At 39.7% G+C, this 137102-nt stretch overlaps 1 protein-coding gene across 2 annotated transcripts; it reads right to left on the bottom strand.

The window, feature by feature from the left end:
- Positions 1-27478: 27478 nt before the first annotated feature.
- CLIC4 (chloride intracellular channel 4) lies at positions 27479-122518 on the bottom strand. 2 transcript variants are annotated; one of them, XM_057544363.1, is made up of 6 exons: positions 122256-122518; positions 69155-69264; positions 53738-53863; positions 46642-46748; positions 31784-31965; positions 27479-31078 (listed from the first exon to the last, which is right to left on the bottom strand). In XM_057544363.1, exons 1-6 carry the CDS (start codon positions 122325-122327, stop codon positions 30914-30916), a joined length of 762 nt encoding a protein of 253 aa, XP_057400346.1. In that variant the 5' UTR covers positions 122328-122518; the 3' UTR covers positions 27479-30913. The 2 variants fall into 2 exon arrangements, with proteins under 2 accessions (XP_057400346.1, XP_057400407.1); XM_057544424.1 differs by lacking the exon at positions 122256-122518 and adding an exon at positions 121721-121741.
- Between the last annotated feature and the right edge of the window lie 14584 nt (positions 122519-137102).

Below are 137102 nucleotides of genomic sequence, written 5' to 3'. Positions count from 1 at the left end.
CCTGTACTTTTAGGACACCCAGAGAAAGAAAAGGATGAGAGCGAGAGAGAGCTGGCAAAGGTCATGATGTCAGGTAAGCCCACCCCATGTGAGGAGGATGCCGGAGGCCCCTGTATCTTCTCTGCATTCTGCAGCCAGAGTCTTGTGCTCAGCCCTGCATGGAAGAAGGATCTGGACAAACGAGAAGGGTGGGAGGTGGGAGATAAGAAGAGTGGGGGGCCTGGAGCATCCTGATGGAGAATGGCTGGGGGGACCAGAGAGCAGACCCAGATAACTGTAGCTCGTATGTGGATTAGACATGCGACGCGCTCCACGCGGTCCCGAGAGAAAGGACTGGAACCCCTGGGAGGAGACCCCCCCCCGATACAGAGCTGGGCTCCACGTCAGGAAGAACCGCCAACAGACCTGCCTAAGGTGGAATACACTACCTTGAGGGGTGGGGAGTGAGCGTCCTGTCATCAGAGGAGATCAAGCTGAGGTTGGCACTGCCCAGCAGGACACCACAGAAGTGATCAATTACAGGATGGAGGGGTGGATTCTTCGACCTTCCTTCCACCCTGAGAGCCCGGGATCCTGTGACTGGAGGACCCAGGGCCGGGACAGCACCCTTTGCTGCTTCCTCACTTTGGCCCAAGTGCCGAGCAGCGGGCTGTGCAAACACTAGCGCCTCAAGCCTCACAGCAAAGATGCTACCGCTCTCCTGTCTTCCAGACGAGGAAACGACTCAGGGAGCCAGAGTGACACTGGCAGACTCCACCCCCGCAGGGCAGTGGATGGCACTAACCGCCTTCCTGAGACGTCCCACGGGCACCCCTAATCACACCAATTGCCCTGGGGAGAAAATGACGTTTCTGGAAAGATCCATCTTGCTAAGGATCATGATCAGTGGCTGGGCATTAGACGTCTGGGGCTTTTTGAGGATGTGGGACTCCAGTGACCAGTCCAAACCCCTGCCTCTGCCCAGGGCACCTGGAAACCTGCCTTGGAGATGTGTTCCAGAGCCTCCCTGGGCACCCCCCGGACCCCCCTCTGGACCGCCTTGGGCTCCGCTCTCTGGGCTCCCCTCTGGGCCTGTGCACATCTCCCCGCATCTGGGGGCATCAGGCTCCTCTTGCGCCTTGATCCCCCCCTGCTTGGCTCCCAGGCCCCATTTCTGACATTTAATCCTGCCTGGCCTCTCATCTTCCCACCGCAGCCTCTCCAGGGGACCAGGGGCTCTGGGCAGTGGTCTCCTCCTCCCGCCTCCCCAGTGGCCCTGCCCAGGGCTCCTGCTTTCTCCCCTGTCTGAGTGGGGAAGCCTCTCTCGGCTTCAAGGAAAGGACACATGTCCTCAGACACGTGCCCGCCTCCTGAGATGTGTACACAGACCCCACCCGACGGGCCCCTGGCTGGGCGGGGGTGGGGGGTAGGAGTCACGTGCACAGCCCAGGGAAAGCCACCTACTGTCTTCAGGAGTCCTTCCGACTCCTTCCCTGCTCTCGCCGCCCTGGCCTTCCTCACCCCTCAGCCACGCCAGCGCTTCCCTTCCTCGGGGCTGTCCCTCTGCCCAGGGCACTTCCCCTAAAGAGCGTGACACACTGACCTTCCACGTCTTGGCCGCTGTCAGATGTCACCTCCCCAGAGAGGCCTTCACCAGCCACCCGCGCAGGGCCCAGCCTCTGAGGCAGCTCCATCCCACCAGCACCAGCCCTCCGCCCCCCTCCGCGTCACCACCCATGAATCCTCTCACTGGTTTCCCGGTTGATTGTCTGGTTCCAGCCCTGTGGGCCACCTTGGGGGACCAGGACCTCGTCTGTCATGAGAAGGGCCTGCCTGGCATGAAAGCAGGTGCATTATAAATGCTCTTTTCGGGAATGAATAAGCAGCACTTTACAGTTTACACGGTGTTGTCATGTCCACAATACGCTCAATCCACAAGAGCCTGGCAGGTAGGTGGTTTCTCACCCCCTTTCGAAGATGAGCAAACTGAGGCCCCAAGAGGTGAAGGGACCTGCCTGAGGTCACAAAGCCAGGAAGGGGCAGAGCTTGGACACAAGCATGTCCTTCTGATGCCAAAACCCTTGCTCTTCAACACGATGTCATAAATCCTGTCCCTGGTAACACGTTCTTCGGGCTGTTTCTCCTCCTGTGTGAGGAGGCCGCTCTGAATCCTGTCCTACCGAGCCAGTTGCCCAATGGCTGTTGTGATCAATATCTATAAGGGACTAATATTCTCCCACAGGGGTCAGCTGTGCCTGGGGTCAGAATCGGCCTCAGCCTTTCCTGGCTGTGTGAGCCTGGGCCAGTCACCCACTCCTCTGGGCTTCAGTTTCCTCATCTGTAAAATGGGCATCTTAATGATCCTCACAGCCTGCTACAGAGCCAGAGTTCAATAAGTGGAGACTATTATTGTTATTTATTCATATACAAATATATTAAAATATTTTCAATACAAAAGTAGAACCTCACTACATTTCTGTTACAAAAATATTAAAACATTGCAAATAAAGCTAAAGAGCTCCTAGCAACCGCTGTTGGTTTGGTGAGAAATTTCCAGACATTTTTCTCCTCATCTGGAGAGATGGCGGTGGGGGGGGGCAGTTGAAATAATGAACATCACCATCCTGTGTGGCTCAGCCTGAACTTGATTTTCCCATCAGCACTTCATCTCAGAGATGTCCTCATGCTTCATCTTTCATGGAGTGTTTCCCTCCCGCCTTCTACCTTGAATTTCCTGTGATGGGAGCTGGGCAGGCAATATCCCCATTTTGCAGATGGAAAAACTGAAGTTCCAAAAAGTAAATGACAATTGCCCCAGGTCACACAAGAGGAAGGAGTAGGGCCACATCCCAAAGCAGGAAGGCTGAACAGGTGCCTCCTGAGATGAACCACCCAGGCGGGGACAGACTGTTCAGCACATCTTCATTCACTCATTCATTCACTCACTCATTCATTCATTCAGCCTTTACCAAGGGCCTGTCACAAGCCAGGCCTCCCGCTGGGGTAGGGATTCCAACAGGGACCTCGAGCAATTTCCACTCCAAATGAGGGATGAGAAATCCATAGCCGCTCCGGAGACAGTGCAGGCAAGTCAGACAAGAAGAGGCGAGGACCTTCGTGTCTGTGCCGTTTACAGCCTTAAAGACACACATTTCTTTCGTTACTTAAAAAGAAAAAAAAAAAAAAGCAAGCACAAAGTGGGCGGAAGTCATGACAGAGGTTCAGCAGGTAAAGCCGGGTGAGAAACGGGTGACTGGAGGACTCCGCGAGGCGCCCCAAAGCGCCGGGCTCCCGGCAAAGCCTTAGGTGCTGAGCAGGTAAAGCCGGGAAGCGTGGAGCTGTCAGCGGGAGCTCAGGCCCCATTAAAAAGGCCCCCAGACCCGAAGGTCATTTCCTCCTGTGCAGTAGATGTATTTATTTTATGGATCTGGCCAAACGCAGGGGAGAAACCGGGCTGCCGAGCGGAGGGCCTGAGGCGGGGTGGGGGGGGGGGAAGAAAACATCGTGTTTTACAAGCGGCATTAAATCCCCTCACACGATGAAGCATGCAGCCGCTAACAAGGACGACTCCGGAAAGTCTAGGGGACGGCGGAGTTGGGGGAGATGCAGGGAGTCGGGGGAGATGCAGGAAATCGGATCACGGTGAATACAAATGCACATGTGCCACACACACACACACACATATCCGCTCCGAGAAAAAAGGGGTTGGGGAGAAAACACACCTGCAAGGTTAGAACTCTGGAACCATCCCAGCAGAGTTCCTTTGTTAGAACCCTCCGGGGTCATGGTCACCTGCGTGGAGCACCGGGTCTCACTTTATTGTCCTGCTGCCCCTCCCATAGGGCGTAGGTGTTGGGCCTGGCCGAAGACACATCTCTCCTTCTCACTCACACACTCACTTACACACACACCACTTTCATTTCTTTTCCTCTTAGGGGAAACATCTTGACCAACCATCAAAACCATCAAAAGGTCCTCCATGGGGGTGGGGGTGGGGCAAAATTGCCAACGCACCCCCCCCTCCCCCCCACCCCAGGCTGCAGGAAGAGACAGTTTTTCCCCACGTGGGGTTGGGTGAGGGCCCGATGAGGCTTGGAAGCACTTAGCACAGGGCTATGTACAGTCTTGGTAAATGGGAGGTATTATTTTTCATGTCATGTTATTATCATTAGCAGGGACCTTGGGAGAGCCTGTGCCGGGGGTCGGGAGCGAGGGGGAGAGAAGAAGAGGACCAAGGAAGCTGGAGCAGCAGTGGTCAGGGAGGGACTGCCGAGCAGCGACCCGCCAGAGAACAGGCCTGTCCCGAGGGCCCGAGCTAGGATCTGCAGTAGGATTAGGGAGCTGGTGTGAGGCCAGAGTCACTGAAGGTCGCCCAGACTGGCAGTCAGAAAGGAAAACTGGATGTGGATGAGAGCAGGGACAAACCGGGTCCCCTGAGGATGGGGTCTGAGCATCTACCACTGAGCGTGGGCGGGGGGAGGGGGGAATATGGGCTCTGTCACCAGGAGGAGGGACAGGGGGTGGCCTGGAAAGATGCCTGGTGTCCACTCAGTTGTACATAGAAGCTTTGCCTCGAACTGTGTGACCCTGGGCTCACCCCTGACCACTCCGAGCCTCAGTTTCCTCTCTGGGAATCTCAGGATCCCGCCTCCCCACAGATTTATGGCTCAGTCTGAGGCTGCCCACTGGCCCCACCAAGAGTGTTCCCTGCACCCCCCGCCTCGCCCTGAGCCTCCATAGCTCAGGCAACAGCCAGGAAATTCTACTAATTGCCTCTCCCTCCAAAACAAACCAGGAGTCACGATCCAAGTGTACTTTTGGTCTGCTGCTGGTCTTCTTGAAGCCCTGCCTGATTTCTTTGAGGCCCAGTTATACCAAACGCTACTTTATCTGACAATTGAGAAAGAAAACTGGGTTCTGCTGTTTGTTCTGGACAGCAGGGAATCAGGCAAGTCGTAGACTGGTGAGCGCAGAATTGAAATTATTCAAGGCCGCACCCCAGCCCTCCTAAGCACATACCCAAACTGTGGAGGCCCTGTAGTGAATTCGTCAGAGTTAGCAACAGGTTCTGCCAGGAGGGAGTGCCCGTCGGAACCCGCAGCCCCGGGAGCCAGCTTCTGGGCAGGTGGGTGCTAAATTGTCCATCGTCTGAAGGACGGCCTAGGGGGGGCACCAGCGCCGGAGACCTCAGCACCGGCCCCGCCTCCATGCTCTCCTGCTCCTTTAGGAGATGTGAGCTCGAGGCTTCAGGAAGCCCTCCCATCGGCCCCCACAGCCCCACCAGGGCTCCCCAGGCCCCAGCTGTGGTCATGGCCAGGGTTAGGGAAGCCAGCAACATCACCCCGTTTCTGGGGGAGCCCAGGGCAAGTCATGTTCCCCGGTCCATTGTTATCGACCAGGGTTCTTGGCCTCCTTAATCAATAGAAACTGATCAGAGGCCAGACAAGAAATTCGGGCAAGGCTTTATTGGGGCCCCTGCTGCAGCAGCGGGAAGAGAGAACAAACAACAGGTTCCCTTGGTTGCTGGCTCCCCGACGGGGGTGGCGGGGGGGGCAAGCTTGTTCCTTATATGGGGTGAGAGTAGGGGTCTGGCCAGAGGGGTGGCTTAGGGGGTTTGCCCACCCGTTTAGTGGTGGTGTGTGCAGGGGGCATCAGTAGTACCCTGCGTTTGCTCCTGACCCCCTGCTTTTTGCTCCAGACTCTTCAAAAGTTGCAGTTGGGTTTCTTGGTCTCTTTGTATGTTTTGTCCAGAATTTGCCCCAACTGCGCATGCACGCAGTTATTTTTAGTCCCATGCAGTTTCTTTGTATTTTGTTGCTGGAGGAGAGGTGCGTTCAGGTGCAGGCACTGAAGCAAAGGGTTCCAGGTTCCAGCTTGTCTCACCATCAGGGGCTGCTCAGCTGGCAGGGTCGCCAGGAGAGCTGGGTGCCTTTGTGGGTCACACCCAACCTTGCCTCCTTCCTGCCAATCCTGCCCCATGTCTGATGCGCCAGGGAGGGGGAGTGACACGACTGGGGCCCTTTGTGGCTGCAGTCACAGAATTCCCAGTGCCTCCTGATGCTCTTTGCACCTCCAGGGGGCGGGACTTCTGCCTTGGGGACCTACAGGTCAGCAAACAGCCATCAACAGTGGCCAAGAGAGGGCTGGGGCCCTGGGTTTCCAGATGCTCTTGCCACCCAGTGGTTCCTAACGGCTGTGGGGTGAGTGACACATCAGGAACCAGGATCCCCCAGGGTGGCTGGGGGGCACTCATTTGAAATCTGACTGCTCAGACCCCACTGCAGATCTACTAAACGAAACCCCTGATGCCCTGGCCCTGAATGGGGCTCCTGGGCCCGCTGACAATGCCCTGTGGGGCACAGTTTTTAAGGTACAGTCCCAAGAGCCAACAGACTCAGGGCAGAGCCCTGATTCAGCCCTTTATGAGCAGTGCAGCCTTGAGCAAATAACTGAACCTCTCTGAGCCTGTGTTCTCATCCCTAAAGTGAGGGTGCTACTGGCACCAATCTCACCTGGTCGTGAATAAAACACAAGAGAATTCAAGACAGCATTCAGGGCAGGGCTCAGCACAGAGTGACACTCACTGAACGCCACTGCTGCCATTGCTGTTGCTGGGTGACAGGGAGCCCACTGTTAACCACTACCTTGCTCGCTTTCAGGCTGGAATCTCTCTCTGCCCTGCCTTGCTGACCAAACTGCCCCTCCCGGTCAGGGCTGCCACATGTGGTTGCCTAGTCTGTGCACTGCACAAAGTGCTGTCATTGGCATTGGGACTGAAATCCAACCTGACTCCACTAAGCCAGGCGCATTGGCATGTGAGCTGTGCCCACAAGGGGTGCGTTTTCTAATCTGCCCAGAAGTACCACACGGGCAGTGAGGAGTTTTACGGAGCCCTGGCCACTGCCCATCAACGGACCAGGATCAGCGTTTGTCAAGGACTGTCATCCAGCCCCAGCTCACTGGAGCCTGGTTTGTAAAACTGTATATATATATGGAGGGCAACTTGGGAAATTTGAAAATCCATTTATTATCAGATGACATTAGGAAATACGTGGTAATTTTCGTAGGTGTTGGGCCTAAGAAATTATTGAATTATTTAGGAGAGATGTGTCATTGAAGTTTACAACTTACTTTGAAATGTTCTAGCCAAAATATAGGGCTAGAGATAGAGAGAGATATCATATAAATGGGTAAAACATACATGGCCAAGTGTCAACAGCCATTACATCTAATGGTAGGTATATACCTATACGTCGGACTAGTCTTGCATCTTTTCATTGAAATTTTTTATAATAAAAATATTTAATAACAATAATTTTTTAAAAGGCAATGGTGAGAAAGGGGCTTCAGGGTCATCTGAGTCCCCATTGTCCTGTCTCCAAGGTGCACTGCTATCTTCACCTCCAGGAGGGACCCTCCTGGGCAGACCCCTGCCTCCTTCGGGGCTATCTAGGGGGTCCTCCCAGGGTGACACGGTAGAGCCACTCAGAACCTTCACCATCTCTGACTCGACCCTCCCAGGGTAGCGACAATACTCCTTGCTGTATTTGCATAATCAAAAAAAATGGAAATAGCCTAACTGTCCCTCACAGGGAGTTGGAGGTATACATTTAACAGCCGTATATCTGCACCTTGTGACATGAAAGTATGTCCATGATATTCTGAGTGAAAAAGCAAGTTGCAGAACAATATGTATGGTTTCATGCTTTTAAAAGAAAACACTCCCTATATATGCTCATCATGTATTTCTAGAGAAAGATCTGGACGATGGCCCACTGAACTATTCTCAGTGGTTACTTCTGGAGTGTGAGAATAGGTGACAGAAGAGAAACTCACTTTTCATGTCAATCACATCTACATTTTTGGAAACTGCTTACAATTCTACATAGCCCACATCTCAGAGCACTTACTACCTTCTGGACAGTATAATAATACCACTACCCACATAGCACTTACCACATGCCAAGGACGTCATGCAGCTTAACTCATTTAATCCACATACAATTTAATCCACACATTATCATCTTCATCTTTCCCAGTTTAGACATGAGTGAGGCACAGAGCTTTAAGGAACTTGCCCAAAGTCACACAGCCAGTTAGTGGCAGAGCTGGGATTTGAACCTGCGCAGTCCCTTTTCACTGGTGGTGCCGTAACAACTCTATTATATCTGCACAGAGGCCTGTACACATGTTGTTTCATTTCCTCCTCACGAATCTCTCAGAGGGGCTCCTTGCCCGACTTGAGACTCCCAAGGAGCCTGATCCAAGATGGCCCAGGTACTACCGCGATCTGAAGCTGGGGGAGGCTCATTCCCTCCTAAGAAGGAGAAGGTGAGGGCATCAGAGAAATAAAGGAGACGTGCGTGTGTACAGGCTACATAGACGTCTCTGGGGCCGCACAGTGTTAATCCTGCAAATCGAGGCCCAGATGCTCATTTGACAGATGAGGAAACTGAGGTCCAGAGACAGGAAGTGCCCAAGTCTGGATGAGTTTGGTCAGGTCCTTGCAGGGGAAAAGGGAAGAACAAAGGCAGTCCTTCCCACTGCAGGGTTCCTGGTCTTGCTCTCCATAGTCAGTGAGGACAAGTCTTGAAGTCCTATCTGCTTCCCACATGCAGCAAAAGGTGCGGTCGCCTGGGGACCCCATCACAGCTGGGACCCGATGGCTCCAGCACGCACCCCATCCGAGGCATCACTGGGGCCTGGACAGAGGTGTCCACTGGCCCAGAGCCACACCTTAGAATTCTGAAAATAAGAAGTGGTCCAGATATAGCCTCATCCACTGGAGAGCAGACAGCAGAAGCAAGAATAACCACAATCCTGCAGTCTGTGGAACAAAAACCACATTCACAGAAAGATAGACAACATGAAAAGGCAGAGGGCTATGTACCAGATGAAGGAACAAGATAAAACCCCAGAAAAACAACTAAATGAAGAGGAGAGAGGTAAACTTCCAGAAAAAGAATTCAGAATAATGATAGTGAAGATGATCCAGGACCTCGGAATAAGAATGGAGGCAAAGATCGAGAAAATGCAAGAAATGTTTAACAAAGACCTAGAAGAATTAAAGAAAAAACAAACAAACAGAGATGAACAATACAATAACTGAAATGAAAAGTACACTAGAAGGAATCAATAGCAGAATAACTGAGGCAGAAGAACGGATAAGTGACCTGGAAGACAGAATGGTGGAATGCACTGCTATGGAACAGAATAAAGAAAAAAGAATGAAAAGAAATGAAGACAGCCTAAGAGACCTCTGGGACAACATTAAACACAACAACATTCGCATTATAGGGGTCCCAGAAGGAGAAGAGAGAGAAAGGACCAGAGAAAATATTGGAAGAGATTATAGTCGAAAACTTCCCTAACATGGGGAAGGAAATAGCCACCCAAGTCCAGGAAGTGCAGAGAGTCCCATACAGGATAAACCCAAGGAGAAACACGCCGAGACACATAGTAATCAAGCTGGCAAAAATTAAAGACAAAGAAAAATTATTGAAAGCAGCAAGGGAAAAACGACAAGTAACATACAAAGGAACTCCCATAAGGTTAACAGCTGATTTCTCAGCAGAAACTCTACAAGCCAGAAGGGAGTGGCAGGACATATTTAAAGTGATGAAAGGGAAGAACCTACAACCAAGATTACTCTACCCGGCAAGGATCTCATTCAGATTCAATGGAGAAATCAAAAGCTTTACAGACAAGCAAAAGCTAAGAGAATTCAGCACCACCAAACCAGGTCTACAACAAATGCTAAAGGAACTTCTCTAAGTGGGACACACAAGAGAAGAAAAGGACCTTCAAAAACAAACCCAAAACAATTAAGAAAATGGTCATAGGGACATACATATCGATAATTACCTTAAACGTGAATGGATTAAATGCTCCAACCAAAAGACACAGGCTTGCTGAATGGATACAAAAACAAGACCCATATATATGCTGTCTACAAGAGACCCGCTTCAGACCTAGGGACACATACAGACTGAAAGTGAGGGGATGGAAAGAGATATTCCATGCGAATGGAAATCAAAAGAAAGCTGGAGTAGCAATACTCATATCAGATAAAATAGATTTTAAAATAAAGAATGTTACAAGAGACAAGGAAGGACACTACATAATGATCAAGGGATCAATCCAAGAAGAAGATATAACAATTATAAATATATATGCACCCAACATCAGAGCACCTCAATACATAAGGCAACTGCTAACAGCTATAAAAGAGGAAATCGACAGCAACACAATAATAGTGGGGGACTTTAACACCTCACTTACATCAATGGACAGATCATCCAAACAGAAAATTAATAAGGAAACAGAAGCTTTAAATGACACAATAGACCAGATAGATTTAATCGATATTTATAGAACATTCCATCCAAAAACAGCAGATTACACTTTCTTCTCAAGTGCGCATGGAACAATCTCCAGGACAGATCACATCTTGGGTCACAATTCAAGCCTCAGTAAATTTAAGAAAATTGAAATCATATCAAGCATCCTTTCTGACCACAACGCTATGAGATTAGAAATCAATTACAGGGAAAGAACTGTAAAGAACACAAACACATGGAGGCTAAACAATACGTTACTAAATAAGCAAGAGATCACTGAAGAAATCAAAGAGGAAATCAAAAAATACCTAGAGACAAATGACAGTGAAACCACGACAATCCAAAACCTATGGGATGCAGCAAAAGCAGTTCTAAGAGGGAAGTTTATAGCAATACAAGCCTACCTCAAGAAACAAGAAAAATCTCAAATAAACAATCTAACCTTACACCTAAAGGAAGTAGAGAAAGAAGAACAAACAAAACCCAAAGTTAGTAGAAGGAAAGAAATCATAAAGATCAGAGCAGAAATAAATGAAATAGAAACAAAGAAACAATAACAAAGATCAATAAAACTAAAAGCTGGTTCTTTGAGAAGATAAACAAAAATGATAAACCATTAGCCAGGCTCATCAAGAAAAAGAGGGAGAGGACTCAAATCAATAAAATTAGAAATGAAAAAGAAGAAGTTACAACAGCCACTGCAGAAATACAAAGCATCCTAAGAGACTACTACAAGCAACTCTATGCCAATAAAATGGACAACCTGGAAGAAATGGACAAATTCTTAGAAAGATATAACCTTCCAAGACTGAACCAGGAAGAAATAGAAAATATGAACAGACAAATCACAAGTAATGAAATTGAAACTGTGATTAAAAATTTTCCAACAAACAAAAGCCCAGGACCAGATGGCTCCACAGGTGAATTCTATCAAACATTTAGAGAAGAACTAACACTCATCCATCTCAAACTCTTCAAAACATTGCAGAGGAAGGAGCACTCCCAAACTCATTCTATGAGGCCACCATCACCCTGATGCCAAAACCAGACAAAGATACTACAAACAAAGAAAATTACAGACCAATATCACTGATGAATATAGATGCAAAAATCCTCAACAAAATACTAGCCAACAGAATCCAACAACACATTAAAAGGATCATACACCATGATCAAGTGGGATTTATCCCAGGGATGCAAGGATTCTTCATTATACGCAAATCAATGTGATACACCATATTAATAAATTGAAGAATAAAAACCATATGATCATCTCAATAGATGCAGAAAAAGCTTTTGACAAAATTCAACACCCATTTATGATAAAAAAAAACTCTCCAAAAAGTGGGCATAGAGGTAATCTAACTCAATATAATAAAGGTCATATACGACCAACCCATAGCAAAGATCATTTTCAATGGTGAAAAACTGAAAGCATTTCCTCTAAGATCAGGAACGAGACAAGGATGTCCACTCTCACCACTATTATTCAACATAGTTTTGGAAGTCCTAGCCACGGCAATCAGAGAAGAAAAAGAAATAAAAGGAATACAAATTGGAAAAGAAGAAGTAAAACTGTCACTATTTGCAGATGGCATGATACTATACAGAGAGAATCCTAAAGATGCCACCAGAAAAGTACTAGAGCTAATCAATGAATTTGGTAAGGTTGCAGGATACAAAATTAATGCACAGAAATCTCTTGCATTCCTATACACTAATGATGAAAAATCTCAAAGAGAAATTAAGGAAACACTCCCATTTACCATTGCAACAAAAAGAATAAAATACCTAGGAATAAACCTACCTAGGGAGACAAAAGACCTCTATGCAGAAAACTATAAGACACTGATGAAAGAAATTAAAGATGATACCAACAGATGGAGAGATATACCATGTTCTTGGATTGGCAGAATCAACATTGTGAAAATAACTATACTACCCAAAGCAATCTACAGGTTCAATGCAATCCCTATCAAATTACCAATGGCATTTTTTACAGAACTAGAATAAAAAATCTTAAAATTTGTATGGAGACACAAAAGACCCCGAATAGCCAAAGCAGTCTTGAGGGGGAAAAACGGAGCTGGAGGAATCAGACTCCCTGACTTCAGACTATACTACAAAGCTACAGTAATCAAGACAATATGGTACTGGCACAAAAACATAGGTCAATGAAACAGGGTAGAAAGCCCAGAGATAAACCCACGCACCTATGGTCAACTAATCTATGACAAAGGAGGCAAGGATATACAATGGAGAAAAGACAGTCTTTTCAATAAGTGGTGCTGGGAAAACTGGACAGCTACCTGTAAAAGAATGAAATTAGAACACTCCCTAACACCATACACAAAAATAAACTCAAAATGGATTAGAGACCTAAATGTAAGACCGGACACCATAAAACTCTTAGAGGAAAACATAGGAAGAACACTCTTTGACATAAATCACAGCAAGATCTTTTTTGACCCAACTCCTAGAGTAATGGAAATAAAAACAAAAATAAACAAATGGGACCTAATGAAACTTCAAAGCTTTTGCACAGCAAAGGAAACTACAAACAAGACGAAAAGACAACCCTCAGAATGGGAGAAAATATTGGCAAACAAATTCACGGACAAAGGATTAATCTCCAAAATATATAAACAGCTCTTGCAACTCAATATTAAAAAAACAAACAACCCAATCCAAAAATGGGCAGAAGACCTAAATAGACATTTCTCCAAAGAAGACATACAGATGGCCAAGAAGCACATGAAAACCTGCTCAACATCACTAATTATTAGAGAAATGCAAATCAAAACTACAATGAGGTATCACCTCACACCAGTTAGAATGGGCATCATCAGAAAATCTACAAACAACAAATGCTGGAGAGGGTGTGGAGAAAAGGGAACCCTCTTGCACTCTTGGTGGGAATGTAAATTGATACAGCCACTATGGAGAACAGTATGGAGGTTCCTTAAAAAACTGAAAATAGAATTACCATATGACCCAGCAACCCCACTACTGGGCATATACCCAGAGAAAACCATAATTCAAAAAGACACATGCAGGGGCTTCCCTGGTGGTGCAGTGGTTGAGAATCTGTATGCCAATGCAGGGGACACGGGTTCGAGCCCTGGTCTGGGAGGATCCCACATGCCGCGGAGCGGCTGGGCCCGTGAGCCACAATTACTGAGCCTGCTTATCTGGAGCCTGTGCTCCGCAACAAGAGAGGCCACGATAGTGAGAGGCCCGCGCACCGCGATGAAGGGTGGCCCCCACTTGCCGCGGCTAGGGGAAGCCCTCGCGCAGAAACGAAGACCCAACACAGCCAAAAGTTAATAATAAATAAATAAATAAAATTTATATTAAAAAAAAAAAAAAAAAGACACATGCACCCCAATGTTCATTGCAGCACTATTTACAATAGCCAGGTCATGGAAGCAACCTAAACGCCCATCAACAGACGAATGGATAAAGAAGATGTGGTACATATATACAATGGAATATTACTCAGCCATAAAAAGGAACAAAATTGGGTCATTTGTAGAGACGTGGATGGATCTAGAGACTATCATACAGAGTGAAGTAAGTCAGAAAGAGAAAAACAAATATCGTATATTAATGCATATACATAGAACCTAGAAAAATGGTACAGATGAACTGGTTTGCAGGGCAGAAATTGAGACACAGATGCAGAGAACAAACGTATGGACACCAAGGGGGGAAAGCGGCGGGGGGGGGGGGTGGTGGTGGTGTGATGAATTGGGAGATTGGGATTGACATATATACACGAATATGTATAAAACGGATAACTAATAAGAACCTGCTGTATAAAAAAAATAAAATTATTGGCATTGGAAAAAAATGTTATAATAAAAATGCATAATAAATTAATGCCAAAATTAACTTACTCCACCTGTAATACAGGCTAATTTAGTGCTATGTATTTCCATGTTGGCACTTTTATCTTTATGTATTAATTTTAAAAAGTGGCTTTATATACTTGAAATAGTCACTTTCTAGTATTATTACTATTATTTAGACAAGAATGATGATTCTTGCTTTCCTAAAATAAGGCCGGTAGAAAAGATTTTGTGAAAAAAAAAATTAAATTAAATTAAAAAAAAAAAAAAGTGGCCCAACACCCCTGAGGACACACCCAGATGTTAGCAGTGGCAGATCTGGGGCGTGAAATTGCAGGTAATTTTTATTTCCTTCTTTGTACTTTCCCACAGTTTCCAAATTTTTATTCGATGAACACACATCACTGTTATAATTAGAAAAGGATTACTATGCTTCTTTTTTTCCCCCCAGGAGAAACCAAGGACATATCACACGAAGTATTTCAGCCAGTGAGGGTAAAACGTGTGATCCTTGTTAAACCAAGAAGAGGAAATAGGAGCAGGAGAGAGGGGACGACCCATATTTGTTGGGTGCCTAGTATGTTGCAAGCATGGTGCTAGAAACATCCCTCCATTATCTCTTCAATCCTCACACTGACCCTGGGAGTTTGGTGCCATGATCCCCATTTTACAGATGGGGACGCTGAGAGTGAAAGCAACTTGCTCTTTCCACTCACCATGCTGCCTCTCCACGAGGTGGCAGAAAATGCAATTTCAAAACCAGGGGGCTTCTTAGAAAAGAGTCACCAGTTCTTCACGATACAGCTGCCCCTCCAGGCATCACAGTATTGTATCCCAGAACAGTGACTGGTGTCTATTGTTTGCCATTTTCTTGATGACAGAGTGTCTTTTTATGTTCCATGTACAATATTTTGTCTGGTGGTGTTAATGCCTAATGTAGATAAAGCTGCAGTGGACTCCTTCTACCATTTGGTTGCCGGTAGCACTGAAAATCGGTACAATCATTTTGGAAGCTATAAGTGACAGTAGAGCAAGAGTCATAAACAGGTTGAGATCTTTTGACGCAGGAATTCCATTCCCAGGGATGTATTTCTAAGAACTACTTCAGCAGAAAAAATAGAAAGCGAGTGACATGCATAAATATGTTCGTGTCAATATTAACTACAACAGCAAATAACTTATAATACAACAATGTGATGGGAGATGCTATAAAAAGTGACCTTTTACAATGGATAGTTTATCCGTGTGTAGTAGCCAGCTTCCAAAGAGCCTTTCATGATCCTCACTTCCTGGTAGTCATGCCTTGGTGAAGTTCCCCTCTCAATGCTAAATAGAGCTGACTTGGTAACCTGTAGGGTCAGGTGGAAGTGATCATGTATGACTTCCAAGGAGACGTCCTAGAAGATGTTGCAGCTTCTGCCTTGGTCTCTTGATCATCACTCTGGGGGAAGGCAGCCACCACGTCATAAAGAAACCCAAGCCCCGGAGAGGCACTGAGGCCTCTGGCCAACAGCCATGCAAGTGCACCATCTTGGGAACGATGTCCAGCCCTGGTCAAGGCTTCAGATGACTGCAGCCCTACCCAATGTCTCAAGGGCAACCTCATGACAGATCCTGAGCCTGTACTGCCCAGCTAAGCTGCTCCTGATATTCTTAATCCATAGAAACTATGAGAGATAATAAATGTCATTGTTTTAAGTCACTAGGTTTTGGAGTAATTTGTTCCAAAGCAATAGACAATCAACGCCCCACACAATGGAATACCATGCAGCAGTGGAAGTGAAAAGTGAATGAACTACTGCTACACACACAATATGGGTGAATTTCACAAACATGATGTTAAGCAAAAGAAGCCAGATACCAAAGAGGATATTCTCTGTGATTGTATTAGCACAGAGATCCAAAACACTCAAAGTTAATCTATGATATCTGAATAGAGTTCTCTTTGGGAGGCAACTGGCGATGGGGACCAGTCTGGAGGGGGCCTCCAGGTGCTGATAATGTTCTACTTCTCGATCTGGGAGCTGTATAGTTTAGATCATGGGTGTGTTTTGTTTGCAAAACTTCATCAAGCTGTACATTTATGATTTGTGCTCTAGTCTGTATGCACACTATATTTCAATACGAAATGTCTTAAATGATCATTTTATGGGCACTGTTTGAAATCTAGACACCTATGATCAGGCTCTGGTCCACAAAAAGGGCAGAACCTCAGGAGAGCCTGTACAATGATTTGCAGCCCTGTAAAATGCATACACACGGAAGGCAGGATGGGAAAAAAACAAAATGTTTGTGTTGGGAGGCAGGGATTCTGGGTAACTTAAACATCTTTTAAGTATTTCATTTAGGAATGGGTTATACTGTCTTGATGAAGAGAATGAATAAAGGGCCGAGAGGTATAATACATTTTCACAGGGTGTCTAACCAGAAACTAAAACACGGTCTTCTAAGGAGTAAGCTTTTTATTCACCAAAAATTTGGCCACCCAGAATAACTCCTTCCCAGAAATTTTACAAATTGTTCAAGTGCGGTTTCTCTAGCAGAATTGGGTTATTGAAACTGCCGTTTTCATTAAGCAGAAGAGTGGAGGCCTGCTCTCAAGGTTCGTGGTCCAGCCAGGCTGAGAGGGAAGCCACGTCAAGCAGAGAGGGCATGTCAGCGACATGGTGGGCAAACAGAGCAGTAAGTAAGTATTAACTTGCTGGGAAGTAAGGAAATTTGCGGGCCTGGAGGAGCCCTCTCAATGCTGATAGTAACAGTATCAGAGCAGAAACTTCACCCTCAAATCCCCAAACAGCTGCAGATTCAGAAGACAGTGGAGAAAATTCTCAGGTTTCACTGAGCTATAAACTTTGGATTTCCCATAACAGCTTTCCAGAATAGGTTCCACATTGTTCTCGGTAGAAATCACACATTCCAATATTCAGGTAGCATCTTGAAGACACAGACTCTGTTTGGCAAACTACTCCCATATGCCATCTCCAAAACAGTCAGTGGATCCCCAAAACAAAAACAGTCAGTGGATCAAAACAGTCAGTGGATCCCCCACCTGTAACCCCAAGCCCAGCCTTAAAAGGTGTTCCTGATCTGGCCTCCAGTGACAAAGACGACCCATGCACCCCAGACTGTGTCACCTCTGGCCACCTGGCCAAGGGCCCACTGTATCCATCACCTGGGAACTCCCTTCACCAACTGATCTTTACATGGGGAAGGGCTTTCTAAGCTTCAAAGCCGTGGAAGAAACCACAAAGGAAATGCTTGACAGTCCCACACTACATTAAAACAAAAAATTCCGGTGTGATTAAAAAATTCAAGCAAAATTAAAAGACAAACAACTGGGGGAAAATGTTTGCAGCAAATACCACAGACAGATGGTTAGAACACTTACTTTATAAAGAACCAACATAAATCAATTAAAAAAAAAACACACATACAAAGATGCTCACAGATAAAAGGGCAAAGGACGTAATAAAAAGCAAATATAAGTGGCCAATAAACATTTGGGGGGGAAAAAGAACGTTCAATCTCTCTAAAGGTCAAAGAAATGAAAATAGAAATAAGATAGATTAAGTTATCAAAGACACTGCTCCCTGCTAGCTGAAGCACAGAGGGATGGCATTTGTGCACAGGCGCTGGGGGCGTGTAAATTCATGAGATATTTCTGGCAAGCCACTTAGTGATTATCAAAAGCCTGGAAAATGTTCCTACCTTTGGTTCACATTTTTTTTTTACCATTTCTTTAGAAACTTTTCAGCAAATAATTTGGTGATATTTATCAATCTTCTTAAGATATTTGTACTTTTGACTCACATTTCTGATTATTTTCTCCAAAACCTAAAAGTTGAAATTCGGCCGAAGATGTATGTACATAAAGAGATGTTTTCTGCAATGTGAACGTGTAATAATGAAAAGCTGGAAAGAACCTAAATGCCCTACGGTCCAGGAGCTGTTGAGTCAATTACCGTGTATCCATATGACTGAAAGCATTGGGTAAAGAGCCATGTAATATTCAAGGGTTCCAGATGACATGGGGAAATGCTTATGATGTAATAGGTTTGCAATGGGAAGCAAGCTCTACACTTCCTAAAGAAAAAAATTTTAGCCAATAGACTGGAAAATACGCCGCCTCTGGGTGGTGAATTTGGGGGAAATTTGTGTATGTGCTTCTTTACCCTTTTCTGTACTTTCCAAAATTTCTACAATGTGCAGAATTACTTTGATAATCACTTAAGCAGTTAAAAACCTGTAAAAATAAATTATTCTTGATACACTCTCGATTTTCCTAGTGAAAAGCAATTGTTCCCTTTATGAATCGGCATAAGGTAGGCTCAATAAACATTTGTGAGTGAATGAATGAATAGTGCTTTTAAGTCTCTTGTGAACTGTTTCTCACCTTCTGCTTTTATTGCCTGGTTATTTATGTTTATGTCTTTCTCCCTTATGATGCTGGAAGTTCCCAGAAGGCAGAAATCACGTGTCTCCATTCATTCACATCTAGCCAGTGCCTTACATCCAGGAGGAACTCAAAGTGTTATTTTTTAATGAATGTAGCATCTCATAAGTTAAGTGTGTTTTAACATGAGATAAAGATTCTGGATGCCAAAGACTATGTTAAACCCATGTCTTATGAAGTAAGGAAACTCACTGAAAGCCATGGACAAGGGGATCAAGAAGGGGTTCTACTGGCAACTCTGCCCCTACCTGGTAGCCATCATGTGTTTATGACAAATCCGCTGTCTAGTCCTGAGAGCACTGTCCTAGGAGTCCCCATGCTGCAATTAACTACCTATGGGGTCTTGGGCAAGTCACTCATCCTTAGTTCATTCAGTGATGAACCAAAGGTGCTGGAGTATTTCTAGCACTGCTGTCACTATGATTTCTAAAAAGCATCTGATAATGAAAGTTGGTTTGGAATAGCAAGGTGAAAGGTATCTTTAGAACATGGCAGAATTCTTCTTAAAAAGAAACCAATAACCCTCTATTGATAATCAAGTCAATAATGTGCACCCATGAGCTGGGCGCCACTTCATTTACATTTTGTCTTTATCTTCGATTTTTTTAAATAATTAAATTAGGCAACCTTAAGGTTCTGGTAAGGTCCATGGGATTCCTGGAGCATCTGTAGAGAAGAGGAACAATTCCTCTACAGTAAACGATTTCAGAGAATGAGATCACATCACTGAAGTGCCAGTGAACGCAGGGAATGGAGAGGGCCCTGGGCTTTTCTTCTCCTGCCCCTTCCTTGTTGGGGAGACCTCCGTTTGTTCATCCACAGCAGGGTGGTTTCGCTGGCTTACAGTGACCTCTGCAGACAGCAGGGAGTTGCTGCACGTCTGTCTCTGAGCCAAGGAGGTGGAGAGCCCCTTCTGCTCTCCCTGGCTTCCCAGAGTCCCCCCTCACCAAGCAGGACCCTCCCTATTACACAGAAATGGAGCGCCGGTCCCTGCGCTTGGTACGTGGTATTAGAGCCCTTAGCTCTGCTTGCCTCGTCCCCACTTCCCTGTGCGCTTGGGAGGCTGGAGCTGGGCATGGTGCAGCCTTCCTACTAGAAAAGTCTGCTTGGGGAGCTCCGGGCTGCTTCCACCGCCGGGCCAAGAAATCAGCCTTCCTGACTCCCCAACTTGAGCCCTTCCCAGCACAGGAGAGGGGACAGCACGGAATCCAGCGCCCTGATGGTTAAGCTCTGGAGCCAGACGGCCTCCATCCATTCCTGGCTGCGTGAGCTTGGGCAAATTACTGAACCTCTGGATGCTTAAAGTTCCTTATCTTTAAAATGGGGTTAATAATCATCTCTACCCCAAGAGACTATTGACAAGATTAAAAGACTTGAAACAGTTATATATTTTTAAAACATATTTATACCTATATGTATATAAACTCAGTACGATAACTGGCGCATAGTGTTTAAGGGAAATCATTTATTCTTACTTGATTGAGGAAATCGGAGAACGAGGGAACACTGGAAAAAACGGAAGCATATTCATTTCTTATAAGAAATGGGATCAGAAACGAGTCACTGGCTTTCCCTTTTTTTTCCCCCCCAAAGACAGCTCGCCTCCCTTGAGGCCACTCCTCCCTCCAGGGCCGTCTGCAGAGGGGAGCCCCCCTCCTAGCTGTCACGTTCAGCTCTCGGCGCAGGGCCCCTCTCGGGGAGGCGTGCGGGCGGGTCTCTTCCGCAGGCGGCAGGGCTCTCGCCGGTGGCGGTCAGCTGGGCGCCGCGCGGGGCGCCTTCGGGAGCTGGACCCGCGGCCCCGCACCTGGCGCGGTGGCGGCACGCGGCCGGCTGTGGCGCGGGCGAGGCGGGGAGGAGCCCCGGGACTAACCGCGGCAGCACCTCTTCCCCCCTCATGCCAACTGCCACCAGACCTGTTAGTTTTGCTTCGGAGGCGCTTTCTCCAGCCGCCTCGCGGGCCGGCGAGAGCCGAGCGCGTGCACAAGTGCGAAAGGGCTGCGAGAAACGAGCGCGCGCGGCCCCGGCCGGTTGGGGGGGAAGCCAGAGCTCCCGGCGACCTGACCTCAAAGCAGGGTCCCGCCCCCGAAAAAGGTGCGAGGGGGGCCGGCCGGGCCTCCGGCGGGCTACAGGCGCCGGGGTGTAGATTAGCGGCTTCGGGGGGAGCGTCCGTTCGCCACAGGAAGGAGGGAAGAGGCCGGAGGTGCCGTCACAGCGCGGCAGCCCTGACAGATCTGATAAAGAGGAAGGAAGTCCTCGAAGCGGCTGAAACGAGCTGCCGGCTCCCCAAACGGACGAGGTCCTGCAGCTGTCACAGCCCTGCTTGCAGCCGCGGGGCAGAAAGGAGGGGAGCCTGCGCCCCCTGCCGGTCGTTTTAGAACGACCATCTCGGGCAAGGAAAGCCGGCAGGGCCTGGGGACGCGGGCGCGGCCACTGCCTCCTGGGCAGGAGGTGGTAAAGCCCTTGGGATGGTAAGTCCCCAGGGGAATGCGGGGTTTGTCTGGGCCTGGATCCTCTACCTTCGCAAGAGACCTGCCCCACAGAAGAAACACAAGAATAGGTTTGCTCCAGCTGGGCTCTGCTTACCTGGCAACCCAAGTCCACCCTAATGAGAAAAGTATCAATAAAAGCACTTCTCAAGATTGCAGAGCACGATCTGCACAGTGCTACATTTCTTGGGCTCTAATTTTGCTGTCACTCACTAGCTGTGTGACCTTGAGCAAGTTTCTTAACCTCCCTGTGCCTCAGTTTCCTCATCCATAAAGTGGGAATCATAGTCTAGATCTCACAGGATTGTTACGAAGACTGAGTTAATATATGTAAAGTGCTTAGAATAGTTCCTGGCTTACCGAACATATGTCTGTTAAATTAAAATGTTTAAATTTCACTGTAGGGTGTAGGCTTGTTGCACTTGCTGTAACTGGTTCCTTATTCTGGGGATTTTCTTGCTGTCTTTCAATCAAACTGATTTCTAGTTCAATTCCACTGCAGTCAGAGAACATACTTTGTATGATGTCACTCCTTTAAAATTTGTCGAGGCTTGCTTTATGGGCCAGCGAATGGACTATTTTGCTAAAAGCTCCATGTGCACTTGAAAAGAATGTGCATTCTACAGTTATTGGATGTAGTGTTACAATGTCAATTAAGTCAAATTACTTAATTGAGTTATTCCTTACTGTGTGTGGGGGGGGGTGGTTTATTTCCTGCTTATTCTGTCAGTGAGAGAGCTATGTTAAAACTCTCCAGTTATGATGGTGTATTTGTCTCTTCCTCCTTTCAGCGTCATTAACTTTTGCTGTATGTATCCAAGGCTGTGTTATCAGATGCATATAAATTTAGGACTGTTGTATCTTCCTAATGAATAAACTTTCATCATTATAAAAGTACAATATACATGGCTGTATTATAAAATGTTCTTTGTCTCTAGTAATACTTCTTGCCTCAAAGCCTGCATTTTATGATAGTTACATCTGCTCTCTTGCGTTTGCAGTGTCAATGAATTAAATCCTTTAATTTCAACCTTTCTGTGTCCTTATAAAGTTTGTTTCTTGTGAATGCCACATATTGGGTTTTGATTATTTTAAATAGTTTCATACTCCCTTTTAACTGGATTGTTTAGCACACTTACATTGAATATAATTAATGGTGTAGGGTTTATAGCTAACCTTTTGCTGTTTTTCCAAGTTGTCCTGTCCTTTGTTCCTTTAGTCCTTTTGTCCTTTCTTTCACTTTTTAAAATTTATTTATTTATTTATTTATTTATTTTTGGCTGCATTGGGTCTTCGTTGCTGCGTGCGGGCTTTCTCTAGTTGCAGCGAGCGGAGCCTACTCTTCGTTTCTGTGCACGGGCTTATTGCGGTGGCTTCTCTTGTTGCGGAGCATGGGCTCTAGGCACGTGGGCTTTAGTAGTTGTGGCTCACAGGCTCTAGAGTGCAGGCTCAGTAGTTGTGGCGCACGGGCTTAGTTGCTCCGCGGCATGTGGGATCTTCCCAGACCAGGGCTCGAACCCGTACCCCCTGCATTGGCAGGTGGATTCTTAACCACTGCGCCACTAGGGAAGTCCCTGTCCTTTCTTCTGGATTCATTGTTTGTTTGTTTTTTTAATTCCATTTTCCCCTTGAATCTTAGATTTTTAAGTTATTCTCATAATTATCTTAATAATACCTAAGTTTCCCTAGAGATTACAGTATTTATCTGCAATTTATTACAGTTTTCTTAAATTAGTACTTTTACCGCTTGCCAAATAATGAAAGGATCATACAAGTACATACACTTAAACCTTTCTTCCACCCTTCCATGGTGTTATATATGTATAATATATAGCCACTGTTATGTATTCCACATTATATATTTTTTAACAGTATATGTCTTCAAGACACTACTGCTGCTTAAGTAGTCAATACTCTCGTATTTGCCTATATATTTACCCTTTCCATTGCTCTTCATTCTTCCTTCTGGTTCTATACTACCATCTGGGGTCATTTTCCTTTGGGCTGAAGTACTTCCTTAAGTATTTTTGTAGCACAGGTCTGCTGGTGCTTAATTCTTTCAGCTTTTGTCTGTCTGAAAACGCCTTTATTTTGCCTTCCCTTTTGAGAATATTTTCACTAAGTTGGCAGATCTTTTTCAGCGCTTTAAAGATTCTGGCTTCCAAAGTTTCTGCTGAAAAGTCAGCCATCGCTCCTTCAAAGGTTACATGATATTTCTCTCTGGCCATCTTTAGAATTTTCTGTCTTTGGTTTCCAGCAGTTTGACTATGATATTCTTAGGTGTGGTTTTTTTTGTTTGGTTTGGTTTGGTTTCATTCCATAATGAGTTTGCTGAGATTTATGAATCTGTGGGTTGATGTTTGTCAACGGTTTTGGAAAATTCTCAGCCATTATTTCATGAAATATTGCTTCTGCCCCATTCCCTTTTTTTTTTTTTTTTTTTTTTTTTTTTTTTTAATATTTTATTTATTTATTTATTTATTTATTTATGGCTGTGTTGGGTCTTCGTTTCTGTGTGAGGGCTTTCTCCAGTTGCGGGAAGTGGGGGCCATTCTTCATCGCGGTGCGTGGGCCTCTCACTATCGCGGCCTCTCTTGTTGCAGAGCACAGGCTCCAGACGCGCAGGCTCAGTAATTGTGGCTCACGGGCCCAGTCGCTCCGCGGCATGTGGGATCTTCCCAGACCAGGGCGCGAACCCGTGTCCCCTGCATTGGCAGGCAGATTCTCAACCACTGCGCCACCAGGGAAGCCCCCCATTCCCTTTTATGTCTGGGACCTCAGTTACATGTTTCTTATGCTCTTTTGTTTGTTTTGTTTGTGCATTCTTCTTACTCTCTGCTTGAATTTTTTCTATTGGCCTATCTTCAAGCACTAATCCTGTCTTCTGCTGTGTGCGCTCTGCTGTTAAACCCACACAATGAATTCTTAATTTCAGATTTGAGCTTTTATTTCTTTTTTTTCCAAACAGCTTTACTGAGGTATAATTTACAAACTGTAGAAGTCACCCATTTTAGATGAACAAAATTAAATGATTTTTAGCAAATTTATAAAGTTGAGCAGCCATTAACACAATTTTTTTTTCCTGTTTCCTCTTTAAGAATATATTTTGGATGACATTTAAATTGAACTTTGATTCAAATACAAGGGAAATCAACATCACTAACTTTGCCAATCAACCTGTGTATACACTGATTATCCAAAAGTTTTAAGCAGGCAGAATTGCCCCGGTTGTAATTTTTTTAAATTGAGGTATAATTTATATATCATAAAGTTTACCCTTTTAAAGTATACAATTCGGTGGGTTTTAGTATATTCACAAAGTTGTGCAATCATCACTACTGGCTAATTCCAGAACATTTTCATCACTCCAAAAAGAAACCTGTACTCACTAGCAGTCACTCCCCATTCTCCCCTCCTCCAGCTCTTGGCAACCACTAATCTACTGTCTGTCACTATAGATTTGTCTATGCTGGCCATTTCATATAAGTGGAACCATAAAATATGTAGCCTTCTGTGTCTGGCTTCACTGAGCATAATGTTTTCAAGGTTCATGTTGTAGCTTGTATCAGTACTTTTTTAATGGCCATTATATTGGTATGTTTATCCAGTCACTGGGTGATGGACATTTAGGTTGTTTCCATTTTTGGCTACTATGAAGAATGATGCCATGAACATCTATGTACAATGATGTAGTTTTCAACTCTCCTGGTTATAAACCTAGGAGTGGAATTGCTGGATCATAGGGTAGCTCTATGCTTAACTTTTTGAGGAACTGCCGAACTGCTTTCCAAAGTGGCTGCATAATTTTACATTCCCGCTAGCAATGTATGAGAGTTCTAATTTCTCCACATCACTGCACTTATAATTCTGTCTTCTTAATTATAGCCATCCTAGAGGGTGTTTTTTGTGGTTTTTGATTTACACTTCCCTAATGACTAATAATGTTAAGCTTCTATGTATTTATTGGTCATTTGTATATCTTATTCGGAAACATGTATATTTAAATCCTTGCTCATTTTTTAATTAGGTTGTCTTTTTATTACTGAGTTGTAAGAATTCTTTCTGTTCTGGATACTAGACCCTTATCTACAATCCATATTTAAAACAGGCCGCTCGGGCTTCCCTGGTGGCGCAGTGGTTGAGAATCCGCCTGCCAATACAGGGGACACGGGTTCGAGCTCTGGTCTGGGAAGATCCCACATGCCGCGGAGCAACTAGGCCCGTGCGCCACAACTACTGAGCCTGCGCGTCTGGAGCTTGTGCTCCGCAACAAGAGAGGCCGCGACAGTGAGAGGCCTCCGCACCGCGATGAAGAGTGGTCCCTGCTTGCCGCAACTAGAGAAAGCCCTCGCACAGAAACGAAGACCCAACACAGCCAAAAAAATAAATAGCGTTCCCTTGAAAAAAAAAAAAAAAAAAAAACAGGCCGCTCATGTCCATTTGTGGTCAATTCCCTCTCCCACCCCTAGTGACTGGCAACCACTAAGCTGCAGCTGCTTTCTGTGTGTTTCAGGTAAGCCCTCCCTCTAATGAAATTTTGTCTCCTAAGTATTGTGTCATCGTGGGAGATTTTACTCTGCCTCTTGGAGGCCCTGGGCTTAGCTTCTAGCATGGCATGTAGAGCTCTGGAATTCAGCAAATGTCCTGTGAGAAAACCAGTCACATGTTTAAGATGTCTCCGGTTTCCAGTATGCCCTATCACCAAGAGCCTTATGACTTTCTTTTACCCAGTAGAGCCCTCTCCATGGGCCAAACCCAATCCTCACTTCCAGGCCCAGAATCAGGAAATGCCCCCAAAGGAAAAAATGGCCAGACCATCAGTTCACCTCAGAAAGGCTTCCTCCTCTGAAATCCAATTCATTTAGTCCTTATTGCCTCCACAGTTTTCTGATGTTTAAAAATAGTATTTTGGTGTTTTAAACCAGTTTTTTCTGGTAGTTGCAGCAGAAGTGTTGTGTTTGTGTGACTTACTATATCCTACCCAGCAATTACTATAAGCTTTTAAGACTTTATATCTTGTCAGGCAAGTTTCCTTTCTTTCCCTCCCCCCTCCAGATATATGTTGGTTATTTGGGGGCCACACTTCTTCCATATGAATGTTTTAAATCCATTTATCTGTGTACCCAAAAAATCCTCTTGGGATTTTGTTGGGAAAATATACTGCATTTATAAATTACTTAAGACAGAATTGAAATTCTTATACTTTTTCATTCTCCATCCATGAACATGGTACACCTATCCACTGAGCAGGTTTCTATTAGGTCCTTTGATAATATTTTGTACTTTTCTCCATAAAGGAATTGCACATTCTTTATTAGATTTGATCCTAAATATTTAGAGATTATCTTTTAAAGCACTTCTAATTTTTTAGAATAGGTAATATATTTATGGTACAAATTTCTAAAAGCTCAAAAAAGTATACACTGACAATTTCCCATCCATTTTTCTCAGTCACCCAGTTTTCTTCCAGAAGAAACCAATGTTACTAGTTTATTTTTAATGTAGTTAATATTAGTATATAGTAATTATATTTTTGTTCCTCAATCTTGTATCTAGTAAGCATCTGAATTTTATTATTATTATTATTATTTTGGCTGCACTGGGTCTTCGTTGCTGTGTGCAGGCTTTCTCCAGTTGTGGAAAGCAAGGGCTACTCTTCGTTGCAGTGCGTGGGCTTCTCATTGCAGTGGCTTCTCTTGTTGCAGAGCACGGGCTCTAGGCACACGGGTTTCAGTAGTTGCAGCACACAGGCCCTAGAGCGCACGGGCTTCAGTAGTTGTGGCTTGTGGGCTCTAGAGCACAGGCTCAGTAGTCGTGGCGCACAGGCTTAGCTGCTCTGCGGCATGTGGGATCTTCCCGGATCAGGGATCGAACCCATGTCCCCTGCATTGGCAGGCGGATTCTTAACCACTGTGCCACTAGGGAAGTCCCTGAAATTTATTATTTCTAATAGTAGGTTATTTTTAACTTCTTTTTTATATGCATCATTTGCAAAGAAGTCATTTGGTCTATTCTTTTCCATTCCTTATTCTTTTTACTGATTTTACTGCATTGGTGTAGGATGCCTCTAATAAAGCAGCTATGGAAAATAGCTGAATAATAGCTGTGATAGAAGGCAATTCTGTTTTATTTCTGACTTTAATGATAGGGTTTCTGTTTCATATTTATATATGAAATTTGCTGTAGGTTCTTGGCAGATGTCTTTATTGGGTTAAAAAAAGTTAATCTCTGGTCCTATTTCAATAAGAATGGGTAGCATGAAAGTTTTTATAAATTATTTTATGCACCTATTGAGATGATCATATGGGTTTTCTCCTTTAATCTACTAAATGTGCTGAATCACCAGTCATGAAAAAAAGTAGTCTCAAGTAAAACACTTTTACCCCAAATTGTTATTTATTTTCATGAGGGGGTAAAAAAGAACCTTTTATGATAGTGAAAATATACTTTATTTTTTAATACAATAGCTGCCAGCAATATACTGGTTCCAGAGAGAGAAAAGAAAATACAAGCATTCTATAATAAGCTTTCATTTTCCTTTTCAACTAATTTAAAGAAAATACTCCAATTCCATTCAACATTATGATTTGAGGGAGTTGAAATTTTTTTCCATGATAAAAATATAATTTTGACAGCCCCAGCCTTAGTAATTTGTAAAGGATGGAATAAAAAAGACCATATAGTATAACAATAATGAATGCTTCCCTCTCTTTGAATCAAATACTGATTATAACCACTGTACGAAATTGGTTTATCAATAAACTTGATGAAATTGTGTATCAAAATGTTCATGAAAAAATACATTTCTATTTCTTCTCGTTTTTACCATGTAGATATTTTCTAAATGGATATTTTAAATGCACAGAAACAAAAGCTATCTACATGCAACTCTGGAGAGATTCAAAACAACAGAAGTAAATATGCCTAAATTCTAAAGTCAATCAACTGAGTGTAAGAATAAATGTCAGAAACCTCTTCATTGTATACAGATTGCTCAAGGGTTTAAAGATAGTTGTATTAAAAAATAATAATAATAAAGGTACTTGTATAAACCAAAGTTACCAAGAAATAAAATCTTACATGAATTTTATCACTGAAGTCAACAATCCTAGTAAAAGAAAATAACAGAACTGTATAGAAAATCTGCATCTACATTTTTTAAAAAGGGAAGTTACATCAACTGAAATAGTAGACAGCTTTCCAAATGTTGAACACAAAAATTTCTCAGAATCCCTTGGAAATTAGTAAGATCTTCCATTCAGACTCTAATCTCCTTGTTTAAATGGAACAAAAGGGGTTTAAATGAAGGGGAAAATGATTCAGTAGTTGTAGAAATAATAACAGATGATTTCTACTGTGTCAACCTATATACTACATGAACTGCCATGAAAACTTTCATGTCCCAAATCTCCCAAGACATGAAGCTATGATCTTTCCACAAATGTAAGATGGGGTAACAAGCATATTCTAGGATCATCTTTCTTACTAGCTTTTGTCCATCTGCCAATCTCAACCTCATCTAACTTCCCTGATAAAGTAATAAGATCTGTCTTTCAACAGAAAAATAATTCTGCCTTCATCAAAATTATAACAGATAGACCCTGCCTTCCTTGGACATCCAGAGAGACAGCCAAGTACAATCATGGGATACATTTTTTAAAAGGAGAAGAAGAAGAAGAAGAGAATAAATACCCAAAGTGGAAAACACTTCACAACTGAGTTTCAGAATGTGTTTTTTCATCCGTTTGGAGGACTGTAGCTCTTTCCTCATTAGCCCTCTACTCTGCACCACTTAGTCCACTGTTCACTTGAAATAGACACCCCCACTTCTCTTGAATCTTTTCCATGCTTTAAGCTATGAGGCAAGATTCAATATCACCTGATGCCAAGTTACCACTATTGTAAAAGTAAGCGAAAAGTGAAGATGGCTGTCTGTGTATTGGTGCAGAGGTGACATATTCACCCACGGAAGCTACTGCTATAGAATTTCTCAATATATAACCTGATAATGCTTCTTCCTGGAACAAGATAAATCATCATCCAACATTTTATTACAAAAAGGTGGGTACCCAAACTTTTGATCAGCAATAAGGAGTTCTAAGAAAGGTAAAGCAAAGAAATCTCCCTGAGCCAAATGGATACAATATGGAGTTTTTCTTATCTTTCTATACCAAGCTAATCACTGATAAGTTTAAAAAATGCAGAATGCTTATTAAAAAATCAAGCTGCTTCCATAAAGCCAGTGCTTACTAAATGTTAGCATATCATAGGAAGAAAACACTGCCATTTTAAAGCAATATACTTAAAATTTCCAAAAGCAGCCTATGAGAAATAGCATTTCTTAAACAAGTTAGGTATAAAAATTACCAAAACATTATTATAGTCACAATCCCAGTCTTTGAAGTATTACATAGAAAGTCTTTTTTTTTTTTTAATGAATAAATACATAGCAAACTTTTGTTTTATTTTCACCAAGTTCATCCTCCCTTGTTACAACACAAATAATTCCTGGTTTAGGACTTCAATTTAAGAAACAAACAAACATGAAGACTGCTATTCCTCAATGTGGCTGTAGGAAAATTTAATTGAAGGAAGTGCAATGATTGAGATTAGGCAAAACTGCAGTCAATATGTAGTCACCATGACAACTATAATTTAGTCCAAAAGAAGTGAACCATCCTCTACCCAAAGTCTAACAGTAAATGGGTAATCTATGTGTTTTACCTTGTTTTTAATATAGGATGGATAATGCATTCTTTAGATTATCCACATTAAATGTGCTTTAGAAACAAAATTCTACTTGCTATTTTGACAAACCCACACTACATTCCTTAGGTTAATTTTTACATTACTAATCATTGTACTACTAGAGCTAAATCAACTAAATATCAGTTTACGTAGTGTTGCTCAAACGATCTACAAACAGCAAGGCCGATGCTTACCTAAAAAAGGAGCATTTTTAAAATAAAGGAAGAAAGTAATAATGTTCCAAATGAATGGCACTGGGCAAAATACATATAACCAGTAACATATTTAGACAGAGAGTATCAGGTGCCCACTGGTTTCTCTCATATGCATAAAAGGCTTGAAGAAGATCTTGCAAGTATTGTTCCTCCCTCTAGACTTTTAGCTTCTACATAGTGTCAGATATTATAATTGATATGAAGGATAAATGCGTTTAGGAAAAAGTAAAAATCCACATACAAAGTAAAATAGCAAAATCTGTAGTGACTTTCTGTAGAAGGCTCTCTCCTCTGGTGGTAACATCCTTTAGTACATATCCAGGATAGACTAAATTGAAACAGAATATTTTGATACAGTAGCAATCCTTTCATATACTCTTACTAAATATTATAAAATTCCAAAAATACATAAATATTCCTTGTACCGTGCATTATGCACCAGTTTGGGCCTGATGAGGTTGTGATTACTATTTTAACAGTTAAACAGTGCACCTCAAAAGTTCTGCCATCTATACACAGTGAATGGAGACAGTGGTGAGGGCTCTAGAGAGATGGCAAACTGCCTTTAAAGTGAAAAGTTTTTATGGAGTGTCTCCAAATTAGAGAGGAGGATACAGGGTAGGGGAGGTAGGCAGGGTAAAAGAATTTTAAAATAATACTGCTTAGGAGTATATATTTAAAGATAGCTACTATACCTTGTCTATCCTTTATCCTAATCTGGAATAACTGCATGTTTGTGCAAAATAAAGTTTCTACTTTATAGGAAGAGGAGCAGTCTGTTAGGAAAAGCATGTTCTTAGTCAGGGGAAGATGTGAAGACATCTCTCTCGTAAGTGCTACTTTATTTGGTAAGTCTTTTGGCTACATCACTATATGCTATTTCAACCTCCTTATCACTGGGGCAGGTATTGGTGAACTCATCCCTACTATATGCGTTAGTTAAGTATCTCCAGATGCCGGTCATTCCTTTTGGAATATCAAAGTTGCGATATTTTTTGGCCACCACCTGAAATACAAAGAGATCAAAAGTTAACATTTATATGCCATGTCTTATAAACCAGACATATATCTGATTTCAGGGCAAATTCTGTGAATCTCTGAAAACTGCTTCTACCTAAAGTCTGTCACCTTCATTCTAACTAGACTTTTAAATAATGATAAGGACTGCACACTACACCAGAGATCCAGAAGTGTGATGGTCATTGCAAATGCCTGCCTTGGCCATCCAGAGAAACAGCCAAGTATAATCACTGGATAAATACTTTAAACACACACACACTAGTTTAGATCTCTGTTTTTCTTCATCTTGATGTTTACTGCACAACCATCCTATATAGCATAGTGTTTCACACAATAAATGCTCAATAAATATTTTCTGCCTTGAAAAGAAAAAGCCAGGTGATCAGAGAACAAAGTTTGATGCTATAAGTCAGTGTAGCCACCACTTCAAAGTTATCTGTTACATCTTTGAATTTTTATGCAGTCACAGGAAAAAAAAATCCTATTTCTCATATGCCTTGATTTTAAGACATAATTTTCCATTTAATCAACCCTAGGGTGTTTCAACTATTGCCTGAACAACATTAAGTTACACTATTTGGGGGGTGCTAAATAGTGTGTGTCAGAAGATCAGCAAAGTTTTACACAGAGGAAGTGCTGTCTTAGTAAACAGATACTAGGTGTAATAGTGTCCCACATCCTGCAGGCCTACCTTGACAATGTGCAGTTTGGGCAGCAGGTTGCAATCAGCTAGTGTCATTTCATTGCCATCCAGAAATTTACGTGTGGAAAACTTAATGTCCTCCATACTATTCTCATCAATTTCATCAGGGAGGGGAGAATTCAGATATTCATCCAGTTTCTGCAGTGTTTTCAAGAGACCCCTCTCCAAGGCTGAAAGAAAGATGGAAATACTCTAAGGAAAACCACCCAAGCCCCAAGTAGAAGCATTACTCCTTCAGTCAATAACTATTTGTCAAATGTTTCTCTGACACTGGAGAACAAAACAGACAAGGTTCCTGCTCTCATGGAGCTTATTTACTTGGGGGAGAGAGATAAGAAAAACAAATTTATAGATAAAATTATAGATAAATATAAAAACAAGCATGATAACTTCAGATAGTGGTATCTATAAAAATTTGTTAATAATTAAATGCCCCATATACAAACACATCATGGCCCAACACAGTTGATATTTAAACTGGGGGAAAAAATGGGTGAGAAAATGCAAACCTATTATTTCAAATCTAGGAAAGAAAATCTTGCCGAGACAGATTCTTGCCCTCAATTTTAAGTCCCGTTCCTGTAAAAATATTTGGATTTATATCCATGAACTGTGTTAAGAAACTCCAATCCAAGCACTCCAAGCAGAGAAGCCTGAAGTTTTTGCACTGCCTTAATATACATAAGAAGCCAAAAATAGCACTATCTTATAATAACATGAAAAAGAGGTCAGATTAGAAAGTTCAATTTACAATCTGAATTGGAGGCCTCATTAGCAAAATAGATGAAGATACTATATGTTATAATTCAGAGAGAAGCGGGATGCAGCCACCCTGTATATCTAGAAAGTCAAGGTTAGTGACCCTTAGCAAAGAGGGGATGGGAACATCATTAGAAAGGAATATGAAATAACAAAAGACAGATCCTCCCTTATCCCTTTTTGTCTTTTATCCTCTCAACTCACCTTCACCTCCCACTCCCAGAATAGATGAGTTCACACTGATGAGTACAGTACTTGGCCATAAAAGAAAGTTAAAATCATGAGGTGACACTCCATATTAGTTATGTTTGAATAAAGTTGGATCCATCACAGAAAAAGGCAAAGTTTTACATGCTGTATATTAGATATTTCACCAGCAACATAAATGTCCTAACCCTATACCTCTTCTTCCAAACTGCTCCCACTGACTCATCCCTTGATCCCTTCAAAGTAGTCCAGACAATAGATGGTAGTCTTAGCTAGGTAGGAGCTGTAGGCATTACAAGGATTTTAGAAGTACTTAGGAGATAAAAACCTACCGAGCTTGGAAACCAAACTGAATATGGAAAAAGGAGGATAGAAGTATTCAACAAAATACAAATGGAGGCCCTACTACACACCAAGTTTTGTTCCAAGCATCGTTAAATTCACTACTGAATAAAACATAAAAGGTTCTTACTCTCAGTTTATATTTTGGGGAATGAAAGTAGTATAGAGAAGCTGATCAACAAAAGATTCCCAGGGTGAATGCTGGTACCATTGCTGAGACATGTACCTTCCTAGAGGAGAAGCAGATTCAGGAAATGTGGAGATGAGTTCAGTATATGCTGACTTTGAGATGTCTGTAAGACATCTGAGCAGCGCTGTCCACAGACAGTTGAGTTCTAGTCTGGAACAGACTAGGCTGGGGCAATATATTTGTAAGTCCTGAAAGCACAAATGAACGCTGAAGCCATGGAAATGAAGGAGAAGCAGAGGGTCTAGGACAGAACCCTAAGGAACATCACTGATGGTGTTGTGTGAGGCAGATAATAGATTTTTGTCATTATTCGGCATTTCATTATATGATTATAGAATAAATATATATCCATTCTACTGTTAATGACATTTGTGTTGTTTACAGTTGGGGATTATGACTAACGGTGTAACAAACATTCTTGTGCAAATCTCTTGGTGTGCATCTATTCATATTCCGATCAAAAATGGAATTGTGGATGAGATATCTCATACCTGTTAGAATGGTCATAATCAAAAAGACAAGAAATAACAAGTGTCGGCGAGGATGTGGAGAAAAGGGAACCCTTAGGCACTGTTGATGGGAGTGTAAATTGGTGCAGCCACTGTGGAGAACAGTATGGAGGTTCCTCAAAAAATTAAAAACAGAACTATCATGTAATCCAGCAATATCAATTCTGGGTATTTATCCAATATGGAAACAACCTAAGTGCCCACTGACAAATGAATGGATAAAGAAAATGTGGTGTATATATATACACACACACACACACACACACACATACATCACATGCATACAATGGAATATTATTAAGCTACAAAAAAGAATGAAATCTTACCATATGCAACAACACAGATGAAACTTGAGGGCATTATGCTAAGTAAGTCAAACAGAGAAAGACAAATACCATATGATCTCACTTATATGTAGACTCTTAAAAGACAGACAAGCAAATAAGCTCATAGATATAGAGAACAGATTTGTGGTTGCCACAGGCAAGGGGTGGGCAAAATGGATGGAGTGAAAATGATGTAATGTATAGCATGGCGACTACAGTTAATAATACTGTACTGCATATTTGAAAGTTGCTAAGAGTTGTAAATCTTAAAAGTTCTCATCACAAGAAAAAGAATTTGTATCTACATGTGGTGATTGATGCTAACTAGATTTATTGTGGTCATCATTTCACATAGTATACAAATATCAAACCATGTAGTACATCTGAAACTAATATATGTCAATGATACCTCAATAAAAATTTTTTTTTCAATTTTTTAAAATGGAGATGTAGGTTATAGGGTATGTGTGTGTTCAGGTTTAGTAGAAACTGTGATCAGTTTTCCAAGTTCGGCACAGCAAGCAGCAGTGTATGGATGTTCCAGTTACTTCACATCTTCAACAACATTTGGTATTGTTGGTCTCTTTAATTTTAACCATTCTTGGGTATGACAAATTGGTTTAACATATTTTCATATTTATTGACTCTGGATATCCTCTTTTTGTAAAGTGCTGTTTGCTCATTTTTCTCTTGGACTGTCTGTTGTACTGACTGGCAGTCTTTATATATGCAGATGCAAATCCTTTGTGGTTATATGTATTATGCATACCTTCTCCCTTTTCACTTGCTTAATGGTGACTTTTGATGAACTTAAGTTACTAAACCTAATGTAGTCCAATTTATTTTTTTTCTTTTATGATCAGTACTTTGTGTTCAGCTTAAGAAACCTTACCTACTCCCTAATTATGAAGCTATTCTCCATTATCTTCTAGAAGATATATTATTTACCATTCATATTTATATCTACAATCCACTTAGAATTGATTGTGTATGGTGTGAGATAGGGATATTTTCTTGACTCTATATTCTGTTCCACAGTTCTATTTGCCTACCCTTCTGTTAATACCACACTGTTTTAACTATTGTACCTTTATAACAAGTCTTGATATCAGGTAGTGGAAGTTTTCAAACACATCTTTCTTCAAGATCATCTTGGCTATTCTTGGCTCCTTACATTTCCCTAATAAACTGTACAATTAGCATGTTAATTTACACACACACACACACACACGCACGTGCTGTTGGACTTTTGAATAATCTATAGATTCAACACAACCCCAACTTGCAAACTGGCATCTTTATAATTTTGAGTCTCACAATCTATGAATATCATTTCTTTTAAAATTTTTTTATTTTATGAAATTGAAAGAAATTTCAATTTCTTTTGTTTTCTATGTAGAGGCCTTGCCCATTTTTGTTAAATTTATTCCTAAATATTTGACATTTTTTATTGTATAAATATTTTTATCACATTTTCTATTGTTTCTTGCTAACATGCACAAATACAATTGATTTTTTTAATAGCCTCATATGCAACCACCCTGCTAATTCACTTTTTTTTATTCTTATGGTTTATCAGTAGATTATTTTAGATTTTCTACATGCACAATTATATTAAGAATATGACAAATTTATCCCTTCTTTTATAAGTCTCATACCTTTCATTACTTTTTCTTGCCTATTATACTGGCCAAGACCTCCAGTACAATGCTAAATAGAAGTGGTGACAGTAAGCATCTTTCTTCAGTTCTCAATTTCAAGAGGAAATCTTTCACTACTCCCCTATTATGATGCTTGCTGTAATTTTTCTGTAGATTTTCTGTCAGATTAAGGAAATTCCTTGCTATATCTTTTTTGCAAATTTTTAAAAAATAAACATCTTAATCATAAGTATTAAATTTTATCAAGTACTTTTTCTGCATCAATTGAAATGATCACATAATTTTTCTTTTATTCTATTATTGTAATAATTCGAATAGATTTTTGAATGTCCAAACAATCTTCCATTCCTGAATTAAACTCAACTTGGTTATGGGCATTATCTTTTTTCATATTGTTGGATTTGGCATATTTTGTTTTAGGCTTTTACATCTATGTTTGAGAGAGACTGGCCTGAAAGAGACTTTCTTTTGATGTTTTTGTGTGGTTTGACCTCAAAAAGCAAGTTGGAAAGTATTTCCTCTTTTCTGTTTCCTGGAAGAGTATGTGCAAGACTGATGTTACATCTTTCCCAAATGCTTAGAAGAGTCCCTCAGTGAAGCCATCTTTGTGAAATGGTTTTTAATTATAGATATAAGATGATTCACATCTTGAATCGCTCTTGCAACAATTTTCTTACACTGTACTTTCTGTAAATTTATGCAATAGTGTTTTCAAATTTATAAGCATAGGGCTTCCCTGGTGGTACAGGGGTTAAGAATCCGCCTGCCAATGCAGGGGACATGGGTTCGATCCCTGGTCCAGGAAGATCCCACATGCCGCGGAGCAACTACGCCTGTGCGCCACAACTACTGAACCTGTGCTCTAGAGCCCACAAGCCACAACTACTGAGCCCGCATGCCACAACTACTGAAGCCCGCATGCCTAGAGCCCATGCTCTGCAACAAGAGAAGCCACCGCAATGAGAAGTCTGCGCACTGCAATGAAGACTGACCCCCGCTCGCTGCAACTAAAGAAAGCCCACGCGCAGCAACAAAGACCCAACGCAGCCAAATATAAAAATAAATTAAATAAATTTTTTTAAAAAATTTATAAACATTGTCATAATATCCAAAAATCATTTAAATGCAAGATCTGTAGTAATCCCTTTATTCCTAATATTGGTTATTGCTGCCTTCTCTCACTTTTCTTAATTTTTCTTGTCAAGGATTTATCAATTTTCTTATTAGACTTTTCAAAGAACTAACTTTTAGCTTTCCAAATCCTGTCACATTTGTTTTCTATTTCATAAAATTCTACTCTTTTAGTATCTCATTCCTTCTACCTTCTTGATTTGTTGATCTAACTAAACTCCTGAGGTGGATACTTTAAGGTTACCAATTTTTAGCTCTTCTTTTTTGTCATTCATTCATTATTTGGCTGCACCAGGTCTTTGTTGCAGCATGCAGGATCTTTAGTTGCGGCACACAGAATCCTTTAGCTGCGGCATGCGGGATCTAGTTCCCTGACCAGGAATTGAACCCAGGCCCCCTGCATTGGGAGCACGGAGTCTTAACCACTGGACCACCAGGGAAGTCCCTTCTTTTTTCTAATATATGCATTTAGAGCTATAAATTTTCCTCTGAACACAGCTTTAGTGGTGGTAGCATATAAATTTAGACATGCTATATTTTCATCATGTTATTCTTCAACCCATGGGTTATTGAGAAATGCACTGCTTAATTTTCAAACATGTAGAAATTTTCTAGCTGTACTTTTGTTACTGATATCTAGCTTTTCTTTGTGGTCAGGGAAAATATTCTATATGATATTCAATTTTCATTTTTTAGAAAATTTTTCAGATTTGCTTTATGGCTCAGCTTTACAGTCAATTTTGTGTTCCATGTGCATTTGAAAAACAAGGGTATATTCTGCAGTTGTGGGGCACAGTGAGATTAAATTTATATATCAATGAGATTAAATTTGTTCATTGTATTATTCAATTCTTCTGTATTCTCACTGAATTTTTCTTTTTGGCAGATTCTAACAGTTACTAAGGGAGTAAGTTAAAATCTCCCACCGAGATTGTGGATTAGTTTATTTCTCTTTTAGCTCTGTCAATCTGGTTTATATATTTTGAGGGTAGTTATTTGGTTACACAAATTTAGAATTATTTTATTTTCCTGGTAGGTTAATCTTTTTAAATCAGTCTGAAACATGTTTCATTATCTCTTGCAATGTTTCTTTCCTCAAAGTCTACTTTGTGCAATGTCAGCATGGTTTTGCCACTTTCTTTTGGTTAGTATTTACACCATTTTACATTCAACTTTCCTGGGTCAGTCAGCCTATCAGTCTGTCTATTTATCTATTGGTGTCTATTTCAAATGTAGGAGGGAGGGAGGGAGGGAGGGAGAGATAGAGAATTCCTTCTTGTACATAAGCAACACATTTTTAATGCAGTTAGCAAACTCTGTGTTCTACTTGGAGTATTTGAATCATTTACATTTAACGTAGTGACTACAAACTGGTTTAGAACTGCCATCATACGTTTGTTTTCTATTTGCCCTCCTGCTCTGTGTTCTCTTCTTCTTTCTTGCCTTCTTTTGGATTAAGTTTTTTTTTAATTATTATTCATTTCCCCCTCTACTTGTGTATCATGCATTCTTTTTTTTTATAATTTTTGAATTTTATTTATTTTTTTATACAGCAGGTTCTTATTAGTCATCAATTTTATACACATCAGTGCATACATGTCAATCCCAATCGCCCAATTCATCACACCACCATCCCCAGACCCCATGGCTTTCCCCCCTTGATGTCCATACATTTGTTCTCTACATCTGTGTCTCAATTTCTGCCCTGCAAACCGGTTCATCTGTACCATTTTTCTAGGTTCCACATATATGCGTTAATATACAATATTTGTTTTTCTCTTTCTGACTTACTTCACTCTGTATGACAGTCTCTAGATCTATCCACGTCTCAAATGACCCAATTTCGTTCCTTTTTATGGCTGAGTAATATTCCATTTTATATACGTACCACATCTTCTTTATCCATTCATCTGTCGATGGGCATTTAGGTTGCTTCCATGACCTGGCTATTGTAAATAGTGCTGCAATGAACATTGGGGTGCATGTGTCTTTTTGAATTATGGTTTTCTCTGGGTATATGCCCAGTAGTGGGATTGCTGGATCATAGTATCACACATTCTTTTGCTAGACTTTGTTTCCTTGACTTAACTAAAGCTTAATTATAACTTTTACCACTTCCAGGATAATGCAAGGACCTTAGAACACTCTAACTGTATTTAACTTCCCTCCTGTCTCACACGCTACTATGGTTTTGTGTATTAATTTGACTTTTTTTTTTTTTGGACTGCGTTGGGTCTTCATTGCTGTGCATGGACTTTCTCTAGGCACGCGGGCTTCAGTAGTTGCAGCACGCGGGCCCTACACGGGCTCAGTACTTGTGGCTTGTGGGCTCTAGAGTGCAGGCTCAGTAGTTGTGGCGCATAGGCTTAGTTGCTCTGCGGCATGTGATATCTTCCCAGACCAGGGATTGAACCCATGTCCCCTGCACTGGCAGGTAGATTCTTAACCACTGCACCACCAGGGAAGTCCCTTGACATATATTTTAAATCCCAGAAGACACTACTGTTCTATACATACAGTATTCATTTATATTTTATAATATATTTATACTACTCTTTGCTTTCCCTTCCTTCCTGCATCTCTGGGTGTTCATCTGAAATCATTTTCCTTCTGCCTGAAAAACTACTTTTAGTATTTTGTTTAGTGTGAGTCTACTGAGATGAATGTTCAGTTTTTGTTTATTTGAAAATGTCTACTTTGCTTTTACCATTTAAAGTTCATAAATAAAAAACTAATATATTAATCATTACATTCTTATAGTATTTTTCAGTTGAAAAACTTGGTGAACATATGTTAAGAGAACTGATTCTCAGAGCAGCCATGGGACATAGGATGGGTAATATTATCCTATCTTATAGATACTGAAATAAAGAAGAGACTTTGCCTTTTCTCAAAATCAAAGAAAGGAGATCTGACATCTTGGAATTTGACTTGTTATGACTACCTGAAATTATAAATTGAACTGTGAATTTTAGAGGCTCACAGAAGAGGCAGTAAGAAAAAGCTGACTGGTCAGCAAGTATATGGATCCAAGGCTATAAACATAAATGTCACATCTTGAGGCAAAAATAAAATATTTGGATGTGTTTGCTTTCACTTTTGGAGGGTATGTCATGGTTTACAGAATTCTAATTCGTTTTCTTTTAACTCTTTGAAGATCTCATAACACTGTCTTCTGGATTCCACTGTTTCTGTTAAGAATCAGTGCTCAGTCTTATTGCTTTTACCTTGAAGAGCTTTCTCTCTGTCACTTTTAAGATTCTATCTCTGGTATTCAGCAATTTGACTATGATGTATACAGGTATAGTTTTATTTGTCCTGCTTGGGTTTTTTTTTTTTTTTTAAATGTATATACAAGTATTTTCATTGTGGCATTTCTTTTTTTTTTTTTAATTTTTTTATTTATCTATTTATAGCTGTGTTGGGTCTTTTGTTTCTGTGCGAGGGCTTTCTCTAGTTGTGGCAAGCGGGGGCCACTCCTCATCGCGGTGCGTGGTCCTTTCACTGTCGCAGCCTCTCTTGTTGCGGAGCACAGGCTCCAGACGCGCAGGCTCAGTAACTGTGGCTCACGGGCCGAGTTGCTCCGCGGCATGTGGGATCTTCCCAGACCAGGGCTTGAACCCGTGTCCCCTGCATTGGCAGGCAGATTCTCAACCACTGCGCCACCAGGGAAGCCCCCTGCTTGGGTTTTGTAATGCTTGACTCCATGGCTTGTTATCTCTCATCAGTTTGGAAAATTCTTGGCAATTATCTAACCATAGCTTCAACTCCATTTTTTCCTCTTATTCTGGGATTCCAGTTATACACATGTCAAACTTTTTTTATTGTGCCCCACATGTCTTACACTCTTTTCTGTGGTTTGTTTTTTTGTTGGTTTTGTCTTTTTATCTCTCTGTGCTTCCATTAGCTATTTCCTTCTGCCCTATCTTCATGTTCACTAATACTTTCTCATCGTCTACTCTGTTAAATTCATCTATTGAGTTCATAATTTCAGATATTATATTTTTAAATTCTAGAACTTCCATTTGATTCTTTTTTATAATGTCCAGTTCTTTGCTGCAATTTTCACCTTGTTCTTTTACTTTTGAATATATATAAGTTATTTTAAAGTATCTGATAACTGAATACCTTGTAGTTTTTAAGTGGTTTCATAAAATGTATTAGTTGTATTCAGTCCTTGATATGGGTACTTTCTATTACTATTAGATTTTTAAAGCTGGTAAATTTTTAAACTCAGGGCTGGTTTATATTAAAATGATAGTCTACTAAATCATGAACTTCTTTCTTCATATTCTTGTTAAAATTAATACATCATTCTTGCTCCCCAACTGTACTATATGTTCTTTGAAGGTAAAGTCTGTGTCTTATGCTTCTTCTTCTGCATATCCCCTTAAATTCACGGCACTTTACCTCAGCATACGGTGGACACTTGGTCTATGTCTGGATCAGACTGAGAAAGGCCAATAGTTAAGTATAAGAGTTTTGAGTTTCATAAATGTATGAAGGAAGTTCAAAAGGCAATTAGGTGAAAATGTAGAATAGATACTTTTAAAGTCAGATGATTGAAGATATTTATACTTGATTTTTATATCTTCGTGGGAAGCTGAGAATAAGGTAGGTATTACATATTGCTATAGAGCACATAGCCATTTAAAAAATGTAATAACTGGTAATATTTTTTACCTAGGTATATATCAAACAAATTGGAATGTGTTATGTCAAGTGATAGACAACAAGATTAAGATCAAAGAACTACCTGTTTTATTAATAGAAAGTCACCCTAGCCATAGCCAGGATCAAGCTAGTTTATTTCTTAGAGAAAATAGTTACGAAACAGGCCAATAGAACCCAGTAAAATAAAGTTGAGGAGTTAGGGGAGCTTAACTGCAACTGGGGAAGTGACAGGGAATCAAGCCATTTAAAGATAAAAGATCAAAAATACTGAGGCAATAAATATAACCTTTTATTACTTACATACAAGCTGTTAATAATGCATGCAGTCAGCTGAAATGTAAAGTTTATAAATTAACAAGAAAATGCAATGTGAGAAACAGCTATGTTAGTAAGGAGTCCAGGGCATGATGGAAAATTTTCATGGTTGCACTTAAAAAGAAAAAAAGGAGACAGTAGAATCTCAGGACTGTAAAAGAACAAACTTTCAAAGATTCAATATGCTTCCTGTCAAAAGCAGTGAATACAGAATAAATACATATTAGATATAAGGACTTGTTCTTTAATCAGATTACAATCAACAGGATCATGACCTATAAGGAAGGTAATACTGAATTCAAACACTGAAATAATGTCTCAAACGGCACTTGAGTGGTATAACAAGTGCAAGCAAGTTTATGATCTCTGATCTACTCTAAATTAATCCTTTTCCTGAATTAACTGTCAAAAGTATCCAATAGAGAAATAAAATATCCTAAATTTCCAAGGTTTATAACATACAACGCTTATGATCCTAGCTGTAAGGCATGGACTAAAATTCAGAAGCTAGCAGAACATTACAATTACTGCTCTATAATTTTGGACGTAGCAAAGTACCTGCAATGAAGTTGAACTGATGTACTCGATCAGAGTGTTAGTGATTTTTCATAGTTAAGAATGTCAGAGTAAAGGGTATATTAATGAAAACAAAGAACGCTGAATTCGTTTGATACAATTTTTATGTATCAAACTAAGGAATGGACAACAAAACAAAGAAAAACAAGGTAACAAGATAATAAAGTTTTAAAGACAAACCATCATAAAGGAATGTGAAACTGGTTAAGATAAAGAAAATGTCAAGATTAACCACTAGAAGGCAGTAGCAGTCCATCAAAAAGTAGCTCCTAACTAGGCCCGTGAGCCACAACTACTGAGCCCGCGTGTCTGGAGCCTGTGCTCCTCAACAAGAGAGGCCGCGATAGTGAGAGGCCCGCGCACTGCGATGAAGAGTGGCCCCCACTTGCCACAACTAGAGAAAGCCCTCGCACAGAAACGAAGGCCCAACACAGCCAAAAATAAATAAATAAATTTTTTAAAAAAATGTAGCTCTTTTTTTTTTTAAGCCCCTTGTCTTTTGTAATTAAAAAGTAGCACTATTATTCTCTAATACCCCTACTATAGTAATGCCGTATCTCTAAGGAGGTATTTCAAAAGTTCTCAAAAAAATTACTAAGTACCACAGAAGCCATACAATCAGTTTTTAAATTAACCGTGAAAATCAAAATATTAACACATACTTTCTCTCTCATACACAGACACACACAAACACACCAGGGTCAGAAGTGTGGGGAAATGAATACTTTCACATTAGTGGGAATATAAACTATTATAGTCTTTGGAGAACAAAACCTTTTGACCTATTTGAAATCTAGCACAAGGACATTCACTGGCAGCACAGCTTGTCATAATAAAAAACTTGAGGCAATCTAAATGTCTATCAGTAAGGAAATAGTTAACTAAAAATCCATATTATGGAATATTAAGCAGCATTTCTAAAAAATGAGGTAGATCTACATTTTGATATGGAAGTATTTCTACCATATAATACATGATAAAGATAACTGCAGAATGTATATATATATACATAAATACACATTTAAGTACAATGTGTGCATAGAAAAAAAAGAAGGATACATACTAACTGCTGGGGAAGAGTTTATATGATGTGACTAAGAAGGGGCACTGAAATTTTATTAATTTCTGTACTATTTTAACTTCTTCAATAAGCATGCGTTATTCTACTACTTGTATAATTTGAATGAGTAAGCGCAAGGCAAAAAGCAGTAAATGTAACAAGACAGCTACTGTTGTAGAAAAATAATATAATTTACAGTGAAGAAAAAAATTATGAGCACTTACATGGACAAAACTACTGCTAGTTTTTAAAGCTACTGCTAGTTTTAATAAAAGGGTAATCTTACACAAGCAATTTTTAAATGCCAGGTAACACATCAGTGGAAAACAGGGAGAGGTAATAAGTATGTAAACATGATTAAATACCCAATGCAGTTTCATTGCTACAATGATAAACAACCACCCTCTGATTCCACACACTTTTCCAGAGGGAGAGAGAGAGAGAGAAAGAGAGAGAGGGATGGAGAGAGGGAGGCAAGTAGGGAGGGAGAATAAATCTTGAATAAAAAGGAACTAATCAGAATCTAAAGATTCCTTGCCTCCATTTGAAAATGGGAATTGGGACATTATGAAATATGCCTCAGAGGCTATAATGGTAGATTTCATCACTGCTAAATTCACTGATCTCTTAAGAATATTATAAACATCAACAGACTAATAAATTATCTATTAGTTACATTTGGGAGCTTAATAAATTATATAAATGAATGAAATCACAGAACTGAAAAAAACTTAGGAGATCTGGGACAGGTCATAACGAACCCATCCCATAAAAGGAATTACCCATTAATTTCTCTTTTAATGCTTCAAAAAAAACACAAACTGTTACTCCCAATCACCTTGGACATGTTACCAAAAGAATTATATGTTTTATCTATCTATCTATTTATGTATGTTTCCTTTTATTTATTTTATTCTTTAAATCATATTTGCTTACTTTGTACCCCAATATAAGCATTGGCCCTTCTCTTTCACTTTCACTAGCCCAATTGCTGTAGCATCTAGGCACCTAATCCCTTACTTAGAATTAGCTCTTAAAAGGTCTTAAAATTGTCCAAACACATTGGATTTTGTAAAACATTTAATAGGTTTTTAAAACTAATCAAGGGCTTGCCTACTCTGATTTACCATGTAAAATGACAAATCCATCTACATGTAAGTTGTTTATTGTTTGGGGGAATTAGGAGGTGGATGACTAAGACTTATTTAAGGCATTTAATTGCACTAAACAGACACATAAGAGACCTGCAACAAATATACATTAAGGGAGACCCGTTAAGCTCCAAAGTGATTTGGAATACTGTTTTCTAAAGTCTCATGGCAGTGACAGGCCACTGTGGGGGGAAGTTGCTTGGTAACTGGAATTCTTATTTACCAATAGGTAATTTAATGTAAAAAGCCTTCTAAGTTCTGCACTATGTAATCCATTATGTTGTTTGTTCTTATTGGTTACAGCATTCTAAGAACAGTAAGTGTAGGTGACTACTTAAGACAGTAACAAATTGATAGGAAAAAATAGAATACAAAGTTATACTTAAATGAGTCACTTTCTCCCCTATTCTCTACCCCCATCCCATCCCTCAAAGCAATTGGTTTGTTTTTTTTTTAAGCAAACACATTTTATTTCCCTCTCCTCCCCACCAAGTGTCAAAATAAATTCAACCACCCTCTAGTTTCCAAAAGTCACACAGAGAAATAAAAACATTATGACTTTAACTAAGAGAGTTCAAAGAACTATGCAGCAAGAGCATCTGGGTGTAAAAAGAACAGTCACCTGCAGGAAGGAGGGTAGAACAGAAAAGATACTGTCTGTGGATAGGAGGGGCTCCAGTATAACTGTTTACCGAGTATATAAAATTCTCAGACAGAAACAGTAGTCAGAAAAAAAAGCCAATTACTAAGGAAAATTGCTTCCAAACTAAGGCAGCTACTGAAACACATTTAATAAGGCAGGCCTGATCACTAACGTTTTCCCTTTTTTCCCTTCGCTATAGAAAAAATAAAAGCCTGAATAGCTTGGAAATCCACCCACTGAAATAACATAAGGAAATCAGCAAATGTTTCAATTTTTTAAAATATGTTTATTCTTGTTTAACCAGCACTGATATTTTTTTCCCCTTTGGTATTCTTGCTCATTTGCTGCCATAAACTCTACCCAAAGAAACCCACCCAAGCTACCAAAGAGTCTAAAATTATGATGGATTATAGTGTCTTCAGGAGTTGGCTCTTTGGTTATTATTGTTACTTTTAATTAAACACTAATGCTCTCTCTATATAGTTTTCCCCAGGAAGAACAATGCTTAACACCCCAAAGAGAAGAAAAGGGGAAATGACTGAATGGCGTCGTTAAGAGAAGGTTCATTAAATGGGACCTCTTTCTAAGAGGCTTCCCTTTACTATATGTAAGTTTGGTAAATGAAATAATAAGAGAGTGTCTTTTAATAAATAAAAGAAGGAAGTTGCATCTGTACTACCTAAACAATTCTCACCATGAAAATATGACTTGAAACTAAAATCTTAATTTTAGGATACGGAGAAATTTGGAAGGCTGGTGAGTCCAAATCTCTCTTAGAGCAACTCCAAAAACTGCTCTTAAGGGTAATTAGCGCAAAAATCCACCCAGGCTGACTTCAGGTTGCTGGTACGGATAATAAACAAAGATTTGGGAACAGTTTAAATTACGCTGTATCCATCTATTCCAACAACCACAACCACCCGGTCCACTGTTTCTGAGGCACCGCAGTTTTCTGTATAGCTCCCTTCGTGGTAACTTCTCAGAAGAATATGAGAACAAATTTATTCAATAAACATTTTATCACACATCTACTTTATGCTAGGCACGGTCCCATTAGCAAGAAACAGAGAAAAAAGCAATTTAAGGACTTACCCTGCTTTATCCTCAAATCTCTGATCAACTCTGAAAGCCAGTTTTTGATACTTATGGGAATGTCTGGCCTCCAAAGTAATCATTTATAATCACTGTCATAATAGGGGTTTTTGGTCTTTGTTCCTGTTTTTGTTTTGTTTTGTGGTATTTCTGCGGGGCGGGGGGGGGGAATGGTTCTACAGTGTTAATTCAATCATTTGGTTTTTTTACCTTCATTAGCCTCTGGCCTTGAATTCTTGATATATGCAGAGAATTTGGCAAAGATGTCCATTCCAGCGGTATTTGATTCTGGGTGTTTTGGTGAAAGCTTTAAGTACCTAAATGAAAAATGTAATAACGGATTATAGATCCTCCAAAGATACATCAGCATAAATTCTCTCAATCAAACCATTGTGCTAGCAGTTACTAGACATCTTTTAACAGTTATTACTCTAAGAAATGCTATCATCTGTTTTCCATGATATTTTTAAGATGTGTTTTTTCCTTAGGAAACAAAGTTCTACACAGTGTTTTTGTTCACATATTAATATTCTTGGCAACCAAAGCTCATCCACACTCCACCTCCATTTTATAAATTAGAATGCTGGGGAAACAGTCTACTTGTTCAGAGACTTGTGCCAAGCCCATGGGCGTCTTAGAAAGAGAACTCTGGAGCAGAGCTGTCCAAGAGAACGTTCTGTGATAATGGAAATATTATATATTTGAATTGTCCAAGATGGTAGCCATTAGTGACTAGTGGTTATCTGAATACGAATTTAAATTAATCATAATAAAGTTAAAATTCATTTCCTCAGTTACACTAGCCACATTTCAACTGTAGAGCTTTCTCAAATAGGAATGCCAAACAGACAGATCTTTGGTATGCCACACACTGAGCCAGCCATGTATAGCAGTACCACAGAACCCTGACAGTAGGAAAAGAGTCTAAGCTGTCCAAGCTTAGGTTAAGGACAAAAACAGCAGGAGGCCGATCATTCACTTTCCTACACTCAGGATTTTCCAAAACCTCTCATATATTAAATATTGTAAGGGTGACAATGAACAAAAGAAAAATAAGACATCAGGAATTTTGCTAACAAGTGCTCTGTTGTGTTGTTACAAAGTCTTTCTACTTTGAGAAAAGACATTCATGACACAACAGCTTTTTTTTAAAAAAACACACAAATGTGTATTTCTTATACTTAAATTTTCAAACACACATACCCAATGTTTATTTCTTCCTCAAATTGGAAAATACATGTGAAAAAGCCCAATTCTTTACTTCTCCCTTCAGCAGAGCTTGTATCAGCTCCAGGGAGTCAGGACTAGAGAAGTTCAGACTCTGAGCACCATTTTAGGGAAGACTGATCAGCTTAAAAGCCCTGCAAAACGGGCTGGGGGCCGGTAAGACTATGGAAAAAATCTTACATTGAACTAGTTTAGATTTATTCATATATTTTAAGATGCTGTCTTACTACTTTTCTTTAAATTAAAAATGAAAGTGAGGTATTTTTAGAAAAAAATTTGTTCAGTTGTAAGCTGTAGTTTCAGGTTAGTTTTTACATTCATTATCTTTTACGTTTACCATTTTAAATTCAAGAAAAGATATATCTTCTAAATTAGACATAGTACTACATTGGTAAGGAGAATATAAAATATCTATTGAATACCAACATGCTCAAGTTATTTTTCTGTTTAATATCTATTTTTAAGCTTAAAGAGTTCTTCATAATTAGAAATGAAACTAATTATATAATGAGCTTATCAGTGAATGATTATAGTAAATAAATTTCACCTGTGTGTGAAAATTATACACCTGTGTGTGTATATTATATATATGTGTATGTGTGTATATATATAATATGTATTTTTTTTCCTGCTAACTATAGAAAACTTTACCTTCTCTCTCTTTTTTTTTTCCCTGCCTGAGCTGAAACAGTTAATTCCAGCTTCAACATTCCTGGATTTCCCTTGACTATGAAAACAACCAGCCTCTAATTTAAATGTTTCCACCGCTTATAATACAATACCTTCATTGACTCATTCCAAACAAAAAATAGTGCAAGGAACAAAATATATTGAAGTGCCTCTTCAATATATCTATGACTTCCTCTAGCCAAGTCCAAATTTACTCTTCTTTTCCCCAACCAATATTTAGCAGTACCAACTTTTTCTAATGAAGTAAACTTCATAATTCTCATAATAACTTATAGACAGGTAGGCTTGAATTACAGATTATTTATATATTCATTATTCATGCATATATTCATTTATTCTAATTATTAAGTATCTACTATGTGTCAGGAATTGTACTAAGTACTGGGGTTGTAATGATCAACACATAAAAGCATGCTTACTAGAGATCTGTTTTAATGAACAGGTAAAAATTAAAAGACCTGCAATCAGCATATCCTTTATTCATATGGAAACAGATGCTATTACAATTCTTAAGAAAAACAGTGTTCTCTAAAGCAGGATAAACATGTCCTATTCTTCTCCTCCAAGACAATTAAATTTGTACTATTAATTTAATGCATACAATACTATAGTTACAAGAGACCACTCACCTCAATCTCTCATTTTGCCTAAAAGGAAATTATATTCCAGAAAGCTTACATACTTGGCCCCAAAATCACTGGACTAGTTAAAAGTATTGTCAAACAGAAACTCACATCTCCTGTCCCCAGGTCCAGTGTTGTTTTGTTTTTGTTTTATTAAAGATCAAGTTCTAAAAGATAAATCAAATGCTAAACTGGTAGGTCCAAAATCAGCTGTCAACTTTTTTTTGCATTCCCCCCAAACACTGGATTTTAATAATTCATTATTAGTTTTAGCAAACTGCTTGATAAAGCAATACTTTTCAATTATTATGAGCATTCACTTGAACATTTAACAAAAGGAAGGCAAATAATTAATAAAAGGCTATGTGTCAACAACAGAATAGACATGCACATCCAGGGTATTTAGACTTTCAGATCAGTCCTTTATCACATCCTGTATTACATCACTGACTATTATTAATGGTAGACTAGCTAAGAATACTTCCATCCTTTAAGAAAGATTTCAAACATTTTCTCCTTTCTTGTGTTAATGTAAGAATAAAGTGTGGTTATACAGTCTATTAAATTATCCCTGTAAACTCAAGTTTCGTTGTATTTCTCTTAAAAAAAAAAAAAAAAGGCTTAACAACAGTTTATAGAACTCTTCTCCAAAATTATCTAGCTTCCTCTATCCTTCTATCCTTTTATCAGTAAGTTAGCCAAGTATACAAGCCTGCTTCAGTTAAAAACCCAAATTTCAAAGTTTTTTTGAAAGCTTTTTTTGGGCAAAGTAGTTCCTTCTTTCAAGCAAGGGGAACTGAAAAAAATATCCCCAGAAGAGAAGAAAGATAGTTTCTTCTTTAAAACCTATAGTTACCTAGACCAGCAAAAGCTCCTTGATTTTATCTTTTCATTAGTCTCTAAACTCTAAACAACTCTAGAATAGACAGTTGCCTGTATTTGTATTTGTCATGATTAAATCAGAAATGCTCACATAAAAACCCCTCTGTTCTCAGTATCATCAAATGCCAAAAACATGTTATTAGAAATCCTAGATTCTAGTCCACCAGCTTGTACAACTCTTCTGCCTTTTGTCCTCATCCTATCTGGAAACAAAAAGGCTTACAATCAGTGTGAGTAGGATCAGCTAAGGACCTGAAGACCTCCTTATCCTACCGAGAAAAGGCAGACAGCCCCTGGCTGCCCTAGAACAAAAGAAAGGAAGAAGAATGTATGTGATGGTCCCAGAAACACTTCCTCCTCTCATCCTCTAGAAGCAATTCTGCATGACAGAGAATATGCTGTTTGATCCGCATTTCACATTATGTGTTACAGAGCTCACTAAGGGCAAGGTACTCCCAATCCAAACATGCTGTTCCAATGCATATAAATAAAAACTCATCAGAAGTTAAACCTCACCTACTTTTTAAAAAGGATTCATTAAATTAAGTTTGAAAACCACCTTCAGTCCCACTTGGTCATCACAGTAAAACAAACTACCTTTGCTTTCTATCTTACCCTTCCTCTAAACTTGAGCTAGCCTTCAATTTTGTACTCACTAAAGCACAATTCCAATTAAAGACTCACATTTTACCTTTTATAAAAGTCAAACATAGGTTTTTGTTTTTACTTGGCTTTGAAAGTAAGTATGCCAACTCTGCCACCATGAACTGTGAAATCCTGGACAAATTATTTGGATTACTCATCTTCAGTTTTTTCATAAAGTCTTTGAGAGGATTAATTGAGATAATCCACAAAGTAATCCACAATGCACAGTGCATGTCACATAATTAGCACTTGAATGTTAGTTAATTATAGCAGAGGCATTAGTAACATCAAAAATACTCCCTTCTATATAAAGTAAAATTTTAAACTTTATTTAGAAACTCTCTTCAGAATATAAACTTCAACATAAAAACAAGGAAAATTAACCATAGAGAGAATTTAGTGGATTATGAACCCTTTATAACAGAAAGATCTCCAAGTTTTAAATTAAATTATTTAAACCAAAAGAAAAGATCATTTCTGGTTAGAGTATCTCTATGAATATGCCCAAATGAAATGAAGCTAAATTTTCTATATATGAAAAGCAAAATGAGGGAATTCCCTGGCGGTCCAGTGGTTAGGACTCTGCGCTCTCAATGCCAAGGGCCCGGGTTCAGTCCCTGGCTGGGAAACTAAGATCCCACAAGCCACGTGGCACAGTCAAAAAAAAGAAAAAAAAGCTACGGTGTCTTACAGAGTACTGGATGCCAAAAAAAATGAATATTTTGATATTAGCTCTACTATTTCTGTTAATATTTATTCCCTCTGAGAAAAATAAGAAAGAATAATGAAAATTATTTTTGTTGTTGTTATTGCTGCTATTGTTGAAGAAGAAGGCTAGAGGAGAATATGAGAAAATGCCCATTTTACTGAAATGGTATATAATGTTATCAGCATACTGATTTCAAAAACGTAAATATCCTTGGAAGGATTTACACAACAAACATTTTAGACAATGCTTTAAAACAACATACAGCTTCCTTCACAGAGAATGAATGTCATTCAAACTGTTTCTCTATTTATAATTTAATGTTGATACAATGATCTACAGTTATGAGAGGAAGATCACTTTCATTAGTGTCTGAGGATAAGATGGCAAATATGGAGCTTTCCTCAGAGCTGACAGACTTTAAGAATAAAAAGGGTAAAATATACATACATACATAAAAAGAGTAAAAGAGATCCAGTATGTTCTATGATGCAAAACAATATCTGAAAAGTTATTTCTACTAAGCTGAATGCATGTTCATAATAGTTCCTTACTTATGTGTATACAGCTTCAATTTATATTTTTACAAGGATCCCAGTTTCGATTTATCAGTATTCTAACTATATACATGGCCTGGAGGAAAAGTCAAATATAGTTTTATTAATGTTGGTCTAGAGAAACTTTACTAGGGATGGAAGGAAGGTTAGGACTCCTGGAAAGTAGAGATAAAAAAGTTTTGAGGCTTACATATGGCTGAGTCACTTCACTGTACAGCAGAAACTAGCACAACGTTGTGAAGCAACTATACCCCAAAAAATAAAAATTAAAAAAAAAAAAGAAGTTTGAGGGTCTTAGAAAGACAGGAAGGAAGGCAGAGAATACGCTTTAGAATACACGATTAAGAAAATGAATTTTAATCTTAGTATAAGATTGCTAAACAGAGGGCAATTCTGTTCACAATTGAAGATGGGCTAGTTGTAGACAGAGGCATCATTATTCATATGTCTCCTGGCAGCCTTCCTGCCTACCATCCCCAACCCTGCATGCTATGCTCCAGCCACAGCTTTAGGTCCCCCAAAGAAACACTATTTATCCAAAATTATTTTTCTGCTTGGAATGTCTGTCATCTCTTCATTCACCTGCGAAAGGCCATTTTTTTTTTCAATTAAAGCTCAGTTCAAGTGTTATCTCTTTCTATAAAGCCTTTTCTGATTCTACTCACCCTCCCACAGCACCACTATCTCTTCATACATATTTGACTGCACTTCTTGAGAGCAGGAACTATCTTATTAACTATTACATCCATAGGGCTTTGTTGCCCAGTAACTGTTTGCAGGATAAACTAATAAATGAAGGAATGAATACTGAGTAACTATTATTTTAGAACTCTCTGACCCATTAATCCCAATTCAGGGAAATTTATCTGTATATATGGAGGGTGAAAGACAGCTAACAAGAAAAGGTTTGGGCCAGAAGAAACATTCCAGTTTTCATGATAATGAAACTGGAAAAGCCTAAAAGAAACCAATGATGCTTTGAACCTATGCCAAGATTACATTATGATGCATAGTTGCAATTTAGGTAACTGTCATTACAGTGCATCTATTCCTCAACTACACCTCACAATATAGTAAATAGTTGAGTACTTTAAAATCATTAACCGGGCTTCCCTGGTGGCGCAGTGGTTGAGGGTCTGCCTGCCAATGCAGGGGACACGGGTTCGAGCCCTGGTCTGGGAAGATCCCACATGCCACAGAGCAACTAGGCCTGTGAGCCACAACTACTGAGCCTGCGCTTCTGGAGCCTGTGCTCCCAACAAGAGAGGCCGCGATAGTGAGAGGCCCGCGCACCGCGATGAAGAGTGGCCCCCGTTTGCTGCAACTAGAGAAAGCCCTCGCACAGAAACGAAGACCCAACACAGTCAAAAATAAATAAATTTAAAAAAAAAATTATATATAAAAAAAAAAATCATTAACCATGTGGGCTAATATGCAAGATGGGGGGGGGGGGATCCAGAACACCTCAAAGAAATACATAAATAAAAATGGAATCCCAGGGACACAATCTAAAAAGTTAATTCCCTTGCGTGGTAGCTTCAGAAAGTTACCTTTAAAATGGCCTGATAGGAAATCTCCCAGCAACCTGTACCACACTCCTGCTTAGATATTCTGGCTGGGTTCAGTTTGAACCTTTCTTTCCCCATCTTTTCTTCTCCCTAAACTTCTCTCTCATTTTGGGACCTCAAATAACCAGTCTTTCCTGACCTATCTCATGTGTCCCAAACCTACTTTCACCAGGTACTCTATAGCTTAATCAGATTCCTACCTTTCTTAGTGTGGCTTACTGGATTAGCTGGCAGCCAATTCTGACATTTGTGTAGCATTATAATGTATGAAGAAAAGTGCTAGTCATGCCAACTTAATGCTGTGACAATTTAACTCAAGTACAATCAGGAGAAATGTCTCTAAGGGCCAGATAAGACAAACTTTAAAGAGATGGCAATATTTCCATGCATATTTTCTTCAATACTCACTTGGGGGGGCATAAGACTTCTTCAAGAAATTCTTCAATCTTATTTACATCCGTTTTGACCTCATTGTTGAAAGTTATAAATGGTGGGTGGGTCCCCGGAGCCAAGTTCTGCAGGTCTGCAGGCTTCCTGTTAGGCAAAATAGTGGTCAAAATCAGGTCATTTTTACTCTAACTGAGAAGCAACAATACTTAACATTCTCAGAGTGATTCTAAATTTTAAAATATGTAAAAATGAATAAGAAATAGTATTTTTTCCACTAAGTATAACAGCCACAATAGTACTCTAGTAAGAAGCAAACATCCACAAAGCACATAATTTAGGATAAAAAAATTAAAAGTCTTTGATTTTAACCAAAGACAAAGTTCTTCATTCTCATTCCAAATGTAACTGAGGTACTTATTAGAAATGGAGGTAGAATGAGGGGAAGAAGACTTGGGAAAATCAGTCTCTAGTCTCAACTCTGGCACCAACTCACTGTGTAAAGATGGGCAAACTATAACTTCTCTACTTCTCTAGGCCTTCCTTTTCTTCTCTTTTTTTTAATAAGGAAGAAGAGCAGCTGATTCCTACAGTCCTTTTCCATAACATTTCAAACTCAAATGCTACTTCTCCATTTTCCTATAAGTCCAGACTTAACAATGAAAAAGATCATGAGATTTGACTATCTAATACCAAAATTACTTCAATATATAAAAAATAGCATAAACAAAGGTAAGAAGCAACATAGAATGGAAAAAAAAGTATAGTAAATAAGAAGGATTTTGTCCAAATTCATCAAAAATTCAAGTAGGTATAGGTCAAAATAAATTGATAAGCAATAGATAAGTGAACGCATGGAAAAGTGTCCAAGAACCCAATCATCAAAGAAATTCAAAATTAAATAATGAAGACATTTTCCTCCTATGAATTAGGAGAAACTGAAAATACACAGAACACTGATAAAAATGGTGAAACTCGTATGCTACCCTATTAAAAAGCAAAATGGCTCACCTAAGCCTACCAATGAATCCTAGAGTCAATAACATGACAGATATGGTGTGCATCCTAATGATAAAATATGAGGTATACATCACCACCTATGAAATATTCTTACCAAATAAGTCAAACCTGACTCTAAAATTAGGTCTCCTTGGGCAGCTGTCTCTAAAATTGTGATCTAGGGGACCCTTTCATCAGATGGTCCATGAGGTCAAAACCATTCGCATAATACTGACATCATTTACCTTTTTCACTCTCATTCTCTCATGCCTGTATAGTGGAGTTTTCCATAGGCTACTTGGTGTGTGTCATCACAAGGTAATATATACAGAAGCAGATATGAGAATCTGTCTTCTGTTAAGGCAGACATTAGATAGGTACAAAAATATAAAACAGGGCTTCCCTGGTGGCGCAGTGGTTGAGAATCTGCCTGCCAATGCAGGGGACACGGGTTCGAGCCCTGGTCTGGGAAGATCCCACATGCCGCGGAGCAACCAGGCCCGTGAGCCACAACTACTGAGCCTGCGCGTCTGGAGCCTATGCTCCGCAACAAGAAAAAGGTCGCGATAGTGAGAGGCCCGCGCACCGCGATGAAGAGTGGTACCCACTTGCCGCAACTAGAGAGAGCCCTCGCACAGAAACGAAGACCCAACACAGCCAAAAATAAATAAATAAATTAATTAATTAATTTAAAAAAAATATATATATATATAAAACAATGCCACTCTTCTCTCTAATTTTGTTTTGGCAAATACAGATATTTTTAATTCTTAAAAAATTTTGTGATAACAATGAGTTCATGATTGTTTTACTTAAATGAATTAGTAAATATTTTAAATTTCTCAGTTTTAATTTCTAATATAGTAAAATCAATAATAACTGAAAGCTCTTTGAGGTCCTCAATAATTTAAGAGTATAAAGGGGTCCTGGCGGGAATAAAGACACAGACCTACTAGAGAATGGACTTGAGGATATGGGGAGGGGGAAGGGTAAGCTGTGACAAAGTGAGAGTGGCATGGACATATATACACTACCAAATGTAAAATAGATAGCTAGTGGGAAGCAACCGCATAGCACAGGGAGATCAGCTCGGTGCTTTGTGACCACCTAGAGGAGTGGGATAGGGAGGGTGAGAGGGAGGGAGATGCAAGAGGGAAGAGATATGGGAACATATGTATATGTATAACTGATTCACTTTGTTATAAAGCAGAAACTAACACACCATTTATAGCAATTATACTCCAATAAAGATGTTAAAAAAAAAAAAAGATAAAGGGGTGCTGGGACCAAAAAGTTCATTTACAGGAAGCACAAGGAGTTACAGAACAAAATTAAATGATACCACAAGGAAGCAATCAGCCAAATCCAGAATTTGGGGCAATCTACAGTTCAACTAATTAGATTTCTACCAGTCAATGGCATGGGGACAAAAAGCCACAAATGGGAGTTTGAAGGGATTGTTGTGGATTAAGAAAAATTTAAGAGACATAACAACCAAATATGAGTAGAATTTGTTTGAATCCTAATTTGAACAAACCAGCCAAAGATAAGATATTTTGGAGACAACTGGGCAAACTGGATTGTATACTGGGAACTAGATGTTATAATGGCATTGTGGTTAGTTAAGGACATGTCATTATTGTTTGGAGATGTACACTGAAATGAGTAGAGGTGAAATGACAGGATTCCTGGGATGTGCTTTAAAATATTTCAGGGGAAAAAAAAAAAAAAGAAAAAGAAAAAGAAGCAAAAAGGGGACAAAGCAACTGGAAGCGAAATCTTAACAGAATTGAAGTTATGGGGAAGTTTACTCTTTCTGTGTATATGTTTGAATACTTTCATAATTAAAAAGATGAACTTTAAAAACTTAAACTTAAAAAAATATTATAATATAATATATTGCTTCAAAGAACTTTTCCCCCTACTATAGACCTTCCTTCCTTCCATCCTTACCACAAATGCATGGAATTTGAATAAATAAAGGATACCTTTAAGTGTATCATGAAGGTGAAATACTTTGTCATTAAAAAGAATTTTTAAAATAGAGTGTACCCTAAAATCTATACTCAGCCCAGCTTTTCAATTATGGTCTTATTCATATCAATTATCTCTCTTTCTCCCTTTCTTTCCCTCCCATTGCCCTGCACACACACCCTTGTCTCTCTCTCAATTTAGGTTTGGAAAGTGCCTCATCTATTACTACATTGTAATCAAATATATAAAGGCTTATTAATTATCCAATTAGTCCAAATGTTCTAACTCAGAGCCTCCCTCTACTCAAGTTCTAGAGCCTATCTCCTTCCCAAGCCAAAGAAAAATAAGACTATCTATCAACTGCTACAAAAACCTAAGCTCCGAAAGAGAACTTTTTTTTTTTAATTTATTTATTTATATTTTTGGCTGTGTTGGGTCTTCGTTTCTATGCGAGGGCTTTCTCTAGTTGCGGCGAGCGGGGGCCACTCTTGATCACGGTGCGTGGGCCTCTCACCATCGTGGCCTCTCTTGTTGCGGAGCACAGGCTCCAGACGCGCAGGCTCAGCAGTTGTGGCTCACGGGCCCAGCCGCTCCGCGGCACGTGGGATCCTTCCAGACCAGGGCTCGAACCCGTGTCCCCTGCATTGGCAGGCAGACTCTCAACCACTGCACCACCAGGGAAGCCCCCGAAAGAGAACTTTTTAAAGTCAAAATCTGATTTGATTTTCAACTCTTGATTATTTTACTGAGCATTCCTTGGTTGGACAAGGTAAAGTTGAGAACAAAATGATTGGAATACGTGAAACTTGAGTAAGTCTTCCAGATGCACATTTATTTAAATAGTGAGGTATGCCTATAAGGTTTCAGTAACTTTTATAAGTACTCAGCTCCAAGTCAGAACTAATCCTGTTCTGTTTTTCATTTCACTGTTTTTCTCTCCCCGCCTCTGGCCATACCATGCGGCTTGCAGGATCTTAGTTCCCTGACCAGGGACTGAACCTGGGCCCACGGCAAGGAAAGTGCGCAGTTCTAACCACTAGACTGCCAGGGAATTCCACATTTCACTGGTTTCTTTTTGTTCTTCCTTCTTACTCATCATCTTAACCATCTGTTCTTTGATCACTAAAGGGTCCAGCATGTCCAAGACCACAGTCATCTCTAATCTTCAAGTCACCCACTCATGTTCTCACTCAGACTCACATTTGTTCCCACTTATAATTTACTTCCTACTCAACTCAGGAAGACCTTGTACATAATCAAGAGTCCAGAAATCCTAACAGTTTAGGGTTTATATATTTATTTTCAAATCCTAACACTTTAAAGTTTAAAAAGGTAGCACAAAGGTAAGCAAGAACAACAGTATCTCACCACAGCAAGTAGGGCTAATAAAACTGTATAAAGTACACAAGAGAAAGAGAATACACACATTTCCCATCAATACCAGTGACGAATAAGAATGTTCTTTAATCTCATCATACACAAACTGTGATCACCTGGAAGACACTTCTCTCATTCCAAAGTTATAAAACATATCCACCAACATTTTTATGACTAACAAACAGTCCATTAATGCCTAAATATAAGGTAATAATTTTTTTATGAACAGGGTGGATTTAGGTAAGGGAGAAGAAAGAAATCAATGCTTTAAAATAACCCATAAGGGAGGGCGGCAAAATAAATAGCAGCTATTACTTCTATAATAAATTATGACAGCTTTCAAGATCTCAAAACAAAAATATTTATTAGAGGAGGGATAAAGTTAGCATGGTAGAGAAGAAAGAACCAAAGACCAAATAAAAAGGACCTGGTTAAAGTCCCAAATTGAACAGTTCTACCATTCACCAGCTATGTGACTAAGTAAATCACAACCTCTTTGGGTCTAGATTTCCTCATTTGTACTATGGATATAAGACTGGCTCTGCCTGTAAAGATCAAATCAAATAATGGGTGTGACAGTGAACTAAACTTTATACAAGTGATGAAATTGGCAGTTTTAAACTCTGAGTCTGATGGTTCAAAACTGGTTATCTAGCATTAACTGGTAATAAGAAATCTGATTAATATAGAAGTGTGTAAGTAAAGTGAAACCAGGCATATGTTTACCAATTTTCCTTAACATTAATGACTAGCAAATAGTCCTTCTTGTTTCTGCTAAAAGGCTATAAAGATTTTTTTTTAAAGATGATAAAACTATTTTCAGGATTAACTGTTGAGATAAAGCACAATCATGTTAGGTCCTTACTCCAAGTGAAAGTAAATTTGAGAAGAAACTTTAATGCCCCTAACAGATCAGTAGACGCCAAATAAATGGACAAGTTGTACGCATTGAAGTGACTCACTTAGAGGTTGTTATCAAGTCAGCAAACAGATAGAATCTAAGATTCTTCAACTTCAAGTCCTCACTGGCACTCTAAGGTCTCGGGTGTTTCATTTGACCCACAAAGGCTCATTTTTACAGATGCTTCCCAGAAACTTAACATTTCAAGAACTGCAGTGTGAGAAAAATGAAACTGAATAAGCAATGGCTAAAATTTTCAGGGCATCTTTGGTTTTTTTCATAAAAGGTCTTCAATAAATATTCAAGAATTCATTCAAATTCATTCAAATGCTTCCCTTAAGTGATATCTAGGAAAAGCAAAATGCATAGAATTCATGCCTTGAGATGAGAGCATGAATATTCTCCAATATCTTGGGGGCTTTTTATTTCCACCATTACTTACCAGAGTAAGTTTGTTTCTAGATGAAGAAAAGGAAATATATAAAGAGAAAAAACTAGGGGGGACCTTCAAGATGGCGGAGGAGTGAGACCTGGAGATCACCTTCCTCCCCACAAATACATCAAAAAGACTTCTACAAGTGGAACAACTCCTAAAGAACACCTACTGAACACTGGCAGAAGACCTCAGACTTCCCAAAAGGCAAGAAACTCCCCACGTACCTGGGTAGGGCAAAAGAAAAAAGAAAAAACAGAGACAAAAGACTAGGGATGGGACCTGCACCTCTGGGACGGAGCTGTGAAGGAGGAAAACTCTCCACACACTAAGGAAGCCCCTTCACTGGTGGAAACAAGGGGTAGGCAGGGGGGAAGCTTTGAAGCCACGGAGGAGAGCGCAGCCACAGGGGTGCAGAGGGCAAAGCGGAGAGATTCCCGCACAGAGGATTGGTGCCAACCAGCTCTCACCAGCCTGAGAGGCTTGTCTGCTCACCCGCTGGGGTGGGCGGGGGCTGGGAGCTGAGGCTCGGGCTTCGGAGGTCAGATCCCAGGGAGAGGACTGGGGTTGGCTGCGTGAACACAGCCTGAGGGGGCTAGTGCACCACAGCTAGCCGGGAGGGAGTCCGGGAAAAAGTCTGGACCTGCCAAAGAGGCAAGAGACCATTGTTTCAGGGTGCACGAGGAGAAGGGATTCCTTTCCCGTGTGCCCACAGTAGGCAGAGCACCGCCTAAGAGAGCTCCAGAGACGGGCACGAGCCATGGCTATCAGCTCGGACCCCAGAGACGGGCATGAAACGCTAAGGCTGCTGCCACTGCCACCAAGAATCCTGTGTGCAAGCACAGGTCACTATCCACACCACAGCCCCCGGAGGCTGTGCAGCCCACCACTGCCAGGGTCCCGTGATCCAGGCACAACTTCCCTGGAAGAACACACGGCGCCTCAGGCTGTTGCAATGTCACGCTGGCCTCTGCTGCCACAGGCTCGCCCTGTATTCCAATTATGACTACCGTACCCCTCCCTCTCCCTGGCATGAGTGAGCCAGAGCCCCCTAATCAGCCGCTGCTTTAACCCTCTCCTGTCTGGGCAGGGAACAGATGCCTGAGGGCAACCTACAAGCAGAGGCAGGGCCAAAACCAAAGCTGAACCCCAGGAGCTGGGCAAACAAAGAGGAGAAAGGGAAATTTCTCCGTGCAGCCTCAGGAACCGCGGATTAAATCCCCACAGTCAACTTGAAGTACCCTGCATCTGTGGAATACCTGAATGGACAACGAATCGTCCCAAAATTGAGGTGGTGGACTTTAGGAGCAACTGTAGACTTGGGGTTTGCTGTCTGTGACTGATTTGTTTCTGATATTTATGTTTATCTTAGTTTAGTTTTTAGCACTTGTTATCATTGGTGTACTTGTTTACTGGTTTGTTAGCTCTCTTTTTTTAAATTATTATTATTTTTTATGTTAATAATTTATTTTTCTTTCTTTTTTTCTCCCTTTTCTTCTGAGCTGTGTGGCTGACAGGGTCTTGGTGCTCCGGCCTGGTGTCAGGCCTGAGCCTCTGAGGTGTGAGAGCCGACTTCAGGAAACTGGACCAACAGAAACGTCCTGGCCCCACGTAATATCAATCGGCAAGAGCTCTCCCAGAGATCTCCATCTCAACGCTAAGACCCAGCTCCACCCAACGGCCAGCAAGCCACTGAAACAACCTCACCCACTGGGGGCAGACACCAAAAACAATGGGAACTATGAACCTGCAGCCTGCGAAAAGGAGACCCCAAACAGAGTAAGTTAAACAAAATGAGAAGACAGAGAAATATGCAGCAGATGAAGGAACAAGGTAAACACCCACCAGACCAAACAAATGAAGAGGAAATAGGCGGTCTACTTGAAAAAGAATTCAGAGTAATGATAGTAAAGATCCAAAATCTTGGAAATAGAATGGAGAAAATACAAGAAACGTTTAACAACGACCTAGAAGAACTAAAGAGCAAACAAACAGTGATGAACAACACAATAAATGAAATTAAAATATCTCTAGAAGGAATCAATAGCAGAATAACTGAGGCAGAAGAACAGTAAGTGACGTGGAAGGTAAAATAGTGGAAATAACTACCACAGAGCAGAATAAAGAAAAAAGAATGAAAAGAATTGAGGACAGTCTCAGAGACCTCTGGGATAACATTAAATGCACCAACATTCGAATTATAGGGGTCCCAGAAGAAGAAGAGAAAAAGAAAGGGACTGAGAAAATATTTGAAGAGATTATAGTTGAAAACTTCCTTAATATGGGAAAATAAATAGTCAATCAAGTCCAGGAAGCACAGAGAGTCCCATACAGGATATATCCAAGGAGAAACATGCGAAGACACATATAAATCAAACTATCAAAAATTAAATGCAAAGAAAAAATATTAAAAGCAGCAAGGGAAAAGCAACAAATAACATACAAGGGAATCCCCATAAGGTTAACACATGATCTTTCAGCAGAAACTCTATAAGCCAGAAGGGAGTGGCAGGACATATTTAAAGTGATGAAAGGGAAAAACCTACAACCAAGATTACTCTACCCAGAAAGTATCTCATTCAGATTTGACAGAGAAATTAAAACCTTTACAGACAAGCAAAATTTAAGAGAATTCAACATCACCAAACTAGCTTTACAACAAATGCTAAAGGAACTTCTCTAGGCAGGAAACACAAGAGAAGGAAAAGACCTCCAAAAACAAACCCAAAACAATTAAGAAAATGGTAATAGGAACATACATATCAATAATTACCTTAAATGTAAATGGATTAGATGCTCCAACCAAAAGACATAGACTGGCTGAATGGATACAAAAACAAGACCTGTATATATGCTGTCTACAAGAGACCCACTTCAGACCTAGGGACACATACAGACTGAAAGTGAGGGGATGGAAAAAAATATTCCATGCAAATGGAAATCAAAAGAAAGCTGGAGTAGCAATTCTCGTATCAGACAAAATAGACTTTAAAATAAAGACTACTATAAGGGATCCATCCAAGAAGAAGGTTGTAAATATTTATGCACCCAACATATAGGAGCACCTCAATACATAAGGAAAATGCTAACAGCCATAAAAGGGGAAATCAACAGCAACACAATAATAGTAGGGGACTTTAACACCCCACTTTCACCAATGGACAGATCATCCAAAATGAAAATAAATAAGGAAACACAAGCTTTAAATGACACATTAGACAAGATGGACTTAATTGATATTTATAGGACATTCCATCCAAAAACAACAGAATACACTTTCTTCTCAAGTGCTCATGGAACATTCTCCAGAATAGATCATATCTTGGGTCACAAATCAAGCCTTGGTAAATTTAACAAAATTGAAATCGTATCAAGTATCTTTTCCGACCACAACGCTATGAGACAAGGTATCAGTTACAGGAAAAAAACGGGCGATTGGGATTGACATGTATACACTGATGTATATAAAATTGATGCCTAATAAGAACCTGCAGTATAAAAAAACAAACAACTAATACTAAACTTTCATTGGGTTATTTGCATGGAAATATGTTAATATAAATGTTTCAGACATTACATGAAATTTCTAAAAATCTTATATTTGTATTTGTATGGAAACCATGAACAAGATGAAAAGACAACCCTCAGAATGGGAGAAAATATTTGCAAATGAAGTGACGGGCATAGCATTAATCTCCAAAATACAGAAGCAGCTCATGCAGCTCAATATCAAAAAAACAAACATCCCAATCCAAAAATGGGCAGAAGACCTAAATAGACATTTCTCCAAAGAAGATATACAGATTGCCAAGAGACACATGAAAGAATGCTCAACATCATTAATCATTAGAGAAATGCAAATCAAAACTACAATGAGATATCATCTCACACCGGTCAGAATGGCCATCATCAAAAAATCTAGAAACAATAAATGCTGGAGAGGGTGTGGAGAAAAGGGAACCCTCTTGCACTGTTGGTGGGAATGTAAATTGATACAGCCACTATGGAGAACAGTATGGAGGTTCCTTAAAAAACTATAAATAGAACTACCATACGACCCAGCAATCCCACTACTGGGCATACACCCTGAGAAAACCATAATTCAAAAAGAGTCATGTACCAAAATGTTCATTGCAGCTCTATTTACAATAGCCAGGACATGGAAGCAACCTAAGTGTCCATCATCGGATGAATGGATAAAGAAGATGTGGCACATATATACAATGGAATATTACTCAGCCATAAAAAGAAACAAAATTGAGTTATTTGTAGTGAGGTGGTTGGACCTAGAGTCTGTCATACAGAGTGAAGTAAGTCAGAAAGGGAAAAACAAATACCATATGCTACCACATATATAGGGAATCTAAAAAAAAAAAAAAAGGTTCTGATGAACCTAGGGGCAGGACAGGAATAAAGACACAGATGTAGAGAATGGACTTGAGGACATGGGGAGGGGGAAGGGTAAGCTGGGATGAAGTGAGAGAGTAGCATTGACATATATACACTACCAAATGTAAAATACATAGCTAGTAGGAAGCAGATGCATAGCACAGGGAGATCAGCTCAGTGCTTTGTGACCACCTAGAGGGGTGGGATAGGGAGGGTGCGAGGGAGACGCAAGAGGGAGGGGATATGGGGATGTGTGTATACATATAGCTGATTCACTTTGTTATACAGCAGAAACTAACACAACATTGTAAAGCAACTATACTCCAATGAAGATGTTTAAAAATTTTTTTTAATTTTAAAAAATATTTAAAAACTGGATCATGAATACTCATAAAAAAAAAAAAGAAAAAACCAAAATAAGAAACAGAAAGAAAGGGAAAGATAGGAATGAAAAGGAGACACCTTATAGGAGCTAATACTTTAAGCAACTTAAGTGGCTTAATTGCAATTAAAATTTAATTCACCACAAAAAACTGGAGGCCCTTGGGCTGGTGGCCCAGTTCCAGCTGCTTGGTATAAAATGAGTACAGCACAGCCACAGGCCACTGGAGCTGGTCCTTAAAAATGACCTACTGTAACTAGTTGACTCACTAAAGGGAGAGAAAAAAATACTAAGTATGTAGACTTACACGTTAATTGAGTTCCCTTTTAAAACTTTAAAGGTGTTGATTTTCAAGGCATAGAATTATTTCATACAAATCAAGAGAATGCTGGACACCAGATGGCAAATAAGCAAAAAAAGGTAACAACACAAATCTTTTGTTTCAGATCACTTTACTCCTATTAATTATCCTTCATTAGATTTGCTATATTCTGACTAATACTAAAGTCACTAACTGAATGACTGAATTGTGAACATCAAACCACACACACCAAGATCCCAGTTACTAAGTATTTTGTCTGTGTGTCCCATTCAACCTGTTAAAGGATTTTATTTATTGTGATTAAATGTGGTATACTGCTGATCTCTGTCTACTTTAATGTCAACTTGTGGAGCAATCATTTTAGAACAAAATAGCACCCATGAAAAGGTATCAAATTCAGCTTTTATAATGCTCAACAGATTTTATTTATAGTTTATAAGCAGAGTTTATACTGACAACAGGTTTAGAAAACCTTTCACTAACAATCCATTTTTCTATTTCAGCTCTTAGTGGCCTCAACAGGATTTTTCATCTTTGAAATTACCTTGAAAAAGAACATAAAGACATGTGGCAGTGGCAGTGGCAGTGAAATTCTGTCTGTCTCTAACACTCTAACTCTCTAACTCTCTCTGTCTCTATCTCTCTCTGTCTCACACACACACACAGGGTATGTATACATGTGATTCAGAATGCATTCATGAGACCCATATCGTGAATTGTAGGACCATTCTAACAAGGGCTTCACGTAGCCCAAGTCAACTTTACGAAGGGGAAGAACAGTCTGTACTTTCCTGACTGACCAGCAGCAGGAAATGAATGATTTCTCTAAAAGGCTGGCCTGTTCCACTCCACTTAGTCTCTCTGTATGTGTTATTCATGCTGCTGTGTACTGAAGATGTACCTGGAACTCAAAATGATCTCTCAACTTGCTGAAGACTATTTTCAGAAGGGTAGAACCACAGAGACATGATAATGAAAGCAAATTACCTGAAGAATCTATTTGGAAATCAGATTTTGTTCTGAGTTTATAACTCCTTTTAAGATATACAGAACTAACAGTTTTATAGTTCTGCTGTAACATTTTAAACTATAACAAAATTGTTAAACTATCATAATAATAATCCAAAACCTTATGCCATGATCATGGCAATTTACTTGTGGGTCTGACTCATACAATGTTACAAATGGTATGCTGACTTCTGAAGCAGAAGGAACTGGTGACACCACAAAGGATGAGATAGTTTCAACGTTTAAGGTGGGAATGGGAAAAATTAAAACAAATATTTCCCAGACTTTTAAAGTGGTCTTCTCCAATTTATCTATTTTCTCAGAGAATATCATGGAGGAGGAATTTTATTCACTGGTAATATAGCAGATATCACTGCTTTTACAATAAAAAGTTAATTTCTTAAAGTTATCATTTCCACTCTCTTTTCCCAAAACCGAAGAGTTTACCCTAACAACTATATGGCCACACTCAGCTATATCCAAGTCAGTGTCTCAGTGTGTGTATGTATGTGTGTGTGTCTCTCTCTTATTACTGTTCTCACGCTTTCTTCTTTCTCTTCCCCCAGCCTACCTCTCAGGTAGGCTGTGCTCTAATGATGCTGATCTCTGATTTAAGAACTTCTGAGCATAATGAAGACAGTGGAAGTCTTCAAATAAAGATCTTGATCACTGCCATGAACCTGTCAGCCACAAAGGCCCTGTAACACCAGTGTGATAAAAATAATAAATTCTATTCAATAATAGGTCTGAAAATGGTCTGATAACAGTAGTAAAAAGTACCCTGAACAGTGTTTAGCACGTAATAGACAATGAAGAAATGTTAGTTTATTTCTCCCTTCTTTCTTATTTAAATGAAAAATGAGGTAACTGACCTCCAAGAAGATGAGACAGCTTGCCCAAGGTCCCAGCTAAATCAGAGATAGGGCTCTCTCCACACAGAACCAGGTCTCTACCCCTAACACTTTCTGCTATGCCATGGTTGCTCCCCTTTTGATGACATGTGATAACATCCTGAAATGTGTCCCATATTTTAATATTTTCACTTATATTTACCTGAAGCTTTTGTTCAAATGGCAGTTGATATAAACCTAAATTCCTAAAGCCTGGGAACTTTTTCTTTTAATCTGAAAGTTCTGTAATACGACTGCAGCGTAAACAGAAAATTAGGTTTAGAAATTACTCCCCCAAAAGTATGAAGGCAGCACTGGCAGGAAGCAATGGGAGGTTGTTCCAAGCCTCACAAGGGCATATGAGTACCACCAGCATAGTCACTAACACCGACTGAGCTTCAAAGAGAACGTGTTACACAGTGCCAGAACTCGAAACTGGCTTGTTCTTATGGATGAAATGTCATTTAACAATAATTTTTTCAGAGCAGAGAGTGGGCTTCTAAAAAGCTCTCAGTAGAGTCCTATTGCTCTCCGCCAGTTCGTTCTGGGATCAGTACATTTCACCAAGAAATTAGGCAATTATCAGGAAAAGCAGGAAAATAAGCACTATAGGCACCGAATCTTTCTCCCCCACAGCTTTCTAAAAACAATCATATTTAAAGTTTTAAAGTTAAGAATATATTATGAAAGGTACTTTTTACTACAGCATGTTTTAGTCCTCTGTGACAACTTTATTTTATTTACACTGGTTTTTTTTTTTTTGAGCCAACGTTCACTCTCTTGGGGTACCTTCTCTTTGAAATCTTACTTAAGACTATATATAAGCATGTAAACTCATAGAAAAGGTCTGGAAGGATGATAAAGACCAAACCTAAATGCAATTATCTCTGTGAAGGGGAACCTGATGACCAAGGTTAGGGATGAAGGGGACTCATTATCATGTACTACTTGCACACTTTTAATTGACCTTAAGAAGGATTTTTTTATATGTACTGTAGACCTAAGACTTTTAAAGAAAGCTAAAGAATATAGGCTCCAGTATTAAGTGCTCTCTGTAGATTTTACACAAAGCTCTAGGAAATAAACACACGTCTTCTTTGAGTAGCAAATTTTCTAATTAGGAGGCCCTGAATCTTTCATCCTACTTCCCATGTGTCACTTTTTACATGTAGGGTACATTACTCCTAAACATATACAAATCCCCAAATATCAATCAACTTCCAAGAATAATGCCATCAAAACTTTGGAAATGAAAAATGAAACAGATGACTTAGAAACAGCCGTTATGAGTTCACTTCCTTTTCTGAACCAGATTCCCATCGTTTATGGTTCTATTACTGGTGTGCACCACAATCAAACACTGTATTGAGCTGTTCAAAGAAGGCTTTTTCAAAGCATGTTAGTCAACTCACTTGCTCCAAGCCAAAAATGGAATAGGAGAAATCCATGTATTTTAAGACACACTAAGGGTGTGTGCTTGGCGGCATGGTCTATTTTTAGGAGTTATATTGGGAAACTCCCTTTGTGAATGCATGTAGGAAAAAAACAGTAATAGAAGGGTAACTATATAAATTATTTCATTCTTACAATAGCTCTGTCCAATATGAGCTAGGTATGTCTTCAAATGAGCCTGTTGTTCTTACAATTCCCAAAGGCTTATTTCTACATTCATATATATAACCAAAGGGGTTCCTGGAAGACTTTATGGCTTATTTTCAATAAATAGATTTTAAGTCTGCAAAATCTCAATTAAGTGAAGTAAAAATAAATCTTAAGGAACTGACAGGGGTCCCAGAGAATGCTAACCTAGAACAGGGAATGGGATTACAGCTGTCAGGTAATTCTCACATTGTGATGCCCAGAAGGAGAATGTTCATGAATTCTGCTACCCATCAAGTGATAGCCTGTCATTATTTTTTTCTTGGATACTGCTCATGTCTAATATGCTTAAAAAATAAGTAGCAAAGCATTTTTTGCTTTGTGGCATTTGTGTCAAGAGGAATACATTTCCACTGCCAAATCCCAGATTTTCTCTTGGTAAAAATGTTCTCAACCCTTGGTTTAAATCTTTTTTTTTTTTTTTAAGTATGAATGTTCTTCGCCTCAGACCTGTTTGCTAAGGGAGAATAGAAGTTACTGAGTAAAAAAAGCTTACTGCTTATCAGGGCTCTTCTCAGCCCTCTCCACTTCGGTCTGTAGAGAGAAAGTCAGAAACAACCCTTCACCTAGCAAGAACAATCACAGGGCCATAGATAACTGCTCTTATTCTATAACTGTATTTAACCAAATATGGTTAAAATCATATTATAGAAAACGCCTATTATGCTTTGAAAAGTAGATGAAATGAAAAAGACCACAGCAGTAATCAGCCTCCAAAAATCCCACTCTTGGCTTTAAAGATCCAGATTATATAGGCCATGTGTCTACGAGCACATTTGAGAAGTCGTCTGCTTAGAAAGTTCTGCATAGTTACATGCTTATCTGTAAAGTCAAAGACTTCACTGCTTCTACACTAAAACAGCTCCCGGTGCTGCTCTTGATATTATAAGGTAAACATACAGTAAGTTCCTAAAAAGACTGAGAGGCCACAAGCAATATACTTACATTGTGAATTATCCATAATACTTATACAAGTTAAATATGCCCATAAATCAGCTGAACTTTAATACATTTCTTTATAGAACATATGCAAGCAAAGTGAGGGATGAGGAGAGGATCAAACTGAAAACAGCAAGTTGATCCCCAACTACAACCAAATCTTACCTTTTCAGGTCAACAGTTGTGACACTAAACACAACTCCTTTGAGCCAAAGAATCATGAAGAGCCTCTGGGAAAAGGGGCAGTTTCCTATGCTTTCACCATCACTGCCAGCCTGGGAAACAGAAATAAACATTAAAAATCAAGGCCAAAGTGATGATACACAAAACAATAGACCTTTTCCTGAATTTTAGTTAGGAGACAGGAAAAGTTGCACTGTGGAAGGAAGAAATTCAGGTCTTTCATTTGCCTCTTTCTCTTTTTTTTGTTTTGGCCACACTGCGCGGCTTGCAGGATCTTAGTTCCCTGACCAGGGATTGAACCCAAGCCCTTGGGAGTGAAAGCACAGAGTCCTAACCACTGGACCACCAGGGAATTCCCGCCTTATTTTCTTAAAAATGGCCAGTCTAATATAGCGCTGTCCAAGAGAGCTGTCTGCAATGATAGAAATTATCTGAATTACCACTGTCCAATACAGTAGTTATTTGTGATATGTGGCTAATGAGTACTTAAAATGTGGCTAGTTCAAGTGAACTGAATTTTATTTACTTTTAATTAATTTATATTTAAACAGCCACACGTGGCTAATGGCTACCTTATTGGACAGCACAGGTCCAATCAATCCCTAGGGGGTACATATATCCTTGCGCCAGGGCAAAGACTATCATAGGTTTTATGAAACGTAAGTCATTTCTTGTTCTATGAGACAGTATTCTTTACAGGGCAACATAAAAAGGGAAACGTGTGCCTATCTCCAAAGGGTAAAATAACTGCCAACCTCCCCCACATTAAACAAAATTATTCATGGGACTTCCCTGGTGGTCCAGTGGTTAAGACTCCACACTCCCAGTGCAGGGGGCCCGGCTTCTATCCCTGGTCAGGGAACTAGATCCCACACGCTGCACTAAGAGCCCGCATGCCGCAACTAAAATATCCCGCATGTCGCAACTAAGACACGGCGCAGCCAAACAAATAAATAAATAATTTTTAAAAAATTATTCATTATAAAAATCCCATACCCAGTTTACACATTCCTTCAGGGAACAAGAAAATAACAAAAGATATCTTTATAATAAGTTATTTGTAATCCTACTTAATAAATGAAGCAGCTGAATTCCCTGAGCTCTACGATAACACAATTTTCCTAAAAATTAGAGTGGGACAAATCTTGAATTCCATCAAGTATGCCCCCCAAGTTTAAAAAGGAGGGAGGGGGGAGCAAGAAATGAAAGAGCGAGCAAGCAGGCTGGAAGAGGACATTCTGACTCTCACTAGCAGCCAACACAGCCCTCTTCACCATAAAGTCTATGAATAGAGCCAGAAACTAACTTTCAACAAGTCACTCAAAGATGCTGGTAGAAGTACTGTTTATTAACCTAAAGCAAGTCTCAAAAACTTCAGAAGCCATTTCAGTAAAATGCTACATTAGTAAAGTCATTAATTCCTAAACTAATGGGGAAATGGAGGGGAGTTTAAAAAAAATAAAAGCAGTTACCTGATTAAATATAATACAGGGGAATCCCCTGGTGGCGCAGAGGTTGGGAATCTGCCTACCAATGCAGGGGACACAGGTTCAAGCCCTGGTCCAGGAAGATCCCATATGCCGTGGAGCAACTAAGCCCGTGTGCCACAACTACTGAGCCCGCGTACCACAACTACTGAAGCCCACGTGCCCTAGAGCCCGTGCTCCACAACAAGAGAAGCCACCGAAATGAGAAGGCTGCACACTGCAACGAAGAGTAACCCCTGCTCACCACAACTAGAGAAAGCCCATGTGCAGCAACAAAGACCCAACGCAGCCAAAAATAAATTAATTAATTAAATAAATAAATAAATAAAAAGCATAGCATGTGCACTCTTCAGGATAAATCTGGAAAATGCCTTTGTATTAACTGCTCTCCTAAAACTCATGACAATTCAAATAAGAAGTATTGCCATGAGTAAGTTTTTCCAAAGTCATAAGAGCACTAGAAAATTGGCAGCTACTAGCCAGACGATGTTTTCATAAAGTAGAGTGAAACTGTGGAAAAACTCGGAGGTCCAGTAGTCATAAATCAAAAACTAACTCCTTTAATCCAAGCTGTACTAATAAAATTCCATTTCAACAAAGTTAAAGGATTGAGAATCACAAATAGCTGTGGGACAATCATCGACAGGAAGACACTGGGACTCACCAAAAAAGATACCCCACATCCAAAGACAAAGGAGAAGCCACAATGAGACGGTAGGAGGGGCGCAATCAGAGTAAAATCAAATCCCATAACTGGTGGGTGGGTGACTCACAGACTGGCGAACACTTATACCACAGAAGTCCACCCACTGGAGTGAAGGTTCTGAGCCCCACGTCAGGCTTCCCAATCTGGGGATCCAGCAACGGGAGGAGGAATTCATAGAGAATCAGACTTTGAAGCCTAGAGGGGATTGATTGCAGGACTTCGACAGGACTGGGGGAAACAGAGACTCCACTCTTGGAGGGCGCACACAAAATAGTGTGCGCATCGGGACCCAGGGGAAGGAGCAGTGACCCCGGGGAAGAGTGAACCAGACCTACCTGCTAGTGTTGGAAGGTCTCCTGCAGAGGCGGGGGGTGGCTCTGTTTCACCATGGGGTCAAGGACACTGGCAGCAGAAGTTCTGGGAAGTACTCCTTGGCGTGAGCCCTCCCAGAGTCTGTCATTAGCCCCACCAAAGAGCCCAGGTAGGCTCCAGTGTTGGGTTGCCTCAGGCAAAACAACCAACAGGGAGGGAACCCAGCCCCACCCATCAACAGTCAAGTGGATTAAAGTTTTAATGAGCTCTGACCACCACAGCAACAGTCAGCTCTACCCACCACCAGAGCCTCCCATGAAGCCTCTTAGATAGCCTCAACCACCAGAGGGCAGACAGCAGAAGCAAGAAAAACTACAATCCTGCAGCCTGTGGAACAAAAACCACATTCACAGAAAGATAGACAAGATGAAAAGGCAGAGGGCTGTATACCAGATGAAGGAACAAGATAAAACCCCAGAAAAACAACTAAATGAAGTGGAGATAGGCAACCTTCCAGAAAAAGAATTCAGAATAATGATAGTGAAGATGATCCAGGGCCTCGGAATAAGAATGGAGGCAAAGATCGAGAAGATGCAAGAAATGTTTAACAAAGACCTAGAAGAATTAAAGAACAAACAAACAGAGATGAACAATACACTAACTGAAATGAAAACTACAGTAGAAGGAATCAATAGCAATATAACTCAGGCAGAAGAACAGGTAAGTGACCTGGAAGACAGAATGGTGGAATTCACTGCTATGGAACAGAATAAAGAAAAAAGAATGAAAAGAAATGAAGACAGCCTAAGAGACCTCTGGGACAACATTAAACGCAACAACATTCGCATTATAGGGGTCCCAGAAGGAGAAGAGAGAGAGAAAGGACCAGAGAAAATATTTGAAGAGATTATAGTCGAAAACTTCCCTAACATGGGAAAGGAAATAGCCACCCAAGTCCAGGAAGCGCAGAGACTCCCATACAGGATAAACCCAAGGAGAAACACGCCGAGACACATAGCAATCAAATTGGCAAAAATTAAAAACAAAGAAAAATTATTGAAAGCAGCAAGGGAAAAACGACAAATAACATACAAAGGAACTCCCATAAGGTTAACAGCTGATTTCTCAGCAGAAACTCTACAAGCCAGAAGGGAGTGGCAGGACATATTTAAAGTGATGAAAGGGAAGAACCTACAACCAAGATTACTCTACCTGGCAAGGATCTCATTTTGATTTGATGGAGAAATCAAAAGCTTTACAAATAAGCAAAAGCTAAGAGAATTCAGCACCACCAAACCAGCTCTACAACAAATGCTAAAGGAACTTCTCTAAGTGGGAAACACAGGAGAAGATAAGGACCTACAAAAACAAACCCATAACAATTAAGAAAATGGTACTAGGAACATACATATCGATAATTACCTTAAACGTGAATGGATTAAATGCTCCAACCAAAAGACACAGGCTTGCTGAATGGATACAAAAACAAGACCCATATATATGCTGTCTACAAGAGACCCACTTCAGACCTAGGGACACATACAGACTGAAAGTGAGGGGATGGAAAAAGATATTCCACGCAAATCAAAATCAAAAGAAAGCTGGAGTAGCTATACTCATATCAGATAACATAGACTTTAAAATAAAGAATGTTACAAGAGACAAGGAAGGACACTACATAATGATCAAGGGATCAATCCAAGAAGAAGATATAACAATTATAAATATATATGCACCCAACAAAGGAGCACCTCAATACATAAGGCAACTGCTAATAGCTATAAAAGAGGAAATCAACAGTAACACAATAATAGTGGGGGACTTTAACACCTCACTTACACCAATGGACAGATCATCCAAAATGAAAATAAATAAGGAAACAGAAGCTTTAAATGACACAATAGACCAGATAGATTTGATTGATATTTATAGAACATTCCATCCAAAAACAGCAGATTACACTTTCTTCTCAAGTGCGCACAGAACATTCTCCAGGATAGATCACATCTTGGGTCACAAATCAAGCCTCAGTAAATTTAAGAAAATTGGAAAAAAAAAAATGAAAAAAAAAATTGAAATCATATCAAACATCTTTTCTGATCACAACGTTATGAGATTAGAAGTGAATTACAGGGAAACAAACGTAAAAAACACAAACACATGGAGGCTAAACAATACGTTACTAAATAAGCAAGAGATCACTGAAGAAATCAAAGAGGATATCAAAAAATACCTAGAGACAAATGACAGTGAAAATACGACGATCCAAAACCTATGGGATGCAGCAAAAGCAGTTCTAAGAGGGAAGTTAATAGCTATACAAGCCTACCTAAAGAAACAAGAAAAATCTCAAATAAACAATCTAACCTTACACCTAAAGGAAGTAGAGAAAGAAGAACAAACAAAACCCAAAGTTAGCAGAAGGAAAGAAATCATAAAGATCAGAGCGGAAACAAATGAAATAGAAACAAAACAATGGCAAAGATCACTAAAACTAAAAGCTGGTTCTTTGAGAAGATACACAAAATTGATAAGCCATTAGGCAGACTCATCAAGAAAAAGAGGGAGAGGACTCAAATCAATAAAATTAGAAATGAAAAAGGAGAAGTTACAACAGACACCGCAGAAATACAAAGCATCCTAAGAGACTACTACAAGCAACTCTATGCCAACAAAATGGACCACCTGGAAGAAATGGACAAATTCTTAGAAAGGTATAACCTTCCAAGACTGAACCAGGAAGAAACAGAAAATATGAACAGACCAATCACAAGTAATGAAATTGAAACTGTGATTAAAAATCTTCCAACAAACAAAAGTCCAGGACCAGATGGCTTCACAGTTGAATTCTATCAAACATTTAGAGAAGAGCTAACACCCATGCTTCTCAAACTCTTCCAAAAAATTGCGGAGGAAGGAACACTCCCAAACTCATTCTATGAGGCCACCGTCACCCTGATACCAAAACCAGACAAAGATACTACAATAAAAGAAAATTACAGACCAATATCACTGATGAATATAGATGCAAAAATCCTCAACAAAATAATAGCCAACAGAATCCAACAACACATTAAAAGGATCATACACCACCATCAAGTGGGATTTATCCCAGGGATGCAAGGATTCTTCAATATATGCAAATCAACCAATGTGATACACCATATTAACAATTGAAGAATAAAAACCATATGATCATCTCAATAGATGCAGAAAAAGCTTTTGACAAAATTCAACACCCATTTATGATAAAAACTCTCCAGAAAGTGGGCATAGAGGGAGCCTACCTCAACATAATAAAGGCCATATACGACAAACCCACAGCAAACATCATTCTCAATGGGGAAAAACTGAAAGCATTTCCTCTAAGATCAGGAACGAGACAAGGATGTCCACTCTCACCACTATTATTCAACATAGTTTTGGAAGTCCTAGCCACGGCAATCAGAGAAGAAAAAGAAATAAAAGGAAACAAATTGGAAAAGAAGAAGTAAAACTGTCACTGTTTGCAGATGACATGACACACTATACATAGAGAATCCTAAAAATGCCACCAGAAAACTACTAGAGCTAATCAATGAATTTGGTAAAGTTGCAGGATACAAAATTAATGCACAGAAATCTCTTGCATTCTTATACACTAATGATGAAAAATCTGAAAGAGAAATTAAGGAAACACTCCCATTTACCATTGCAACAAAAAGAATAAAATACCTAGGAATAAACCTACCTAGGGAGACAAAAGACCTGTATGCAGAAAACTATAAGACACTGATGAAAGAAATTAAAGATGATACCAACAGATGGAGAGATATACCATGTTCTTGGATTGGAAGAATCAATATTGTGAAAATGACTATACTACAAAAAGCAATCTACAGATTCAACGCAATCCCTATCAAATTACCAATGGCATTTTTTAAGGAACTAGAACAAATCATCTTAAAATTTGTATGGAGACACAAAAGACCCCAAATAGCCAAACCAGTCTTGAGGGAAAAAAACGGAGCTGGAGGAATCAGACTCCCTGACTTCAGACTATACTACAAAGCTACAGTAATCAAGACAATATGGTACTGGCACAAAAACAGAAACATAGATCAATGGAACAAGAGAGAAAGCCCAGAGATAAACCCACGCACCTATGGTCAACTAATCTATGACAAAGGAGGCAAAGACATACAATGGAGAAAAGACAGTCTCTTCAATAAGTGGTGCTGGGAAAACTGGACAGCTACATGTAAAAGAATGAAATTAGAACACTCCCTAACACCATGCACAAAAATAAACTCAAAATGGATTCAAGACCTAAATGTAAGACTGGACACTATAAAACTCTTAGAGGAAAACATAGGAAGAACACTCTGACATAAATCACAGCAAGATCCTTTTTGACCCAACTCCTAGAGTAATGGAAATAAAAACAAAAATAAACAAATGGAACCTAATGAAACTTCAAAGCTTTTGCACAGCAAAGGAAACCATAAACAAGATGAAAAGACAACCCTCAGAATGGGAGAAAATATTGGCAAACAAATTAACGGACAAAGGATTAATCTCCAAAATATATAAACAGCTCATTCAGCTCAATATTAAAGAAACAAACAACTCAATCCAAAAATGGGCAGAAGACCTAAATAGACATTTCTCCAAAGAAGACATACAGATGGCCGAGAAGCACATGAAAAGCTGCTCAACATCACTAATTATTAGAGAAATGCAAATCAAAACTACAATGAGGTATCACCTCACACCAGTTAGAATGGGCATCATCAGAAAATCTACAAACAACAAATGCTGGAGAGGGTGTGGAGAAAAGGGAACCCTCTTGCACTGTTGGTGGGAATGTAAATTGATACAGCCACTATGGAGAACAGTATGGAGGTTCCTTAAAAAACTAAAAATAGAATTACCATATGACCCAGCAATCCCACTACTGGGCATATACCCAGAGAAAACTGTAATTCAAAAAGACACATGCACCCCAATGTTCATTGCAGCACTATTTACAATAGCCAGGTCATGGAAGCAACCTAAATGCCCATCAACAGACGAATGGATAAAGAAGATGTGGTATATATATACAATGGAATATTACTCAGCCATAAAAAGGAACGAAATTGAGTCATTTGTTGAGACGTGGATGGATCTAGAGACTGTCATACAGAGTGAAGTAAGTCAGAAAGAGAAAAACAAATATCGTATATTAACGCATATATGTGGAACCTAGAAAAATGGTACAGATGAACCGGTTTGCAGGGTGAAGTTGAGACACAGATGTAGAGAACAAACATATGGATACCAAGGGGGGATAACTGCGGTGGGGTGGGGATGGTGGTGTGCTGAATTGGGCGATTGGGATTGCCATGTATACAGTGATGTGTATAAAACTGATGACTGATTAAAAAAAAAAAAAAGTTAAAGGATCAAAATTACTCTCTTCAGTATGAATTACAATAAATACAACCTATTGGTACAACTGACTGAGGAGGTGAGGAGGATATTATGGTATAATGGAAAGCATACTACACTGGGAATCAGGGTATCTTATTCTGCACCCAGTTTTTATTAATGTTAAAAATGAACACATAGCATCTAAAAAAAGTATGCTTTTTTTTTTTTTACTGCTTCTAACAGTAACATATACACTCATTTTAAATTTTTTTTATTAAATGAAAGATTCTTTAAATTCTATACTGCTTTAAAATTTTCAAAAATTTCACACACATGATTTCATATAATCCCAAAATAACCCTTTTATACTCCTACCCCTCTATTGCCCCTCCCCCCACCAGTAACCACTAGTTCGTGCTCTATATCTGTGAGTCTGCTTCTTCTGTTTTATTCACTAGTTTGTTACATTTTTTAGATTCCATATATAAGTGATATCATACAGTATTTGTCTTTCTCTGTCTGACTTATTTCACTTAGCATAATGCCCTCCACGTCCATCCATGTTGCTGCAAATGGCAAAATTTCATTCTTTTTTATGGCTGAGTAGTATTCCATTGTATATATACACCACATCTTCTTTATCCATTCATCTGTTGATGGACACTTAGGTTATTTCCATACCATCACAATTGTAAATAATGCTGCTATGAACACTGAGGTGAGTGTATCTTTTTGAATTATTGTTTTTGTTTTTTTCAGATATACATCCAGGAGTGGGACTCCTGGGTCATATAGCAGTTCAATTTTTAGTTTTTGGAGAAACCTCCATACTGCTTTCCACAGTGGCTGCACCAATTTACATTCCCACCAATAGTGTCCAAGGGTTCCCTTTTCTCCACATCCTTGCCAACATCTGCAATTTGCATTCTTTTTGATGATCGCCATTCTGACTGGTGTAAGGTGATATCTCATTGTGGTTTTCATTTGCATTTCCCTGATTATTAGTGATGTTGAGCATCTTTTCATGTGCCTGTTGGCCATCTGCATTTCCTCTTTGGAAAAATGTCTATTCAGTTCTTCAGCCCATTTTTTAATCTGGTTGTTTGTTTTTTTAATGTTGAGTTGTATGAGCTGTTTATATATTTTGGATATTAATGGGTATTAACCCCTTATCAGTCATATCATTTGCAAATGTCTTCTTCCATTCAGTAGGTTGTGTTTTCATTTTGTCATTGGTTTCCTTCACTATGCAAAAGCTTTTAAGTTTCATTGGGTCCCATTTGTTTATTTTTGCTTTTGTTTCCTTTGCTTTAGTAGACGGATCCAAACAAATATTGCTGCAATTTATGTCAAAGAGTGTTCTATGTGACTTTTAAGTTAATCTATATCAAAGGAAGCCATTTTATAAATTTAGACAGCTAATTTAGATAGAATCTATGCTAAAGGTAAAACTTTAAAACCTCACTTATCTATGTTTTCCTCTAGGAGTTTTATAGTATCTGGTCTTACATTTAGGTTTTTAATCAATTTGAGTTTACTTTTGTGTATGGTATTAGAGAATGTTCTAATTTCATTCTTTTACATGTGGCTCCAGTTTTCTCAACACTATTTATTGAAGAGACTGTCTTTTCTCCATCGTATATTCTTGCCTCCTCTGTCGTAGATTAATTGACCATAGGTGCATGGGTTTATTTCTGGGATTTCTATCCTGTTCCATTGAACTATAAGTTTGTCTTTGTGCCAATACCATACAGTTTTGATTACTATAGCTTTGTAGTATAGTCTGAGGTCAGGGCGCATGATTTCTCCCCCTCTGTTCTTCTCTCCAAGATTGTTTTGGCTACTTGGGGTCTTCTGTGTTTTCATACAATTTTTTAAATTATTTGTTCTAGTTCTGTGGAAAATGCCATTGGTATTTTGATAGGGATTGCACTGATCTGTAGATTGCCTTGGGTGTTATGGTCATTTTAACAATATTAATTCTTCCAGTCCAAGAACATGGTATATCTTTCCATCTGTTTCTGTTGTCTTCAATGTCTTTCATCAGTGTTTTACAGTTTTCTGAGTATAGGTCTTTTACCTCTATTATTTTTAAAATAAAAACTGAAACACTACAGAAAGTCAGAGTTCCCCTACCCTTGAACCATTCACTAGTTATTCTTCTAGATTTTTATTTTCTATGTACACACTACTTTTTTCTTTTAAACATGTGATCACACTATACAGCTTTTTAAAATATTTTATTCCCAAACTAATATAATCAACCCTCTGGAGGCTGTAATGCCCCCACCAGGATGGTATCAGAGAAGGCCAAAGAGGGAGCCAGGCTTTAAACCCTGCCAGCCAGTAATGAGAAACCCCCCTTTTTTCTTGGTTGGAAGAGAGGGAAGCAGAGGGGTGTCAGAGGAGGAGGCCTAGTAGATAGTAGTCAGGATTTTCAACATCAACCAGCTGTAATGAGGCCACCTCGACTGGGGTGTCAGTGGAGACCACATGGGGAGCTGGAACCCTCACCCCTACCCAACAATAATGAGGAGCCTCCCCTCCTTAGGTATCAATGGAGGCCGAGTGGGGCAACTGGACTTCTATCTCCACTTGGATGTCTATGTCCATCTGGCTTCTCCTTCCCACTGCCGTTCTTCTCTCCCACCCCCCTCCAGAGCAATGTCAGAGAAGTCTTATTTGAGTGTCAGAGAAGTTTAAACAGAAGGTTTAAACAAGATCCAGAGTTTCACAACATAATAAGAAAATGTTCAGGTTTCAATTGAAAATCCCTTGTCACACCAAGAACCATATCAAACTGAACGAAAAAAAGCAATCAAAAGATGTCAACATCAAGATGACATAAATGTTAGAATTAGCTGACAAAGATTTTAAAGCAGCCGTGATAAAAATGCTTCAATGAGCAATTATGAACAGCTTAAAATAAACATAAAAATAGCCTCAGCAAGGAAATTCAAGACACAAAGAAGAACCAGAAATTTAAGAACTGAAAAATACAATAACTGAAATAAAAAGCTCAGAGGATGGGCTCAACAGCCAATGCAGAGGACAGAGGAAAGAATTGGTGAACTGAAAAACAGAATAATAAAAATTACCCAATCTGAACAACAGAAAGAAGACAGAAAATTTAATACTTCTTATATATTTCCATATTTTAATGTCATCTAATGGTCATTTTTGAAGGCTTCACTGTATGCTATTGACCCAACAATTTCATATCTAGAAATTTATTCTATAGAAACACTTATACAGATGTCCAAGGGTACAAGAGGAAGGAAAAATGAAGTGTTGTTTATAATAGCAAAACACTGGGGATCTCGCAATGCCCATCAGTAAAGGATTTGTTAAATGATATCACACCACCAGAGGGTGGAAGTCAGGGCTAACCCATTCGGCCTTCGCTGGCATGGGTGGAAAACAGGATCATAGATTTTTCCTGTGATGTTTGGAATAGAGCAGCTATTGTCTGAAAGTTTTCTGTCCTGCTTAGGTTGCCCCTTTCCTGGTTTTTTGGCTAGAGAGAGCAGCTTTTTGTCAGAGTTTTTGTTGTTGTTTTTGTCTACAACTGTTGGAGTTTCCAGGTTGCTGCGTTCTATAGCGCCAAGTCTGGGATGTATGAAGCAAAAACCCAGGAAACTCACCACCACCATCCAATCCATCTTCCCAAAAGTGGAGGTTTCTCAGATATGTTAAATTTAAAAAGCAAAATTAATACAATGGATTATTACTAAGCCATAAAAAAGAATGAAATAATGCCATTTGCAGCAACATGGATAGACCTAGAGATTATCATGATAAGCAAAATAAGTCAGAAAGAGAAAGACAAATACCATATGATATCGCTTATATGTAAAATCTAAAACACAACACAAATGAACATATCTACGAAACAGAAACAGGCTCACATAGAGAACAGACTTCCGGTTGCCAAGGTGGGGTTGGGGGGGGAGGGAAGGAGTGGGAGTTTGGAATTAGCAGACGCAAACTGTTATATATAGGATGGATAAACAACAAGGTCCTACTATATAGCACAGGGAACTATAGTCAATATCCTGTGATAAACCATAATGGAAAAGAACATGAAAAAGAATATATATATGTATAACAATCATTTTGCTGTACAGCAGAAATTAACATAACATTGCAAATCAACTATATCTCAATAAAATTTACAAAAATTAAAAAACAAAATTAAAAATATATGAAAGGTGATATATATATACATAAAATGGAATATTATTTGATAATAAAAAGCAATACATTACTGATACATGTTATAACTTGGATGAACTTTGAAAAATTATGCTAAATAAAAGGAACCAGTCACAAAAGACCACATATTATATGATTCCATTTATATGAAATGTCCAAACTAGGCAAATCCAGAGACAGAAAGTAGATTAGCAGTTGCCTAGGGCTGGTAGAGGGGAGGAAAGAAAGGGGAGTTGGGAATGACTGCTAATGGGTAAAAGGTTTCTTTTTGGAGTGATAAACATGTTCTAAAATTAGACTGTGGTGATGGTTGCATAACTTTGTGAATATACCAAAAAAACACTGAATTGTACACTTTAAATGGGTGAACTGAATAGTATCTGAATTATATCTCAGTAAAGCTGTTTTTAAAATACATAGACTCAGGACTTCCCTGGTGGCACAGAATCTGCCCACCAACGCAGGGGACACAGGTTCAAGCCCTGGTCTGGAAAGATCCCACATGCCACGCAGCAACTAAGCCCGTGCGCCACGACTACTGAGCCTGTGCTCTAGAGACCGTGAGCCACAACTACTGAGCCTGTGTGCCACAACTACTGAGACCACATGCCACAACTACTGAAGCCCGTGCGTCAGCCTGTGCTCCGCAACAAGAGAAGCGACCGCAACGAGAAGCCCGCGCACTGCAACGAAGAGCAGCCCTCGCTCGCCGTAACTAGAGAAAGCCCGCGCAGCCACGAAGACCCAACGCAGCCAAAAATAAATAAATATATATATATATAAAATTTTTTTAAATCTTAAAAAAAATAAATAAAATACATAGACACAGATTACAAGTATAAATATCACATACTGGACAAAATTTTAATTTGCAATACATAAATAGTTTTTTTTTTTTTTTTTTTTTTCTTTGATGATTAGAAACTTGAGAATAAGGACATTGCTATACACTAAAAGTATAATAATACAACATAAAAAAAAAGAAAAATATGGCTGTGTAATGTCATCAAGCTGGCTAGCTGCTGTGTGTCTGGGATTCTTAGGCTTCTGTGCAACGTTGTGTTAACTCATGGAAGTTTTCTTTTTTTAATTAATTAATTTTTGGCTGTGTTGGGTCTTCATTGCGGCACTGAGGCTACGGGCTTTCTCTAGTTGCGACCAGCGTGGGTTACTCTTTGTTGTGGTGCGCGGACTTCTCATTGAGGTGCCTTCTCTTGTTTCGGAGCATGGGCTCTAGGCGCAAGGGCTTCAGTAGCTGCGGTGCGTGGGCTTAGTTGCTCCGCGGCATGTGGGATCTTCCTGGACTAGGGATCGAACCCGTGTTCCCTGTATTGGCAGGCGGACTCTTAACCACAACTCCACCAGGGAAGTCTCGATTCACGGAAGTTCTGATAAGAAAACCTGTGAGCCTTGACATTTCAGAGCACATCCTTTTCTATGGTGTGAACCATGCTGTCATTGCGAGGGGTTAAAAAAATTGGGGGACTGAAAGAGGATATGTTGACTAGAGTTTAGTTAAGGTATGTATAAGAGAGTTTAAGGGAGCAAACGCCAAATTACTCTTTGCTTTCTTAAAGTGACAAGGAACATTTCTGAAAAATATTTTTTCTGGCATAGAACACAGTAGAATTGACAGATCTCAGAGTCAATTACCTATTAGAGGTAAGTCAAATGACCTATTTTGAACTATGGTACAAGGTTAACAAACATAATATTGATTTTCCAGTTTAGAAGAATAAATTTTGGATCATAATTATTTACTATTCTTTTTTTTTTTTTTTAATGTCTGAAACATTTATATTAACATATTTCCATACATATTTCCATACAAATACAAATATAAGATTTTTAGAAATTTCATGTAATGTCTGAAACATTTATATTAACATATTTCCATACATATTTCCATACAAATACAAGATTTTTAGAAATTTCATGTAATGTCTGAAACATTTATATTAACATATTTCCATACATATTTCCATACAAATACAAATATAAGATTTTTAGAAATTTCATGTAATGTCTGAAACATTTATATTAACATATTTCCATACATATTTCCATACAAATACAAATATAAGATTTTTAGAAATTTCATGTAATGTCTGAAACATTTATATTAACATATTTCCATACATATTTCCATACAAATACAAATATAAGATTTTTAGAAATTTCATGTAATGTCTGAAACATTTATATTAATATATTTCCATACAAATAACCCAATGAAAGTTTAGTATTAGTTGTTTTGTTTGTTTTTTTATACTGCAGGTTCTTATTAGGCATCAGTTTTATACACATCAGTGTATACATGTCAATCCCAATCGCCCAAATCAGCACACCACCATCCCCACCTCATCGCAGTTTTCCCCCCTTGGTGTCCATATGTCCATTCTCTACATCTGTGTCTCAACTTCTGCCCTGCAAACTGGCTCATCTGTACCATTTTTCTAGGTTCCACATACATGCATTAATATACGATATTTGTTTTTCTCTTTCTGACTTACTTCACTCTGTATGACAGTCTCTAGATCCATCCACTTCTCAACAAATGACTCAATTTCGTTCATTTTTATGGCTGAGTAATATTCCATTGTATATATGTACCACAATTTCTTTATCCATTCGTCTGTTGATGGGCATTTAGGTTGCTTCCATGACCTGGCTATTGTAAATAGTGCTGCAATGAACATTCGGGTGCACGTGTCTTTTTGAATTATGGTTTTCTCTGGGTATATGCCCAGTAGTGGGATTGCTGGGTCATATGGTAATTCTATTTTTAGTTTTTTAAGGAACCTCCATATTGTTCTCCATAGTGGCTGTATCAATTTACATTCCCACCAACAGTGCAAGAGGGTTCCCTTTTCTCCACACCCTCTCCAGCATTTGTTGTTTGTAGATTTTCTGATGATGCCCATTCTAACAGGAGTGAGGTGATACCTCATTGTAGTTTTGATTTGCATTTCTCTAATAATTAGTGATGTTGAGCATCTTTTCATGTGCTTCGTGGCTGTCTGTATGTCTTCTTTCGAGAAATGTCTATTTAGGTCTTCTGCCCATTTTTGGATTGGGGTGTTTGTTTCTTTGATATTGAGCTGAATGAGCTGTTTATATATTTTGGAGATTAATCCTTTGTCCGTTGATTCATTTGCAAATATTTTCTCCCATTCTGAGGGTTGTCTTTTCGTCTTGTTTATGGTTTCCTTTGCTGTGCAAAAGCTTTGAAGTTTCATTAGGTCCCACTTGTTTATTTTTGTTTTTATTTCCATTACTCTAGGAGGTGGATCAAAAAAGATCTTGCTGTGATTTATGTCAAAGAGTGTTCTTCCTATGTTTTCCTCTAAGAGTTTTATAGTGGCTAGTCTTATATTTAGGTCTCTAATCCATTTTGAGTTTATTTTTGTGTATGGTGTTAGGGAGTATTCTAATTTCATTCTTTTACATGTGGCTGTCCAGTTTTCCCAGCACCACTTATTGAAGAGACTGTCTTTTCTCCATTGTATATCTTTGCCTCCTTTGTCATAGATTAGTTGACCATAGGTGCGTGGGTTAATCTCTGGGCTTTCGATCTTGTTCCATTGATCTATGTTTCTGTTTTTGTGCCAGTACCATATTGTCTTGATTACTGTAGCTTTGTAGTATAGTCTGAAGTCAGGGAGTCTGATTCCTCCAGCTCCATTTTTTTGCCTCAAGACTGCTTTGGCTATTCGGGGTCTTTTGTGTCTCCATACAAATTTTAAGATGATTTGTTCTAGCTCCGTAAAAAATGCCATTGGTAATTTGATAGGGATTGCATTGAATCTGTAGATTGCTTTGGGTAGTATACTCATTTTCACAATGTTGATTCTTCCAATCCAAGAACATGGTATATCTCTCCATCTGTTGGTATCATCTTTAATTTCTTTCATCAGTGTCTTATAGTTTTCTGCATACAGGTCTTTTGTCTCCCTAGGTAGGTTTATTCCTAGGTATTTTATTCTTTTTGTTGCAATGGTAAATGGGAGTGTTTCCATAATTTCTCTTTCAGATTTTTCATCATTAGTGTATAGGAATGCAAGAGATTTCTGTGCATTAATTTTGTAACCTGCAACTTTACCATATTCATTAATTAGCTCTAGCAGTTTTCTGGTGGCAGTTTTAGGATTCTCTATGTATAGTATCATGTCATCCGCAAACAGTGACAGTTTTACTTCTTCTTTTCCAATTTGTATTCCTTTTATTTCTTTTTCTTCTCTGATTGCCGTGGCTAGGACTTCCAGAACTATGTTGAATAATAGTGGTGAGAGTGGACATCCTTGTCTCGTTCCTGATCTTAGAGGAAATGCTTTCAGTTTTTCACCATTGAGAATGATGTTTGCTGTGGGTTTGTCATATATGGCCTTTATTATGTTGAGGTAGGTTCCCTCTATGCCCACTTTCTGGAGAGTTTTTATCAGAAATGGGTGTTGAATTTTGTCAAAAGCTTTTTCTGCATCTATTGAGATGATCATATGGTTTTTATTCTTCAATTTGTTAATATGGTGTATCACATTGATTGATTTGCGTATATTGAAGAATCCTTGCATCCCTGGGATAAATCCCACTTGATCGTGGTGTATGATCCTTTTAATGTGTTGTTGGATTCTGTTTGCTAGTATTTTGTTGAGGATTTTTGCATCTATATTCATCAGTGATACTGGTCTGTAATTTTCTTTTTTTGTAGTGTCTTTGTCTGGTTTTGGTATCAGGGTGATGGTGGCCTCATAGAATGAGTTTGGGAGAGTTCCTTCCTCTGCAATTTTTTGGAAGAGTTTGAGAAGGATGGGTGTTAGCTCTTCTCTAAATGTTTGATAGAATTCACCTGTGAAGCCATCTGGTCCTGGACTTTTGTTTGTTGGAAGATTTTTAATCACAGTTTCAATTTCATTACTTGTGATTGGTCTGTTGATATTTTCTGTTTCTTCCTGATTCAGTCTTGGAAGGTTATACCTTTCTAAGAATTTGTCCATTTCTTCCAGGTTGTCCATTTTATTGGCATAAAGTTGCTTGTAGTAGTCTCTTAGGATGTTTTGTATTTCTGCGGTGTCTGTTGTAACTTCTCCTTTTTCATTTCTGATTTTATTGATTTGAGTCCTCTCCCTCTTTTTCTTGATGAGTCTGGCTAATGGCTTATCAATTTTGTTTATCTTCTCAAAGAACCAACTTTTAGTTTTATTGATCTTTGCTATTGTTTTCTTTGTTTCTATTTCATTTATTTCTGCTCTGATCTTTATGATTTCTTTCCTTCTGCTAACTTTGGATTTTGTTTGTTCTTCTTTCTCTAGTTTCTTTAGATGTAATGTTAGATTGTTTACTTGAGATTTTTCTTGTTTCTTTAGGTAGGCTTGTATAGCTATAAACTTCCCTCTTAGAACCGCTTTTGCTGCATCCCATAGGTTTTGGGTCGTCGTGTTTTCATTGTCATTTGTCTCTAGGTATTTTTTTATTTCCTGTTTGATTTCTTCAGTGATCTCTTGGTTATTTAATAACGTATTGTTTAGCCTCCATGTGTTTGTCTTTTTTACGTTTTTTTCCCTGTAATTCATTTCTAATCTCATAGCGTTGTGGTCAGAAAAGATGCTTGATATGATTTCAATTTTCTTAAATTTACTGAGGCTTGATTTGTGACCCAAGATGTGATCTATCCTGGAGAATGTTCCGTGCGCACTTGAGAAGAACGTGTAATCTGCCGTTTTTGGATGGAATGTCCTATATATATCAATTAAATCTATCTGGTCTATTGTGTCATTTAAAGCTTCTGTTTCCTTATTTATTTTCATTTTGGATGATCTGTCCATTGGTGTAAGTGAGGTGTTAAAGTCCCCCACTATTATTGTGTTACTGTCGATTTCCTCTCTAATAGCTGTTAGCAGTTGCCTTATGTATTGAGGTGCTCCTATGTTGGGTGCATATATATTTATAATTGTTATATCTTCTTCTTGGATTGATCCCTGGATCATTATGTAGTGTCCTTCCTTGTCTCTTGTAACATTCTTTATTTTAAAGTCTATTTTATCTGATATGAGTATAGCTACTCCAGCTTTCTTTTGATTTCCATTTGCATGGAATATCTTTTTCCATCCCCTCACTTTCAGTCTGTATGTGTCCCTAGGTCTGAAGTGGGTCTCTTGTAGACAGCATATATATGGGTCTTGTTTTTGTATCCATTCAGCCAGTCTATGTCTTTTGGTTGGGGCATTTAATCCATTCACGTTTAAGGTAATTATCGATATGTATGTTCCTATGACCATTTTCTTAATTTTCTTGGGTTTGTTTTTGTAGGTCCTTTTCTTCTCTTGTGTTTCCCACTTAGAGAAGTTCCTTTAGCATTTGTTGTAGAGCTGGTTTGGTGGTGCTGAATTCTCTTAGCTTTTGCTTGTCTGTAAAGCTTTTGATTTCTCCATCAAATCTAAATGAGATCCTTGCTGGGTAGAGTAATCTTGGTTGTAGGTTCTTCCCTTTCATCACTTTAAGTATTTCATGCCACTCCCTTCTGGCTTGCAGAGTTTCTGCTGAGAAATCAGCTGTTAACCTTATGGGAGTTCCCTTGTATGTTATTTGTCGTTTTTCCCTTGCTGCTTTCAGTAATTTTTCTTTGTCTTTAATTTTTGCCACTTTGATTACTATGTGTCTCGGCGTGTTTCTCCTTGGGTTTATTCTGTATGGGACTCTCTGCGCTTCCTGGACTTGGGTGGCTATTTCCTTTCCCATGTTAGGGAAGTTTTCGACTATAATCTCTTCAAATATTTTCTCTGGTCCTTTCTCTCTCTCTTCTCCTTCTGGGACCCCTATAATGCGAATGTTGTTGCGTTTAATGTTGTCCCAGAGGTCTCTTATGCTGTCTTCATTTCTTTTCATTCTTTTTTCTTTAGTCTGTTCCGCAGCAGTGAATTCCACCATTCTGTCTTCCAGGTCACTTATCCGTTCTTCTGCCTCAGTTATTCTGCTATTGATTCCTTCTAGTGTAGTTTTCATTTCAGTTATTGTATTGGTCATCTCTGTTTGTTTGTTCTTTAATTCTTCTAGGTCTTTGTTAATCATTTCTTGCATCTTCTCAATCTTTGCCTCCATTCTTATTCCGAGGTCCTGGATCATCTTCACTATCATTATTCTGAATTCTTTTTCTGGAAGGTTGCCTATCTCCACTTCATTTAGTTGTTTTTCTGGGGTTTTTTCTTGTTCCTTCATCTGGTACATAGCCCTCTGCCTTTTCATCTTCTCTTTCTTTCTGTAACTGTGGTTTTTGGTCCACAGGCTGCAGGATTGTAGTTTTTCTTGCTTCTGTTGTCTGCCCTCTGGTGGTTGAGGCTATCTAAGAGGCTTGATGGGAGGCTCTGGTGGTGGGTAGAGCTGACTCCATAAATAGTTTTTAAACTATAACTTCATATTACAGAAAACATACATGTCTATATTTCTTAAAAATTAGAAAATCCAAATAATCAAAGCAAAAACATGAACAATACCACTGACAGAAATAACCACCAATTCCAGACAAATAATGAATCTTAGCATTCATTTAGGTTTTGTTCTTACAAAAGGAGTAGTTTTGTTTAATTTGCTATCTAGGGTTCTTCTCATACACTCATTGTTCCGCACCCTTCCCCCGCCCCACCTCTGTTGTAATTCTTGAATTGCCTAATACCAGTATTTATTCAGAAACTACTGGATTAACTCCTACATTGCAGAAGAGGGGTCAGTGGTAGGTGCCATGAATATTTTAATGTTTTACTAATTCAAGGTTAAGGAACTGCTCACTTAGAAAACCCAGTTTAATCAGTTTTCAGAATAGTCAGATTTTAAAACACCCTAGAGGGGCTTTCCTGGTGGCGCAGTGGTTAAGAATCCACCTGCCAATGCAGGGAACATGGGTTCGAGCCCTGGTCCTGGAAGATCCCACATGCCGCGGAGCAACTAAGCCTGTGCGCCACAACTACTGAGCCTGCACTCTAGAGCCCATGAGCCACAACTACTGAGCCCGCGCGCCTAGAGCCCGTGCTCTGCAACAAGAGAAGCCGCCGCAATGAGAAGCCCATGCACCACAACTAGAGAAAGCCCAAGCGCAGCAACGAAGACCCTACACAGCCAAAATAAATAACTAAATTTAAAAAAAAAAACACCCTAGAAAGAGAGCTTTAACTTGGTTCCTCTTTATTTCTTTGTGTTTAAGGGACTGGGGGTGAGGGATGACTACGACTAGGGGAAGAGAAAGAGAAGCTGGGACCTGAAGGTAAGAATGGGCTCCTGACCACTAACTTACCAATATTTTCCTTGACATATTTTCAAGGAAATGTATGAGAACAGTGTGTAGCTGAAAGAATGAACTTTAAAACTTTAAAAGCTCACTTACCTTTAATGTGGTTTCTATGTAAATCAGCTGTCTAAAAATTCACAAAATGGCTTCCTTTGATTTAGATTAACTTAAAAGTCACAAAACAACACAATAAATGGGCAAAGTCACCTGGCTTCTATTATCTATTCAGAGTTTTTGCTAAACATGCTGGAACCAAGGTTTAGAGTCTACAGGTTTAATAAGCTGTTATCCTTCTACAGGGTCTGCAGAGTATGGAGGAAATAACAATGTTTAGATTAAGACACATCTGGATTTGAATCCTGACTTCACTAAGTATTAGCTGTGTGACCTTCCGTGAAATACTTAACATTGTGAAACTTACGTGATATTATAAGGATCAAATCAGTTAAGGTACACACAGTTCCTGGCACATGGTAACAGTTCAGTAAATGTTACCTGACATTAAAGATACTTCATGCACAGAACTCAAGGCCTAACAACAGGTTCTTCCGTTCTAGCACTGTCATTAGAATCCCTAGGTTACATCATTTAGAAAATAAGAGAGGGGAATGAATCTAAGTATTTTCTACGTTAAGTTCTTCCAAATGACATATATTATGCCCTAATGCTTTAAGAAATATGGTCTATATAAAGTTTAAATAGTCCACTAAATGGAGTGAAGCAAAGATATCCTTTATTTGAGAAGATGTCAAAAAATCTCTGGCCATGCAAAGAATGTATCACTGTTTCCTGGCCATAACCATATCATAGAAATAATTCTATAAATAAAGTCAAAGGATATGTAATGGAAGAATTACCATATCCCAAGCTCTGCCTGGGATGTATTTTATGTAAATAAAATACAGACAGCCAATGACAGGACACTGAAAGGGCCTCAGTTGCTACCATTTTCTTGTTCAGTATCACCAATTCATGAAGTCTACTCTCCAGAAGAGAGCCCGTGCAATTTAGAGAACTGATTAGTTCGAAATTACATAAGGATTAGATACCAGGCTTAGATGAAACTCCAGGGTAGGCTGTTAGAGTTCATATGAAACATTTACCATGTGGAAGACAAACTCTATACTCTCCCAAAACAAGCTCTTCACATGTGTTAATCTAGTTAATCCTTATATCCTCTCACTCAGCAGAGGATGGTGGTTAAGAGTTAAGAGACAGACTCCCAGACAACTCCAGCACTTCCTAGCTGTGTGACTTTGAAAAAGTGATTTAACCTCTCTGGGCCTGTTTTTGTCTTCTATAAAATGGGAACAGTAACATGACCTACCTCACTGGATTGTTTGGAAGAACTGAATGAATTACTATATTAAAGGGCTTAGAACAGCACAATGCTCTAAAACAGGGGAACGGGAAGGGAATTGTTCATTGTATACACTTTCGTACTTTTTGATATTTGTACCATGCACATGAATCTTTCATTTAACAAAAAAGCAAGCAATCAAAAACCTTCCCACCCTAAACATATGAAAATTAAGTAAAACACAAGTTATAGAATGAATGTGGAAAAGCCCTGAAAACGAAAGACACCTACATAGGAGCAGGATTCTAGAACTCTTAGGATACATTAAAATCCATAAGGAAATGGGTTTAAAACACAGATTACCAGGTCTCACCTCCAGACACTGATTCAGTATGTCTGTGGTAGGGTTCAGGAATCTGCAGTTTTTAACAAGCACTCCAAACAATTCTAATTCTGATGCATTTGGTAGGCAGACCATATTTTGGTAAACACTGACATGGAGGAAAAACATGCCAAAAATTTTTTTTTAAAAAGACAGGAAAGATGTTTACTCCATGGTTAAACTGTGAATTCCTCATGATGCCTTCTGGACTCTGCTCTTTGTAAGCCAGCAACCTCGTCACCATTTGCTGGGGTCAGATTTGATAAATAACAGCCTCCTCTCGTACTCTGAAGTAATGCCACGCTATGCTATCTTGCCTCACACTTGGCAAGAGCCAAGTTACTTAAACCAAACTAGCCTAGAGCCCCTTAAAACCTAGACACTCAAATTCAAGAACACTCTCATTCCACAAAAACTAAGAAGCAGAGGCAAGTACCTTTTAGTGCAAAACAATATAACATTAATGTTTCTTAAAGCTTATCTTAAGACCAAATACAATGTCAAGGACAATTATGATGACCCAGAGTCCTTTATAGATCAAGTCCTTTATGCTTGTTGCAGGATGGTTATATCTGGTTTTAGAAGAACAATTATAAATTTTAATTAGTATATTATACTATTCAATGATTTGACTTGTCAAGAGAAAAAAAGAAAAGATACTGCTGTGACTTAGGGATGAGAACCAATACCTGACTTGCAAAATAGGCTGGATTTTCCACTGAGAAACTATATAACCATGGGTAAATCACTTAATCTCTTTGGGTCTTAGTTTCCTATTCTGGAAAGGGGAGGTTGGGGGGTATGGTGGAGACTGATTTACAGAGTTGATAACTGTTATGCTGTAATACAAGATATATCCCTACTCTTAGGGAATGCACACTGAAATATTTAGGGGTAAAGGGCTACAGTGTACACAACTTACAAGAGAAAGAGTAAACAACAAAGCAAATGGGGTAAAATGTTAACAATAGGTAAACCTGGGTAAAAGGTGTCTTTGTACTGTTCTTATTCTTATAACTTGTCTGTAAGTTTGAAATTATTTCCAAATAAAGTTGTTTTCAATTGTTAATCTAGTTTCCACTTCCATTCTAAATAGTTTCTAACTATATTATAACTCACTTTTATTATGTCATTTATGTATTATCTCCAAGGACAGATAAAAGTCTTTTTTAATTAAAATTTTTATTTTTTAATCATTCATCAACCAAGTGAGGACCTACACTAAACACTGAAAATCCAGTGATAAACAAGAGAAGACATGGTTCCTGCCTTTGTATTACCTGTGGTCTACAAAGTTTAATCTGAATAATTTAAAAATTTGAGAATACACAAAGTAAAAATGTCACTGTAGGATACAGTGAAACTCAAAATATACCCCCCCCAAAAAAATATATATATATATCCCCCAACTTTATCACAACTGTAATAATACTTGTTTAGCATTTTCTCATAAACATCCCCCAATAAATCATGATTTTGTGAGTTTTAGTCTTAAGGGCTTGCCATGGCTCCTCCTCTGAGTTGGTGATTCATCTTATAACAGGAGACTTGATGTTCTCTTGCTTTAGTCTAAATCACTGTGAATTGAGAAATCATTTAAAACTATACAAAGATGTCTCTTCACTTTATTCTTAAATTTTAAAAAAGGAGGGAACAATTAAAGCACAGCCAAAGTTTATCATGCTTACCTATCTGAAATAACCCACTAAAATCTATAGTTATTACTAAAGTCATCAAGATTCAAAGTTACTTGAATGCTGTTGGAAGAAATAGCTAAGATACACAATTTAGCCAATTGTTTTAGCTAAATGTCAAGGTTTAGTGAAAAAGCTCTCCCACAACTATCCACAGTTAAACCTGTCAAATGGGAGTGACAATTCAATTCCAGTAGTTTCAAAGGTTGCCTGTTTCTGTTTCCTTCAGTTAGTGATCAAATTATGATTCAACTAATATAGCTAATAATTTAATTTTTTTTAAACTTGTAAACATGTACAATAGTCTTTAAAAATGAGGTCTTGAAAAAGGTCTCTCTCCTCCTTTCCTATTCCCTTTCCCACCAGTATCCTTGAGGATCCATACGACTATTCCATTATCCCCTCCCATTCATCCTGTACAACAGTCAACATAAATCTGGACACTTTCGTGACTAAAATCACATTATCCTCCACCTGAAATGCCCCTGCTGCACCTGCCCTTCTGGTCAAGCTCAAGCCTCTCCCCCAAGAGAACTTTCTAAGTCACTCTAGCCCAAACCAATTACCTGTCCAATTACCCGCCCAGCTTTTCAAACCCTGATGTCAACACAAATCAGCAGAGGATCTTGTTAAAATGCAGATTCTTATTCAGTAGATCCAGGGTGAGGCCCAAGATTCTGCATCTCTTACAAACGCCCAGGGAACAGCAACTCTATGTTAGTTTTTAAAAATTAATCATGACTTGCCTTGTGATCTCTTAAATCACTACTGTGAATTATTACTTTAATATTCATATCTCTGCACTGTATCTCTGAACTAGACTACAAACTTATTGACACCCCGTACTTTTTTTTTTCTTTCTATAGGACTTCATCTACTGCAGATGCCTTACTATTTATTAGCTTTCTGTTGATTACTAACAATGAAAGCCTTTGAGTTACAAAAAAAGGTTATCAGTATAGAAAAAACTTACTAAGTCAAATCTTTCTGATTTAATAAGTTTTCTCAAAAAATTTAATTAGGTCTCCAAATCACCTTGGGATAGAGCTAACAAGCCACAGAAGCCACACAGCAAAATCTGATAGTTGCCTGCCCAAGATCCATTCTCCCCTTTCTTTTGCTGATAGAACTTGAAATTTTTTTTTATCAGGAATCCATTCCTCCCTCCCCCAAGTGACACAGGAGATGATACCCCAACCCCAGTTCTAGGGGTAAATCCTGACTGATTCTAAGCCAGTCATGAGAGTTCCAGTCCCCTTGCCAGGGACTGACCTACTGTAATCATGTGACTCAGTTCTAATCAACACAACAGTCCCATGAGAAAAGTTTCTCACTCTTAAGACAAAGACAGCAGAAGAAGAAACCCTTCGATGAGAAACCTGTGGCTGATGTGGCCAACTTGATACTGCCTGAGGCTGCAACCAACACCAAAAGAGGACAGACCCAAAAGAATCACAAGGGAGCCAGTCTTCCTATTAGACTTCTTTCTTAGATACGCTGCCTTAGTGGTTCAAGACAATTTGGGGCAAAGTTTTCTGTTACTTACAATCGTAAGTATCCAAACCAATATCTCTATTTGTCTCCAATTAAGACTAGCAGGAAGAATGAAAATATGTAAGTGTGGTAAGGAATGAAAAAAGAAAACTCTCAATATAAGTGAAAGGAGATATAATAACCAGGGCTCTGGTTTGTTTACAATTAATTCTATTTTCATAGGCTGCCATTTAGACTTCACTCTAGGATTTCAGTAGTCTGTGTAGTACTTGCCACTGAAGTTCAAGCTATGGGCTGTATTTCCTCATTCACAGAACACCTTTTATACACCGCCTTGCCTAGGATCCAGATATATTTATTCAACATTCAATACATATTTACTGAGGACCTACTATCCTCCCAAGCACTGGAAGTTGGCACTGGAGAAACAACTGTGAATGAGACAGATAAGACCTGACTTCATGAAACCTTCATTTTTATGGAAGAAACAGATAATAAATATATCAAGTTAAAAACTTTAAACTGCAATAAGTGCCTAAAGTGAAACAAAGTACTAAGAGAGAGGACAAGGAGCACCTACTTTAGATAAGATGGTCATAAAAGATCTCTTAGACCTAAAGAATGAGACGAAGCCAGCCCCGCAAAGAGCCAGTATGACTAGATTGCTGTAAGTACTAGAGAAAGTGGTATTGGGAGGGGCCAGATCATGAAAGACTTTCTAGTCCAAATTAAGGAGTTCAAACTTACGTTCACAGAGGGAATAATTTTTCATTCGTTTAACAAATGTTTACCAAGTACCTACTATGTAGAAAGAAATCATTTAACACAATGGTTAACAGCAAGGATTCTGAAGGCTGAGAGCCTGGGCTGATATATGGGTTCTTCTTCTTAACCACCTGTATGATATTGGGCACTTAACCTCTCTGGAACTCAGTTTCCTTGTATGTAAAATGGAAGTAATACCTACTTCACAGAATTATTATGAGATTAAATGAGCTAATATATGAAAATCTCTTATAATATTGCTCAGCATGTGGTAAGTGCTTGGTAACAAAGTATGTGCCAAGTAGAGAATATATTCCTTACTTCACAGAGCATGCACGTGCGTGTGTGGGGGGGGGGGGGGAGGGGAGAATATGCCACAGAATGGGATAATGGGATACCCCTGAAGGGTTTTGGTGGGCGGAGGTATATGAAGGTAAAATCAGATTTCAATTTTAAGACAATAAATAAAACTTGCTACCATATGGAAAACAGGTTGGGGGCATGGAGCTGATGAATTATGGAAGCTGGGAGGCCTACTATAATAGTCCCAGTGGAATGTGGCTTGGATTAGGTAGAGGCAATGAAGATGGAAAGAAATGCATGGATTAAATTGAACTGGGAAGGGTATAATCCTAAAGAGTTGTGGATGGTTTGGATGTGGTAAGTGAGGGAAAGAAAGAAATCAAGTACCTCCTAGATTTCTGGTTTGAGCAACTAGGTAGAGAAAAGCCTCAAGATGGAGGTGAGGGTTTGTCTGCCTATACTTTGCTGAAGGATAGAAAGAGAAATCCCTTCAAGAGATAACCACAGAGCTATAATCTTGGCTTGAAAATATTTCTCAGGTGTGTGAGGCTACAATCCAAAATTAACATTGTTTATATCTCAGGACAGACTTCGGGAAAGGTAGAAACAGGGGTATTAACTTTATAGACCTCTGTACTGTTTTGGTTTTTTTTTAGATTTAAGGAAGTTTTTAAAGAAAATGTTCCAAATGTTTATACATGATAATCTTATTCCTGCCCCAATCACTGTCAAAATATTAAACTGTTTAAATACGATAGCATTTTTTTCAAGCACTATGAAGAATTCAAAAGAAATTCTGAATACAAAGCTGTTACTCAAAAACTACTACTGGAAATAACATAGGGAATTAATGACAGTTGAAAAAGATTCTACTGAGTACTACTTTTGTTCTCTGTTACATATTTGAACTGTATGCTGAAAATGAAAACAAAAGCTCTAATCCATACTAAAATCAAATCTGAAATGTCTCAGCCAGAATCGTTTGTTAAAACTAAGTGCCAGGGCTTCCCTGATGGCGCAGTGGTTAAAAATCTGCCTGCCAATGCAGGGGACACGGGTTCAAGCCCTGTTCCGGGAAGATCCCACATGCCGCGGAGCAACTAAGCCCGTGCGCCACAACTACTGAGCCAGCGCTCTGGAGCCCATGTGCCACAACTACTGAAGCCTGTGCGCCTGGAGCCCATGTTCTGCAACAGGAGAGGCCACCACAATGAGAAGCCCGCGTGCCACAACGGAGAGTGGCCCCTGCTCGCTGCGACTGGAGAGAGCCTGTGCGCAGCAACGAAGACCCAAAGCAGCCAAAAATGAATAAATAAAATAAATTTAAAAAAAAAAACCCACTAAGTGCCAGATATACAATGACCAGACTTTCCATCTAACCACAACAGAACCATAATGGAAAAAACAAGCTCTGCTGGAATGTTTACATTCACTCATCAAAAGCCTAAAATAGGAGGAACAAAGTCTATTATCTCTTCAGAACAAATTATAACCCATATAACTAAAAATACTGCACGATAAGAAAAGAAAAAAAAGAGAGCCAAAGGTATAACCCTTTTTCTTGTCTGGATCGACCTTGAATCTATTCCCTATAAGAATCAACTACAATAAATGAAAATGCTGCCAAAATTGCCTGCAAACAAGTTAATAGCCACTGTTTAATTTAGCAGTTGATTTCTCACTCAACATGCACTATTTGAAAGTGCTTTATATAGATACATTAATCCTCACAATACCCATATGAAGTTAGGTATTGTTTTCCTCATATTTCAAACAAGGAAACTGAGATTTAGAGAAACTGAGTAACCTGCCATAGGTCACACAACTGAGGAGTGGTAAAACTGAAGTCTGAACTCTAAGTCCATGCTATTAACCACTTTTACAGTTTCTAACACCAAGATAAGAAGGAAATGCTGGAATTGTACCTGCTTAGTCTCATGATTTGTGTGGTACAACCACCAACTCACACAGATGGACATGACTATTATCAAGTAAGATAAGTTACCTGAACCACAACCATTACAATGTGATCCAGAATTGTTATTTAAATTTTCTAGCAGCCATATTTTAAAAAGAAAAAAAAGTGAAATTAATTTAAATATTTTATTTTATTCAATATATCTAAAATATTATCATTTGAACATATAATCAACATAAAGTTATTACATTCTTTTCTTTGTACTAAATCTTTGAAATCTGGTGTATGTTTTATACTTAGAGTACATCTCAATTCACACAAGCACTTAATAGCCACATATGGCTAGCCACATATCATACTAGACAGCACATGGCTAGAGAAAAAGCCTCTGAACAACAAACACTAACGTATGTCACCTAGACCATGTACTAAGGGTCATGTACCTGACTCATCAACTCAACATTCAAACCCTCAGAAATTATTTACTCTTATTTCAAACAAACTTTAACAAGTTTGTTTATCTGGCTTACCCAAACCACAAAAGATTACAATAGAAAATTAAAGGAAATGGGCTGCATCAATAGAGACCAGTTGACAAAGGAAGAAATAGAAAACACACACAAACACACACTCACCCATGCAGGCACACACACAGGAGATTCAAAAAGCACAACAGCTGAGGCCATTTAGCAGAAAGGCAAAAATACTCTTACATACCTCAATAGTTCCTTAGGCCATCATGGCATTACTGAATTTGTATTCAGAATGCTGATATTGACAGTTAAATTCAGCATTTTAAGAAGTCAAGGAAATATTAGTATATTTTAGAAATATTTTCACTTAAAATCAATTCGAGAACCCTATACTATTTTTGCAAATATTCTATAAATCTAAAACTATTCCAAAATTATAAAGTTAATTTTAAGAATCAATTTGAAGCTTTTAGTATGGCCAAGTAGTTCCCATAAGATCAACCCTTTGCCCCCATAACAATGATAACATCTAGACAAAAAAAAACCACTTGGGGTGAACTACACTGGAGAATGAACAAAAGCAAGCAGATGCTGGATGGGAGTTGATACCTGCAGGGGAAATACAATGGACAAGTTTCCCCAATTTTTTTTTTTTTAAAGCTGACGACCCTCCCTGTACTGGCCAACTTGGGGTTATCCACACCCTGAGGGAGCCACGCGGCGCTCCAGCTCCACCGACCTGAAACAGCGGGTTGGGTTTCAACCATGGCGGAGCATCAGCTTCACCTGAGGAGATTTTTTTTTTTTAATTATTTTATTTATTTATTTATTTATGGCTGTGTTGGGTCTTCGTTTCTGTGCGAGGGCTTTCTCTAGTGCGGCAAGTGGGGACCACTCTTCATCGCGGTGCGCGGGCCTCTCACTATCGCGGCCTCTCTTGTTGCGGAGCACAGACTCCAGACGCGCAGGCTCAGTAATTGTGGCTCACGGGCCCAGTTGCTCCGTGGCATGTGGGATCTTCCCAGACCAGGGCTCGAACCCATGTCCCCTGCATTGGCAGGCAGCTTCTCAACCACTGCGCCACCAGGGAAGCCCCAGTTTCCCCAATTTTTATCTTTTAACCTTGTGCCATGCAGGGCAGCTAAAATTCCAATGAACGATTCACAGTCCTGCTGGCGTGAAAAACCAAAGGACAGAGTTTAAAGAAACCATCACCCCCAGAAAATAATGTCAAACACCACAAAAAAGAGAACCAGAGAGGGGGAGCCCTAAAATCTGCACAAAACTCTGTCCAGATGTCTGGCTGATCCCTGGCATACATATGCACAGGGCAGATTCCAAGTAGGCCAGCTAAAAGAACTGAACTGAAATTTGAGCTGCCACCCACCAGAGGAGAGAGAGTTTTTCAGTTTGAGTTGGGAGGGGGAGGGGGAAGGGGAGTGGGAGAGGGAGAGGGAGAGAAAGAAAGAGAAAGAAAGAAAAAGAAAGAAAGAAGGAAAGAAAGGAAGGAAGGAAGAAAAGAAAGATAAAGAAAGAAAGGAAGAAAGGAAGGGGAAGAAAAAAAGAAAGAAAGAAAGGGAAAGAGAAAGAAGGAAGGAAGGGAGGGAGGGAGGGAAGAAAAAGAAAAGGGAGAGAGAGAAAGATAGATCAATACTCTTCAGAAGAACATAACAAAATCCAAAGTTTCTATGATACAACTTATCATTCACAGTATCAGAATACAATCCAAACGATTCCCCATAAAAACAGGAAAACATGACCCATTCTCAAGAGAAAAAATAATCAAGGAGATACACGCTAAACAGACCTAGATGCCATATTTTGCAGACAAGGATTTTTAAAGCAGTTATTATAACTATGTTCAAAGACACAAAGGAAAATAAGCTCATGATAAAGAAAGATAGGAAATCTCAGTAGAGAGAGACCACAAAAAAGAATAAAATGTAAAATTCTAGAACTAAAAAATGCAATATCTGAAAATTTTTAAAAACCACAAGATGAGCTTAACAGTAGAATAGAGAAAAGAGTCTATGAATGTGAAGACAGATGCAAGAAACTACTCAATCTGAAGAAGAGAAAAAAACAAACAAGTGAAAAAAATCGACAGAGCCTCAAAGACCTATGAAAATATCAAAAGGTCTATATATTTAAATAGAGTCTCAGAAGGAGAGGAGAGAATGAGGCAAAAAAATTTCAAGAAATAACAGCTGAACTTTTCCCAAATTAAGACAAATTTACAGATTCAAGAAGTTTCATTAACATCAAGTAGGAATAATATAAAGAAAGTCACACCTAGGTATATCATAATTAAAATGCTTAAAAAGCAAAAAGAGACAATCCTAAAAGTAACTAGAAAAAAAACTACACTGCATACAAAGGAATAATGATTCGAATGACAGCTGAATTCTCATCAGAAATAATGGAGGCCAGAAAACATGGAACTACATTTTTAAAATACTGAAATAAAAACAACAACAAAAATCACCCCAATGTAGAATTTGAATGTTTGACATTTAAATGAGTTAATTTCAGGAGCACAGAAAACTAATTAATGTTTATTATATTAAGGCATGATTATATTATTTTAAAAAAGAAACAGGTGCCCTTTACAATTACATATTCTCACTTTGGTCACATACAAAAAAATGTATCTCAAACTTTTTCAATGGCTAAGCCTCATTCTTTTAACATCTTCTAACCAAAGATAAATTCACTAACTGCCAGTGTTCCCTTGCTTATCAGCTGAAGACAAATATGTTAGAGCGGTGAGTGAAATTCTTACGCAAGTCAAAATCCAGCAGCCCACCTCCCCTAAGGGCAAGTTAAAAATATACATGCTGTAGTATAAACTAAATTCAGAAAGAGTCCTGGGAGAGAAAGAAAACAATTAAGTGTTCAAAAAATACTCCTCCTCCCCAATCTGTGCTTACAGCAACTACCTAACTTTAGCACGTAAGAGCTATTTCTCTTTATCAACAAGTTCCCAGACCAAGCAATTTTAACTAGAAATTCCATCAAGAGTTCAGCAGTAGAGTCAAAAATTTCTCCCTTTGTAAAGAATCTAAATTCTCCAGAAAGTTTTTAAAGAGATTACACTTTAGGTAAATAAAAGGAAAATGAAGAATTCAGAGGATAAATGAGATTTGTGAGGGACTTTAAAAACAATTACATGGGGACTTCCCTGTTGGTCCAGTGGTGGAGAGTCTGTCTTCCAATGCAGGGGACGTGGGTTCGATCCCTGGTCGGGGAACCAAGATCCCACAGGCCGCAGGGCAAGTAAGCCAGTGTGCCTCAACTAGAGAGCCCGCATGCTGCAAACTACAGAGCCCACACACCCTGGAGCCCGCGCACCACAACTAGAGAGAGAAAACCCACAAGCCACAACTAGAGAGAAGCCCACATGCCCCAACGAAAGATCCCGCATGCCTCAACAAAGATCCTGCGTGCCTCAACGAAGATCCCGCATGCCTCAATGAAGACCTGATGCAGCCAAAAAAAAAACAATTGCATGATATGGTTATGCACAGAAAATTGGCTATAAAGATACACATTACAGCACTGGGGGGTTTTTTCTTAAGCTATTTATTTATTTATTTATTTTTGCAGTTTTTTTTTTTTTTAAATTGAAGTACAGCTAATTTACAATATTGTGTTAGTTTCAGGTGTACAGCAAAGTGATTCAGTTATATATATATATCAATATTTCAGATTATTTTCCATTATAGAATATTACAAGATATTGAATATAGTTCCCTGTGCTATACAGTAAATCCTTGTTGCTTATCTATTTTATATATAGTAGTGTACATATGTTAATCCCATACTCCACCCCTCCCTTTCTCCTTTGGTAACTATAGATTTGTTTTCTATGTCTACAAGTCTGTTTCTGTTTTGTAATATATAGATTCATTTGTACTATTTTTTAGATTTCACATAAAGTGATAGCATATAATATTTGTCTTTCTCTGTCTGACTTAGTTCACTTAGTATGATAATCTCTAGGTCCATCCATGTTGCTGCAAATGGCAGTATTTCATTCTTTTTTATGGCTGAGTAATATTCCACTGTGTGTGTGTTTGTGTACCACATCTTTGTAAACCAATCGTCTGTTGATGGGCACTTGGATTGTTTCCATGTCCTGGCTGTTGTAAATAGTGCTGCTATGAACACTGGGATGCACGTTATCTTTCCAAATTAGAGTGTTCACCTTTTTCAGTTATATGCCCAAGAGTGGGTGGGATTGCTGGATCATATGGTAGTTCTATTCTTAGTTTTGTTGTTTTTTTTAAATAAATTTATTTACTTATTTATATTTATTTTTGGCTGTGTTGGGTCTTCGTTTCTGTGCAAGGGCTTTCTCTAGTTGTGACGAGAGGGGGCCACTCTTCATCGCGGTGCGCGGGCCTCTCACTGTCGCGGCCTCTCCTGTTGCTGAGCACAGGCTCCAGACGCGCAGGCTCAGTAGTTGTGGCTCACGGGCTCAGTTGCTCCGCGGCATGTGGGATCTTCCCAGACCAGGGCTCGAACCCGTGTCTCCTGCATTGGCAGGCAGATTCTCAACCACTGCGCCACCAGGGAAGCCCTATTCTTAGTTTTTTAAGGAACCTCATACTGTTTTCCATAGTAGCTGCACCAATTTACATTCCCACCAACAGTGTAGGAGGGTTCCCTTTTCTCCATACTCTCCAGCATTTATTATTTGTAGACTTTTTGATGACAGTCATTCTTACTGGTTTGAGGTGATACCTCATTGTAGTTTTGACTTGCATTTCTCTAATAATTAGCAATGTTGAGCATCTTTTCATGTGCTCATTACACTACAGTATTATGTTTTTTAATTTAATTTTTATTTTATATTGGAGTATAGTTGATTTACAGTGTTGTGTTAGTTTCAGAGGTAAGCAAAGTGATTCAGTTACACATATACATATATCCATTCTTTTTCAGATTCTTTTCTCATATAGGTTATTACAGAACATTGAATAGAGTTCCCTGTGCTAAACAGTAGGTCCTTGTTGATTATTTTATATACAGTAGTGTGTATCTGTTAATCCCAAACTCCTAATTTATCCCTCCCCCCTACCTTTCCCTTTTGGTAATCATAAATTTGTTTACAAAGCTGGCGAGTCTGTTTCTGTTTTGTAAATAAGTTCATTTGTATCATTTTTTTAGATTCCACATATAAGTTATGTCATATGATATTTGTCTTTCTCTGACTTACTTCATTTAGTATGATAATCTCTAGGCCCATCCATCCATAATGCAAAGGACATTATTTCATTCCTTTATATGGCTGAGTAATATTCCATTGTATATATGTACCACATCTTCTTTATCCATTCCTCTGTTGATGGACATTTAGGATGCTTCCATGTCTTGGCTATTGTAAATAGTGCTGCAATGAACACTGGGGTGCATGTATCTTCTCGAATGATGGTTTTCTCCAGATATATGCCCAGGAGTGGGATTGCTGGATCATATGGTAACTCTATTTTTAGCTTTTTAAGGAACCTTCATACTGTTCTCCATAGTGATTGTACCAATTTACATTACTACCCTATAGTGTAGGAGGGTTCCTTTTTCCCCACACCCTCTCCAGCATTTATTATTTGTAGACTTTTTATTTTTTTATTTTTTTTGGTCACACCACGCGGCATTGAGGATCTTAGTTCCCCGACCAGAGATTGAACCCATGCCCCCTGCAGTGGAAGCACAGAGTCTTAACCACTGGACTCCGCCAGGGAAGTCCCTATTTGTAGACTTTTTGATGATAGCCATTCTAACCAGTTTGAAGTGATACCTCATTGTAGTTTTTTTTTTTTTTTTTTTTTTTTTTTGGTTTCTTAATTTTTATTTATTTATTTATTTATTTATTTATTTATTTTTGGCTGTGCTGGGTCTTTGGTTCGTGCGAGGGCTTTCTCCAGTTGCGGCAAGTGGGGGCCACTCTTCATCGCGGTGCGGGGACCGCTCTTCATCGCGGTGCGCGGGCCTTTCACCATCGCGGCCCCTCCCGTCGCGGGGTACAGGCTCCAGAAGCGCAGGCTCAGCAGCCGTGGCTCACGGGCCCAGCCGCTCCGCGGCACGTGGGATCCTCCCAGACCAGGGCCCGAACCCGCGTCCCCTGCATTAGCAGGCAGATTCTCAACCACTGCGCCACCAGGGAAGCCCTCATTGTAGTTTTGATTTGCATTTCTCTAATAACTAGCGATGTTGAGCATCTTTTCATGTGCTCATTACACTACAGTATTATTTAATAGCTAAATTTTGGACCTCTAAATGACTAAGAACAAAGGATTAATAACAACAATAAGCAATGCAAAACTGAAGTCATAAAAATGCTATAGAATATTTTAATATAAAATACTCACACACAATAAACATATGAATGAATGATTCTTTGGTATTTTATTTTGGAGTATCTATGTTTAACTTTTCATTAGGGCTTCCCTGGTGGCGCAGTGGTTGAGAGTCTGCCTGCCAATGCAGGGGACACAGGTTCGAGCCCTTGTCTGGGAAGATCCCACATGCCGCGGAGCGACTAGGCCCATAAGCCACAATTGCTGAGCCTGCGCGTCTGGAGCCTGTGCTCCACAACAAGAGAGGCCGCGATAGTGAGAGGCCCACGCACCGCGATGAAGAGTGGCCCCCACTTGCCGCAACTAGAGAAAGCCCTCGCACAGAAATGAAGACCCAACACAGCCATAAATAAATAAATACATAAATAAATAAATAAATTTTTTAAAAAAATTTTTCATTAAAACATATTACAAAATAAGTTTCTTTTAAAACTATATACTCAACAACATATTGCAGCTGTGAAAAGTTACTTACCATTTCAATGCACAGGTGTCTTAAATATGATAAAGGCAAATTTTAACTTAAAACAGTGCTTTATTTGTTTTATTTTAGACATAAAATATTTATCTTTCAGGTAGTTCATCTGGAAATACAGTATCTTTCTGGTAAAATAATTTGCTCTTGAAAAATTTTTAATTTCTCTGGCAAACTGCTCCCATTATCACTGATAAATTTCATTGGCTCCATTTATATTTTTTTCTAATAAACTACTTCCAATTATGAAAATTTAATTATCTGGACCTGATTTTGAAATCTCTATTTCTTTTGTGCTCTCACAAAAAAGAAAAAGAAGAAAGAAAGAAAAAGAAAAAGAAGACAAAACAAAGAAATAAAAAACAAGAAAAACATTCTTGATAATAATGGACTCTCAGCTTTAGCTACAGTCCAGAAAGAGCTGCTGAGGCAGATGTTCTAAGATGGCAGAGTCCAATCTGGGGCCTAAACACCCAAGACTCAGGCTACTTTGGGTACATAAAATAAATCCGGACTAGAGTGTTCATCACTTCTAAGAAACACACCCACTTTACAGATGAGAACAACAACTTAAACCTGATCTTTCAGTTATATAATTTGAAGATTCTTGACCTCTAAACCAATCTGTTATTAAGTTTAGATCAATGGCTATCTATCTAGTGAGCAGCTTAGTCATAAAACCTAAATTACAAGTCTCAAATTCAATAACTGAACACTATTTTTATTTCTGGTATTTTACTATGAGTTAATATAGAACACAATACCAGAAACAGACTTAATACTCTCTTACTCGCTTCTATTCCCAGACTACACATACCAATTTGTCCCAAAACGTTAATAGATACTTACTGAATTGATGAGTTATCTCCTATGTGACAAGATTTGTGTTAGGTGAGAAATAAAAGATGAAGAAAATAATCCCTGACCCTGATCTCCTGGAATTCACATTCTAACTGGAACAATGATATGAAGAAAAATGATTCAGATGAGTGGCAGAACATGCAACCGCACAACGTGCTCCAGACAGATGGTAGGAAGGGTTAGCTCTGCTGAGGAAGCACAAAGATCAGAGAAGGATTCAGAAGATAGCTGAACTAAACCTTGGAGGGCATTTGGTTTCATGAACTAAAACCCTTGAAATATGTTAAGATAAACTTTTTACAGAGTTAGTTGTATTTTTAAATATTTCTAATAAAGATATGCTATAAAGGTAGATCATTCTTCTCTTCAGCAGCACAGTACATTGCTAAGTGCCTGAATGTTTTGGCATGCCTGCAAAGGGCTCTGAGAAGGAGCACAAGAGCTGCAAACATTTATTGTGGGTAAGAATGCTTTGGGGGGACTTTTAAAAGTCCTTATTGAGAAGGACCTGTGCTTCTGGCCAGAAACAGGAGATTTCTTCATTCTGTTCTACTACGATACCTGTACTAACCAACCAATCAGAAGAATCCTATTACTACCTGGCCACACTGAGATCTGACTTAATGGTTAAACACCAAATAAACCAAGAAGATACTAAGTAAAACAGATGACAGCAAGACAAGAGTCTAGCCTCACAGTAAAAATATGTGTGAAAAAGACTTAAGGGTAAAACGAACTAAACAAACAAACAAACAAAAGATAGAGATAGGAAAATAACAAGAGAGTCAAGAAACTAAAATATTTATTACACGCCCTCAAAAAGAGGCTTAAGCGGGAGTTCCCTGGTGGCCTAGTGGTTAGGATTCCAGGCTTTCACTACCATGGCCGGGATTCAATCCCTGGTCACGGAACAGAGATCCGCAAGACCCGCAGCGCAGCCAAAAAAAAAAAAAAGAGGCATAAGTAACTATTCCTTACACACAAAGCAGAATATTTTAAATTTATGTTTGCTTAAAGGAAGATTCCTTATAAAAAAAAATTTTTAAGGGACATGGAAGGCAGACCATAGGACTAATCAGTTTGGTAACCTTTTAGTGAGCCAAAAGTTAAAAAACAAAACAAAACAAAAAAATTAAAGAAAAAAACCCAGATCCAAAAGCACTGGCTGATCTCATTAGCTCTGCTTAAGAAACTTTATAGATGTGACTTCACTCCTGGAATACACATCTATATTTAGTTTATACCTAATATGGATAAAGTCCTGAACTAACAGCCATTTCCTCTCTCCACAAAAAGAAACTTCCTTGCTTTTTTTCTGTCAACAATGCAAAGATTAGTGTAGGCTCCTCTGAAGGGAGAGGTTAAAAAAAAAAAAAAAAGAACAGGAAAACTAAAACTAACAATTTAATACATTTTTTTTGTTAAACTTGGGACTGTTTGACACTTCTAAATTGGAAAACAATCCTAAAATCAAATATGTGATGTTCAAGTCAAGTCCCTCAACAAGTTTATAAATAAACCCTTAAAGTACTTTTAAAAATACTAATTAACCAGGCCCCCAAAATGCAAAGAGATGAGGTAATGGAAAGTTTACAGTTTCCTTTCAAATTTAACCAAGAGAACTGGAAGCACCAAACTCATTTAACAACCATCTAGGCTCACTGGTTGTTAGTGTTTTCGAAATATTCTTAAACATTCTCTGAATTCTTTCTTTTTTATTTTTCAGGGTGACTGAAAACAGCAAATAGTGAAAATAAAACTCTGTTCTGTAAAAATTCAAGTTTCAAACAGAGAAAAAGAATATAAACAAATAAAAATGCTCTTAGTGGTTAAGAGTCAGTCTCTCTGAATCACAAAGACCTTGGTATGAATCCTAGTACTGCTACGTACCAGCCCTGTGAGCACACACAAGAAATGACCTAAACCTCATGTGTAAAACAGTACTGATAGTTCCTATTTCTGAGTTTATATGAGGATTAAATTACATAACATATGTAAAGGGCTTGGCACACTGTGCCTGAACCACAGTAAGCACTTGATGCTACCTATTATCTTACAACTATTACTCTGACTTTAATAGGAAAACAAAAACCTACTGCTCATTTTTATACACCAGTGTACTCTATCTTATATAGGAATAAATTAAGTAGTTTCAAAAAGCTTATAACATTATAAAATGAAGGATTTTAAAGTCACTTTATGATCCTTACATCATCTATCAATTACAGCCATGCCAAAGTTTATCATAAAAATCAAGGAACAGTGAAATGTAGTAGCACAGGGAGCTAAGTGAAACCTATATATATGCCAAGATCCATAAGTCAAAAGTACTTCTGCAGAACCACTAGATCCTATATGTTTTAGATTATCCCTCTTTATTTCTTTTGTGCTCTCACAAAAAAGAAAAAGAAGAAAGAAAGAAAAAGAAAAAGAAGACAAAACAAAGAAATAAAAAACAAGAAAAACACTCTTGATAATAATGGACTCTCAGCTTTAGCTACAGTCCAGAAAGAGCTGCTGAGGCAGATGTTCTAAGATGGCAGAGTCCAATCTGACTGTCCTTTAGTTACCTAACAAGTGTCAACAGGATCATGGTTCACTGAAGTTAATTCAGGAATAAGTTCAGGTCTAATCTTGGACTTTTTTTTGTACTAAACCTGCTCTTCTGATAAACAATGGAAAGTTCCCCACCTATTTGTAATGGCAGCCTGGCAGATGCTTCTCACAGTAACATCCTGGAGGTTGAAAGCATATATGTTAAACATACAAACTATCCATGGGCAGTCTTAACTCAGCATTCCCAAAGGTCCACGGGATAACAAGCAAACAATGCTTACTGTGTCAGCCACTAAGTGCTTTTCTCATATTAACTCTTTTAATTTTCACAAAAACCCAAGAAGTAAATACTATTACCCCAGTGGAGACACTAAGGCACAAAGGGAGAACTAGGGTTGAAACAGTCTACATTGCTCCAGAACCTATGCTCTTAACCACTACCCTACAGCAACAATGTAACACAAAGATCCAGTCTTCCAAATGACACCTCAATTGCCTACTTGAAGTATTAATTCTAATTATCTTCAATTCTGAAATAGACTATTTCAGTGCCTACATAAGGAATACAAATGATACTTCAAGTCTACAATCATCCTCTGGGTCTGACTTTGGGATCTCGAATCTCAAATATTACACAGGACAGAAAGAACCTTTACAAGCAACACTGAGGCAACACCATAATCTAGCACACGGGTCCCTGATGAGTCATCAGGAGAATGACAGCAACTCTTGGGGCTTGTGGGCTGTCAAACCACAAACTTAGGGCCAGAACACAGCTGTGGACTCTCCCTTCAATCTTCTTTATTTTGCAAGGAAAAAAAGGTAACTGTTCATTTCAATCTAAAGTAACAATGATTTTGAGGCTCTAAATCAAAACTGCAAATATGAACTGAGCCCAGTGATTTGCATTCTACTCCCAACTTATTTCTCTGGCTTCTCTATATGAAGATTTCTGTGAATTTAACAGGCATCTGCTTTTCCCCAATAATGTGATCTTTTATTTCTTCTTTTCCCCCCAGTCTCCTCTGGAATCAACCCTGTTCAAGGGAAGAGGACCAAAAAAAAGCTTCTGTATATTCCTTCAGCAAATATTTTCTGGAAGAACAATCAAATGAGTTAATACATGTAATGCAGTAGACAGTGCCTGGCACATAGAAAGCACCTTGTAAATATTTATATTAGTTCAATTAAGTATGAAATACTCTTCTGTATTTCTAACTCATGTATTTGGAAAATGCAACAGAAAAAAAGTCAGTGAGATTAAGCGTCTATTCTAAATGTACACAAACCAGATCTTCCTTGCAGTAAAAAGTCCTCCCAGTCAGTGAATTATGATGATTCTCATGGGAAATATTTTCCCCTTTAATATGATGGTGTAAGTGTTCCTTCCTACATTATAGCTCTTACAGCTGATACTTTTTTTTTTCTTAAAGTCTTCCCTTGACATGTGTCCCCTTCTACCTACCAACCTGTCTCTTCTACACACCCAAGTTTCTTGTTAGAATTTGGCTTTACTCATTGACCCCACTCTCTTACTTCCTCTTCACTCTTCCACCCACTTTATTATGGCTTCCCCACCACCACTCCACCAAAGCTGTTACTACTAAGGTTACCGATGACTTCCAGGCTGATAAAGCAAATACACACTCATCTGACTTGACACAACTGGTCGCTTCCTCCTTACAAACTTCTCCTAGTTTCCTTGGTACCTTGCTCTCATAGTTTTCCTCTTCCCACTACTGCTTGATTGCAACTCCTCCTAGTTCTCCTTTTCCAGATTCTCTATTATACAACCCCTTAAGTGTTGTGAGTTCCTCAGAACTTGGTCCTGGGCATTCTCCCTATTCTTCACTCCTCCACAGAATGATCTCACACACTTTAAATACCACATAAACAAACAAACAAATAAAATATGTCTACACACACACTCACACACACACACGCACTCAAGTCCCAAATCTCCCTACTCTGCCTAGACTTCTTTCTGAGCATCAGGTCTGTACATCCAGCTTGCTACTAGACATCTCCACTTGACATCTCGGTCATCTCACACTCATTAAGTCAAAAACAACACTGTCTGCTCCTCCTCCATCTCAATAAAAGGCACCTCTATCAACCAGTGATTCTACTAAAATACCCAAGTCATTTTTCACACTTCTCTCTTTCTCAGAACTCCTTTTTCAGTATCTTCCTATGTACTCCACTTCCAAAATTCATCTCAAATCCATTCTCTTCTCTCCATCACCATCCTAATCCAAACCACCACCATCGTCTTTCTCCATCACAACAGCCTGCAAGTAGTGTTCCTTGTTTCCACTCTTGCCTCTCTTCATTTTCCACAGAACGGCTGGACTACTCATCCTAAAATGCAGATCAAATCATGACACTCCCTTTGAGAACTGCCTTTTTACTAAGGATAAAACTCACATGACGGGACTTCCCTGGTGACGCAGTGGTTAAGAATCCACTTGCTAATGCAAGGCACATGGGTTCGATCCCTGGTCCAGGAAGATCCCACACGCCGCGCAGCAACTAAGCCCATGCGCCACAACTACTGAGCCTGTGCTCTAGAGCCTGCGAGCCACAACTACTGAGCCCATGCACCACAACTACTGAAGCCCGCGTGCCTAGAGCCTGTGCTCTGCAACAAGAGAAGCCACTGCAATGAGAAGCCCGCATACCGCAACATAGAGTAGCCCCTGCTCGCCGCAACTAGAGAAAGCCCGTGCGCAGCAATGAAGACCCAACGCAGCCAAAAATAAATAAATAAAATAAATTTATATTAAAAAAACCTCACATGACACACAAGAACCTCCATGATGTAGCCTGTCTATTCCTCACTCTACACCTCAGTCTTGTTCGCTCTGTTCCAGCCAAGCTCTCAATTTGTTGAATACTTCCAGCCTGTACATATGCCAATTCCTCCAGCCTAGAATGCTCTTCCTCTCATTCTTCCCCTAATTACTATTCATCCTACAAGTCATTTTCTCAAAGAAGTCCCCATTAAGCTTCCATCTAAATTGAATTTCCTGTCATTCTTTCTCAAGACACCCTGTTCTTGTCCTTAATGTAATTATATACTATATTTGTGTATTTTTTTAACATATGCCTCTCTCACTAGACAACAGGTTCCATGAGGTCTTAAAATATTCAAATTTAACACATCACAAACTAAACTCCTGATCTCCCCATCAGAACTAGCCCTTCCCAAAGGCTTCCCCATCTCAGTTAATGGCAACTCCATCATTCTAGTTGTTCAGAACAAAAATCTCAGAATCATCTTTGACTTCTCCTTCTTTCACGGTCCACATCCAATCCATCAGGAAATCCTGTGATCTCCATCTTAGAAATATATCCAGAATTAGACTACTTCTCACCTCAGTCCAAGCCACCATCATTTCTTGCCTGAATTACTAAGCAGCCTCCTATTTAGCCTCCCTGATTCTGCCCTCACCTCCCTATGCTACTTTCTGCAAGGCTACAGACTCAACAGAATGTCCTGTTAAATCGAAAAGAGCACACCCCCCTATCATTCTCTATACTCCTTACCCTATTTCATTTTTCTTCATAGCACTTTTCACTAGTAGACATACATTTATTTTTTGCCTTCCCCAACTGAATATGAATGCCATAATGTTCTTTGATGTATCCAAGTCCCTAGAAACAGTGCTTCAATATTTGTTAAACAATTGAATGAAAAAAGAACGAATACTATTCTGGCAGGCAGAAATTGAAGGTAGGGGGAGAGGCTGGCAAAGCCAAAGATATTTCAAATGAAAGAAACAAGAGCAAAAATCTTCCATGAAGGCAGAGTAGTACAGGGCATGTTGAAGACCAATCTGCCTAGAACATGAGGTATATTTGCAGCTGCAGTGGGGGAAAAGACTGAAAACACAAGTCAGGATCATGATCTGAAAGACTATGAATATGAATGCTAGATCATGGAGTTTGTATCTAATTCAATAAACAACTAGAGAAAGTAGGATCCATTTAAGATTTATGGCAAGAAGTATCACAGTTTTATTTTAGACAAAATTACAGAATATAACACAACTAATTATTGAGGGAAAGGATAAAAGTTTCTTCAAACTGATAATATACAATACTTGGTAGATTCAGTAATACTAACTACCCTTCATCTGTTAGAATACAACATAAACATTTCACTCATCTCTAAGTCAATTATGTCATGTAGGTTGCCACATAAATCATTTCTTAAGGTCTTAATTCAACTGGACTTTAAAAAGCACGTGAGACAAAAAGTCACTGTATTACAAGGGAAAAAGCCATCATCAACCATGGCTCATTTACTCATCCTCTGTCCATTAAGCTGTTCTGTGAGCTCCTTGAAGACAAGGGAACCTGTTCTTATTTCTTTCCCTCTCCAGCACTTAGTGCATGGAAAGCATTCAATATTTGCTTCTATAATGATCCCTATACTGTACTCGACTGTTCCTAGACAAAGATTGCATCTTATATCCTCCAACTATAAAATGGGCATATCTCACCTACTAGACAGTTATTGAAGGGGAAAATTAATGCTAAACAATATTTTGACTTTTCAAAACAGATTTCTCCTAAAGAGCACAAAGGAGGGCCTACCTTCAAACCATTTAATCAGTATCTATACTATGAGCAATTCTAGGTGTTGGCAGATTTCACAACATAAAAGCTTCCCTTCTTCAAGCAAAGATCAAACAGGGTAAATGTTCTTTTAGTGCCATTAGGAAGGTAAATCCAACCTGAGTTTCTCTGATAAAACCTAAATAAAGTAAATTTTCTTTAAACCAACTCACTTAACTCAATACATGTTACATACTAGATTGGGCTTCACTGTGCATTCTTCCAAGAATTCTGCTGTCATGAAGAACATTAAAATATTATACATAAAATGTCATCAATAATTCATGCAAGTTTATGAATAAGATTAGGACGCATAACAAAATAGCAACAGCAGTCATTTCAAGAAAAAGGGAATATACATAGTTTTTATTTTATGGTGCTTTTCTGTGTTCTAAGTTGTCTACGGTAAACAAGTGTTGCTTTTATAACTGGAAAAAAAACACTTTTTTAAAGCACAATACATACAAATGAATATACTAGGAAGCAGAAGGAAAATGACATTACTTTTCAAATTTAGGGCCAATATTTAAACTAAAACAGACTAAGGTTAGATACTATTTATTCTGAGTCACTTTTTTTAGGTACATTTGCAATCAAGGGTCCTGCTGACAACTACAAAATATAAGTAAAGTCCATGTTATTGATGGCTAGCAACAGTTTTTACTTGATTTAATGAAGAATCAAAAAGCCCTCGACATTTTTAAATCAAAAATTTAGATTCCTGTGTTAACTAAAATATTCTGTAACTTAGAAGATCAAATAATACAAAACTTCACACTCTTCATAAGTTTATGTCTCTGCAAATTTTTCAGTTAAGTCTTGCGCATATGTATATTCAAAGCCAAAATTTCATTTAAGTCTAACCATCTTCTTTTCTCTCGATTAGTCTATGTAGTCTGGTCTCACCACTCTTCCATTTCCCTACATAGCACAACGGCCTGATTCGGTTGTCTTTAGCTTTTAATGAACTTTCACTCTAGCAATCTACCACCTGGTCTCCACCTCCATAATAAAGCAACTGGTTGTTAGCTGAGGAAAACATGCACAGAACTCACATATTCTTAAAAAAGTACTTAATTACTTCAGCTTTCATCTAATTGTTTGTCTTTGTATTCTCCAATGTTTGTTCAGATTCTCCTTTTTCCTTCTCTCACACATACAAATAAATAGCTATGCTGCATGATGGCAAAATTCAATACTTAAATTATTACAGATGATTGACGTTTTTACTATTCTATTATAATGAAAACTTAATCATTTTCACAAAAATGAATTATTTCACCTGTAAAGTTGGAAGTAATAATTTTATTACCAAAAAAATGTAAAAAACCTGTTACACCTTTGCTTAAAGTCACACTGTATTTCAGCTCTAAGCAAAGCAAAAAAAAAAAAAAATCTACAGAACAAAATCTATGCTCTGAGGGTCAATACATGGCCCTGGTTCTAATATTGTTACTCCTTCAAAATATTTTTTTTTAATTTATTTGTTTTATTTATTCATTTTTCGCTGCATTGGATCTTCGTTGTGGTACACGGGCTTCTCATTGCAGTGGCTTCTCTTGTTGCAGAGCACGGGCTGTAGGCACACGGGCTTCAGTAGTTATGGCTCGCAGGCTCTAGAGCACAGGCTCAGTAGTTGTGGCGCATGGGCTTAGTTGCTCCGTGGCATGTGGAATCTTCCCGGACCAGGGCTCAAACCCATGTCCCCTGCATTGGCAGGCGGATTCTTAACCGCTGCACCACCAGGGAAGCCCTCTTCAAAATACTGATATTAAAATATAAAAGACTCCTAGGTCATCTTTGGCACAACTTTCAAATATAGTCTCATTTATCTACATAAGTTGTTATTTTCATAAATTTAGACTAATACAGTCTCCTGGTTTTATATTTTAAATAAAGGAAAATAACAGAAACCAAACAAGGCTAACTGATATTCCTTATACCATTTCTTGGTACTGAGCACTGACAGATAAAAGTCAGGTCTCCAAAAAGACAAAAGGATTAAAACTTCCAGAGAATTCACAAACCGATGCCCTGAATTAAGTTTAGATTTCTGTTAAATCATACTTGGACAGTTTGTAATCACGACCTTAATGTTATTTTCCTTCAGAAACTCCCTTTCCATTTTCTACAGGAACCTATACAATGGGCAAACCTATCCTAACTTACTCCCCTACTTAATCAAAATCTTAATTCATGCCTTAATCACACTTCCCATCCTGGCTAACAAATTTCCCTTTAATAGACTCACTAATTCCCTATTCACGAGACATTAGAACACTGAGGCTCCACAGTGCCAATGAAACAGGAAGTGGGAAAGTCTTGCTCACCATCCTTTTACCAGCTTCCAGGCATCTCTGTAAGCATCCTTCCAAACCAGCTCAGATTTTTAGTGACAGCCAGGTCCTCCGCATTGCCTCTTTCCTATTATTATTCCTACCGTTAGGTTTTTTTATTTTTTTTTAATCGACGTATAGTTGATTTACAATGTCGTGTTAGTTTCAGGTGTACAGCACAGTAATTCAGTTTTATACACACACACACATTCTTTTTCAGATTCTTTTCCTTTATAGGTTATTACGAAATATGGAGTATAGTTCCCTGTGCTATACAGCAGGTCCTTGTTGGTTATCTCCTTTATATATAGTAGTGTGTATATGTTAATCCCAACTCCTAATTTATCCCTCCCACCCACCCGCCCCTTACCGTTAGACTTTTCATGTGTTCAGTCACCTTGTCTCAGAATCCTCCCATCTCTTACCCATTTTGGGACCCTTTCTCTCAGAATTTTACATTTAACCAAAATTATCACCTTGGCCTTTGCTCAGAGGGGCACTGTTAGGTCTTCAAGAACAGCTCAGACAAAACATAATAAGAATAGAGTTCCCATTAACTTCACATTTTTACATTCATTTCTAGCTCCTGAATTTTCCCCTATGGAAACCTCAAATGAATGTCAAACCAATTCATCCAAGGTAACACTGTCTTGATGTTGAGTTAGTTTTTGTTCAATTATTAAAACAAAGTTCTCAGCATCATTGCCTATAGAAAATGTATTTCATCTGTCTGTGTTTTAAAAAAAAACCTGCCCTCAAAACAAAATATAAAGAACTCCCGAGCTTCCCTGGTGGCACAGTGGTTAAGAATCTGCCTGCAAGTGCAGGGCACACGGGTTCGAGCCCTGGGCCGGGAAGATCCCACATGCTGCGGAGCAACTATGCCCATGCACCACAGCTTCCGAGCCTGCGCTCTAGAGCCCGCAAGCCACAACTACTGAGCCCACGCGCGACAACTACTGAAGTCCACGCGCCTAGAGCCTGTGCTCTGAAACAAGAGAAGCCACCGCAATGAGAAGGCCGCGCACCTCAACAAAGAGTAGCCCCCACTCGCCGCAACTAGAGAAAGCCCGTGTGCAGCAATGAAGACCCAACGCAGCCAAAACTAAATAAATTAAAAAAATTAATTAAAAAAAAAAAAGAACTCCCATTTTATACTGTAAAAAAACAGCTGAGAGTTTGCCCATCTGTACAATCCATTTGCACCTTCCCAAATGCTGCTGGGAAGTTGTTGAATAGACAGCAATCCAAAAAGTAGGGGAGTGTTGGGAGAACAAACAAGACTAAAAGTTAGGTTTTAAAAGTCTCATTCTCGGGGCTTCCCTGGTGGCGCAGTGGTTGAGAATCTGCCTGCTAATGCAGGGGACACGGGTTCGAGCCCTGGTCTGGGAAGATCCCACATGCCACGGAGCAGCTGGGCCCGTGAGCCACAATTGCTGAGCCTGCGCGTCTGGAGCCTGTGCCCCGCGACGGGAGGGGCCGCGATAGAGAAAGGCCCGCGCACCGCGATGAAGAGTGGCCCCCGCTTGCCGCAACTGGAGAAAGCCCTCGCACGAACCGAAGACCCAACACAGCCAAAAATAAATAAATAAATAAATAAATAAATAAATAAGAAAATTCTTTAAAAAAAAAAAAAAAAAAAAAGACAGTATAAAAGTCTCATTCTCAACTTTTAAATAACTTCTCTCCCTGGCACTATGGGTTTGAATCATTGCTGGGTCCTTCTTCTTCAAAAGTATCATCTGTCTACTGTTTCCTGGCATAACGAGTTTACGAATGATGTCAAAACTAATATTCCCATTCTTGGCTATTCCCAATTCACTTATTCCAGCCACTTTTTCAAGGTCAAGTTAAAGCTTACTTCCATCTTTCCCCACATGTCCTGGCCCAACTTAATGTGAACCACACTTGACTCGTTAAGCATGTACCATCCTGTATTGTTTTCTTTCCAATAAAATTTATAAACCTAAAGGTAGAAAATGTTTAATAATTTCTTATATCTCCCATAGTACCTAACTCAGTATTAGGCACTTCCTTCATGCCAACAAATGCTTTAAATCACAGATAATAAGATGGAAGTGACTTTAACGATCATGTAGCCCAAACCTTTCTTCTATACCTTGCCTGTATGAATTACGCTCGACACTCAGAATGCCACCATTTAGAACAATGGTTCCTAATCCCCCAAAAAAAGACTCATATAGAATTTTAAATGTAATTTCAATGATTTACAGAATCCCCTGAATTCTATTAAGGAAGCCCACATTTAAGAATAATATACTATTGGAGGGGGCACTTCCCTAGTGGTCCAGTGGTTAAGAATCTGCCTTCCAGTGCAGGGGATGTGGGTTTGATCTCTGGTCAGGGAACTAGGATCCCACATGCCGCGGGGCAACTAAGCCCGCACGCAGCAACTACTGAGCCCTCGGGCCACAACTAGAAAGCCCTCATGCTGCAACTACAGAGCCCATGCGCCACAACTAAAGAGAAGCCCGCACGCCGCAAGGAAGAGCCCACGTGCTGCAATTAAGACCCGACGCAGCCAAATAAATAAATAAATAAATATTTTTTTTAAAAAAAAGAATAATATACTTTTGGGAATTCCCTGGAAGTCCAGTGGTTAGGACTCTGCATTTTCACTGCCAAGGGCCTGGGTTCAATCCCTGGTTGGGGAACTAAGATCCTGCAAAGCCACACTGTATGGCTGAAAAAAAAGAATATACTATCATCAACAACAAAAATAGGTGTCTACTGCGTGCCAAGCACTATTCCTAATACTTACATAGAGTGATATATGGTTAGATCACATTTCCCAGCACTCCTTGCAGTTAGACAAAACCATGTGATTAAAGTTCTCCCCACTGGAGTATGAAAGGAAGTGACAGGTAGAAGTTCTGGGCTGGGGGCCTTGACATGAGCCTCCTCCATACTCTTCACCTCCCACTGCTGCAACCAGGGCTTCTCAGCAACCAGCTTTGCCAACTGTGAGGAGGACAATGCTATGGGGGTTGGTGGAAAAAGAAGCTGGAAAGACTTTGGTCCCTAAATGACTCTAAGGAGAAAAGCCACCAACATCTAGAACACCCTCCCTGGGTTGCTAAGTGAGAAAGGAAATAAGCTTCCATTTTGTCTGAACCACTGTTTGGGGCACATTACAGTATTTCTTACAGAAGCTTAGACTACCCTAATAAATACACATAGATCACCAGTTAATCCCCTCGGCAACCCTATAAAATTGTGTTATTATTATTATCCTGATATTAGAGGTCAAGAAACTGAGGTACTGAGAACTTAAGAAACTTCCCTGACACACTACTAGAAGCCAGATTCAAGCCAAGAAGTCTGGCTCCAGGGTCCACACACATTAAAAATCCTGCCAAATATCTCAAAAGAAGCATTCTTATGTGTTAAGCCACTCTGCACCAGATTAACTTTTTACACCACCCCAATTCTAACAGTTTAGAGATGACTGCCAACAGTGAGTGTCCCAATGCAAAATGGCATGCCAACAACTTTAAATTCCAACCAATAAAACTAAACTCTGCAAAGGGACTCCTCCTAAACCAAAATCAGAAATATCATCACATCATACCAAAGATTCTAGTGGGGGCTGGGGGGACGGCAGCAGTGTCAATAGGAGTTAGGCATATACAAGGAAAGGAAAAATCCAAAAATTCAGTCTCTTCTCAACTTCTCTCATTTTGTTGTTCAACACAATATTGACTTCTACCCAATACAGAATCTTGGCTTCCAAATTCTGAACATAACCATGAAGAAATATTGGTGGAAAATACATGGCAGATACATGAAAAGATCAGAAGTACCAAAAAAATGGAGGGGAAAAAAGATAGATAAAACCACACAGAGTCTTGGAGGCTGGAGGCTAGGCAAAGTTGAACAAATGAAGGACCAAGGTTTGAGACTCAGACTACCAGGCTCTAATAAGTAAGTAGCTCTCAATTCCGAAGCATGCCAGACGCATATATTAACACCAAAATGCTCAGAAAGAAGGAAACAATCTCATTTCAACTATCTGGTACCCTCTTTGGTACCAACTCAGAACAATATTCAGACCTTAACCTCAAGGAACTTACTGCCTATCTAGCAGGGGAGATGTGCATACAAATAACTATATACAAAATGACACACAACTAGCATTTATTTACTTACTGTGTACTAGACACTGTTCTAAGCTTATTATCACCACATATATTAACTAATTTAATCCCATGAGGTTGGTCTATTAATATCCCACCTATGCAGATGAGGCAGAGAGGTTTATGTGTCCTGGGACACACAATTAGTAAGTGGACAAATTGGATTAGAAACCCGGCAGCAGATAAGAGACCTTATGACCTTGCTAAAGGGTTTGAACTTCACCTTATTAATCAGTGGTCCCCAAGTGGGGCTGGTGTATCAAAATATATACATCTACTAGGCCTCTCAGGGTAGGGAAAGAGGGCATTCTAACTCTTGAGGATGACTGCCTTTGTAAGCCTCTTCTACTATTGGGAGGGTACCCTATCCTATAGGTGTTGGGGTAAACAAACAAAAATGGAGCCCTGCTGTTATACAAGTAACGAGGATCCACTGGGCTCATGGACAGACAACTCCAAAAACAATACTCACAAGGAAAGAAATGTAGCTGTGAGTCCAGTCACACTAGTTGGGAAGGTCCTAGCCTATTTCTGTTCAATTTAATGCTACCTAAACAGGTAGCACTTTTACACTCATTTCCTTTAAGTGTAGATAATAGTTTTCTGCTACAAACTCAGATATCTCTTAGCAGAATAATTAACACTGTTTAACACACCACACTGGACAACCACAGCCTCTGCCCTTTCAGTGCTTTCAAAATAATTGTATTTACAAGGGGATTTTCCCTCATTTGCATTTCCCACACATAGATTTTGGAAATCAAGAACACTCTTTACTACAATTTACCTGGCCCCTTTTTCCCCTTTGAAACAGTTATCCTGATTTACATCAGTATAAAGTTTTACCTATGCCAAACCACAGGACAGCAGAAAACATTTCATCTCTTACTCCACAAAGGAGGAAAACAAGTCTCAGAGAGGGAAAACAACTTGCCCAGGTTAAACCAGCCAGTGAGTGCAGAACTGTGACTTGAACCTGGTTCTCTGCCAACAAGCCCAGTGACAAAGGCTTACAACTAGTGATAAGCAGGATGCTTTTAGGTGGCTCACAAACACTTTTTCTTTTAATAGTTATGCACACACACACACACACAATAGTTATGTACATAAGAAATATAGTCACCACACCTAATCCACAGTTTCACAGGTATTGCTTAGGGCAATGTGTTTATGTTTTTTAAAAAACGGGCTGAATTTAGTAAATAATAATACCAATTCAACACATATATGGAAAACTAAGAAGGGGTATGCAAGTGACTCAAGTTTGGGAAACACCTCTCTCCTTCTAGCAAAAGTTAAATTAATAGTAAGTAGGGCATTAAGCATTGATCTCCTTGTCTCTAATTCATATACTTTATTTCTTTTTCTTGTCTTATTGTATTGGCTAGACCTCCAGTACAATGCTGAAAAGAAGCCATTACTGATAGTACCCTTATCTGACACTAAACTTAATGATACTTCTAAAGTAACATGTTTAAGTAACATGTTTTTTAGGTGTTTAGTAGATACACTATTTTTGAATTTATGGAAATTCATTCCTATTCCTGGCTCAGTGAAATTTTTTGAACATTTACCTCTGACCCACTCTTCTCCCTTCTCCACGCTGTCTCCCACTCCTCTTCCTTTTTCTTATTTCAGGTTTCTTCCTACATTCCCTGCATCTCAAAGTACTATATCTGCCGCTCGAAGCAACTGAGAGACTCGTTGAAGATATTCTGGGGTTCTATACCTGTCTGTTGTTTCAGTTCCCTGAATCAAAATGTTTCTAAAACTGATAACTGAAAGAAAATCCTAAAACAAACACTGTTTCCATCACTTGCAGATCATTTCTTCTTTCCATGTCTCAAACACACCCTTCAGTGTCTCCCGTTCTTTAAAATAAAAACTCAGGAAAAAAACAACAAAATTGTTCTGGATTTCTGTTAAACTCTCCAATTCAGAGCCTGGTTCTGAAAGAGCCTGCTTAAGTAAGTGACTAAGAAAGAAAATCTCGAGGATTTTAAAGAAGTCTTGAGGGAGGCAGTTGAATCCAGATGTTCATAACTTCTATCTTTCTCCTTTGCTAAAACGAAAAATATTAAAGAAAAAAGGAAAGGGCTAGAGGTAGTACTTGTCTACAAATATGGTAGTTTCAGGATATATAAACTGAAAAGACCAGAAGGGAAAAATCAACCCTTTAAAGCCCAAGCAAGTGAGGAGTTCTTTCCCTCATCAGTTTTTCTTTCAAAACAAAAGGGCACACACAATCTTTCCCGAGGCAGCAACACCGAGGGGAGCAGCCAAAATGTTGCATCATACAAAACACTCGCGCTTGAGAAACAAGAAAATCAGATGGTGGTAAAATAACTAAGGCAGAAAAACCCAAGTTGGGAATCTCGGTCTTTTCCTGAGGCCCAAGAATGTCTGCTCTTTTTTAAAAAATTGTTTCAGATGGAATCGAAAATTAAAGTTACAATTTCCTACCAGCCGGGAGCGAAACGCTCAGAAAGCGTTCAAAGAAGTTCAGCTCATCAGCTCACGACGGGCTCGAGGCTTCGCCTCCCGGGCTGGGGGTGAACTTGGGAGAGCCGAGGGCTGGGGTGGGGTGAGGTGAGGTCGGGCGTCCGGGCGGTGGCGGGGGAGAGGGGGTGACAGGACCCACCCCTGCCCGGGTCCCAGGGGCACCCGGGGGGAGGGGGGCAGCTAGTCCCACCCGGACGCGGGACGACGGTGCGGCGTCCGCCGAGGCCAGGGCGGCGGGAGGCGGTGCTCCCCCGTCCAGCAGTGCTGTCTTTCTGGGGTCCCGGTCCCACTCCGGCTCCCTCGACGGGCCTCGGCGGCGGGAAGGCGCGGGTGGCCGAAGACAATGGCCCGGGGGCGCGGGAGCAGCGCTCCCCCTCGGCCCGGGCGCGGGGCGCCGCGCGGGGGCGCTGCGGCTGAGAAGCGCCCAGGGACGCCGCCCCCCGCGGCCGGGCGAGCGCCGGGGGCTCGGCGGGGTGGGACGGCGGCGAGCGCTCACCTTGACGAAGAGCTCGATGATGGGTTCTTTGTCCTCCTCCTTCAACCCGTTCAGCGGCACCGACAACGCCATGGCCGGTTCGGCTGGGCTCCGCGGACGGCGGCAGCTGCTTCTGCTCCGGGGCTGCTCTAGCTACGGGCTCCTGCCGCGTTGCGCCTCCCTGGACAGTCCCGGCGTCTAACTCGCCTCAGCCTCGGCGCCTCAGGGTCCGTTCCTCAGCACCGCCCCACGCCCAGCTCACCACTCTTGAGTGAGCCGCAGCCCCAGCCGTTTCAAGTCGCTGGGCGGGGTACCGGGGGCGGGGCCTCGTTTGGGGGCGGGGCCAAAGCTCGGCGTCTCCGGACTCCCGGGAGGAAAGAGGACAGCCGGGGCTCGGGGGCGTGGCCTCGGGTGAGGGAGGTGGGCGGACTGCTCTGGCTCCTTGAGGCAGCTAAGGCGGCTTGACTTAGGCTCGGGGAGCGGCCTTGGTGGGGACCGAAAGAAGCCAAGGCTTGGGCGGGCGGTGGGCGGGACTCTGAGCCTCGCGTCCAGTGGAGACGGAAGGGAGAGTCCCCCGGGAACCAGCGCCTGACACCGCCTCCCGCCGAAGCGCGGGCGCGTCCTCGCAGCTGCTGCTGGCGCTGTGCCAGGTGACCTCAGCTTTCCGTCGCCTGGAGAGGCGAGAAGGCGCCTCCCGCCCTCTCCCCCGCTGCAGCCCCCAGGACTCATCGCCCTTTCCCGTAGCAGTCGCCTCCCCAACGCCCTGTGTTACGCGGAGCTACCTTTTCCCTTTTGGGAAAGTTTTCATCCCCTTAGAAACACCGTTTTTTCCCTCCTCTGACTTCTTCATTTTCCCGTTTGACTCTCCCGTTACTTCTGTCTTGGGAGCCAGCGTATTCACAAATATTTATGAGGCCCTACAGTGTTCCAGGCCCCCGGTGATAAACGGCACGGACGCGATCCCTCTCCTCTGAGAGCCTACAGTCTTGAACGGCAAGCCCAGTGCCTGAAGGCTACAACGAACTGCCAAGCCGTTGTCCATACGGTTCCCCTTTCCTGGCGTGATTTCTTTCCCCATTCACCTGGCAAACCTGAGTGTGCATCAGAATCACCTGGGTGCTACACCCAGACCTGCTTTACCCAATTCTCTGATTCTCCTCCGGTGGGGAAGGGAGAAATTCACATTTTAACAAGCACCAGGACTTTTTTTTTTCACTATTACTTGGTACTGTTGCTCTAAATCTACCTACACTTTCAATCTTAGTCAATGAATACATTTGGCTGATTAACAACAGAGTCTACTGTTTGCTAAAGATAGCACCAGGAAGTTTTTGATGTAGGTGGTCCTCAAACTGGAAAAACTGTACTGGGGTTTGAAGCCGCTGAGGACAGGGGCTGTGATACTTTGAGCCAGGCACCGGGTCTGGCTTTGCTACTGTTGATTGCCTGGGGCAAATGTCACTCCCTCTGGAAACAGTTACTTGTCCCTTCTTCTGACTTTCGGTAATACATGACTCAGCTACTCCTCCTCGCCTTCCAGTTTAAGTTGAAGGCTGAGTCCTGAGAGGGCCAGCCCTCGGTTTGTCTTTCCACGTCCTCAGTACATAGCACATATCAGAACGTTTGAACAAACTGAAGGTATGCGTGAAAATACAGTGAAACCTGCAGTTTCTCCCTCTCCCAGTCTATGGCAAGTTGCTCAAATATTCTTGCAGGGACTCTGTTAAAGAAGCATCCTACCCCAGAGCACATGCTCTGGAGTCAGACTAAGTCCTGAAACTGCAAGATCCTGAAATCCCTAAGCTTCAGTTTCATTCTCTAGATGGGCGGGTGGGACTGTTACTGGTCCGTGCCTTACCACATGTCCTGCTCAGTCAGTGATAGCTGTTATCACTGCACTGGGCCTGTACTGTCCCTGTCCAACCCTGTAGGCTAGGATGGCATCATATTCAACTGTCTCCAAGACCAGCTTGTTTGTTGGAAAGAAGTAAACGCCAGGAGGCTGTCCCCTAGATGGGGACTTGAACCAAAAAACAAAACAAACAAACAAAAACAAAACTGAAGTGTCTGGCTGGACTCTGAACTAAATCCAGTGTTCGTTTTTCATGGAATCAGGAAAGTGAACCAAAGTTCCCTTCCAGTCTCTCCCTGCCTGAAAAGAAACCAAAATAGTGAACCAGTTCAAAGCAGATTCAGGTCTAAAACGATCAAATGGAACCTCAGAGATGGCCTCAGACTGGCCCTGAGGCAAAGGAATATTTCAAGGTGGTCCTGTTTTCGGAGGTGTGCCCGAGGTTTATCAAATTCAATTTGAATCAGAGAATATTACCTGCAGTGTCTGTTGATGGCCCCATGCTGGCCTCACAGCACCAGGATATGGAGATGACCAAGGCCTGGAAGGATGAGCAAGCCAAGGTTTTTTAGGCCTTATTGACTCAGATCCTGACTGAGAGAAAGCCAGTGACATTCTCCTTCACAGAGCCTTGAGGTAGAGATGATCGCCGAGGCTCAGACCCAGAGCCTGTGCTTTGAAACCTGATCACAACCACTCATACCTATGTTTCCCAATTTCCAACCCCATGTGGCTCACATGGATGGGCAGTGCCAGTCTGGGGAGAGGGAGAGAGGGAGAGAAACAGGGTGTGTATGTGGGGGAGGGTCCACAAGCATATTGCATTCAAGTCTCATATTCCAATTTTGAAATGCAAGCATATTTTGCATTCTATACTCGTTTGTTTTTATAACACACACACAGATCTTGAAGATGGGTAGAGATGTGTTCTCCTCCCTCGTCCACCCCCACCGCATTCTGACCTCATCTCTTATTTCTCTCCCCTTTGCTCTCCATCCCAGCCACACCTGCCTCTTTGCTATTCCTTGAATGTGCCAAATGCACTCTTGCCTCAGGGCCTTTGCACTTGCTCTTCTCCCTCTGTGGAATAATCTTCCCCCGGAATTCCTGCAACTCACATTCCTTTGCCTCCTTCAGGTCTTTGCTCAAATACCACTTTCTCAGAGAAATCTCCCTAAATATCATCCTACTCAACATTGCAAGCAGCTGGATCTTATTCTACCCTCCACTTTATTTCTCTCCATAACACTTATCACCCTCTGAAATATATCTTACTTATTATTTGCACGTTGTCTGTCTCCTGCACAAACACAAACTCCATGAGGGCAGGGATTTTTGTTTAATTTTGCTTATGGCTAATATTCCCAGCTCATAGAACAGCTCATGGGACACAATAAGAATTTATGGAATGGGTGTATGTGCCATGTTTAAGCTGAGGTTTCCTGTACCCCTGACATACCATTTGGAAAGTCTTGCTCAGCCCATCTGAGAAGCCCGGTGGTTTGTGTTTGTTTACGATCGTCACTAAATAAGTCAGGTTTTCCAAAGGACAAGATGGCACCTCCAGAAAGCCTCCCCTGGCGACACACTTTCCTCTTCCCACTCCTGATTCTATGGTGCTGCTGGCTGACTGTCTCAACCCCACTCTCTGCAATTTAGGCAGTAAAGTGCTATGTATGTGGACTCTGGGCCAGACTGCCTGGGTTCCAGTCCTGCCACTGTCATTTGCTAGCTCAGGATAACTTATTTAACCTCGCTGTGTTCACCTTTCTCCTCTGTAAAAATGGGTCTAAAAATAGTACCGAATAATAGTTATGATTGTTCATAAGCAAAAAGGATTGTTGATAAATAAGTCCATGTTGAATGCTTAGAATGGTGCCTGGCCCATGTAAAGTGCTCTGTAGGGACTAGCTGTTGGTCTTATACCCATCTGTCCATAATCTCAACTATTGAGCTCCCATGCTGCATGCCAGATACCTAGCTGAGTGTTTTTATATCCAATCACATTTATTCCTCATGGCGTTTCAGATGAATAGTTTTCAATGTCCGCATTTAACAGTTAAGGAAACTGGGGAATGGAGGAGATAAACACAACTAATTCAGCTGGGAAGATGGCAGAGCTGAGATTTCAACCCACAACTGTCTCTTCACCACACTGTATACTTAGTGGGTATGGGAAAAGGTAAGCTCCTAACCATCCTTCAAGGCCCAACTCAAATATCCCCCTGCTCCAAGGAGCTTCCTTCCACCAGTGCATTAGTCTGGATTCTACATCACCCATCAAGGAGGTCAGGTGGTGTTGCAGGTACCAGTGTGAGCTTCCCTAGCAAACTGCCTGATTTTTTTTTTTTTAAGTTTAAATCCTTTTATTTTTTTTTTTTAACATCTTTATTGGAGTATAATTGCTTTACAATGGTGTGTTAGTTTCTGCTTTAGAACAAAGTGAATCAGTTATACATATACATGTTCCCATATCTCTTCCCTCTTGCGTCTCCCTCCCTCCCACCCTCCCTGTCCCACCCCTCCAGGTGGTCACAAAGCACCGAGCTGATCTCCCTGTGCTATGCGGCTGCTTCCCACTAGCTATCTATTTTACATTTGGTAGTGTATATATGTCCATGCCACTCTCTCACCCTGTCACATCTTACCCCTCCCCCTCCCCATATCCTCAAGTCCATTCTTTAGTAGGTCTGTGTCTTTATTCCTGTCTTGCCACTAGGTTCTTCATGACGTTTTTTTTTTTTCTTAGATTCCATATACATGTGTTAGCATACAGTATTTGTTTTTCTCTTTCTGACTTACTTCACTCTGTATGACAGACTCTAGGTCCAACCACCTCACTACAAATAACTCCATTTCATTTCTTTTTATGGCTGAGTAATATTCCATTGTATATATGTGCCACATCTTCTTTATCCATTCATCCAATGATGGACACTTAGGTTGCTTCCATGTCCTGGCTATTGTAAATAGAGCTGCAATGAACATTTTGGTACATGACTCTTTTTGAATTATGGTTTTCTCAGGGTGTATGCCCAGTAGTGGGATTGCTGGGTCGTATGGTAGTTCTATTTATAGTTTTTTAAGGAACCTCCATACTGTTCTCCATAGTGGCTGTATCAATTTACATTCCCACCAACAGTGCAAGAGGGTTCCCTTTTCTCCACACCCTCTCCAGCATTTATTGTTTCTAGATTTTTTGATGATGGCCATTCTGACCGGTGTGAGATGATATCTCATTGTAGTTTTGATTTGCATTTCTCTAATGATTAATGATGTTGAGCATTCTTTCATGTGTCTCTTGGCAATCTGTATATCTTCTTTGGAGAAATGTCTATTTAGGTCTTCTGCCCATTTTTGGATTGGGTTGTTTGTTTTTTTGTTATTGAGCTGCATGAGCTGCTTGTAAATCTTGGAGATTAATCCTTTGTCAGTTGCTTCATTTGCAAATATTTTCTCCCATTCTGAGGGTTGTCTTTTGGTCTTGTTTATGGTTTCCTTTGCTGTGCAAAAGCTTTTAAGTTTCATTAGGTCCCATTTGTTTATTTTTGTTTTTATTTCCATTTCTCTAGGAGGTGGGTCAAAAAGGATCTTGCTGTGATTTATGTCATAGAGTGTTCTGCCTATGTTTTCCTCTAAGAGTTTGATAGTGTCTGGACTTACATTTATGTCTTTAATCCATTTTGAGTTTATTTTTGTGTATGGTGTTAGGGAGTGTTCTAATTTCATACTTTTACATGTACCTGTCCAGTTTTCCCAGCACCACTTATTGAAGAGGCTGTCTTTTCTCCACTGTATATGCTTGCCTCCTTTATCAAAGATAAGGTGATCATATGTGCGTGGGTTTATCTCTGGGCTTTCTATCCTGTTCCATTGATCTATATTTCTGTTTTTGTGCCAGTACCAAACTGTCTTGATTTCTGTAGCTTTGTAATATAGTCTGAAGTCAGGGAGCCTGATTCCTCCAGCTCCATTTTTCATTCTCAAGATTGCTTTGGCTATTCGAGGTCTTTTGTGTTTCCATACAAATTGTGAAATTTTTTGTTCTAGTTCTGTGAAAAATGCCATTGGTAGTTTGATAGGGATTGCATTGACTCTGTAGATTGCTTTTTGTAGTATAGTCATTTTCACAATGTTGATTCTTCCAACCCAAGAACATGGTATATCTCTCCATCTGTTTGTATCATCTTTAATTTCTTTCATCATTGTCTTATAGTTTTCTGCATACAGGTCTTTTGTCTCCTTAGGTAGGTTTATTCCTAGATATTTTATTCTTTTTGTTGCAATGGTAAACGGGAGTGTTTTCTTAATTTCACTTTCAGATTTTTCATCATTAGTGTATAGGAATGCAAGAGATTTCTGTGCATTAATTTTGTATCCTGCTACTTTACCAAATTCACTGGTTATCTCTAGTAGTTTTCTGGTAGCATCTTTAGGATTCTCTATGTATAGTATCATGTCATCTGCAAACAGTGACAGCTTTACTTCTTCTTTTCTGATTTGGATTCCTTTTATTTCTTTTTCTTCTCTGATTGCTGTGGCTAACACTTCCAAAACTATGTTGAATAATAGTGATGAGAGTGGGCAACCTTGTCTTGTTCCTAAACTGCCTGATTTTGAATTCCAGTTGGATCAGTTACTTAACTCAAGCAAGTTTCCTCACCACTAAACAATTAGGTTCTACAATAGAACCTAACAAAGTCACTTTGAGGATTAAATGAGATAATACATGTAAAGCATTTAATTATAAGCATTTAATAAACGTTAGCTATTATTACTATTCATATCAACGTCTTCTTCCTTGGTATACTGTGAGATTCTTGGAGTAAAAGGAACCTATATCCATCTTTAGTTGAGCAAAATATTTAATTTCCCATCTGTGTGATTTTGAGCAATCCTCTCTATAGCTTGATTCTTCATATAAAATGATGATAATTACAATATCTTCCTCATAGGGTTGTTATGGAGATTAAACAGGTAATTAATGTAAAGCACTTAACACACTGCCTGGCATATACTAAGTGCTCAGTAAACATTAGAGGCAGACTTTGGAGATGTGAGTTCGGTTCCAGACCACTGCAATAAAGTGAATATCTTTTTTTTTTTTTAATAAATTTATTTATTTATTTATTTTTGGCTGCTTTGGGTCTTCATTGCTGTGCACGGGCTTTCTCTAGTTGCGGCGAGCAGGGCCTACTCTTCATTGCGGTGTGTGGGCTTCTCATTGTGGTGGCTTCTCTTGTTGTGGAGCATGGACTCTAGGCGTGCAGGCTTCATTAGTTGTGGCACGCGGGCTCAGCAGTTGTGGCTCAACGGGCTCTAGAGCACAGGCTCAGTAGTTGTGGCACACAGGCTTAGTTGCTACGGGCATGTGGGATCTTCCCAGACCAAGGCTCGAACCCGTGTCCACTGCATTGGCAGGTGGATTCTTAACCACTGCACCACCAGGGAAGCCCTAAAGTGAAAATCTTAATAAAACAAGTCACACAAATTTTTTGGTTTCCCTGTGCATATAAAAGTTATGTTTGCTCTATACTGTAGTGTATTAAGTGTGCAATAGCATTATGCCTGAAAAAATAATGTACATACCTTAATTTAAAAATAATGCTTTTAGGGACTTCTCTGGTGGCTCACTGGTTAAGAATCTGCCTGCCAATGCAGGGGACATGGGTTCGATCCCTGGGCCGGGAAGATCCCACATGCCACAGAGCAATTGAGTCCATGCACCACAACTACTGAGCCTGTGCTCTTGAGCCCGCGAATCACAACTACTGAGCCCACGTGCCACAACTACTGAAGCCCACATGCCTAGAGCCCGTGCTCTGCAACAAGTGAAGCCACCGCAATGATAAGCCCACGCACCGCAACAAAGAATAGCCCCTGCTCGCCGCAACTAGAGAAAGCCCGCACGCAGCAACGAAGACCCAACGCAACCAAAAATAAATAAAATAAATAAATTTATTTTTTTAAAAGCTCTTTAAATAAATAAATAAATAAATAAATAAATAAATAATGCTGTTAAGGAATTCCCGGCGGTCCAGTGGTTAGGACTCTGTGCTTTCACTGCCAAGGGTGCCGGTTTGATCCCTGGTTGGGGAACTAAGATCCCACAAGCCATGCGGGCACAGCCAAAAAAAGTTAAAATATTTGCAAATGACACAACCAGCAAGGGATTAGTCTCCAAAATTTACAAACAGCTCATGAGGCTTAATATTATCAAAACAAACAACCCAATCAAAAAATGGACAGAAGACCTAAATAGACATTTCTCCAAAGAAGACATACAGATGGCCAAGAGGCACATGAAAAGATGTCCAACGTCGCTAATTATTAGAGAAATACAAATCAAAACTACAATGAGGGACTTCCCTGGTGGCGCAGTGGTTAAGAATCCGCCTGCCAATGCATGGAACTCGGGTTCGAGCCCTGGTCTGGGAAGATCCCACATACTGCAGAGCAACTAAGCCCATGTGCCACAACTACTGAGCCTGCACTCTAGAGCCCATGAGCCACAACTACTGAGCCTGTGTGCCACAACTACTAAAGCCCGCGCACCTAGAGCCCACGCTCCGCAACAAGAGAAGCCACTGCAATGAGAAACCCATGCACCTCAACGAAAACCCAATGCCTCCAATAAATAAATAAATAAATACATTAATTTAAAAAAAAAAAAAACTACAATGAGATATCACCTCACACCAGTCAAAATGGCTATCATCAAAAAATCCACAAACAATAAATGCGGGAGAGGGTGTGGAGAGAAGGAAACCCGCCTACACTGTTGGTGGGAATGTAAACTGGTGCAGCCACTATGGAGAACAGTATGAGTTCCTCAAAAAACTAAAAATAGAGCTACCATATGACCCTGCAATCCCACTCCTGGGCATATATCTGGAGAAAAGCATGGTCCAAAAGGATACATGCACCCCAGTGTTCATTGCAGCACTGTTTACAATAGCCAAGACATGGAATCAACCTAAATGTCCATCAACAGAGAAGTGGATAAAGAAGATGTGGTACATATATACAATGGAACATTACTCAGCCATGAAAAAGAATGAAATAATGCCATTTGCAGCAACATGGATGGACCTAGAGATTGTCATACTGAGTGAAGTAAGTCAGACAGAGAAAGAGAAATATTGTTTGATACCCCTTATTGTGGAATCTAAAAGGAAATGATACAAATGAACTTATTTACAAAACAGAAACAGAGTCACAGACTTAGAGAACAAACTTATGGTTATGGTTATGAGGGTCAGGGGGAAGGGTGGGGGAAAGGGATAGTTAGGGAGTTTGGGATGTACACACTGCTATATTTAAAATGGATAACCAACAGGGACCTACTGTATAGCACAGGGAACTCTGTTCAATATTATCTGGCAGCCCAGGTGGCAGGGGAGCTTGGGGGAGAATGGATACATGTATATGTATGGCTGAGTGCACTTTGCTGTGCACCTGAAACTATCACAACATTGTTAATCGCCTATACTCCAATATAAAATAAAAAGTTTAAAAACATTTTTTAATTAAAAATTAAATTTTAAAAATTTTTAATTTTTAAAATAAATTAAAAATTAATTACTTTAAAATAAAAAATAAAAATAATGCTGTTGGTACACTAGACCTGGGTCTCAAATACGTTTTCTTTGCTAGCTAAGTGACAATGGGAAAAATAGCAAATTAGTCTCTAAGCCTCAGTTTCTTCATTTATGAGATAGGGATGATAATAATGCTAATTTCACAGGGTAATTGTAAGGATTAAGTGAGATAATACATGTAAAGGATTTAGCAGAGTACTTGGCACATTATAGGTGTGAGATACATTTTAAAAATACATAAATAAATTAAAATAATGGTGTTGGGAAATGGTGCCAATAGACTTGCTCTATGCAGGGTTGCCAAAACCCTTCCGTTTGTAACAAATGCAATATCTGCAAAGCACAATAAAGTATGATAAGATCATGTATGCCTATAGTCATTATTTATGCTCTCCTATGCCTAACTCAGTGCCTGGGGCATAATAAACTAATAATAATCTTGATAAGATTGAGTGAAAGAATAAATAAAATTTAAACATTGTCTTTTAACTTCCCATGTGCTAAGTTTCACATCATTGTTTCTCTCACTATGCCTATAATAGGTGCTTAATTAATCTCTAGTGATGTCAGTCAACCCAGCTATGGAAAATTCCAATGCAGCTTTGAACTTCAAATGTGTCCCAACGATATGAATTAGGTCCTATAAAATCCTGCTAATTGTGACTTAGCCATCATTTTGGCTAAAGTTTAACCTGAATGCTGTGTCCACAGAAGCACCAACTTTCCAGCCTCCCTGTAGATATGGGCTCCCCTGGAGGAAGCGAAGTCACTCAACAAACACAGGAGCTGGAGACACATTTCAGTTCAGCTTTTCTAGGTTCTAGAAAAGGAGTTCCAGTGTGTGGGTCCAAGGACTGAGGTGTTCTTCCTGGCCACAGGCTCTACTACACAGACCTTTATTGAAAGAAGGACCATTCAGGTACCATTTGTAACAAGGATACAGCAGAGAGGCTGAGGCTCAGAGACTCAAGCAGTGTGCCTAGGGTCACACAGCTGGAAAAGCAGCAGAGCCAATAATCAAACCCAGATCTCTTTGTCCTTGTGCCCAGGCCCTGGCCAGCCATCTGCTCATAATACCGGCCTCCAAGAGTTCTTAGGAGCATTCAGAAAGATGGTACATAAAGTTTTTGGCACAAGGTAGGCATTCAAAATATGTCACCTCTGCTTCTTCTGCACAAACCCCTCTCTAACCCCTTCTCTCTTTCGTTTCATCGTCCTAAGATCAAAAATTTTGCATAACAGGCCTCAGTTCAAATTCCAACTCTGCCACTCACCAGCTAAGGCAAATCATTTCACCTTGCCAAGCCTCAGTTTCTTCTGTCAAGTGTGGGAATAATGTCTATAACAGAGGCTTATGTTGAGTCAGGGAGAGAAGGGGAAGTTTACACAGATGTAAGAGGTCACCATTCACATCAAAAAGAGTTTATTAACAAAGCATCCATGGGTGCAGGATCTACTGGGCTGACTGTCTTCAACATTAGTTCCAAAGAAAAACAACTGGAAATCTATTACCAACAATAAACAACCTGCTGAATGTGATAAGATATCAAGTTAATTTTTTTTTTAATTTATTTATTTTATTTATTTATTTTTGGCTGTGTTGGGTCTTCGTTGCTGTGTGCGGGCTTTCTCTAGTTGCGGCGAGCGGGGGCTACTCTTCATTGCGGTGCGCAGGCTTCTCATTGCGGTGGCTTCTCTTATTGTGGAGCACGGGCTCTAGGCGCATGGGCTTCAGTAGTTGTGGCACTTGGGCTCAGTAGTTGTGGCTCACAGGCTCTAGAGCGCAGGCTCAGTAGTTGTGGCGCACGAGCTTAGTTGCTCTGCGGCATGTGGGATCTTCCCGGACCAGGGCTCGAACCCGTGTCCCCTGCATTGGCAGGCGGATTCTTAACCACTGCGCCACCAGGGAAGCCCCAAGTTAATATTTTTTTAGAAAGCAGTGCCTTCCTATATTCAAAGCCCCACTAGTTAGAAATTTGGAAGAAAATGTCTCAATTATTAAAGCAACCAAAAACATAAAACTATCTGGGAAATAGGAAATCATCTCAATAATATGTGAAGTTCTATTCGAAAAAATGTTAATGCTTTTCAGAAACATATATATGTGAGACAATATATATATTCACCAAAAAAACCTTGAAAATGCTTGGATAAATGGAGAAGCATAATCTATTCTTGGATAGGAAGACTCAAAATCATTGTGACAGTAGGTCTTTCTATCGATATATTAGTCAAAAATTTAATGTGATACTCGTATATCATCTTTGCATGCCTGTATATCACATTCTCATACCATACTCATCTTTTCATAACTATATATCACATGTGCATTTCTCTCTGGAAGGATACACAAGGAATTGGGCACAAGTGTTTATCCCCAGAAAGGAGAACTAGGTCACTGAGGACAGAGGTGTAGATTTGTTTAGTATATACTGTTTTTTACATAAATTTAAAATTTTGTCCTTTGGGTGTGTATTACCTCTCCCAAAAATTGGCTTAAAAAAGGAAAAAAAAAAAAAACAGTTGAAAGACCATTCTGAGTGAGTGCAATTAAGCCTAAACTTGTGGACAGTCACCTTTCTAGCTCTGCAGTAGGGAGCTATGTGACTCGGGGCACGGCTCACCCTGCCTGCCTTCTTGGTTTCCTGCCCTGTCACACAGCTGGGTGGGAGCAGAGCTGAGAACCCGTGTCCCCTTGCTTTGCATCTGATGCCTTTCCACTGCATCCAGTTGTTTTTCTGTGAGCACTGGTTTTGAGGATGGTGACCAGCTTTTGTGCCTGGCACACACACACACACACACACATACAATATTAGAACCATGTGGGTGCAATGCAGATCTATTCCCCTGGGAGCAGAAACCCTACCCTGAGCCCCTTTCTGCCCTGCTCGCCTGGAGACTGTCTCGTCTTGGGAAAGTTACAGGTTTCATTTTGTTACTTGAAAGCTGCTGCAGCCAGGAAGGGAACCCGAGTTGACTTGGAGCCAGGGCCTTAATTGGATTGGATCCCCATGGAGGCCATTAGCCTCTCACTCCAGCTTGGCAGGGAGGAAATACTGCCTCCCCGACCCCAGTCCCCACTCACATACACCCCAGCCAAGATCTTCAATGGCCTACCACCCAAATAAGGTACTGTATTAAGTTTCCAATTATTTTTATTCTCCCTTCCATTTGAACAGCTCTTTACTGTTTCCAGACACTAGCATATACTGTAAGTATTGTGAGTAGTCACATTTGATCTCTTTATTTACTTGTGGCACAAATTTTTATTGAGGGCCTTCTATATGCCAGGCATTGTTCCAGGCCCAGGACAGACAACATCTTGGCTTTCACAAACATTACATTCTATTTAGGAAGACAGATAACAAACCAATACCCAGGCCGATATGCCTATGTCAGGAGGTAATAAGAGTTGTGAAGAAGAATAAATCAGAGGAAGAGGATGGAGAGAGGTGCTGTGCGTCAGGGGTAGGAACAGCTTCTCCAATAAGATGACATTTAAATAAAGAGCTGAAGGAAGGGAAGGCAATACCTAGGCAAACAGTGCTTTAGGCAGAGGGAACAACAAATGCAAAGGCACTGAGGCAAGAATTTCCTTGGTGTGTTGGAGGAACACTAAATAGGTAGATGAGAAATAAAAGGTCTGACTTGTTTGCTGAGACCTCCTACCAATTCAGGGGCTCTTGTCCATTTCTTTGCCTAGTGAACACTGAAGAGTAACAGAGGGTTTAGAAAAACTTTAGGGAATTCCCTGGCGGTCCAGTGGTTAGGACTCTGTGCTTTCACTGCCGGGGCCTGGGTTCAATCCCTGGTCGGGGACCTAAGATCTCATGAGCCACAGGGCGCAGCCAAAAAAAAAGAAAAACTTCTTTAGCTGGATAACAAAAATCATTCCATGATGATAAATAACCCAACCCCAAAAGAAAAAGTTGATATTTTTGGAGGCTATCCATGGCTATATTACCCATAAGGGCAAAAAACAATTATATATTAATAATTATGTTTTTATTATGTTATATATAATATATTTTATAACATAGATATGTATATATATTATATATAGATATGTATATATTATAATATAGATGTTATATACATACATATATAGATATGCATATATAAATATTTATATGTATGCATATCTATATCTGTATCTATATAACCACTAATCATTAAAAGAGAGAACTAATGTTTGTAGGCGGAACACTGTGCTTATAACACTCTACATTGAGCCTCCGTATAGGAGGAAGCTATGACTCAGGGAAGACACGAGACTTGTTTAAGATCACACAGCCGGGGTTTAAATTCAGGTCCACTTGTATGCTTGTCACCCCCTCTAGACCCTAAGCTCGTGAGGACAGATCCATGTCTATCTGCTTTACCCTTGTATGACCGGCACATACACAGGGCCTGACCCAAAGCTGATGCTCAAAAAATGTTGACTAAACAGTTGAAGATCTCTATCTTCAAAGCCTGTTCAGATTCTAATACACCACTTTGCTTCCCTGTCAAAATACGATCCAACAAATCATTGGAATATTCGGCAACTGTTAAAAATTACTCAAATAAAACATAGTTAAAAAAAAAAACTATAGTTCATCTATATAATGGAATAATACACAGTCACTTAAAATGATGTTTAAGGTTGCTGAGAATGGAGCGGCTGATGGGGGTAGGAACTAGTGGAGCTGGCCACCAGGATGATGGCATTCTGTGCCTGGTGGCCTCAGTTCAGTGCCACTCACTGCTCCCTCAGCCCACATCCCCGCTCCTACCTCCACCCCAGCTCCAACCTCCTAGCCAAGCCGAACATAGCCTGGAGGCTCAGAAATAATAATGATGACCACCATCATCATCACTATTATTATTATTAGAGTTTACACTATTATTAGAGATGCATTGAGCACTTAATATGTGCCTGTATATACAATCTCATTTAATACCTACAACCCAAGTCCAGTATTATTATTGAACCCCATTTGCCAGAGGAGGAAACTGAGGCTTAGAGAAATTCAATCACTCACCCAAGTCAAATAGCTGGTAAGTAAGAGGCAGAGCTGCGATTTGAATCCAAGTCTATTCGGACTCCAGACAGTGCACTTTATTATGCTGCCGCCTCCCATCGCCCACAGACACCCTGTGGGCAGTGCCCTGCATTCAACAGTCTTCCTCCAGGTGCCTGCTCTGCCCTTTACCCCTTGACCTAAGACCATGGACACGACCTTCAACATAGAGAAATAGTTATCACCGTTAGATCTGGTGGCCTTGACTCAGATGAGGTGCCCATTTCCTACTGCCTAAAGGTGCAGGGACAGCCAGCTGTCGCCCCAGGAGAATGTCAGGGGTGGGTCTCCACCACCCAGCTGCTTCCCTGCAACATCAGACCAAAAATCGACAATCCTTTCCAGCCATAAA

This window comes from Balaenoptera acutorostrata, chromosome 1, assembly GCF_949987535.1.
Source record: "Balaenoptera acutorostrata chromosome 1, mBalAcu1.1, whole genome shotgun sequence".
NCBI classification, from domain to species: domain Eukaryota; kingdom Metazoa; phylum Chordata; class Mammalia; order Artiodactyla; family Balaenopteridae; genus Balaenoptera; species Balaenoptera acutorostrata.
The sequence above is the reverse complement of the archived record's forward strand: the minus strand, read 5'-3'. Positions and strand labels throughout refer to the sequence as shown.

What these genes read in the sequence shown, in the direction of transcription:
- CLIC4 (XM_057544363.1), bottom strand. Translation starts at nt 122,327, where the DNA reads ATGGCGTTGTCGGTGCCGCTGAACGGGTTGAAGGAGGAGGACAAAGAA. An exon ending in GAAGTCTTATGCCCCCCCAA is followed by an intron (nt 46,749 to 53,737) that starts GTGAGTATTGAA and finishes TTTTTCATTTAG; the next exon opens with GTACTTAAAGCTTTCACCAA. An exon ending in AAGGCCAGAGGCTAATGAAG is followed by an intron (nt 31,966 to 46,641) that starts GTAAAAAAACCA and finishes TCTTTCTTTCAG; the next exon opens with CCTTGGAGAGGGGTCTCTTG.